Source organism: Ornithorhynchus anatinus, chromosome 9 (assembly GCF_004115215.2).
Source record: "Ornithorhynchus anatinus isolate Pmale09 chromosome 9, mOrnAna1.pri.v4, whole genome shotgun sequence".
NCBI lineage: Eukaryota > Metazoa > Chordata > Mammalia > Monotremata > Ornithorhynchidae > Ornithorhynchus > Ornithorhynchus anatinus.
This window is the reverse complement of record NC_041736.1, coordinates 44,982,738-45,126,916: the sequence shown is the minus strand read 5'-3', so window position 1 is coordinate 45,126,916 and position 144,179 is coordinate 44,982,738. Positions and strand designations below refer to the sequence as shown.

Genomic DNA, 144,179 nt, shown 5'->3' with positions numbered 1-144,179 from the left:
GTGTGCAGACTGTATATATTCAGAGCACTGTAACTACTTAAAAATCTATGCTAATAAAACACAACACAATCCTTGAGCACTGTCCTCGAGAAACAATGCAACTGATCTTTCCTAGGTAGCCCTAGGCACCATATTGCAGAATTTGGAAGGAAGGATTACTGTTTCTTCAGCTGCACTTTAAATGATTTGCACTTGTACTGTTCTCAGTAACCGTGAGCATGAGCTGCTCACCACCCTCAGAGCAGTGACTCTTCAAACCTGTGAAAAATGTTGTTATGCTTCAGCTGCTTCATCTCTAAATCAGTCAATCCCAGTTTCTATCATTTTTTTCCTAAGATTTAATTCATTTTCCAAATGTGTCTGGAGGGGTCTTTTCCTCTGAACCTCTGCTCCGCTGGAGAAGCAGTGTGGCCTCGTGGAAAGATCACAGGATTGGAAGTCAGAGGACCTGGGTTCTAATCCCGCCTTCGCCATAAATCTGCTGTGTGAACTTGGTCATGTCACTTAGCTTCTCTGGATCTCAGTTCCCTCATCTGTAGAATGGGCATTAATAATAATGTTGGTATTTGTTAAGCGCTTACTATGTGCAGAGCACAGTTCTAAGCGCTGGGGTAGATACAGGGTAATCGGGTTGTCCCACGTGAGGCTCACAGATAATCCCCATTTTACAGATGAGGTCACTGAGGCACAGAGAAGTGAAGTGACTTGCCCACAGTCACACAGCTGACAAGTGGCAGAGCCGGGTTTCGAACTCATGACCTCTGACTCCCAAGCCCAGGCTCTTTCCGCTGAGCCACGCTGCTTCTCAAGACTGTGAGTCCCACTTGGTACATGAACTGTGTCCAACCTGATTAGCTTGGGTCTACACCAGTGCTTAGCCCAGTGCCTGGCACGTAGTAAGCACTTAATAAATGACATTTAAAAAACCCCTCTCCATATTGTGTAATTACAAATGGAAAACGTGGACTCGTATTGGTCCATGAAGTTCCTCAGTTCTGAAGATGTAAAATGTTGCAAATCTGCATGACTTTCCATTAATTGTGGTATTTGTTAAATGTTTGCTATGTGTCAAGCATGGCTTGAAGTTCTAGGTTAGATGCAGGTTGGATCAGGTTGGATGCAGTCTCTGTCCCGCAAGAAGTTCTCAATCTAAGGAGGAAGGAGAACTGTATTGAATCTGTATTTTATTAATAATAATAATAATGTTGGTATTTATTAAGCACTTGCTATGTGCAGAGCACTGTTCTAAGTGCTGGGATAAATACAGGGTAATTGTTGTCCCACGTGAGGCTCACAGGTTTAATCCTCATTTTACAGATGAGGAAACTGAGGCACAGAGAAGTTAGGAGACTTGCCTACAGTCACACAGCTGACAAGTGGCAGAGCCGGGATTCGAACCCATGACCTCTCACTCCCAAGCCCGGGCTCTTTCCACTGAGCCACGCTGCTTAGGTAACTGAGGCACAGAGAAGTTAAGTGATTTGCCCAAAGTCACACAGCATAGAAGTGGCAGATTTAAGATCAGAACCCAGGTCCGCTGATTCCCTGGTCCGTGCTCTTTCCGTCAGGTCACACTATTTCTCTTTAGAATTTAGCATTTTAATCTGCATGCTCCAACCGTGCAAATTCACTGCGGTACAACAGATATAATTGGCTCAGCCTACGTGCATCCTTTCAATTACCTCATTAAAGTTGCTTACATTTCATAGAAGGCCTAACAAGTTCATAAGCATTTGCTTTCCATATCTGTGAAAAGACAGATTTCAAAAATGAAATCGAGCACGTTCTTTCAGAATTTTGGTTAACTGCTTTGGGCACTTGATCAAACCAAGGACAGAGTAGCCAGAGAACTGCAGTGGTGGGAAGACTTCTATACATATAGTACATTCAGTCCTATATTACATGCTACACCAAGCTGGTTCTTAATGAGCCATTCAACTCTCTGATATATATCACCTGCCCTGTGAAAAATGAAAGAATGCAAATTCAATCCGTTGACTTAGATGGCACTGTGGGGTTACTTGAGTTTCAAAGGAGTTTATCAGTCTCTCCGGTGCAACTATCTATGAAAAATATTTTTTAAATTAGGGCATTATACGATGGAAACACCACGAAGGTGAGCCACACGTCTGCAATATCGGGGCTGCAAAGTCAGCTTGACTCTCCCTCCTGAAGCCAAGCCTGGTAGAGTCCTGGGAACTGTCCAGGTGTGACCCTGAGAGGGGCTACTTACTCACTGCACCTCAGTCTCATCAATCTCACCTCCATATCCTACCTGTGGCCTGGAACTCCTCCCCTCTTCACATCTGCCAGACCATCACTCTCCTCAGTGGAAAGAGCCCGGGCTTGGGAGTCAGAGATCATGGGTTCAAATCCCAGCTCTGCCACTTGTCAGCTGTGTGACTGTGGGCAAGTCACTTGACTTCTCTGTTCCTCAGTTACCTCATCTGTAAAATGGAGATGAAGACTGTGAGCCCCACGTGGGACAACCTGATCACCCTGTATCTACCCCAGCGCTTAGAACAGTGCTCGGCACATAGTAAGCGCTTAACAAATACCAACATTATTATCATTATTATATTAAAATCATATCTCTGCCTAGAGGCCTTCCCCAACTAAGCCCTCATTTTCCCTGTGCCCGCTCCCTTCTGCACTTGGATTTTTACCTTTTATTCACCCCATTCACAGCTCCACAGCACTTACGTATCCGTAATTTCTTTTCATCTCTGTCTCCCCCTCTAGACTATAAGGTCCTTGTGGGCTGGAAAGATGTCTAACAGATCTGTTATATTGTATTCTCCCAAGGGCTTAATGCAGTGCCCAATAAATGTGAATGATTGCATCCTGATTGTTCCGTAAGTTTGTAAATTGCTCAAGTGCAGTGTTTCTGTGAGGTTAGGATTTGGGGTAACTCCTCAGGGCTTAATGTAGTGGTCTGGTCACAGCAGGTGCTCAGTAACTGGCTTGTTTCCTTTATAAATCAGCCATATTATCTCATCTCACAATCTTTCCTTAGATGAAACTCCCTCTGCCTTGGCCGGTAAGTCCTGAGCAAATAGTTACGGGTCCAGTGGGTTGAGTTCATTTGTTTCCTTTATCTTTTCCTCTTTTGCCTCTCCAAAAAAAGTGAGGTGCTTTAAATCGTAGCAGAGTTGGAATGTAATTGTAGAGGATTAACTTAATTTACCTCTGGAGGGGCTGATTAGTTGAAACCTTTTGTTGGTCTACAAGGGAATGTATTTATGGTTGCTAATTAAAGTTATTGAATAAACTTTTACTTTGGCTTTGTTCTCCAGGTCTTTTTGAACAGGAAGGCAAGGAGAGAGCCGTATTTAAGACTCCTCCTGAAAGCTTTCTAGAGAATTTTGTTTTAGAAAAGGCTAGAAAGACAGAACGGACTAGTTTTACGAACTCCCGCAACTAAAAAAAGTGTTCTAAACAAACCCATCTTTAGCTTCATGTGGAGCTAGCGTCGCAAAAATACTGGGGCTTTCAAATTGTCATTATTATCATCATTATTATTAATATGATTGGGAGAAAAAAAAATCCAAGTCTCCTTACTAGCTGGTCAGCTACCTTGTTAATAGAGAGAAATGCAATACAGCCATCTAATGGATTGTGGAGCAATAGGCCTGATTTCTGCAAGGGTGGGTTTGCCCAAACTAGGTCATAAAACAAAGGCTCTTTGTTATATTTCTTTGGCGGTTTGACTTCTTCTCTATGGACCTAGTGAGTATATGCATGTGGGGAGCCCTGGCTAGCCAGAAACGAATTGGGTCGGGGAGAGGGCAATACTCACACCAGTTGCTCCCTGTTGATCTGTTATCTGGCTATTTGCCACTCAGTGCAGCCAGCAGATAAGAAAATCAGGAGGGGAGAAACAAACTGCAACTGATTTTCACCCACCGGTATATTGCAGAACAGAAACTTTTCCAAATTCATGCCAAGGCACTAAAGAAAGGTAGATTCAAGATGAGACCTTCTATTTTCGCAAGTATTTTTAGGCTCTTTCTTTCCTAGGTCGACACAACCCCTTTCCATGGAGTGATCATTCAAAGTGTCCCTGGGAGTGACATATCAGCTAGCCAGGGTTCTTCTGATTGTCCTCAGCAGGCTAAACTAGACACATTCCCATTCCTTTGGCCTGGATTCGTTCCTGAATCCATATCAGCATCGTCCATCTGCCAATTTTCTCTTTCACAATTTCCACCACTTTCATCTGTCAGCTGGCCTGGACATCAAACCACAGCACAGAGTTAGATTTTCTTGGACTTTGAAGCTATGTGTCTGTGAGAGCTGTAAGGAAAAAAAAATGGAGTTTTATTTTATTTATTTTTTTTAAATTCCCCCTCTCTCCGTCGACTAACAGGGACCTGCTCAAAGGTCTTGATAGAAACAGATCTTTGGACTGCCCCCAAAATGGAAGAGGTGGGGGTGCCAGTGACAGCTCCAACCACACCCAAAAAGCCTGAATCTGGCTGTCAGCCATGTTCTGGAGATCCCTGAGGTGGGAAAGGGCTGAGGCGACCACACACGTACTTCTCCCCATGCTTTCCCAAGACGGGGAAGAAAATATTCTTTTCCTTTTCCCTACGAAAACGCCTTCTCTCTTGGCAGCCCCGCTGGACTAGTCCTGCCAAGACCTCTTTAAATCATTAAAATGGGAGGAAGTGTGGTTTTGTGGTTAGCACGTGGGATTTGAAGTCAGGTCTCCTGGGTGTAAAGCTTGGCTTTGCCCCCTGACTCACTGTGTGGCCTTGGAAAAGAGATGTGAACTTTCCGCGTTTCCATTTTCCTCGTTAGTAAAATGGGTAGGACAAACATGAGTCATTAGTGATGTCCTGAGATCTAATTACATTAGGGAATGTAGAGAGATATAGAGTTGCAATAAAATGCATTAGAAGGATTCCATGGAAAAACAGACACAACTTCAGTGTTCATATCAACCGTAGACAGGCTAGGCAGCAGAACATATTCCCCAGCAACTACTGCATACTGATTGTTGTATTCCAAAACATCCAACTGACCTTTGTTCTTACAAAAAAATTCCAGACAACCGTATTCAAATTCCCATTGGTTCAAATTTATAAAATCCCCCTGTTGCACTATTTCAGTTTTACAGGATAATCCTATGACTTACAGCGAAATGTCCAGAGAATTTCATTGGCGTCCCCAGCCCACTGTGTTATAAGGGATCATGAATTTGAAGGAAAGAAAAAAGGAAAGAAAAATCCAGTAATAATAATAAGTGCGGTATCAGTTAAGTGCTTACTATGTGCCAGCCACTGTATTAATCGCTGGGGTGAATACAAGTAAATGAGTTGGAAACGGTCCCTGACCCACATAGGGCTCACAGTTTTATTCCCCATTTTACAGATAAGGTAACTGAGTCATAGAGAAGTGAAATCACTTGCCCAAGATCATACAGCAGATTTGTGGTGGAGTCAGGATTAGAACCCAGGTCTTCTGACTCTTGAAGCTTGCTCTTTCCACTAGGCCAGGCAGTCTCTCTTAGTCTCAGGCATACCAAATCTTCTAAAAGGGTGAATCACTGACTTTATGCCTGCCTTGAGACAAAAGCCCTTTGCTCTATCACCAATTGATATGCACTGACAGCTAGGGATGAAGGGAAAGAAAACCTCATTGATTAAATAATTGCCCAGCAGCAGGATTTGACAAGTGTATGGATCACTTCAGCCATAAAAGTTATGAAGTGTTGGATGGACTATCATTTGACAAGTCCCAAATTTGTACTTTTAATGCAACCAGTGAAACAAAGTGTCCTCCAAACGATCAAGATGGCTCAGTGTCAAAATCCTGGAGAATAGCCACACCTGCAAGAGGTTCCATGCCAATATGGCAGCAAACCTATTGGAAGAAGTTACCGTAACACTCAAATCTATCTAAAAATCCATGTAGGACCTGTGTTCTAATTCTGGCTCCACTACTTGCCTGCTGTGTGACCTGGGGCAAGTCACTTAATTTCTCTTCGGTAAGAAGGGGATTCAAGGCCTGTTTTCTCTCCTACTTAGCCTGTGAATCCCAGGAGGGACAGAGACTGTGTCCAACCTGATCAATTTATATCTAATTTAAGTCTTAGAACAGTTCTTGACACATAGTAAGTGCTTAACAAATACAATCATAGCAAGAATAATAATAATAATAAATGATAAATCATCTGGATCTGGATGCAGAAATATACAAGCAAGAGGGAGAGGAGGCTAGTGCATATATAGTTGAATGGGCTTTACCTCAACATATGGATTCTGCAAAAATCGGACAGGACTTCAAAAATTATATATATATATAATATATATATACTGAATATATATAGATGTACACTATCTTAAAAAAAGAAAGGCAGAAGAGAGCACAGTGAAGTGACAATCACAGCACCTTCCACAGTTTCCACTATTATGCTATTAGCCACAATCCTCCTAGACAGGCTACTGTTAACACTGTATCTTCTGAAGCTCTTTATGTCTTAAGATGAAAGTGTATAACAGGTATGGTCTTTACAGCATGATAAATAAGGAGAGAATACGAGGAGGAAGATCAGAATATTCACACTATATTTGTAGAATATACCAACCCATTCAACATCATCAATAGATCTGAGTTTGGGCAATTACCAAATTACCATAGGGAGCTATCAAAGTCATAAAGTCAAGAAGCAGTGTGGCCTAGTGGAAAGAGCACGGACCTGGGAGTCAGATGACCTGGGTTCTAATTCCAGCTCTGACACTTTGTCCCCTATGTGATCTAGGCGAAGTCACTTAGTTTATGTCTCAGTTTCCTCATCTGTAAAATGGGGATTAAATCCTACTCCCTTCCTACTTAGACTGTGAGTCCCATTACCTCATGGGAGTGACCTCATTACCTCATTACCTTGTATTTATCCCAGAGTTCAGTACAGTGTTTGGCAGATAGTACGTGCTTAACACATTCTAAAACAATAAAACTAAACAAGGCTACTTCATAAGGTATGGCCAGTCAACTCAAAGTTGTTCAGCACTTACTATGTGCCAAGCACTGTATTAAGCAAAATGGGTTCAACACATTCCCTGTCCCACATGGGGTTCACAGTCTCAAATTCCATTTTACAGATGAAGAAACTGAGGCACAGAGAAGTTAAGTGACTTGTGCAAGATCACAGAGCAGGCAAGCAGCAGAAAGGGGATTAGACCCCAGTCCTCTGACTCTCAACCCCATGCTCTTTCCACTAGGTCATGCTTCTTCCCTATTCATATCCTGATTAGTGGTTATAATTTAGAGGATGAACCTCAGCACATGCATATATATACACATATATGTACATATGTGTATATGTGAGAGAGAGAATGTATATGTACATATATATGCACACATAAAAAACATATATAGTCATATAATAATATAAAACATATAGTCATAAAATAAATTCAAATACAGTACTATATCAAGCAGAATAGTAAACTGTAGTTCAATTTTCAAGAATTCTCTAAATAGATTAGCATTTATCTCTCTGGGTTTTGAAAGTCACATGATTGAATTTCATTTCATTTCTTGTCATCTCGTATTTAAAAGGACCAAATTTACTTAGTACTGTATACTAGGTTCCCTTAGCACCTTATTCTAAATTCACAAAATCCACTAAATTCCTAAAGGTATTTGATAATCTTCTCCTATCCCTCCTAGGTAGAAAAGCGCATTCTTATCACCCCCATTATCCAAATGGAGAAACAGAAGCACTGAAAACAATAGTTAGTTTCTCAGCAAAGATAATCAAGAATTCCAGAACCACGGCTGATCACCTCGTTTGTGCAGAACTCACTAAACTGTACTGTCTTTCAAGTACACTGTGAAAACTTGACTCAGAAAAGAAAAAAAAATCCCCCAATATGTCCAGTTAGATTGTCCTGACATCCTGATGTCATTCATTCAAAATCAAAACAATGAAAGCCAACCAAGCATACATAACTGGCAACTCTGACAGCCCTGCTATTGTATTTAAAGCTTTTTCATAACCAAGTAAAATATCATTTACCCTAGAAAGCCTAATAATTATTACTGGAATTCTTCTTTAAAATATGAAGCCTAAAAGGTTCTAGTTTGAAATTGCTTTTAAGCATCTTGTTTAGTCTCCGGTTTCCAGGAAAACAGATTTCTGGGCAGGTAGAAAGAGGAGAAGAACAGTAAAATAAAAGTCAGAAAGCATATATTAAACAAGTCAAATGACCTGATTAACTCTTTAAAGCTGAAGTGTCCATTACCCTGACTTTGGGGTTTGATGTAGAACAAGAACATCTATATTTCTAATACGATGTATCCTCCTTACAAGAAAACTATAGTGTACATTTCAAGTATCTTAGCTTTTCATCATTTCATCCACATATGTTTTTATGTCTGTTTTTTGCTATCAAAATTTATTTCTCCTTATAAATCACTGTTTGGTCCATGAACTCTAGTCGTGTTTTTTTTGGTTCATTTTCTCTTGGGAAACGTTTCAATCTCTCATCCCCTGTAACAGTGATTAAGAGGGAAATATAAGTGTAAGGGCACAGGTGATGCTCTCTTGGAAGCTCATTAGTAAATAATATCATTGCATCTCCAAATAGCCAAGGTAACTATAGTGGAAGGGCCCAAGATTGGAATAAATAAGAAGTCTGAAAAACAGGGAGTGTTTCCAATGAGGCTCACCCAGGTTTGCATGGGGTATTTCAAACTTTCACCTCCTCCCCAGGCAGTTTGTGTGTACAAGGAAGAGACTACGATAAAATCCTATTGGACTACATGGCAGACAAAAATTTCAAATTCAGTTGGCAGTTTAACTGGGGGGACACTGACTTTGCTGCTGATTCTGAAAAAAGTACTGAAATGTTGGTCCCTCAGAGATATGTGGAAGGAAGTGATAAAAGACAACCATAGCTTCAGCTGATGCTAATATCTCAGATGACCGGGAGGATATTTGCAGCATCTAGCACTGTTTTCAAATCTGTCCCTTGATATCAAAACCTTCAGGAACAATCTCTCTGCCCATGGCTGCATGCTAGGCTAGTATGTTTGATTGTCATGTATCTAATTCACCTGAGACCGAGTCATATTACTTGAAATTTTGGATCCTCTGTTTGCGCTTCCTGTATGCCCTATTTCTGACTTGTCTTAGTTTTCTGGGGTCTGGCCACATATGCCTTTTTCAAAATATTATGAGTAAGTTGAAAACATTTTCATTAGTGTTACAGCAGGCTCTATATCAGATGACTTTTCAGATCAGCCAGGGAGTAGGTTGCAATTTGGTTTTGGTTTTTAATTACAAAATCTCCACTTCACACAGTCACCTGGTAGGATGAGTTGTTATGGGCTGATGATTCATGTCAGTGAAGAATATCAAATATAACTCAGAAGAAGAACAGAAATAGCCATTGTGCAAAGAAGAAAATAATTTTATCCAGTGAGGACATATAGACCCTTCTACTACCAGACTATTACAGTAAGCAAAAATGGCAGTGTTGTTAGGTTGAGGAGCAAAGACTGACTGTATTTCTCTGTTCTGAGTGGGTCCTCAAGTGAGTGCAATTTAGTTCCAGAGGACAGAGATGCAGCATGTTCATGCAGTTAGGATTAATCTCTTTGTAAATTCTGTTGCTGTGCTTCCTTATTTACCTTTGGATGCTGACTATCTATTAAGACAGCACTGTTCAGGAAAACTCTTGCCTATAATCACTAACAAAAAAGTATGGGATGCGGTCCTTGCCAAATGAAGTCTAGGGTAAAATGATGAATTATGAGTGAACGGGACTAGGAGAGGGATTTTAGTACTAGTTCGGTGAAATGGGACCGCTATAAAAGAATCCGTAAATAAAACTGCTTTTTCGCTGCCTATACAGGGAGATTTGGAGTGGGGAGAAATGACAGTGATCCTTGCTCGGAGAAAACAAGATGCTCCCCTTGCCAGATTTTCACGTGTGAGTGAAGCATAGAGCCTTTTTCAGGGGATGGTGAATGGTTCAAAGGGATGCTCCTCCTAGAATTTGCAGAGGATGAGAGGGGAGGGAAGGTGGCGCCTCGAAAAACATCTTCAGCTTTAATCATTTCTTTGTCCTCTGCCATCCTTCAGACATGCAGAACTGAGCTGATTAAAAGTCAAAGCACTTTCCACAGCAGCAGAAATCACAAGAAATACAGGTATTTTTAAGTGTGTTTTCACCTTGGAAACTACACAGGGTGTCATGTGTCGACGCCCTCAGAGCTGACAGAGACCGGTCCCTTATTGGAAACGCCACTCGAAGGTGCAAAATTCACTTTATCTTCTCTGGGTTTGAGACAAAGGTCTAAGAATAATTAAGCTGTGGCATTTAAGACCTGAAAACGGTCTATTAAATCATGCCAGTCCATCTTTCTGCCAAAACAAAGATAGGCTAGAAGGTATGAGTGATTGGCCTCATTTGGAATCTGAACCTTACTATGATTTTGGAAATGATAAGGAAAATCTACTGTTCCCTTACATATACATTTTAGGACACCTTGTTAAACCAAGGATCATTTAAACATCCCTGAGTCTTGTGGAATAATTTAGTACAGGGTTGGGAGAGGACTAATCCTGAATTCTAAAAGGGAGTCCTAGTAACATTTTTGGTTAAGTGCCAGGCATTGTTGTAGCACAGGAATAGCTACAAAATAATCGCGTTGGACAAAGTCCATGTCCCAGATGGAGCTTACAGTCTTAAACTCCATTTTACAGGTGAGGTAACAGGCACAGAGAAGTGAAGTGACTTGCCCAAGCTCACACAGCAGACAAGTGGCCGACCGGTATTAGAACCCAGATCCTTCTGAATCCCAGGCCCGTGCTCTATCCACTAGATCACGCTGCTTCTCTAATACTGAAGCTAATGGCTCTGGCCACGACGTCTGCTGCCTGAATGGAGTTGGGAATCCAGACTAAAGTCGCGAGGGCACCCAAGGGGTTCAGAGTTAGCAATCATGTCAGCCTGGAACTAGAAATTGACACTGAACTAGATATAGTTAGAGGTGCCCAAACTGCAGCCAGAAGCTAGCATAACCACGAAGGGCAACTTGACACGCCTCTTAATGGCCTGGGCATGACAACATCTGACATCTGACAACATCATTAGAGTGATGCCGGACAGTTTCACTGCCCTGTCACACAGGATTAGTGTGAGTGGGTGAGATCAGTGTACCAGGCAAGATTTGGCCGTATAGACAGCGCTAAATAAGAATAATAATAATAATGGTGGGATTTGTTAAGCACTTACTATGTGCCAAGCACTGTTCTAAGTGCTGGGGGAGATGCAGGGTTATCAGGTTGTCCCAGGTGGGGCTCACGGTCTTAATCCCCAATTTACAGATGAGGTCACTGAGGCCCAGAGAAGTTAAGTGATTTGCCCAGTCACCCAGCTGACAAGTGGAGGAATCGGGATTAGAACCTATGGCATCTGACTCGCAAACCCGTGCTCTTTCCAGTAAACCACGCTCCTTCTCCGAAGACGGTGCTGTCTGGAAGATCGTGATTGTGGAAGCTAATGCAACCCCTCCCCTGGGTTCCAACTCCTGGGGTCTCCCTCATCCCTTTTGTCACACCCCCAATGTTTGATGGGACTCTTAGACTGGGCCACTGACTAAACTCCATTTGCTCTACCAATCCTATCACTAGTACGTCCCCACTGTTTTGTATTTAGTATCTATAAAGCCGTCAATTTTGAAAACCCAAAGATAGTAGCTCAGGACTACCTATTAAAGTTTACTGAGAGAAGTAATAACACCTTGGGGTTTTTTTGTATGATGCTTTTATTTTTCCCAAGCACTTTCACATGATCTCAGAATATCCCCGGAAGGTATTATCCCCATTTTACAGATGAGGAAACTGAAGCCCAGAAATATGAAAAGACTTGCTCAAAGTCTCCTAACAGGTCAGGGGAAGAGCTGAGATTATAAATCTTCTGACTCACGATCTCATGTTCTTTGTACTAGACCATGCCTTAAGGGCAAATCCTCTTCTTGGCATTCTTATTCTCCCGGAAATATAGGATTTGGTGTCCTTTTTATCCCATACCCCCTCAGGAACACTGGCTGGACTTCTTCATCCTGCTTTTTCCTGCTTCCCCTACAATAAGCAAAACATGCCTTCTGGAAGAATGTTGAACAGGGGAAACTCTGTTTAGTAGTTTGTCAGTTTGGTTTTGCATCCCAAACTAATCTTGGCACACCGATGCAACTGCTTCAAGCAGAGAGATTCTGACCTTAAGTTCAAATGAAGAAGGATTCCATTTTTATGTTTTTAAATGGATTTCTCTTTGGCTTTCCCTTGAGAAACGCTATTCGAATCTGCTCTCCGTCAGGAGATTAGTGTCTGCTTTTTCATTTAGTGCAGCGAGAAAATCAGATGACTCTCAGGCCATCCGTGATTCATTCTAAGGAATATGCTGCAAAATTCAGTTATCTCTCTGGCTCTTAATGTCCTTTAAAGTCATTTAGTTCCAACATAGATATCTAACTATTATTCGGGTTTATATTCAAATGGAGACACTTTTTTGGAGAGGTGGGTTTTGTTGTTGTGTTAGGGAGAAAACCCAGATAGGACACAATGATTCACTGGAAAGCTCAACTTTCCCTTGAACAAAAATATCCCAAGAGGTCTGATACCTTCTTCCTGTAACCGGGAAGTCCTTATTTGTATACTATCTTTACTTTCCTTGACATCTGATGAATTCGTATTTTAGGTTCTATGTTCTTTTCTACTTTGGCAGCTTCTCTACTGGCTATAAATCGTTTTTCAGATCGAGTCTGGTGCAGACAGATCTAATGTCTCAGGGGCCTCATAAACGTAATTCATCTGTAGCCTGTGATCATCCTCGGCTTTAATAGAGGTGCAGTCTATGACGACTCCATGTCCTCTAATAATATGTAGTTCCGTACTGATCAGAGCAACCATATCGATGTCAGGCAGCTGTCAACACCCAGGCCAACTCACAACTTGTTAGTCAGCCTCTTCAGAATGAGGACTGGGAAGCCAATTTGAAAGACTATTTTTGTATATTTGCTCAAGCACGATTCACCTAAAATTCTGACATTGATAATGGTAACGATAATAATCGTGGTATTTGTTAAGCACTTGCTATGTGTCACACTCTGCCCTAACCACTGGAGCAGATAAGCAAACAGTCCCTCTCCCACACTGAACTCACAGTCTGAGAGAGGGAGAACAGATATTGAATCCTCATTTTCCAGATGAGGAAAATGAGACCAGAGGAGTTAAGTGACTTGCTCAAGGTCACACAACAGGTGAGTGGTTTTAATAAAGGCAGCCAGCTGACACCCAGCACTGCTCTTCCAGGCTTGGCTGATGTGACTGCTGTCACCCTGGTTGCTGTCACCGCTCATGTGGTTGTCCAACCACGGCCGTTCATTCATTCACGAATGGCATTTCTTGAGCGCTTACTATGTGCAGAGCTCTCTACTGAGCGCTTGGGTGAGTACAAGAGAGTTGGCGGACGCATCCACTGTCCGTTGCTCCTTTCTGAGGTGCTGCAGAAGAGCAGCTATGCCAACATGGCAAGAAGCAGCAGCAGGGATCCAGGGAACTGGAAAGGAAGTCAGAAAGACGCAGGGCAGCCTTCCACTCCCTTGTTGCGGCTGCAGCCGACAAGCTCTATGCTAATAATAATAATGATAGTAATTGTGGTATTTGATAAGCATTTATTATGTATCAAGCATGGTACTAGCACTGAGGCGGATAATAGTATATGAAGATAGGGCACAGTCCCCACCTCACATGGGGTGTACAGTCTAAGTAGGAGGAAGAACGGATATTTAATTCCTCTTTTACAGATGAGGATAGTAAGGTGCAGAAAAGTTAAGGGACTTACCCAAGGTCACCTAGCAGTGGCCTAGTGGGGAAAGCATTTAATACAGAGCTCTGCACACAGGAAGTGCTGAATAAATATGATTGAATGGATTAATTTGAACCCAAGACTCCCAGCCTTTTTGCACTAGGCCATGCTGCTCCTGGTACTCCTATTTGCTCTGTTATTTACATGAGGGAAAGGGCGGCAAAAGGGAACACGGAAATGGCAGTAAGAGCGGTTTGTGTGGGATGGGGGTGGGCGGGGGTGGACACACCACCTCAGCACGGTTTTCCTCTAACCAAGTGCCACCCACTGGATTGCTGTTCCTCTCCGGGAGCAGGGCTGCAGCTGCTGCTGCTGCAGTCTTCTCAAAAGTCCCTGCCCAAGTTGTCATCCGTGGGCAAAATTAGGATATAGAGAAGCACCATCCGCTTGTTTTTAGGCATCAGAGTAGTAGGCAAAGTTTTGTGACCCATCCAGTCAGGATTTCTGGTTAATCCAGATTGGCCCTCCCAAGGGTACATGCCCTTCAGATAAAGCATAATCTCTGTCCCACAGTGGGACTCACAGTGAGAAGCGGCGTGGCCTAGTGGTTCGAACGTGGGCCTGGGAGCCAGAAGGATCTGGGTTCTAATCTCAGATCTGCCACTTGTCCGCTGGGCCCTCCCTACTGGAGATTTTACGAGATGTGAAGTACCTTAGCTGAGAAACCTCTGGCTCCTACATGCACACACACAAAATCGATCAGTGGTATTTATCGAGTGCTTTTTGTGTGCTGTACTGAGCACTTGGGAGAGTATGATACAATAGAGTTGATAGACCTGATCCCTGTCCTCAAGGAGCTTACAGTCTAGAGAGAAGTAATGTTTGATATCCCTATGCCAAGCAATTATGACATTCTTTTCTGCACACCAACAGTTGTTTTGTGCTCACAAAGACAGTCACCTTCATTAGGATGGACCTTTCTACTCTCAACTTCCCTCCAAGCAAGGACCACACCTCCTCTACCCCCTCCCCCCCACACACACACCGTCCCCGACCTGATCTTTGTTCTCAGTTCCTTTTCCCACTGCCCAAAACATGCACTGACTTCCTCCCAAGTGGGGAAGAGGATCCGATCCCTTTCGTTTCTCAAGCTAGACCTTAAAATATAGCTGATAATTCCGTGGAAATTAAAGTTCAAAAGGTTCAGTATAGTTAGTGGATAACCATCTTCCTGTGTATTTTACGTGACTCCATTATAGCCAGTGTATTTAAGACTTCCAAGAATACAGTAATGGATGGGTTGCTGGTTCCATATATGTACATGAGATAACAGTAAAAAGGAAAAATTATTTGCGTTCTATCCAATAAATATGTAACGATGCCACACACACACAGTGATGATTAAATGAACTGTACCATTTGCATCTCCCCGCACGGCATAGAGGATTCTACTAATCCTATTGTGAAATGAAATACTGCCAACAGATTTTTTTTGGACAAAGTCAAGCAGCAGAATTAACTAAGAGTTTTTCCTTATGATGTAACCGACATCATATTTATTGGTTTTCTGGACTGGTGGATTTTGTCCCAGTTTCTCTGGCAAAAGTGCATAACGGATGAATAGGCCGGGTGTTCCGGTTGGACTGTGGAATGAGTCGTGTGTGGAATGATGTGGCGCAATGTGAGCGCCGCAACACTAGCGGGCTCCACGCCCAAGTCACCAGCAATGGCTTTGCCAGCTCTTTTGCTCAAAAAGGGGCCCTTCCCTGAGCCTCCTGTTTCAGATTTGGGGTCCCTGGGGGCCACTATGGTGGTTCAGATTATCCCAGGACAATTGGAGAAATCTTCACCAGGACCAAAGGCTCAGTGGAAAGAGCCCGGGCTTGGGAGTCAGAGGTCATGGGTTCGAATCCCGGCTCTGCCACTTGTCAGCTGTGTGACCGTGGGCAGGTCACTTAACTTCTCTGTGCCTCAGTGACCTCATCTGTAAAATGGGGATTAACTGTGAGCCTCACGTGGGACAACCTGATTATCCCGTATCTACCCCAGAGTTTAGAACAGTGCTCTGCACATAGTAAGAGCTTAACAAATACCAACATCAATCAATCAATCAATCAAGGGTGGGATAGTTCTGTGGCCCCTGAATTCAGGGGAAAGTGTCGGGAGTTGAGGGAGGGGTGTCAACTGGAACTTGATAGGAAGCTGCCCAAACTATCAGAGTCCTCCTCAGAGGATCCAGAATGCACTCCTCCCAGGAGTGTGGAGAGCCACGGGGTGGTTAATAGTAATAATAATTGTGGTATTAAGCACATACTGTGTGCCAGGCACTACACTACACGCTGGGGTAGATTGTCCACAGTCAGGTTGGACACAGTCCCTGTTCCACATAGGGCTCACAGTCCTTAATCCCCATTCTACAGATGAGGTACCTGAGGCCCAGAGAAGTGAAGTGACTTGCCCAAGGTAACACAGCAGGCAAGTGGCAGAGCAGCGATTAGAACCCAGATTTTTCTGACTCCCAGGTATGTGTTCTTTCCGCTAGGCCATGCTGCTTCTCCTGGTTGTCACTCCCCAGAATAATAATAATTGTGTTTATTACTGTTCACTAAGCACTGGGGTACATGCCCTTCAGATAAAGCATAATCTCTGTCCCACAGTGGGACTCACAGTGAGAAGCAGTGTGGCTTAGTGGTTCGAACATGGGCCTGGGTGCCAGAAGGATCTGGGTTCTAATCTCAGATCTGCCACTTTTCCTCTGGGTGACTTTGGGCAAATCACTAAACTTCTCTGTGCCTCAGTTACCTCTTTTGTAAAATGGGGATTAAGACTCTGAGTCCCATATGGGACCTGGACTGGGTCCGGTCTGATTAGCTGGCATCTACCCCAGTGCTTAGTACAGTGCTTGGCACATAGTAAGCACTCAAAAACTGCCATTAAAAAAAATGGAGGGAGAACAGGTATCTAATCCCCATTTCTCCGATGCAGAAACTGAGGCACAGAGAAGTTAAATGGTTTACCCAAGGTAGTATTATCAGACAAGTGGCAGAGCCAAGGCTAAAGCCCAGATCTCCTGATTTTCAGCCCAGTGTTCTTTCCATCAGGGGAGAGGCAGTGGAGCTGGTCCAGACCCTAGTAATGCATGGAACAGAATAGTTCCTCCCTTCGGTGGCCCCCACGAGGCAGCCCGGAGACTCTCTGAGATCCTTGCACCCCTGACCCAAACCCGGCAGCAGCCTCCGGTTTCCTACCGTCATGGTTCCGTGGAGGCCCAGGACAGCAAATATCCAGGCCTGACAATCTCAGCACCGTGGTTTTCTAATGTGTTTTTTTCCCCAGAGAATCTGCAGAACTGTGTTTATTGAGACCACAGATTTAACAATTCTGTGAAAATTGCACCTTCCCCTGGGTTTCGTCCCAAGATGCCCCAGTGGAAGCCCCTCCTAATTGCCCTATTGATCAGATAGTCCAGTCCTTCATTTTTCAGGTTTTTGCATTTCACAGTTTTCTTCAGCTTGATTCAGTTTATAGAAAAGGAGCTCGCAAAATCGTTGGTGTTTTATCTTTTGCCTATTCTTTAAGAAATCTTTTCATTAGCCTTAAGCACAGTGGACAGAGCATAGGCCAGGAAGTCAGAGGACTGAGTTCAATACCCAGCTCTGCCAGTTGCATGCTTTATGACCTTGGTAAAGCACTTAACATTTTGCCTCGGTGTCCTCGTTTGTAAAAATGGAGATTCAATACCTGTCTTGTTTTTTTTAACGGTGCATGTTAAGTGCTTACTATGTGTCAAATACTGTTCTAAATGATGGGATAGGTACAAGATAATTAGGTCAGACACAGTCTCTGTCCTACAATCCTACAGTCTAAGTAGGAGGAGGAACAGGTAACCCCATTTTACAGTTGAGGAAGCTAAGGAATAGAAAAGTTAAGTGATTTACCCAAGGTCACACAGCAAGCAATTGGCAAAACTGGGATTAGAATCCAGGTCCTTCTTACTTCCAGACCTGCACTCGCTCCACTCGGCTTTGCTGCTTCTCACATTTTGCCTCCTACTAAGACTATGGGAAGGGGGAAGGGGACTATGTCTGACCTGATTATTTTTTATCTACCCCAGTATTTAGCAGAGGCTTTGACACCTGGTTAGCACTTAACAAATACCAAAGTTATAATTTTCACTATTACATAGCCTGGATATGGAATATAACTTTTAATTTGACAAATAGTTCGGAAAGATATGCCTACTAGGCGGAATTAGAAATGGCCTTGTCAGTGGATGTATTAATAATTAACCATGACTAGATTTTAAAAGAAGAAACTGAATTAACTGTGGACAGGTCATTACATTGAAACAGTTCTACTATTTTAAGCAATTGTCGACTCTGAGTCCAATCCTGGTGCTGACATCCAAGTAGGAGACCTGAATTAAGGAGGTCTGAAAAGCTGTTTTTTTCCTTGGAGGGAAGAAAAAGGGAATTTTGTTGTTGTAAAAATCTTCCTTTCTCTACTCAGCTCTCCCCTCTTGGATGTTTGCTCTCTTGCTGTGACTGCTGAAGTCTTGAGTGTACATTTTCCAGTGTTCCAAAAAGATCAGCAACTTCTTGATGAACTTCCAGCTGTGAGTTACGGGGTGTAACAGTGAATGAGGACTTGTTTCTGTGGGATGTTTCTGGACCTTAGTTTGAACACCACCACTTGCTGTATCATATATTTGAGGCCCCCGGAGCAAGTCGTTTAACCTGTCCCCCTCATAGACCAAATGGTGCTGAATTGGTGATATGAAGCGGTTCAACGCCGAATCAATATGCTGAATCCCCAAAAAGGACTTCTGCTGAGCCAGTTTGCAGAACTGCCTTCACAGCACACACCCCTGATGCCTCCAATTAACTGCCTTGCGCTGAGGTTTTACTTGTTCCAGAGACCATGGAATAACTTCAGTCTGAGGGGAAGGGGAAACTTTGAATAATGCTTTGAATTTCGAGAAAGAGGTCAAATTGTGTTAGTAAATTTAGGCCTGCCAAGAAAATTTCCTCTGTTTTTGGTAATGCTCACTTTTATTATGATCTCTGTATCCTTTGTTTCTCAAGAAACAGTGTGACACCAACACTGTTGAACCAGAGACATTCTGAGTTCACTCTTATTTGCTGCTTGCAACTGCTGTGACCTCAACGTACACCTGAAGGCCACCCATGCCTGCCTGCTGACCACGATCGCTGCTGCCTTCTCTTTATCTCGAGATCGCCCCAGCAATGGCTACGCAACGCGGCAAGGTTAACTCCGGATTGCTCTGACCCAAAATGTTTACAGGTAAAATAAGACGGCATTCTATCGATATGAACTTGTCGTAAGGATGTCCTTATGACATTACGCTAACCTTGGATTCGGAGGCCTATTTTCAGTGTCCTATAAATCCTGCGTCACACAGCCTGTCTTGAGCCCTACTGATCTAGCACTCGATGTCCCTCCTTCCTGACTGGGGCCTTTCTCTGCACTGGACCTTTCGGCTCGTGTGAGCCGTACTTCCTTACATCTAATTCCATGTCAATTTGCCAATTCTTGTTTTATTTCATCTCCTGTTCTGTTTCTCTTTTTCCTCCCTTGAGATGCCTTATTCATGTCCTTTGCGTTTTCATGTTTTCATTCTCTCTCTCTCTCTTTCTTTGTCTCTCTCTCATTTGCTCCTTTCTGGGTCATTTCTTTTTCATCCTTCCACCGAGGCCAGTGAGAGTCTGGGATCCTTTCTGTTCATCATCCAAGGAGAGGGAGGGAGAGTCAGGGTGCTGGGAGTGATACCAGGAAGGGGGAATCAGTGTATCTTAGTGTCTCCCTGTTGCTCTGGGCCAGTTCAAGGTGGGATCCGGTTGGGACCTATCGGGTAAGGTAAGAGACTCTTCATGAGCACCTCCCAAACTCGTCCACCGTGAGACACATCAGAATGGACAGTGAGCAGGTTCTCGACCCAGGGGGAAGGAGGGTAGGCCCAAGATATATGGCAACAGCTCTTTAGTCCTGCTTCTCAAGAAGCTCCTTGCAAACCAGTTCAGAATAACATTATTTTATAAAGCTGCGACTGTGGTAGTCTCGTCTTCTCTGGCTCCCTCACCTCCACAAAAACTGGTTTTGATCATCTGCTCCTAAAAGGTACAGCGATGGCTGTTGCTTTGTAAAATATTCCTGCTGCACACAACCACAAGAGGTCAGCCTAAGCCTGAGTTTTCTGAGTCCTTTTTTTGTTTGTTTTCTAGAATGAACAAATCCTGGACAGCCAGGAACCTTTGGGAATCTTCAAATCCCTCCCCTCCATCCACATCACCGTGGGTGGGGAGGTATCTTGTTTGTGAAATTCTCCAGCTAAATTGATAATCAATTGAACATAGCATTAGTTCGGTGACCCCTGTTTGCTTTTGCAGGTCTTGTGTTTAGACCAACTCCGTAGGGTGTAAAAGGAAACGGTGACCTGAAATAGAACAGATGTATGCTAACCAGAGAAAAAAATTAAAGATTTATATAGGCTATCTGTAATTTCTTTAGGGAGTAACAGTCCATTTCAGCTTATATTTAACTTAATTTTGGATATTTTGGGGTGTAGAAAATTTCATGTAACCCAAAGCCAAATTCCATCAACCCATTTCTTCTGCATTTCCCTCATCTAATGAATCCAACAGCTCTAGGATTAGTGTGAATAAACATGTATTTTAGACTGCTGCCCTGTCTCATTTTATAGGATCAATCAGGTAATGCTATGTATTGAGCATTTACCGTGTGCAGACTACTATCCTAAATGTCTTTGAACAGAGAAGCTCTGGAGGAAACAGAACATGCACAGAGGGAAATGTTGCAATGCTCTCCTTCTGGTGAGGAGGAACAACCAGTCCAACTTGCTAGGAGCTGGGCAGAGTCATGAATACGATGCGTGGGTACCGGCAGTGTGTCATAGCTGGAGCTGTCTGAAAGGAGAGTGAGAGGCTACAGGCAATGATAATTAACTGTGGTATTCGTTAAGTTTTTACTATGTGCCAGGCATTGTAGTAAGGCTGGGGTAGCTACAAGGTAATCAGGGTCCATATGGGGTTCATAGTCTAAGTAGGAGGGAGGAAAGGTAGTGAATCCCCATTTCACAGATGAGGGAACTGAGGCAGAGAGAAGTTAAGTAGATAAGTGGCAGGGCCTGGTAGAAAGAACCCAGGTCTGGGAGTCAAAGGACCTGGGTTCTTTCCACCAGACCTTGCTGCTTCTCTACAGTTGCTGGCAGCAGGGATTTTCATCAAATCCCTGGAGAAAGGAGGCTAGGAGAACAATGCACAAGCAGTGTATCTCAACCCGAGTGACTAGCCATTCATGTTTCCTGCATCCATTCCCCAGGTATGGGTAGTCAAAGGGAAGAGTAACAAATAGATACCTTCAGTGAAATCTGAACTATTTCACCCAGAGAGAAAGGCCATCCAATCAGCTACAGAACGATACTCTTGCTCCCTTAGGAACTTCAAATCAGAGATTATGGGTTCTAATCTGTGGCACTGCGGTGGACCAGAAGAGGGTCCTCTTGAACTCAAGTTGAAGGCAGAAGTATATCTAGACTCGTTCTGCCTCCTTGAATCCTTGTTACTGCTTTGACTCCAAGGCTAAAGGAGAGCCGTGGATTGTCTGGCGCCCCTTTTTTCAACCTTGGTTTGGGTTCTTGGAGGTTTCCCTTGAGTCCATTCCAATTCCAGAATTTTGGCCCACATTGGCAAAATTCCCTGGAGGGGAAGGAAGTTGAATCTGCTGCTAGCAGGAGCAAAGCACTGTACTATTGAGTATGAAAGCTAGATTCAATTTTCACACAAGTAACGTAAGTACACTACATGATTGGATATGTGAGTGGAATCCCAGAGGTCCAGATTAGAACACAAACCAATTAAGTGTTTACTGAGAGCAAGACTCAAAAGCTTCAAGCAAGGATTGTGTGTAAATTTGCCCTTGCTTAAGTGTTTGTGTGGTGGGAGTGGGTGGTGAAGGGGAGAAGATGGGATAAAACCTGCTAGTTTGTCAGGAAGTCTCAGAAGTGTGAATTTTTGGTGAACTCTACGTGCCAATTCTCTTCTTTCCCTTTGTTAGTGTAATATGGGCCCTAGACTTGTTTTCTATTATCCTCATTTGTCTGGGTTTGTAATTGAATTGGGCATGACTGAGGAGGAAGGAAGTCGTCGGTGAACCTGGGGAGATTTTCGCCCCATGGAATTACTCTTCATGTGGGGTCGAACTACAACTTTTGTTAGACACCTGAAGATCAGGTTCATATGAAAAATGTTCCTGTCCCCTCACAGAGACTCCGTGTTCACACAGCATCTTGCGGGTCAGTTATTCAGCTAAACTGTTTAATAAGGCTTTCGATCAGTGGTAATAATTGAACTAAGCGCTTGAGAGAGTGCAATACAACTGAGTCGGTAGACATTTTCACTGCCCACAAGGAGCTTAACGGTCGCAACCTTTGGAGTGAAACAGGTTTTCATACCATAAAGCGAAGTGGAAAATTTGCAGTTATCTAGCATTTTGAGTCATGCGGTTGAACATTGCAGCCGGATTAGACCCAATATTTGCTCTGACCCATTTTATCATAGGTTCAGTAAAGCCAGGGAATTACTGTTAGCTACCAAAGGCAGCTAATGGAGCCTCAACCAATGGCATTCATTGAGCGCTTACGGTGAGCAGAGCACTGTACTAAGTATCTTCTCCCCCCCTTTTTCCCTCTGCTCCTCCTCCTCTCCCGTCCCATCCCCTCAGCACTGTACTCGTCCGCTCAACTGTATATATCTTCATCACCTATTTATTTTGTTAATGAGATGTACATCACCTTGATTCTATTTATTTGCTATTGTTTTAATGAGATGTTCTTCCCCTTGATTCTATTTATTGCCATTGTTCTTGTCCGTCTCCCCCGATTAGACCGTAAGCCCGTCAAAGGGCAGGGACTGTCTCTATCTGTTACCGATTTGTACATTCCAAGCGCTTAGTACAGTGCTCTGCACATAGTAAGTGCTCGATAAATATTATTGAATGAATGAATTTGGGAGAATACAATAGAGTCGGTAGACACGACTGACAGGTCAGTCGTCTCCCGCGCTGAAGCCAACCTGGGACTTGGACAGGCTGAAATAAAGCAGAGGACAACCAGACCCTCTATCCCAGCTGGATCAGGATCAGATGGTCGACAGGTGGTAGACCCTATGAAGCCCATCCCTTGGGAAATTGTTTTCCTGTTTTTTCAGGTGAAATGAGCCCTGTTCTTATAATTTTCCCCCATAAAATAGTATAGGACACTGAACAGAGAGGCAATCAAATGAGCGGTGTGGCCACATTGTAAAGTTGTAAAGGATCCCATCTTGCAGTGGAAGTGCTATGAATCTGGGGGCACTTTGCAGTGAAGAGTAGGTAGACTTGCAAAGAGGATCTGGCCTAGGTTTTTTGCCAACTTCCATTCAAAATGTCCAGTTACCAGGATTAAGCAATGTCTTTAAGGAGTCACCCCAGGCTATGCCCCGGGGTGAGGTGGAGGCTGAGTCAGAGAGAGTGATCGCCCCAAATTCCCCAGAGCACACTCTCTGGCTGCTCCACCTAATAATAATAACTGTGATATTTGTTAAGCGCTTAAAATATGCCAAGCACTGTACTCAGCGCTGAGGTACATACGAAATTATCAGATCCCACATAGGGCTCCGAGTCTAAGAAGGAGGGAGAACCGGTATTGAATCTCCATTTGGCAGATGGGGAAACAGAGACACAGAGAAGTTAAGTGACTTGCCCAAGGTCACACAGCAGGTACAGGGTGGAGCCGGGATTAGAACCAACCCGATTTCTCTGACTCCCAGGCCCATGCGCTCTCCACTAGGCCAGGCTGCTTCTTTGTAAAGTGCTCTCTATTTTTAGTGGGCAAGGAAAGAAATCCTGAAACTACAGGTATACAGCTGCTGGTTTCCTCCCTCCAACAGGGAATAAACATGGGTTAAGAGAAGAGTTGGGGAAGGACAGTGGCTAAAACATGACTCCCTTTTGTATCTGGCAATATGTAATCCCTGGCATGAGAGAAGAACTGGACCTTCTATTTGTCAATCCTCTAAGGTAAGGGTTTTTAGGAAGAAAACAAGTTCATCTTTAAGTGTCATTTACTCCAACTAACTCTCCTTATTGCCCAAGCCTCCCTTCTTCTCAAGACTCCTGGGTGTCACATAATCTTAAATGGCATTTATTCCACTAGGGAGGACAGGTTATGACTGTGCTGGATATGGAATGTGTCACAGAGTTTTGTGATTTCCAACACTGTCTAATTACTGCACAATGAAAGATTAATCAAGATTCCCCCAGATTTAGGAGAGATTAGGAAGATTTCTTGAATACCTTAAAAAAACTTTGCTTACTTTGAGAAAGATAGCTGTCAGATAATAATGTAACAAACTGGAGAGAAGATTGGGTGGGGTACACATCTCATTTCACACACCCAGATAAAGACAAATTTTAAAGGAGTGGCAACTCTCAGACTAAACAGTCCTGTAACGACTTCACCAATAAAATATTTTGATGAGCGATTCCCAACCTAGGACAATGACTACACTGAACTATGTGATTTTCGGACACTACGTGAATTGTTCGGTCACATTCACACTACCCAACTGGACATATTATCTGCCCTTAGATATATCCAGCTGAGGAAGGAGACAGAGCGCACACGTCGATTTTCTTCCAGATGTAAAATAGCCCAGAAGTCTTGGTCCACAGTGTTTTGGGGCAGATCCTTGCACAGAATACTTTTTAATAATAATAATGTTGGTACTTGTTAAGCGCTTACTATGTGCCGAGCACTGTTCTAAGCGCTGGGGTAGACATAGGGGAATCAGGTTGTCCCACGTGGGGCTCACAGTCTTAATCCCCATTTTACAGATGAGGGAACTGAGGCACCGAGAAGTTAAGTGACTTGCCCAAAGTCACACAGCTGGCAAGTGGCAGAGCCAGGGTTCGAACCCATGACCTCTGACTCCAAAGCCCGTGCTCTTTCCAGTGAGCCACGCTGCTTCTTTTTCATAGCCATCAACTTAATGGGTGAATGTTCTTCTAACATCTCAATCCATCAATCAATCAATCACATTTATTGAACGCTTACTATGTGCAGAGCACTGTATTAAGTGCCTGGAAGAGTAATAATAATAATAATGTTGGTATTTGTTAAGTGCTTACTATATGCAGAGCACTGTTCTAAGCACTGGGGTAGATACAGGGTAATCAGGTTGTCCCAAGTGAGGCTCACAGCTAATCCCCATTTTACAGATGAGGTAACTGAGGCACAGAGAACTGAAGTGACTTGCCCACGGTCACACAGCTGACAAGTGGCAGAGCTGGGAGTCGAACCCATGACCTCTGACTCCGAAGCCCAAAATATAACAGAGTTGGAAGATACACTCCCTACCCACAGTGGGGTTACAGTCTAGAGGGGGAGACAGACGTTAATATAAACAATAATAATGATGATGGTGGCACTTGTTAAGCACTTACTATGTGCCAAGCACTGTTCTGAGCACCGGGGGAGATACAAGGTAATGAGGTTGTCCCACATGGGGCTCACAGTCTTCATCCCCATTTTCCAGATGAGGTAAGTGAGGCCCAGAGAAGTTAAGTGACTTGCCCAAAGTGACACAGCAGACAAGTGGCGGAGGTGGGATTAGAACCCACGACCTCTGAATCAAGCCCGGGCTCTTCACCTAAGCCACGCTGCTTCTCTAAAAAGTACGGATAGGTACACAAGTGCCAGAAGGAAGGGTGACTAAAGGGTGCAAAAACCAAGTGAGGCAGAAGGGAGTGGGCAAAGAGGAAATGAGATCTTAGTCAGGGGAGGCCTCTTGGAGGAGATGTGCTTTTAATAAAACTTTGAAGGCGGGAGGAGTGATTGTCAGTGGGATATGTTGACAGAAGGCGTTCCTGGCAAGAGGCAGAACCTGGGTTAGGTGTTGGCCCAGAGAGAAATGAGATTGAGGTGGAGTGGAGTAGGTCGGCATTAGAGTGAAGTGTGCAGACTGAATGGTAGTAGGAAAGCAGCGGAGCTGTGGTAGGAAAGGGCAAGGTGATTGAGTGTTTTTAAGCCTGTTGTGTAAAGACTTTCTGCCTGATCAGAGGTGGGGCTACCTTGTTATTCAAATTAGCAGACCGAAAGGACAAAAATTACCCTAAAAATCAAGAGATTGGGAGGAGGGAGGGCAATAAAAATGATTTTCTCTTTGTGTCACAGAAGGATGATTAAACTGCAAAAGAGATTTCCTGAGTCATTTAAAAGTCAGAGCAAACCTTCAGCAAAGATTTGTTCTAAATGCAATGTCTCTGGGATGGCCGGCTCCTTGTTGCATTCGTCCAGGTTAAAATATTCCACTGTCCAAGTGAGGAGCAACTGCCGGGCAAATCAACTGAAAATGTTATCGCATCAATTAGTAGAACAGACTGAGAAGATTTTTTTGAACACTCTGCCCAGGTGGTGGAGTTAAAATAATTAAAATAATTATGAAACTATAAAATAGTTAAAATAAATAGAAAAATAATTCTATTTTCATTATTATATAGATAGAGCACATAGCAAATTAAGAAAAATGCAGGGATGTATCAGTAACCTGCCTCTGTATACTTTTTAAGGATGAAAATGGAAACTTACTTTATCGATTTTTTTCTATACTAAGTAGATTTTTATTAAATCAAAATTCTAACTCCACTACAAACACACGTAAACACTTTAAGCGATTATATTTATCAAAATAAAGAATTTGAAAGATGACATTCTCCGTGGCCTCTGGAAACACTTTTCTCTCCTCAGACTATTAACTTTATCTAAAGTCCTTCTGTACACTAATGACTGTGTTCTTAAAGCACTCAGAAAGAAGATTTGCCAGTTATTATGACTGGACAAGCCAAATACCTGCATAAATCCAAAGTTAGGTTGCATCTTGCACCTCAGAAATAACTTCATACAATCAAAGCTTTTCATCAGCAATGTGGAGCTTTCTGCTGTTATTGAATTTTGATTCAGAGGCGGTAGGGTACCCAACGAGTCATGTGCAGCTAGTCGGTGAAGTAGAAAATCAAACCAAGAAATAAATTTCTGGCTTTGCAAAGCTGACAGCAGAGGGAGGCATCGATAGGCCTCAAGCATCAAGGCAAACCGGGGTTCCACAGAAAAGCTGATGTGTCCATCAGCTATATCTAATGGTAATAACAATAATAATGATAATATTACTATTATTGATATTTTTAACTATGTGCCAAACATTATACTAAGTGCTGAAGTAGATACAAGAAAATCAGATCAGACACAGCCTCCGTAGACAGACCTGGGTTAGAAAAATTGGTGAGGAAGTGATTGCAGTATGAATGAAGACAAAGATCAATATTTTAATTCCTGTTGGATGAAGGTTGATCTGGGGCCATTAATAACTTTATATACTTTTGATTCATTTAATGAGTGCCTCCTCAATGCAATCAATAAATAATTGAACCCCTACTCCATACAGAACTGATTATATTTGATCTACCTCATTGTTTAGCACAATACTTGGCACCAAGTAAATTCCTAACAAATACTAATATTAATATATGTTAATATTGCACTAAGTGCTGGAGAGAGTACAATAGTTACAAGAAAAAGTGCTCTGCACACAGTAAGCACTCCATAAATATGATTGATTGCTTTCTGTCCTCAAGGAACTTACTCTAGAGGAGGAAACGGGAAAAAGAGAACGGAAAGACGGATATGTGGCCGAGTAAGTGCTTAAGCAGAGTATGTAAGTCAATACGTATCGAAGTGCTACCGGTTGTGAAACGGAAATAAGCGCGGAGGTGGTGCTAAAGTACGGAGGCGGTAGTTGGGAGGTTATGACCCTGGAAGAAGAAAAACGAATCAAGAAAGCTCCCGATGGAGGTGGACTTTCTGAAGGACTTTAACAGTGGGGAGGTCCTTGGATGAGTGGACGTGAAGGAGGAGGAAGGGTGTGCGTAAGGAGACGGAGGAGGGAGAAATCCTGACTGTGAATCAGACGGCAATCACAGTCACGACCCAGTGGTATTGGGTGTTTACTAAGTGCCAAGCACTGTACTAAGCAATGGAGTAGGGTGCAGCCCCTGTCCCACATAGGGTTCACGGTCTCAGGAGGAGGGAGAACAGATATTGAATCCCCCATTTTACAGATGAGGAAACTGAGGCACAGAGAAGTTTAGGTGACTTCCCCAGGGTCCTTTAGCGGGAAGGTTTGAGAACTAGGTTTAGAACCCAGGTCCTCTGTTTCTATCCACTAGGCTATGCTGTTTCTCATAGGACAATACTACAAAAGGAGGGAATCTCACATAAAATTATGTTTAACTAGGATAAACTAGAAAGTCAGTGCACTGAAAACAGTGCTTCAGGTTAGACTCTTCAAGTTGAGACGGCCAGAAATGAATCAGATGTCTTTAGCCCTAGAGCCCAGAACCAGAGTCAGGCCAAGGTTATCAAAACTACCCTACTTGCCATCCTCTGAGAAGGAACATAAAGTGCTGCTCATTGTCAGGGCCAGATCAAGAACAATTCAATGCCCTGAAATTGAAATATCAATGACTACTGAGCTGGATCCGCAGGGTGAGCAGATTAGAGGGGGTCCATGGGAGAGGAAAGGGGACTAAGGGTGGAGAATAGGGTGGGGCTGACGACATGACCTGAATTAATAACGATAACGGTATCTGTTAAGCGCTTACTCTGTGCCAAGCACTGTTCTAAGCGCTGGGGTAGATATAAGCTAAGACACAATCCCTGTTTCATATAGGGTTCACAGTCTTAATCTCCATTTTACAGATGAGGTAACTGAGTCACAGAGAAGGTAAGTGAGTTGCCCAAAGTCACAGAGCTGACAAGTGGCGGAGCCGGGATTAGAACCCACCACCTCTGACTCCCAAGTCCGTGTTCTTTCCGCTAAACCACGCTGCTTCTATTACTGCTGCAGCTTCTTCCGATGCTGATCTGTTGCTGTTCCCAAGATCCTAAGATGTCAACCCAGGGTTAACTTCTTCGGGGAGGCCTTGGAAATGGCCTGAACTTCAGGATTTCAGGGTATGAGGACAATGACAGTTGAGGTTCCAGCATGCGCCACAATGGAATGAACGTTGAATCCTGCCTTGAACTAAACCAGGATAAGCCTGTCTTCTAGGTCGGTACCATAACATTAGGAATCTTAGCAGGCGCATGTGGATAATAATAAGACTTCGGTACTTGGCTACCTTACTCAGAATGTCAGAGAAAAACAGAAGGGTTATTTTTATCCTGACATGTTGATGGGAACCCCCTGGGTCTGCTCTCAGAGTCTTTTAAAGAAGTTTTCCCAAATGCATCAGAACGCCTGGGGTGGTGTCAACAAAAGGCATAGCAGATGGAGAGATTGTATAAACAAAATGTATAAACAAGAGGAGGAAAAGGCACTAGGTGATTCGCGAGAGGTATCATCGGACTAAATTTCATCTAGTGTTTATAGGACTACCTGCCAGGCCTTCTGAGCCAGTTCTGACTCAGAGAGTTAGTTACTGGCATTTTAATTATAAACCTTATCTGGGTTCACAGTAGGTCTGGATGAAGGAGCAGGGGCCTTTTGCAACAAAATCGTACATTATTATTCCTCTATGGAAGGAATGTCAGAGTTCTGAAGTAAACTAGATCAAGAAGTTGGCTTTCACGAAAGATGGAGAAGCTCCAGCGGGGATTCCTCTGAGGTTTACTTCTCTGTGGTTAGGATACCAAAGACCAAGGTGCAAAATGCAGGAAAATAAGCAGAGAGCTTCCCAGGTAAGAACAGGTCCTCCTCAGTCAGCTCATAGACAGAAAGTTGCCTTGGGAATAAGAGGGAAGGACCCTAGGCAAAAATAAGAAGGTGAGAAGCGGACAGGTGGAAAGATAAAACTGCCAACCAGACCATCCCGCAAAGCATTTCATTGGCTTTTGATGGGGCATCCTTCTCTTCCAGGCAGAATACGGAATGCCACTGGCATTAGGATCCTGGCCAACTCTTGGTAATAATAATAATTATGGTATTTGTGAAGTGTTTACTATGCAATGTATGCCCCTGAATCACTTCCTCCCTAAAGTGAACCACAATTTATCAATCAATCATATTTATTGAGCACTTACTGAGTGTGCAGAGCACCATACTAAGTGCTTGAGAGAGTACAATATAACAGAGTTGGTAGACCCATTCCCCACCCAGAAGGAGCTTACCTGATAAAAGTGGCTGCATTTATCCCAGGTTTGTGGGAAATGACCAGCTCGTTTCCACCTTTCTGTCTCCTATTTTCACTGGGGAAAGCACAAGGGTATGAATTTCATTTCTCTTTGCAGTGCTTAGAAAAAGGCTTCAGGGCCCCCTTTTCATAGTAAATCAGTCCATGAATCAGTTCTATTTATCGAGCATTTTTTTCATTCATTCAATAATATTTATTGAGCACTTACTATGTGCAGAGCACTGTACTAAGCGCTTGGAATGTACAATTCGGCAACAGATAGAGACAGTCCCCGCCTGCCCGATGACGGCAGAATGCTTTATTAAGCACTTGGAAGAATAAAATGAAGTTGATTGACTCATCCCCAGGGAGTTTACAATCCAGCAAGGTAAAGAGGGAGGCACTAAAATAAATTGCAGGTAAGGAGACCAACAGTTTAGAGATTTGTACCTAAGTGCTATGGGTAGGGCTGGGAAGAGTATTCAAATACTTGGGGAGTGAGGTCTCAGATGCATTGGTGACTTGGAAATGTAGAGGCAGTGGAGGATATTGGGAGGGAGAGGGGGTGGGGCAACAGGTTTCCCTTAGCCGGGCTCCCTTGTAAATTTAGCAGCCAAAACCCCACAGTTTCCTTAAGAGATATGGAACCTTTAACCCACACCGAAAAGAGAAGGTTAATAACGGGCCAACTACTAAACTGGATTAAGTTTACTCTGCCTCCATTACCTGTGAACCTGACCTTTAGGCTGAAGCCCAGAAAATATCTTCCACCCAAGCTCAAAGCTCACCTTCCCTTTCAGGAAGGTAAGGTTCTCTTATATATGGGAATGGTGAATACTTGCCTCACCAATCCCTTTCTCCTCCATTTAAAAAACAAATCCATTGAGAGGCAAACAAATATTTCCTCTTTTATCTCTATAATAAGCCTAGTTCATTACTCTATACGCAGATGGCACTCAAAATGTTGAGTGCACTCTTTTTCCCAATAGCCTATTAACTTCAAACTCCAAAATGTCATTTTCTTCCTTCATAAGGTAAATTGGGCATCTTCCGAAGGCTTTAAATTTTATAAAATCTAAACACTCTAACCTTGTCTGTAAATGAAATATCTTGACAACTCAAGATATTTACGATTTCTGTAGGTTTTTAAACAAAAATTCCTTGAGAACAGGGATGGTGTCATCTCTATACTCTGACATCAAATGAAGTGAGCTTCTGGGTCGGGGAGGATGTTGATGAGTCAGCATTGATGAGGAAGAAAGGTGGGTTTTTTAGAGAAAACCTTGATTGGTTTGAGACAGGCTTAGAATCAAGGCTTCTTATGGCTAGATTTTCGGGGGGCAGGTGCGGCAGGGGAAGAATCAACCTAGAAGGGACTTTTTTTTTTCCCGTGTATTGAAAGGTTGAAATACTGTATGCATTTCAGCTGGGCAGCTATTTCACTAAATCCCCAGATATCCGTGAAGACTTTTAGTTCCACGTAAAATCGGGCTCAAGTGTTAATGTTTTCCTTCTCCAGCATTTTATTTGCGAAGCCTAAGACAATCAATCGATCAATTAATCAATGGTATTTATTAAGTGTTTACTGTGTACAGAGAACTCTACTAAGTGCTTGGGAGAGCACAGTTCAACAAAGTTGGTAGACAGGTTCCCTGCCCCAAACAACCTACCAAGCAACCGAAACAACAATCCGAAGGGGGAGGCCGAGGTTAATATAAATAAATTATGGAAATATCCACAGAGCCTGGCACATAGTAAGCGCTTAAGAAATACCATAAGATCTATGAGTCAAATATCAAGTGCTTAAAGGGAACAGGTCCAAATGCATAGACGATCCACAAGGAAGAGGGAGTCAGGGAGAAGAGAGCTTAAGAGGGGAAGGCCTTTTGGAGGAGATATGACCTTAATAAGGCTTATTAAGGAGAACGATGGTCTTGTATATATGGATATATATGGATGAGTAGGGAGTTCCAGGCCAGGCACGGTGGTCGGCAAGGAGGCAGATGCAAAACACGATAGGATAAGTTCTTGGATCAGCTTAGCAGCAGTTTAGATGGAGAGGAAAGAGCAGGATTTGATGACAGGTTGAATATGAGGATTGTGTGAGACAGATGAATAGAGGATAGGAAATATGGTTAAGAAACCAAATGAGTACCAATCAATCAATGGTGTTTATTGAATGCTTACTCTGTGCAGAACACTGTACCAAGTGCTTGGGAGAGAACAGTATAACAGAGTTGGTAGACACTTGTGCCTCAGTTACCTCATCTGTAAAATGGGGATTATAACTGTGAGCCCCACATCGGACAATCTGATCACCCTGTATCTACCCCAGCGCTTAGAACAGTGCTCTGCACTGCACTGCAAGTAAGCGCTTGACAAATACCAACATTATTATTCCCTTCCCATAAGTTAACAAGCTTCTCTCTTCATTCCTGCACATATTCGTCTGAGAAAGAGTGAGCAACAAATGATTGGGTTGACAATTTCCTGTTCTCTTCCTCTGGGCAAGAGTTGAGAGGTGAAAGTTGAAAGTTTCATATCTTCAGTGATCTCAGCATAAAGAGAACATCCCTTTGTGCTCGAGGAAACTGTAACTGATGATGAGATTCTTATACGCTAGATGTATAAAACCTATGTATGACTAAAATTACCTTCCATATCATGGACCTAGAAGGGTAGCTCCTTTCTATTATAAGCCTCACGTGGGACAACCTGATGACCCTGTATCTACCCCAGCGCTTAGAACAGTGCTCTGCACATAGTAAGCGCTTAACAAATACCAACATTATTTATTTATTTATTTATTTATTTATTTATTTATTGCTGCATTTCTTACCCACAGTGGCTGAGCGCCGTTGTCATTTTCCCTTCCGATAGCGTGATCTATCTGAAGCATCTGTTCCAACACATTTCTGGCTGTTGCTCACGAGGCTGTTCTGCCTTCTACTGCTGCCTTCCAGATATCTAAGAGCTATGCTATATCATTTGAGGTTTTACTGCACTGCGACTTTAAAGTGTGTCTTCTATCCACTTTTCACCATAAAGTACTAGTAGTAATAGCATGTTTTGAGCACCTCCGTGGTGTGGTATCCTGTAGTGTGGTGTGGTGGGTGGAGCTGGGAAGTTCAGAATCAAGAAGAGAAGTGTCCCCCGGCCACAGGGAGCTCACATTCTGAAGAGAAAGACAAACACAAAAATCATCACAACCCAGATGTCAAAGCAAGTAAATGAGTACTCATCTGAGTATTCATTCAATAGTATTTATTGAGCGCTTACTATGTGCAGAGCACTGTACTAAGCGCTTGGAATGAACAAGTCGGCAACAGAGAGAGACGGTCCCTGCCGTTTGACGGGCTTGTATCCATCTGAGTGCTGAGAGAGGTATAAATACATTTTAAATGTATAAATACATTTTAAAGTCCTGGAGTTGTCTGAAGGGATGATATGACCCAAGGTGCTGGGAAATCAATTGGGCAAAGCCTTTTGGAATTTTAAGATGGATTTGAATGTGGGGAGAGCTGTGGTCTGTCTGATGTGGGAAGGAAGGGAATCCCAAGCCAAGGAAGCAGCATGAATGAGGGGTCGGAGGCAGGACTGTCGAGAGGAGGTACAGCAGTTGTTTGGATATCTGCACTCACAACTATTCTTCTCAAAGTCTCAGACAGAATAGTTGTAATTCAAGGAGCAATGATCTGATGCTGGTAGTCTGTGCTCCAGGATCTCATTGCTTGTGATACTTTATTGCCTACAGATCTCATCGTTCTAGAAGTTTGCAGTTTGAAAGGGGTGTACTACTGATGGTGATTTTATCAGTCAATCTGGGTAAGGCTGATAAAAAACCAATGGGTGAATGCAGTGCTTTCTGCACAGTTTGCTAGGCTGCCTTGTCTTCTATGGCTGCCTCCATCCATGCTCTGCCTTATCTTGAGAAGCAGCGTGGCTTAGTGGAAAGATCCCGGGCTTGGGAGACAGGGGTCATGGGTGTAGCTTCAGTGCTGATATTCTGTCTAATTAATAAAGAGTACAGTTGATTTACGGCTTTATACTTTTTCCCATAAAATTCATTGCCGGTCTTGAGCGATCCGTAAATATTACCGCTCAAGAGAATATGGGGAGCCCAAAGGAGTCATAGCACTCTGAGAAAGTGTATCACGTCGACTTTGTGGGGCAAAAATTTCCCCTAGCATTTTTAAAAGGGTTTGTTGCAAACCTATACCAGGTACCATGTAAGAGCCTGATTAAGCAAATGCTTATGCAAGGCCACTGCATTATTTGCAATAGGAAATCTTTCATGGCTTTATCCTGCTAGGACGAGTTAGTCACCAACATGCCTTGGTTTTAAAGCCTGCAAGAAAAGAGTCTTTGACTTGGTTGGAACCAATTAGAAACTTCAATTGCATTTAAAGAACAACATTACTTCATCGTCACCATCAAACCAATGCTTATTTCAAAAGATGTATTTGTTTTTAGAGATGGTCCAGTCACCTCCCTTTTTCATTTAAACTGCGATTACGTTAGCAAACAGTACCCACTGGGATTTCCCCGCGCAGGTTCGTATCCTGCCGACTATGGATTCCTTTTTGAGTAGCAGCGTGGCTCAGTGGAAAGAGCCCGGGCTGGGGAGTCAGATGTCATGGGTTCAAATCCCAGCTCTGCCACTTGTCAGCTGTGTGACTGTGGGCAAGTCACTTCACTTATCTGGGCCTCAGTTACCTCATCTGGAAAATGGGGATTAAGACCGTGAGCCTCACGTGGGACAACCTGATTATCCTGTAAATTTACCCCAGCACTTAGAACAGTGCTCTGCACATAGTAAGCACTTAACAAATACCAACATTATTATTATTATTATTATATTTGCTATAATCAGTGTTGCCTAAAGGGTAGAACATGACCCCGGGAGTCTTAAACCTACTTAGAACCATCTTTTCCCAGCCCCACATCCTCCTTAAGGGTATTTGTTTCATAAATAAATAAATTGTAGTAGTTGGTTTGACTTTTACCTCTTCCTCCACCAAAATCATCGTTAAAAACTGCTGGGCATACTATGCTGTGTCCAAGATAATAATTACTTGAGAGGAATTCAATGTGGATGGAAAAATTTCCAAGGGTTTGGATCCCACAGGCAAGAGTTCCACCAGTGCTTTATAAATGTCTCCAGCCATGAACTCAATCCTACGAAGTCTCCATGGCCTGGGGATGGTGGGGGGAATTATCTGTTTTAAATGTTTGTAGTAGCTTCTAAAACTTGCCATCAAGACCCACCACTTATTTAGTTCAATTTTGCAAAAAGCCAGCTTGCTGCTGCCTTCCTACCTGCCTACCAGGGAGAGGGGCCCACAGGAAGAAGTCAGAGGGTCAGGAAGGGCTTGCATGATCTTGTCTCTTCCTCTTACAGGTCACAGTGGCAACCCAGGGTTCAGGAGCTGGATGAAGAATGTCTCTTCACTGACTGACTCTATTTACCTGGACAGTGTTACTTTCACAGCTATCATTTATTTTGACCTCTTTCCTTTCAGACTTTCCTTTCCTCCAGTCAGATTTCCCACCTTTTTTCCTCCTTTTCCAGATGATGAATCCAAACTCATTTGGATTTGGATTTCCCAAATCTCCTGGTGCAAACAATTGCAATTGTTTATGGACTAATGAATGCAGATGGCACTGAAATCTGAGTAAATTGAGGGCACAGAGGGCAACATATTTTACAGCTGAAGTAAATATCCTTTTGCCCAGAGTACTCCCATAGAAATGTTCCAATGGGAAAAAAAAAGAAGATTTGTAACCTGGAATCAAATTGAATCATTCCATATCAACCTGCGTGATTTTCTTTGTCTACATCAACTGGTAAAAATAGACGGATGAACATGACTCTTTCCACTGTGAGCACTGCCCAGTAGTTTTAGCTCATGAACCACACTCCAAACTCCTTAACCTTATTCAGTCTCTTGTGATGAGGACAGAGGAAGGAGATTGAGAAAGCTTAGTTAATAATGGTGGTATTTGTTAAGCACTTACTGTGTGCCAAGCACTTGTGAGGGGGATTGAATATAACTTTGGAAAAAGTCTTCCTGGATAGATTTCTACTCCTAGGATTTTCACTCATCGCCGACAAGCGGTGGAGTCGGAATTAGAACCAAGACCTTCTGACTCCCAGGCCTGTACTCTCTCCACTAGGCCACACTGCTTCTCTAGTTATCTCTGTCTTTTCTAGTGTCTCACCTTACCCCCAGTTCAATTTCATGAGAGGCTTGGGTAGTTTATAGAGCCAGCCCCGGCTGTCACCTTTGCTGTGACACTACGGTCTCGATGCCAACCCACTTCATTATTTTATTCTCCCCAAAAGCTCTGCTTTAAGAGATCACTCCATTTACTATGCTGAAAACCAGGTGGGCCTGTTTTTCTGTCGCTGGCACCTCTCAGCCGTCCATACCATCATTTGATTTAACAGCATCTTTCATAAATTTTCTTCTATAAGAAGTTTCTGTTGCTCATTTCAGTTCACCACATCGCAGCAATAAAATAATACCAGTAGAATGGAACCTATAGTATCAGTCTTCTAGATGGTGAGCTTGTTGTGGTCAGGGAATGCGTATCTATTAGTTGTTGTATTGTCCCTAGTACTTAGTACAGTGCTCTGCACACAGGAAGCGCTCAATAAATACGATTGAATGAATAAATGAATGGATAAATATGATTGAATGAGTGAATGAACAATAAGAAATCCAAAATATGCCCAGTTTCTTGACTTGGGAGATAAATGCTAACTGCGGGATGTAGGCCATATTCAAGATCCAAGGGGAAACCAAAGCGTGATCTCATCAAAACATGGGTAAGAGAGTTTTTGCTTAGTAAATGAGTACTAAAATGGATGGAGTGGTAAATAACCTTCTGTCTTGCTAGCAGTTGTTTGGAAAAAAAAATCTTATAGTTGTAACAGTCTCTCCTCTATTGATGATTGCTAAGGGATCACTTGAGAAGCAGCGTGGCTCAGTGGAAAGAGCACGGGCTTTGGAGTCTGAGGTCACGGGTTCAAATCCCAGCTCGGCCACTTGTCAGCTGTGTGACTTTGGGCAAGTCACTTCACTTCTCGGTGCCTCAGTTCCCTCATCTGTAAAATGGGGATTAAGACTGTGAGCCCCACGTGGGACAACCAGATTCCCCTGTGTCTACCCCAGCGCTTAGAACAGTGCTCGGCACATAGTAAGCGCTTAACAAATACCAACATTATTATTATTATTATTATTCCATTTTGAGAATTTCACCAGACCATATTCTTCAAAGAATACTATGTTTTTTTGTTTTTTCACAAATGCTCACTGAGGGCAGGGAACATGTCTACCAACTCTTTAATACTGTACTCTCTCAAGAGTTTAGTACCATGTTTTGCACACAGTAAGTGCTCAGTAGATATGATTGGTTGATTGATTGATTTGGGGGAATATAGGGTCTTCAGGAACTCCTAAAATGTCATATATTTTCCAACTCTTTAACAACAATTGACAGTTTTACTTCAATCTTCCTGGTTATATAAAGTGGTTTTCATTTATTCTGAGGATGATCAAAAAAGCACCATTTTTCATTGGGATTAGTAGGATTTTTCAAAGGTATTTCATTCAACGGTATGGGGATGACAGAGTACTGTACTGAGCACTGTACAGAACAAAAAAAAGCACAGCCTTATGAGGAGTTTACAGTCTACTGGAAGAAATAGTTGAAAACTAAATCAATCACTTTGTGCAGAGCACTGTACTAAGCACTGGGGAGAGTACAACAGAATTAGCAGGCACGGTCCCCGCCCATAATGAATTTATGTTTGCAGCTAAAACTAAGAATGAATAACATATACATAATTTCCAAGTATTAGAGTAGATGGAGTGCTCATAATCAGAACCCTGAAGAGATAAGGGGGTTTGCAGAAGAACAATGTGCCTTTTTGTTGTTGTCCTTTTTACTTTTTTATGTTACTTAAGCACTTACTATATGCCAGACATCATACTAAATCTATGCTGAGAGCACTCTACTGAAAACCCGGGAGAATAAGAGTTAGCAGACATGATGCCTACCTTCTCTTAGCTTGCAGTCTTGCAGTAGAAGTCTGCAGTAGAAGAACAGCAGAATAAAGTCAAGAAGTCCGGCCCAGAGGGCTTTTTTTAATTGTTAATTTAATCTAATGGTTCATTTGTTTCGATTAGGTGCCCAGTTTCAATAACAGATTTCTTTTTTCTTTATAACAAAATATATTGCTTAAAAGATAAATATCAAAACTGGCAGTGTCTTTGAGCAATTACCTCTGGCACATAGACCCAAAATGAATCTAAGGGCATTAGAAGCAGCGTGGCTCAGTGGAAAGAGCCCGGGCTTTGGAGTCAGAGGTCATGGGTTCGAATCCCAGCTCTGCCACTTGTCAGCTGTGTGACCTTGGGCAAGTCACTTACCTTCTCTGTGCCTCAGTTACCTCATCTGTAAAATGGGGATTAAGACTGTGAACCCCACGTGGGACAACCTGATTCCCCTGTGTCTACCCTAGCGCTTAGAACAGCGCTCTGCACATAGTAAGCGCTTAACAAATACCAACATTATCACCAGCATAAGCATAAATATTCCTGATCATATAACAGAATTCCACAATCACGGTATCTCTGAGTAACAAGAGGCCTGACCCATCACTATGGAATTGATGCTTAATGCACATAGAAACATTTTGGGTTCTCCAATGAGTTTGTGTTCTTACAAATTCAGCACTGTGAAAAGTAGAAATTTCAGATGACGATTTTGCTACTTTGAGAGTTGAATTAGCTGTCGGTACACACGTTCTCCTTCCTACTTAGACTGTGAGGCCCAAGTGGGACAGAGACCGTTTCTGACCTGATTAGCATGTATCAAGCTCAGCACTTAGAACAGTGCCTGACACACAGTAAGCGCTTAACAAATACCATAAAAAAGAGTTATCCTTGCAGAATAGGGAAGACGGTTCTTTCTGATGGATAGGAGCTCGCCCCCTCTTTTAAGTCGCCTGAAATCCCACCTCCTCCCGGTTGCATCTCTCAATTAATTTTCTTCTCCTCAAATTGTAACTTCCCACCTACCATCCCAGAACATGTGTGCACTGCAAAGCAGCACAGCTTAGTGGATAGAGCATAGATCTGGGAGTCAGAAGGACCCGGTTTCTAATCTTGCCTCCACTTGTCTGCTGTGTGACCTTAGACAAGTCACTTAGCTTCTCTGGGCCACAGTTGCTTCATCTATAAAATGGGGATTAAGAGGTTGAACCCATTTGGGACAGGAACTGTGTCCAACCTGATTAGCTTGTATCTATCCCAGCGCTTAGAACAGTGCTTGGCACCTAGTAAGTGCTTAATAAATTCCATCATCATCATCATCACTTCACCACCTTCAGCACTTTAGCCCTATAGGTTTACATACGCTACTGTTTAAGTACTACTTATTCTCCTATCTGTTTTTCCATTCTCTTTTTCTCCTAGCCATAAAAAACTTTGTGACTGTCCCGAAGAGCAAATATTGCCCTTTTTTACCTTTATTTTACCTATAATCTTCTAAGCACTTACTACAGTGATCTGTGCACGTTAGGTCCTCAAGAGATGTTACGGATTCATAGGAATTATTTTTGGCATTCTATAGGAGAAACTGAGGTATCAAGAGATCAAGTTAACCCCTCCAAACCACATGGTCAAGAAATCCTGAGACCAAGACCAGGGTTTATAGTCTCTAATCTGGTGAAAACCCATCTTGAATTTAAGGTAGGTATGATTGCCCTGGAGGATTCTCACAGTGTCTTCTTTGTTGGCTTTAATGTTTGAGGATTTCAAACTGTTTTTATTTTTATTTTCCTTCTCTCCTAGGAAAAAAGAAAATGTCATTTGTGTGTCCTGGAGCAAAATCGATGGCTGGAAAGACAATGTAAAACAGTCTTCCTCAATTTAAATAGTTGGTACATTCCATCTCTTTTAATCTGGGAACTCTGGGAATGAACTCATTCCCCAAGAATGTAACGAGAGGAAAAACTGAAATTTTGAACTGCAGATAATTAAGAGGCAGTGTATCTTTAAATGATTCTCCACCTCCCTGCCCGCCTACTTCAGTTCTGCTGCAATCTTGTTGACAGAGCCAGCTTGCTATGTTCCTACAAGTAACCAGCATGGCAAGGATGATTTGTAGTTTTTAAAGCAGGTTAGTTGCTATGGAGCCTGCTTTTTAACTTGTTGAAGGTGTGTAAAGGTAACAGTTTTTTTTGTTTTGTTTTGTTTTAATTTCTAAGATCAAGCTGAAAGATAGCTGGTTGCTTCTCTTCTGGAAAAGCCTGACAAACCAGTAAGTTTCCTTTCAGGGCTCAACCCAAAACTTTTCATCACTTCACCTCACTAACTTTTCAAATACAGAAGAAAATTTAGACAGTCTCATTCATTTTATCAAATGGCGAATCCTGGAGCTGTCTGTAATGGGAGCCTTCAGAATCATCGGAAACAAAGCAACGGGTCCAGAGGTGGACCCTGTAAAAGAAATGGGATTATTAAAGAAGCCAAGGTAAAACTGAAGTTTCTTCTTCCTTTGCATGACTTGATCTTTTCCAGCATTTCTGTGCGGGCATCCTTTTGGTTCTTCCCCGGAACTATGTTGGAGGGTTTGGGGATAAAAAGATAAATGATGTGCTTTTTTGTTGTTGGTTTTAATTTGAGCATCCTGTGGTGAGGAGATGACACTGTGACAGTCCGCATTTTTTCTTTCTCAAGTATGTGGGGCTGGTACAGGACAAAAGAAACTTCCCCAGTAAAGAGTCTTTGTAACTAGCGTGTACAGATGTCTACAGTCTGTAAAATCCCTTCGACCACATGCCTTTATGCCCTGAGAAGTAAAAGTCAGCTGTTTTTTGGAGAGTATGCTGTGTGCATGGCATTTTGCCTGTTTACCTTTGAATCATTTGTGGTGATTAGTCACACAATTGTAGGACTCACAACTTAAGGTTAAGCCCCTGCAAATCTCCCCTCTTCTGTTCCAGAGTTTGAAACGTCAGTCATTCATTTAAATGTGGCTCTCTGATGTGAAGTACCAGGAAGTGTAGATTTCCCCTACTGTTCTGTACTGAGGAGTCAAAGCGGCATGCTTAAAAGCTGGTTTCATTTTTGCAATTGTGAGAAAATCTTTCTATTTATTATTTTTTTTAAAGTAACCCGTTGTGACTTTAGACTGACTGACTTTCAAGAAACAGCGGGGTCTCGGTTTAGGGGGTGATCCTAACAACTGAAGGAATTGAAACCAACAAACGAACAAAAAATGCAGCGAAGGCTTCCTGAAGCATGCAGCTCCCTGAAAGAGGGGTTGCTTATTACTGATTCCAATACCGTTTCTGGTAGAAAAGTTGCTGAGGACATCGGAAGTGTTCTTAGCTAACAAGTCAAGGCCTCAGATTCACTGGAAACTGGTTTGGGAAAACAGGCTCCTTAAACTGGGTGGAAAACCTGCTCTACCTTTGCATCAGGGAATCCCATGCAGTACTGTCATCCTTCAGGAAGTGTAAGGATCCACCCAGGGGAAAGGTCACATTGCTCCAGGGTCTCCAGGACAGGTGACTCCAGTTCTTAGCCCCGCCCCATCGAAACAAATGAGAGAAGGGTGTGGAGAAAGCAGCGAGGGTGGAGCTTTCTGCAGGATATGGGGAAACTGTGAATCACATTAAACTGGTTAACCTATGGTGGGAAAATGAAATTGCATTTTTTTCCTCATCTTATCTCAACAGCCCAGAGGTAAGAAGCATATCCACCAGGGGGCAAGATTTCTGTCAATGGGATTGGCTAAGTGACACGAAATGAAATGCCTTCTAATTAATGCTATTATTATTAGGCACTTGTAAAACAGTAGGCTTAATTGTCGGGGTAATTGCATGAAATCAATTAAAAGACCTGCAAGAGTTTCACAATCTAAGTGGGAGAGAACAATAATCGTTCATCCGGTCATATTTCTTGAGTGCTTACTGGGTGCCGAACACTATACTGAGTGCTTGGGGGAGTACTTTATAACAATAAATGATAGGGATCTAGTCCATCAACATGAAAAATTAAAATTCAGCAACTCGATACCATCCTTGGAAGAGGATCCTTCAAGTCATTCCATCGTATTTATTGAGCACTGACTATAATAATAATAATGTTGGTATTTGTTAAGCGCTTACTATGTGCAGAGCACTGTTCTAAGCGCTGGGGTAGACATGAGAATCAGGTTGTCCCACGTGGGGCTCACAGTCTTAATCCCCATTTTACAGATGAGGTAACTGAGGCACAGAGAAGTTAAGTGACTTGCCCACAGTCACACAGCTGTCAGGTGGCAGAGCTGGGATTCGAACTCATGACCCCTGACTCCAAAGCCCGTGCTCTTTCCACTGAGCCACGCAGAGCAGTATACTAAGAGCTTGGGGGAAGTACAAAATAATAATAAACAGACACATTCCCTGACCACAACGAGTTTAGAGTTCAAGTCCCTCATCACTTCAGGCAAAAGCATCCTAGATGAAAATTTACCACGACCTTCCCAATCCCAACATTCCAACTGTTGGAAAGTTAGGCATGTGAGGCCCTCCACACCAGTAGCGGGGCAGGGATTCACAACTATCATGGAGGGCGGTAGGATGGGTATAACCAAATGCTCCCCAAATATTTAATATTCCTTCAAGGAGAAATAATTTGAAAGCCAGAGATTAGAAGAAGAATTGGTGGTCCCCTTTCCCCTCCATAATCCACTATCTGCGCAATAGAGAGATTTCTCCGAGATTAGGGTGTGATAGTACAGCTCTACACTGTACTATTTTACAATTAATGCTATTCAGCACCTACCTATCATCTATCAGTGTGGCTCTGCTTTGCGACCATAAACTCATTTCCCTGCTTTACGTCACCTACCTTCCTAGAAGAATTCTTTCTCGATGCTGTCGCTAAATTAGATGAAAATCAGGATCAGGCAAAATCCTGATTTTAAGGCCAGACTCACTGACAAAATTCAAAGGAGAAAGAACGTGCTTTGAAAAGCAGGGTTTGAAATCATGTGTTGGAAACAGGAGGTTTTGCGTGAATGCAGGACAAGCTAGCACTGGGAATGAGTTTCGCTTGTACCAAATACAATTTGTCCCTCTTCGTTATCTTTCTTTAATGAGAACACAAAATATTCAATTAGAACACAGTCCCTTGGCATATTGTGCTTTCATTCTAAGAAGGGTAGAACAGGGATCTTAGGTCCATTTTATAAACTGGGAAACTGAGCACCGAGAAGTTAAATGACTCGCCCAAGATCATACGGCAGGCAAGTGGCCGGTTCAGGACTACAACTAAGGTCTCCTCACTCCCAGTTCCAAGCTCTTTCCACTAGATCATAGCTGCCTTCCTTTCATCACCCCCTACTTTCTTTTGAAGCATCTGTCATCCATTTAATTGTGAGGTCCTTGACCAACATCTCCCCTGTCACTCTCATCAAGGACAATATTGAGGGTCTACTGCATACAAAGTAATGTGTCTGGGAATTTTTAGGAGAATTATACAGCCCCACCTCTGCCCTTAATTATCAGTGGCTGACATAACATCAATCAGTCAATAGCATTTACTGAGCCTTTACTAAGTTGAGAGCGTTTCGGAGAGTACAGTATTAACAGAGTTCGTAGACACATTCCCTGCCCCAAAGGAGTTTACAGTCTAGAGGGGGATAAGCAAGAATATAAAAAAAGTATGGATACTTACGTAAATGCTATCGGTCTGAGGGTGGGCTGAATAAAGGATACAATCCAAGTGGAAGGGTGATTCAGAAGGGATAGGGAGTAGAGGAAATGAGGGCTTAGTTGGGGAAAGCCTCTTAGAGGAGATGTAATTTTTGTAAGGCTCTGAAGGTGGGGAGAGTGAATGTCTGTTGGATATGAAGGAAGCAGCGTATCCTAGTGGATAGAGCACGTGCCTGGGAGTCAAAAGGACTGGCTTCTAATCCCGGCTCCGCCACCTGTCTGCTGTGTGGCCTTGGGCAAACCACTTAACTTCTCTGTGCCTCAGTTACCTCATCTGTAAAATGTGGATTAAGTTTGTGAGTCCCATATGGGACAGGGACTGTGTCCAACCTGATTAGTTTATATCTACCCCTGCGCTTAGAACAGTGCTTGCGATATAGTGAGTACTTAACAAATACCACCATCATCATTATTATTGTATGAAGGGGTGAAAGTTCCAGGCCAGAGGCAGGATCATAGGTGAGGGGTCCAGTCCCAATAAACCCTTTATAAATCAATCTGTAGCATTTATTAAGCACTTGCAGTGTGCAGGACACTATACTGAGCGCTTAGTGTGCCTTCAGGACTGCTTTGAAGGTAAGGGAGAGTAAATGTCTGTCGCATATGAAAAGGAAGGGCATTCCAGGCCAGAGGCAGGACGTGGGTGAGAGGTTGGCAGCGAGATAGACGAGATCGAGGTACAGTGAGTAGGTTGGCATTGGAGAAGTGAACTGTGCAGTCTGGGTTGAAGTAGGAGAGTAGCGAGGTGAGCTTGAAGAAGGCAAAATGATTGAGTAGAGCAAATGGTAAGGAGTTTCTGTGGAGGTGGATGGGCAACCACTGGAGGTTCTTGAGGAGTGCGGAAACATGGACTGAACAGTTTTGTAGAAAAGTGATCTGGGCAACAGAGTGAACTAGAATAGGCCTGGAATAGAGAGAGGAAGGAATCAGGGAGGTCAGCAAGGAAGCTGAATACAGTAAACAAGACAAGATAGGATAAGTGCTTGGTTTATGTGGTAGTAATTTGGTTGCAGAGGAAAGGATGGATTTTAATTCATTAATGTTGGTATTGGTCAAGCGTTTACTATGTGCCGAGCACCGTCCTAAGCACTGGGGTAGATACAGGGTAATCAGGTCGTCCCACGTGAGGTTTCCAGTCTTACCTCATCTGTAAAATGGGGATTAACAGCGGCACCGAGAAGTTAAGCGACTTGCCCAAAGTCACACAGCTGACAGGTGGCGGATCCGGGATTAGAACCCATGACCTCTGACTCCCAAGCCTGTGCTTTTTCCACTGAGCCACGCTGCTTCGATTGAGGAGGTTGACCCAAGAGGATTTAGTGATGGAGTGAATATGTGGATTGAATGAAAGTGAAGAGTCAAGGTTAACGCCAAGGTTACAGGCTTGTGAAACAGCAAGGGTGATGGTGCTGCCTGCACTGATGGGAAAGTCAAGGGGAGGACAGGGTTTGGGTGAGAAGATAAGGAGTTCTATTTTAGATATGGTAAGTTTGGGGTGACGGCAGGCCATCTAAGTAGAGATATCTTAAAGGTAGGAGGAAATGCTGCAAAGAGGAGGAGAGATCAGGGCTAAAGGTGTGGATTTGGGAATCATCCACTTAGAGGTGGTAGTCAAAGCCATGGGAGCGAATGAGATCTCCAAGGGACTGGGTGTAGATGAAGACCAGAAGGGACCCAGAACTGAACCTTGAGGGACACTCACAGTTGGTGGGAGACAGAGGAGGAAGCCCATGAAAGAGACTAAGAATGGGTGGCCAGGGAGATAGGAGGAGAACCGGGAGAGGACAGTGTCAGCGAAGCCAAAGTTGAATAATGTTTTCAAGAGAAGGGGGTGGGGGGCAGTGTCGAAGAAAGCTGAGAGGTCGAGGAAGATTAGGCTGGAGTAGAGGCTTTTGGGTTTGGCCAGAAGGCAATGGTAAACCACTTCCATATTTTTACCCAGAAAACTCTATGGATACACTACCAGAACGTTCGCATATGGAGGAGGGGAGTTCTGAGAGAGATGTGTCCATGTGTCCAATCCACGGCTATGGGTTGGAAATAACAGGACAGCAAAAGACAAGAGCACCCTTGCTTTTTAATGCAAAGTAATGCAAGCGTATTGCTCTCCTAGGCTCCGGCTCTGCTGATACCATGATAAAGAGCAGCAACACACTTTGGTTCCCTTCACCGTAACTACGAGAGCAAGGGTGAGGATTGATGAGGGAATGGACTGCAGTTTGTGTCCCCTGAGCACTTTAGGGATGCATAGCCCAAGAAATGATCCGGGAACTGAAAACGGCAGGGACGGAGGACACATTACTTTCTTTCTCGGACTTGGCTTCTGACCTATTCTATTATCAGTTTCTTCCTCCATCCAGCACTTTCCCAAACTGAGTATTCCACAGGCTCACAGCCCAAAAGACCCACAGTCTACAACCTAAAAAATGATAGGCAAACAAAACTCTTTTAATCAATCGATCAATGGGATTCCTTGGGGACTTACTGTATGCAGAGTACTGTACTAATTTCTTTACTGGTTTCTTTCTGAATAATACTCTTTACTTCCAAAAGAAAATGAGAAATGGAAGTTGAATGATGTTGGATTTTCAATTCAATAGTATTTATTGAGCATTTACTACGTGCAGAGCACTGTACTAAGCGTTTGGAATGTACAATTCGGCAACAGATAGAGACAATCCCTGCCCAGTGACGGGCTTGCAGTCTAATCGGCGGATAAGAATCTCCACCACCTTCTTATCTAATCTCTTCTCTGCCACCCTCCACTCACACTCTCAGCTTCTCTAACACTAACCTTCCAACTTTTTTTTTAATGCTATTTGTTAAGCGCTTATTATGTGCCAGGCTGAGGGAGATACAAGCTAATCGGTTTAGACACAGTCCATGTCCCACGTGGGGCCCAGAGTCTTCATCCCTATTTTACAGATGAGGTAACTGAGGCACAGAGAGGTTAAGTGACCGGCCCCAGGTCACACAGCAGGCAAGTGATGGAGCTGGGATTAGAACGTGGGTCCTCTGACGCCCAGGCCTCTGCTCTTTCCACTAGGTCAGGCTGCTTCAACTGTACTTCACTTTCCATTCTACTCTCCCGGACACACTGTTTACGGTTATCCCTCTGAACGGAACTCCCTCGTGCCTCGACTCTCCCCAACCATGTCCCTTCCATCTTCGAAGCCCACCTAAAAAGCTACCGCTTCCAAGGCATTCCCAACTAATCTCCATCTCCCTGGTTATATCATTTCCTCAATCCCCCTTAGCCCTTGTGTGCACTGTATACTAGTTTAATTTAATTGCATACTATTGCTTTTATCATCTGAATATATGCTCTTTTGTTCCATGTTTGCAATTTGTCTCTGTTCCCTCATCACCACCCACCTTAGGTGATTAAACTCCTTGATGGGCAGGACCAATTATTTTACTTTTATTGTAAGTTCCCAAGTACGTAGTATAATGCTCTACACAGCTCAATAAATACTCAAGATATTAATAACGTATGGTTGAGAGATTATTGGTCAGACAGCTAATACTAATAAAAGTATTTACCTCCTTTGGTGGCAGTTTTATTCGAGAAATTAAGAAAAATCAAGGGCTTCTTGGCAGCATGAATTCTTTAAAATTCTACCTGAAGGAAGTCAGAGAAAATCTGCCCATTTACAGTTTTGTCTGAAGATAGGAAAGTGTTTAATTTGTATGCCGGAGCCTATCGAAGATACATTTAGAGACTTATTGGGTGATTGACACGCACGTCTATCCACTCATTTTCACTGATATGGAAAAACTATCACTCTCAGGGGTATTGCCTTCTTCCCCTTGCTTTATGCAATTTGGTGTGTTAAACTTTAGAACAGACACGTCAAATTCATTTCTCCGCATTGTAGGACCACATTCATAGGCTGCACTTTTAAAATACTGGAAATGATCAATTATTTCATTCAATCGTATTTATTGAGCGCTTACCGTACGCCGACCACTGTACTAAGCGCTTGGAAAGTACAATTTAGCAACAAATAGAGTCAATCCCTGCCCAACAACAGGCTCACAGTCTAGAAGGGGGGAGGCAGACATCAAAACGAGTAAACAGGCATCAATAGCGCCAGTATAAATAAATAGGATTATAGATATATGCACATCATTAATAAAATAAATAGAATAATAAATATGTACATGTATACACAAGTGCTGTGAGGTGGGGAGGTGGGGGTAGAGCAGAGGGAGCGAGTCGGAGGGAGGGGGAGGGGAGGAGGAGCAGAAGAAAAGGGGGGGCTCAGTCTGGGAAGGCTTCCTATTTGCAAAAATATGCATTATTATTAGAAGAGGAGGAAATTGGTGACTAGAACTAAATCAACTTTCTGCAGATATAATGCTAGTGAGCAGGAGTAGTAGCCCAAGATTAGAAGGAAGCGAAGGCAGGAAAGAAAAAGCCATGAGAGAGCAAAGGAGGAGAGAGAAATCATACGCAAAATATAGCCAGATGATATTTCCACTGGACAGCAGTGCTGAGAGAGACTCTTTTGATCCTGACCCTCCTCTACCTCTTCAAGTAACCTGACCCCTAGCTCTGGCCTCAGTTAGTCAACAGAATTTACCGAGCACTTACTATGTGCAGAACACCGAACTAAGTGCTCAATAAACAGTATCGATGAGCACTTACTATGTGCAGAACACTAGACCAAGTGCTTGGGAAAGTACAATAGAAATGAAAGGCATAGCTTAAAGATATTATAGCCTAGGTGAGAGAAAGGAAGACACACAAGGCCAAATTAATCATAGGTAATGCCTTCCCAACCCACCGGAACACCTCGGAGTGGCCCTGAGCGGCAACAGCAAAAATATCCCTTCCCAGAGCAAGGAGCCACACTGCCAGGAGAAGAGACCTCAGAACGGACTAAACTGAAAATATCTCTTCAAGCTTCCTCACTCCAGCCAGTGCTTGTTCTCACAAGCCACAGCACTCTCTGGAGTCATGGGAAGCCTGCAGAACCACGAGTTGACATCCCTGCTTTAGAGGAAGCAGGTTTCTTAAGAGCCGAAAATAACTCTTAAAATTTATGGAAAGATCGACAATTTTCAGAATCGATGGACAAGTTCACTGTAGTAGTTCTCTTTTCTTCAAATTGAAATGCCTTCTGTCATGTAAATAATGGATGTGCTTATTTTTCTAAATAGACAAAAATCAGTATGGTCTAGTCAAAAGAGCAAAACCCTGAGAGTCAACAGCCCTGGGTTCTAATTCTAGCTCTGCCAATTGTTTGCTGTGTGATTAGGCAAGTCACTTAACTTTCCTGTTCCTCATTTTCCTCAACTGGAAAATGGAGATTAAATCCTCTCTTCAATTTTAGACTTCGAGCACCATGTGGGACAGAGACCGTGTCTAACCTGATGAACGTATATCTACCCCATTGCTTAGAATAGCACTTAACACACAATAGCCACCAAACCAATGCCTTTTAAAAAATATGATTTTTAAAGGGTCCCATCCCACATTGCCAAAAGATCCAGATCTCCTGATTTGTTTTTGATCAAGCAATTAATTGTACATCCTATAATTTACTAAGTTTTTACCCTTTCTTTGAGAGATCAATCTTGGATCTTTGATGTGACAGAAACTGAGAATCCATTCAAATACCAAGGAGGCAGTTTTGAATAATAAAACTGCTTAAAACAAAATGATAGAGCTTGCAACCTGTCATTAAAAATAAGAACTATTAGAGAATAGACTACTGAATCACAGACTGGGAGAGAGAGAGCCGGGAGGGAGGAGGAGAGGGGCAGTGTCCAGTGCGGGCCTTTTGGTGGTAACTTGCATATTTGTCTTTGGAGTTTTTATTTCAATCCTTCAATCATTAATATTTATTGAGCACTGTACTGTGTATTCTCTGCCCACAAGGAACCTACAGTCTAAAGGGACTGTAAGCTGGGACTGTTTTCCAAATGGTGCGCTGTAACCAAACTTTTTCCTTTGACCTTTCAGGGCAAGTGTGTCAATGTGAACTACCGCTTCTGAGCCTGGAAACACTCTCTGATGGATTTAGGTGTTGTGTTTCCTTAGTTCAGTTAGGCTTCTGAGTTAGGATTGTGGTCTAGTTTAGATTCTTGGTCTCACCTCTTACGCCACAGGTGGTTTTCTGTTTACCACCCAGTGTTCCTCAGTGATTCGTTCTGAAGTAATACTGATGAGCTCAGGATCCAGTCTCTTTTGCAGGTTCCGCCTCTGCCTCCCACCCCCTTAGTGTGCGAGTTCTTCGGAGTTCAGTTCTGGGTCCCCTACACTTCTCTATTTACAACCATTTTCTTGGAGAACTCATTCTTTCCCAAGGCTTCAACAACCATCTCCGTGAGGATGATTCCAAAATCTACATGTTCAGCACTGATCTTTCTCCTCTGCTGTCTTGTAATTCCTCCTGCCTTTAGGACATCTCTACTTGGCTGTCCTACCAACACCTCTAATATAACATGTCCAAAACAGAACTCCTCATATTCCCTTGGAAATCCTGCCCTCCTCCAGTTTTTCCCATCACTGTAGACAACACCACCATCCTCCCTGCCTCACAAGCCCGTACCCTTGGCGTTATCTCTACCTCATCTCTCTCTCATTCAACCCGTATATTCGATGTCACAAAATCCTGTTGGTGCTTTCTTCATAATAGCCCTAGAATCCACCCTTTGCTATAGTAGTAATAGTATTGATTAAGCGCTTACTGCGTGCAGAACACTGTACTAAACACTGGGAGAAGATACCCAGCTGGGAATTAAATACTGTCCCTGTCCACAGGACATCCAAATTGCGATGAAGCTGATCCAGGCACTCATCATATCCCACCTTGACTACTGTGTCATCCTCCATGCTGACCGCCCTGCCTCCAAACTCCTCCCACTCTAGTCCATACTTCACCCCGGTGCTGGGATAATTTACCTAAAAAAAAGTCAGTCCATATCTCTATATGCCTCAAAAAGCTTCAGTGATTGCTCATTCATCTCCAAATCAAACAGAAGTTCCTTTGACTTTAAGACACTCAATAAGTTCTCCCCTTCATAACTAACTTTACAAATCTGTCCCTACTACCTAGTCCGCACACTTCGCTCCTGTAACACCAACCTGCTCACTGTACCTCAGTCTCATCAGAGTTGGTAGACACGTTCCTTGCCCACAAGGAGTTTAGAGTTTAGAGGGAGAGACAGACGTTAATATAAAATAAATAAATAAATAAATAAATAAATAAATAAATAAATAAATAAATAAATAAATAAATAAATAAAAGTTACAGATAAGTACTTGAGTGCTATGGGGATGAGGGTGCAAATTCAAGTGTAAGGGTGACGCAAGAAGGAGTGGGAAAAGTGGAAATGAGGGCTTAGTCCAGGAAAGCTCTTGAAGGAGATGTGATTTTAGTAAAGCTTTGAAGGTGGGGAGAGTGGCTGTCTGTCGGATATGAAGCAAGAGGGATTCCAGGCCAGAAGAGGGATTGAGCAAGGGGACGGCAGCAAAGTAGGCAAGATCAAGAGGTAGAGTGAGTAGTTTGGGCACTAGAGGAGTGAAGTGTGTGGGCTGAATTGTAGTAGGAAATCAGAGAGGTAAGGTAGGAAGGGGCTAGTTACTTGAGAAACGCAGAGTGTTGTTAATTGTTTTTTATTCTATTTACTCTACTAAGCACTTCACCGGGGTGAAGTATGGACTAGAGTGGGAGGAGTTTGGAGGCAGGGCGGTCAGCATGGAGGATGACACAGTAGTCAAGGTGGGATATGATGAGTGCCTGGATCAGCTTCATCGCAATTTGGATGTCCTATGGACAGGGACAGTATTTAATTCCCAGCTGGGTATCTTCTCCCAGTGTTCAGTACAACAAAAGGGCAACAAAAGAAAAAGGCAGATTTCTTGCCACAGTGAGTTCAGATGCTAATGGAGAAATCAGGCATAAGATATTTACAAACAGGGTAATCAGAATAAAAATTAACTGTACACATGGAAAGATATAACAGCATGGCTCAGTGGAAAGACCCCGGGCTTGGGAGTCAGAGGTCATAAGTTCGAATCCCGGCTCTGCCACTTGTCAGCTGTGTGACTGTGGGTAAGTCACTTCAGTTCTCTGTGCCTCAGTTACCTCATCTGTAAAATGGGGATTAACTGTGACCCTCATGTGGGACAACCTGATTACCCTGTATCTACCCCAGCGCTTAGAACAGTGCTCTGCACATAGTAAGCACTTAACAAATACCAACAAATACCAACATTATTATAAATAACTAAGTATATGCTAGAGGTGTCTCTTGGGTTGGTTGAAAGGAGTCAAAGTGTTGGGAGTTGGTTGGGAAGGCACGTTGGAGGAGGTGGGAATTTAGAAGGGCTTTGAACAGAGGGAGAACTTTGGTCTGTCACCTGAAGGTGGGTAGGGTGATCCAGGTTGAAAGAATAGAGTGAGGGAAACGGGGCAGAAATAAATTATTTTTAACATTTATTTATGAGTGGTAGGATTTTTTATTCCTCTTTGATTCCTCTGTAGTTTTACCTTAGTGTGAGAGGGACTTGGCATGAGTAAAGACATCTTTCTCTTAGCGTGAGCTCTCAGTTCAGGTATTCTTATTCTGAATATCAATACTTTTAAAAATGGTATTTGTGAAGTATTGTACTAAGCACTGGGGTAGCTACAAGGTTATCAGGATGGATGCAATCCCTGTCCCAGTTGGAGCTCACAGTCTTAATCCCCATTTTAGAGTTGAGGTAATTAAAGCACAGAGAAGGTAAGTGCCAGGGTCACATAGTAGATGTGGCAGATCCAGGATTAGAACCCAGGTCCTTGTTACTCCTAGGCCTGTGCTCTATCCACTAGAAGCAGCATGGCTCAGTGGAAAGAGCCCAAGCTTGGGAGTCAGAGGTCATGGGTTCGAATCCCCGATCTGCCACTTGTGAGCTGGGTGACCGTGGGCAGGTCACTTCACTTCTCTGTGCCTCAGTTACCTCACCTGTAAAATGAGGATTAAAACTGTGAGCCTCACGTGGGACAACCTGATTACCTTCTATCTACCCCAGCGCTTAGAATGGTGCTGTGCACATAGTAAGCGCTTAACAAATGCGAACATTATTATTATTATTAGTCCACAGTGCTTCTCATTTTGCCTCAGGACGATTACAGGCAAGATACAAGTTGGCTGACAGAATACAGAAGCACTTAAATGCTATCATTTAATGATGCCGCAGGAAATGCACAGCGGCGGGGGCTGCCTTTCAAAATGGATGCCTGCTTTATGGGGGAGTGAAAGAATGAGTCTAGTACACATAATTGCATACAAGGAAAGGAATCACCAACTGGATCCACAAGTTTCCTTGCAGATAGCGAAACAGTTTCTGCTTTGATGGGTTGCTAGATGCTTGTGGAATATTGTGTTTGCAGTAACTGAATTCAGGTTTCTCTGTTTTCAGGAGACATGGTTATGGGAGGGAGGAGCCGGAAGAACTTGTAACAGTTTACAGGAGAAATCATTTAGCACAGTGTCACCCTCATCGTGAGGCCCCCTAGGTCACCAGGCTCTGAACAAAGTGTGATGAGAGGGCTTGATGGCCCTGTGACTCACTGACTGACCTCTCTTGATGATGCAATGCCACGGCACAAAATCTAATGCAATGTGAGAACATACCACAGCTATTAGATGATCACCCTTTGTGTTCCTCAGTTGTTAGGTACAAAATGATTGCTGGGGTCAGAGCAAGGAGGTTCCTGGTGACCCACATTCATTTGCTTAGCTCTCCCTGTACCATCTTGTGCCAACCAACTCCTACCTGGGCTTGAGTGATCAAGGGAAATACCAGCAAATGGGTTGTGTGAGAGGGGTCCGATCCAAAATAAATAATCAATCAATCGGTGGTTTCGATTGAACGCTGCATGCAGAGTGCTGTACTAAGCACTTGGGAAAGCACGGCAGAGTTGGCAGTCGCCTTCTCTGCCCTCTTACAGTCCAAGGGATGAGCTCAATCACTGATTTTAGAAAATAGGGAAAAGGTATGCGTGGATTAGTTATGAATAGCGTTTTATGACTGACACTTCATATCCGACAGTCCACCTTAATACCCAACTGTCTACCACTCTCCCCACCTTCAAAACCTTCCTAAACTCACATCTCCTCCAAGAGGCCTTCCTTGTTTAAGCCTTTATTTCCCCTAGCCATCTTCCCCTCTATGTCGACTATATATATGGCTGTGTACCCCTTAAGCACTTTGATACTTATCTCGTCCTTACGGTACTTATGCAAATATTCGTCGTACACTCTACTATTTTCTTTATCTGTAATTTGTTTTAATGTCTGTCTCTCTCTGCAGACTAAACTCCTTGTAGGCAGGGATTGCATCTACCAACTTTGTGGTATTTTACTTGCTCAAGTACCTCTGTCACTTGTCTGTTGGGTGACCCTGGGCAAGTTACTAAATTCCTCTGTGCCTCAGTTACTTCATATGTAAAATAGGGATTAAGACTGTGAGCCCATGTGGGACAGGGGCTGTGTCCAAACTGATTTGCTTGTATCTAGCCCAGGGCTTAGTTCAGTACCTGGCACATAGTAAGCACTTAACAAATACCATAAAATAAATTTTAAAATGCCACGGATTGATTGATGTAAGAATTAGCGCGTCTTAATTATACAGCCAATTAATCCATGCTGTTTATCTATCTTACTGGTGCAGACTATTGTATCAAATGTTTGGGGTAGTGCAGTAAAGTAGGCACAATCTTCCACAAAGAACAAGAATTGAGGATGTTCCATTTTCCAGGACACAAATCTATTGGCCTTCTAAATTCATTCAGTAGTCCAGAAGGAAAAAAGTCAAATGGCTTCCCAAGACTGTCACTCCTAGTTTAATCACACGGAAATAAGTAGCTCAACCTAGGGGTGCCTGCCTGACTTGAGGCTACTCATTTAACTTTTCAGGATCTCTGTTACTTAATAGATTAAATGAGGATAATGCTAGCCACCTATCTTTCAGGAATGTTGTGAAAATAAATGACATCATGTCTGCAGAAGTCTTTGATCTCTGCAGAGATATGAGGAAATATTAGATATAATAATACTAAGTGTTGTGGTTGTTTTTAAACTACCACAATATGTTAGATCTTTAATTTCCTGAGGAAGCCTAATGGATTTGTATATATATTTTCCAGTACTTTATTTTCCCTTATAATGGGGGTGGGGTGTTCTTGTAGAACCCCGTATTAAGGAAAGTTCACTACAGCATTTCTCTTTATTTCAAACTTCTGTCAGTATTGTGCTCCAGGCAAGGAAGGAGGGTGACAAATTGCAAGCCAGTTGCTTCAGTTGAAGGAGGAAGAAGGAAGAATGAATCCGCTTTCCTTCCTCCATGGGGTGGGATTTAAGATGAATAGCCACTAAATAAAATGAGGAGAGCTATTCAAGAAGGGTGATAGGGAAGTAAGGAAAGTAAACAAAATACTGATCACATTACAGTTCTCCAGGAATGTTCTGGTGAAATGACCAAATAAGTGCCTATTTTAAGAGAAGTTTTAAGGTTTGTTTTTCTGTCTGTTTGCAGTATTTTATTATTTTTGTTGTTGAAAAATTTTGAGGCCTCAGAGTAGTCAAATCCCTGAGTTAGATCAGGTCAGCACAAAACCAAGCCAGCCAGGTTGGGTCAGAACCCGGTTCCTTGTGCACCACTTTTCAGGTGTTCCCAAATGGACAAGGCAGGCAAAACCGGAAGAAGCGTGGAACTCTCTGCTAAGGTCACTGCTGAATGTGTGTCATGACACTACAGGTCCAGCAAGTCCCAGGGGTGAGTTTGGGGACACTTCTGGCCTGAATCGGCTCACTTTTAACTTGGCACTGCTCCTCCATCATGTTGTAGCCATTGTTAAAGTGGGCCAAACCAGAATAATGGGATCGGTTGCCGGGCCAGGCTTGGGCAAGATGTAGGATGGCCCTGAACAGGCCAAGCCTGAGACTTCCTGTCCTTTCCAGCCTCTAACCCGGAGTTAAATACCATTGACTGACTGATTGAGTATGGGGTGGTCATTCCCCCAGTTTTATAATAACAATTAATAATAACTATGGTATTTGTTGAGTGCTTATTATGTGCCAGGCATTGCACTAACCGTTGGGGTTGATACAAGCAAATCGAGTTGGACACAGTCCCTATCCTCTGTGGGGCTCACAATCTCAATCCCCATTTTCCCGATGAGGTAACTGAAGCCCAGGGAAGTGAAGTGACTTGCGCAAGGTCACACGGCAACCACACGGCAGAGCTGGGATTAAAACCCTTGACCAGGCCCGTGCTTTATCCGCTATGCCACGGTGCTGCTAAACCTCAATTTCCTAATAATGTGGTGAGACCCCAAAATAGCAACTGACTTTTTTGCCTAATTCTGGGATGCCTAACAGTCTAGTTTTAGTGCGTCTTAGTTGTAAATCAGGATTGAGAAAAGAAGCAGAAACATTGCAGGATAAATTGGTGTGCCCCTCTGACCACACCCCACATCCCTCTAGACTTTAAGATCATTGTGGGCAGGGAATGTGTCTACCAACTCTCTATTGTATTATCCCAAGCATTCGGTACAGTGCTCTGCACATGGCAAGTATTCAATAAATATCATTGATTGAGTAATTGATTATGCAGAGTTGACAGCCATTCCAGAGAGAGACTGTTCAACCTAATTCCTGGTTCTGCTTTGAACTATTGACCTTGGGCAATACCTCTCAACTAGGAGAAACAGCATAGCGTAGTGGATAGAGCATGGGCCTGGAAGTCAGAAGGTTGTAGGTTCTAATCCCAGCGCCGCCACTTGTCTGCTGTGTGACCTTGAGCACGTCACTTCACTTCTCTGGGCCTCAGTTCCCACATCTGTAAAATGGGGTTTGAGACTGTGAGCTTCATGTGGGCCAGGGACCGTGTCCAAGCCGATTTGCTTGTACCCAACCCAGCGTTTAGTACAGTGCCTGGCACAAGGTAAGCACTTGCCAAATACCATCATTATTATTCAGAACTTGGATCTCTCATTGTGAGCGCAGCAAAATAGATTGTGTGATAGACGTTAGGTAACTGGAAAGCTTAATTGGCACTCCGGAACCAGGTGCCTACGATTAATAACCGAGGAGTAAAGTCTGAAACCAATTTAAAAGTGGGACTGGACACCAACCGGAAATTACATGAAGTGCAATGTAGGGATAGAGTGGTCATTTTCTACCATGGTGACCTCTTAGAGCTTGCCTTCCTGATCTCTGTTCTGCGTACGACCTTTTCCAATAATCCATGCAATTCAAGCAGCTCCTACCATTTGAAAATGCTACATAGAAATCAGGGCCTTCCACCACCAGGAAACCTGATTCAAGTACTATCACTATTTCTGTATCAAAGCAGTCATTTGAATGAATGCCTAGTTGGATTGGGTTAATTCTGAATGATTTTTTCTCTTTTCAGCCAAATGGAAAACCACATTTCTACAAGAAGCCATTTATTGAATCCTTCGAACAGGCACCGATATACGTCCCTGTTCTCACTTACTTGGGTTATGGGATTGGGACACTGTTTGGATACCTCCGAGACTTTCTGAGAGACTGGGGAATAGAAAAATGTCATATAGCAACAGAGCGAGAAGAACAAAAAGTAAGTATGAGAAACTGTAATTTGTATTTGGAGTGGCAAATTAATTGCAGTGCTTTTATCCATCAGGCTCGATCATTTTCACTTCCTTGAAATGTAATAAAAGATGGGCCCTCGAATCAGTGGAGTCAGATTATTTGGCTTCCAACACCCCTTGTGTCTCTCTTCACTTAGTTTTCAGGGTTTTCCACAAAAGTTCACCTGACGCATGTTAATAATGTTTAGAGCTTGGAATGATTTTTGTCATTCCAAGACAAAAAGATTTTTGTCTTTTAATTGGGTCTTTCGCTTCAGAACCCTGGTGCAATTTTGGTGGATTCAATTCCGTTTTTAGGAGAATGTTTTTAACAGTGCTTTAAAAATGTGGTAGATGCTTTGAATAACTCTAAGGAATGAGTGTAAAATGTTCATAAAGTATTTTTATAGGAGCCTGTGCATGTACATACATCTACATGGAGTGCTAAAATCCTTGAATTGTTCCCATCGTTTCTGTTTTCACAGGTGTAATTTAGAAGATTCCTTCAAACATCCAACTCTTTCCTACTTGTGATCCCATAAAAATAGAAAAACCTAAAAGATTTTTCACTGAATCAGACCAGTGTTCTGTCTAGGTCAGCAGTCCGCCTCCAGCAGAGGCAACCAAAGTTGCTTGGACGAACAGTGTCATGTTTTTCCTACTCTCATGGTTAAGGATATGCCACTAACCTGCTTCACTCTATCATACATATATTTATTCAACTCTTCAATCAGAGACAGAATCCTGGAACAGATGGATCGTTAGACAGCTTATATGTCTTTGGGTTCTTGGTTTAACATCCCTAACTTTTCTGTTTAACATTCCTAATGCTCCCTCCAATAATCCATTCCAAAGATTTGTCTTTGAGGTTAATACTAATAGTAATAATGATGATGGTGGTATCTGTTAAGCGCTTACTATGTGCCAAGCACTGTTCTAAGCACTGGCGTAGATAAAAGGTAATTAGCTTGTCCCACGTGGGGCTCACAGTCTTAATCCCCATTTTACAGATGAGGGAACTGAGACGCAGAGAAGTTAAGTGACTTGCCCAAAGTCACCGAGCTGACAAGTGGTGGAGCCGGGATTAGAACCCACGACCTCTGACTCCCAAGTCCCTGCTCTTTCCACTAAGCCACACTGCTTCTCTTGCTGCTTGTTAACCCTTTATGAACCTTCGACCTATTCTGCTTGTAAAACTTCCTGGAGCAATGAATTCCATCTACTTACTCTGAATATAAAGAGAAGCTTTCCCTTTATTTTGTCTTGAACTTACCACCTTTAAACATCAGTGGATGCTTTCCAGCCCTGGTGTTATGGGATTTGGTGAGTGATGATGCTCTGTTAGCTTAGCCCTGGCTTACACTCATCATGATGTTAAAAAGTTTGAACATAACTCCACTTAGCCTTTTTTCTTTCCAGACTGAAGAGTCCTATAACTTTCAGCCTGTCTTCATTCCAAAGCTTCTCCGACCCCTGTCCATTTTGGTTGCTCTTTTCTGTGCCTTCTCCAGCTATATTTTGCTTTCCTAAAACGCGGCAAGCAGAACTAAACACGGTATTCCGTATGAGGTACCGTACGTGGTCTGTCTTGTAGCAAAACTCTCTTTAATGTTTTGTTTCTAAGCCCTTTCTAATTTTGCTCAACATTTTGTTAACCTTTTGGCTACCACTGCATAGTGAATCAATGATTTCAGGAAAACATATTTACCAGATTCACGTCCAATCACCAATAGATATTAACCAAGTGGATACTACATACAAACTTTTGAATGCACAAATTTGAAAGACTAAAAAGTGATGGTCATGACCCACTAGACCGCACAGTCCAGTTCAACACAACTAGAGAAGTAGTGTGGCCTAGTGGAAAGAGACTGGGCCTGGGAGTCAGAGGACTTGGGTTCCAATCCCGGCTCTGCCAATTGTTTTCTATGTGACCTAGGGAAAGTCACTTAACTTCTCTGTGCCTCAGTTTCCTCAACTGTAAAATGGGGATTAAATACCTGTTCTCCTTCCTACTTAGTCTTTGAATCCCAAGTGGAACAGGGACTGTGTCTGGCCTAGTTAACTTACACCTACCCCAGCATTTAGAACAGAGTCTGACACATAGGTGAGCACTTAAAAAAAATATTATAAAGAAAAAACAAACAGAAGAGGCAAACAAAGATAGCCAAAACAAGGTAGAAAACACATTGTATTCATAATCAAAAAGAGGATAAAGCCCTGACAGAAATATGACTGGGGGGAATTTATCACATTTGTGTGCTCATGTACATATCTCTCCCCCTCTTCACCACCTCTCACAAACACACACACACACACACACACACACACACACACACACACACATTTAAATTCATTCTGGGGAAATAATCCCCAACATTAGAAAGTGTCTTTTTCAGAGAATGGAACCACCTAGATCAGAAGACCTGGATTCCAATCCCAACTTTTCCTCTTGCCTGCTCTGTGGCCTGGAACAGTTCATTTCTCTTCTCTGTGCCTCAATTTCCTCATCTATAAAATGGGGAATTCAGTATTAGTTCTCCCTTCCCCCTAGGTTGTGAGCCCCAAGTGGGACTGGGACCATCTGTGATAAGATTATTTTATTTTTTGTTATTATTGCTTATTTATTATTTAGTACAGTGCTTGGCATATAAGTGCTTCACAAATATTATTATTATTATTTCTATTATTAATATCATTACCAGGCCAATTGCTCCATTGTCTTTTGAAGAAAACAAGTCTTTATGTGTGTGCTTCTCCATTTCTGTTTGGGTTTAAGAATGTGGAAGGGTATTTCATAAAACTTCTCTTCGGTTATATTGAAGATATTACTGTCTCATCTCCCCTTTTTGCCCTTTCTTGTGTGTATCTTATGCAGTTGGCTCTATACCCCTTAAGAACTTGATATTCATCCTAACCCTACAGCATTTATGTACATATCCTTATACTCTGCCATTTCTCCCATCAGTAATTTATTTTAGTGTCTGTTTCTCCGACTAGACTGTAAACTCCTTGTGGGCAGGGAATATGTCTACCAACTCTGTGGTACTGTACCCTCCCAAGTGCTTAGTACAGTGCTCTGCACACGATAAGCACTCAATAAATACCATTGATCAATCTCAGGCCTGTGAATTGGCAGTCACTTGCATATTTGGAATGGGTATTTCTGGGCAGCAGAAATCTTTTTCCCTAACCGAAGGCCTTGGACCATCCCTATGAGGAAAGAGTAAATTCATCATGGTGAAGCAATAATGCCTAACCCTGTCATGCACTTGACTTCTCTGGGGAAGAAAGCCAGGAGGGTGAGTCAGAGAGGGGGTGGATAGGAGGGTTTTTGTTTTACTTGAGAGATTTCTTGGATAACCAGGTGGAAGTATCATTCAAGCTGGGCAAAGGACAGTTTGGTTTCTGGTGTAGGCCAATGTGATGTGGAAGGGCTGAGACCTGGCAGACTTTGTAGGGGAGGGAATTTTAGGCTGGGGGCATAATGTGCGTAAGGTATAGGAGGTGGGTGAGGCAGAAAGGGTACGGTTAAAGGATGAAGCACTTATATGCCAAGCACTGGAGAGTAGTGGGTGAAGAGAGCCAAAATGCCTAATGGGGAGTGTTGGTGAAGTTACTCGAAGCCATGTGTAAAGAGTTTTCTGTGGTTTTGTTGATGTGAAAGGAGGTGGACTAATAATAATAATAATAATAATGTCGGTATTTGTTAAGCGCTTACTATGTGCCGAGCACTGTTGTAAGCGCTGGGGTAGACGTAGGGGAATCGGGTTGTCCCACGTGGGGCTCACAGTCTTAATCCCCATTTTACAGATGAGGGAACTGAGGCACAGAGAAGTTAAGTGACTTGCCCACAGTCACACAGCCGACAAGTGGCAGAGCTGGGATTCGAACTCATGAGCCCTGACTCCAAAGCCCGTGCTCTTTCCACTGAGCCACGCTGAGGAATGAACACATCTGCAAAGTGACATTTCAAGAAGGTGATCTGTGTGGGTCAGAGTATGGACTTAAAATTGGGAAAGAGATAGGAAAATTGGGAGTGGGATAGTGATTAGGAGGAAAGATGGAAAGCTGTGTTTCAGACACGTTGAGACTAAAGTGTCAGGCCATCCAAATGGACATGTGTTGGAGTCAAGAGGTGAAATTGAATTGTTCTCTCTACACCCTGCTTACATCCACCTCTTCAAGCTTCCCACCTATCCACACTTTCAACAATCTACATATTGACATATAATAGCACCCAGTTGTTCTCCATCTTTTCTCTCTGGCCCTTGAATAAAATGGTTTGGAAAAGAAATTCCGCAGTCTGCTATTTCCTCTGCTTTCCATTGCATTACCGTTGGGCATGATTACCCGAGCCACACGGAGGCATCTAAAAGACCTAGTTATAGCTCTTGCCCTACAAGTGCTGGCTTCATGTGGAGATTGGAATTCAGGTCTTACAGTTGTTTTTTTCTTGACTGATAAAGGTTGTTCTTTAAATTGAAATTAATGTTGGTATTTGTTAAGCGCTTACTATGTGCCGAGCACTGTTCTAAGTGCTGGGGTAGACACAGGGGAATGAGGTCGTCCCACGTGGGGCTCACAGTCTTAATCCCCATTTTACAGATGAGGTAACTGAGGCACCGAGAAGTTAAGTGACTTGCCCAAAGTCACACAGCTGACAAATGGCCGAGCTGGGATTCAAACCCGTGACCTCTGACTCGAAAGCCCGTGCTCTTTCCACTGAGCCACGCTAAATTCTTAAACGAGAGGAAAATGTACAGCCAAACTTAATCATTTGTCTGTCTCCTTCCAGGATTTCGTGCCCCTCTATCAAGACTTTGAGAATTTTTATAAGCGGAACCTCTACATGCGTGTCCGTGATAACTGGAACCGTCCGATATGCAGTGTCCCAGGGCCTCAGTTCGACCTGATGGAGCGAGTGACGGATGATTACAACTGGACTTTTAGGTCAGTCAAGCTATAGGTGGTGGCAGTGGTAGCTGTTGGGTTGGGAGAAAATCCTTCTTTGAGAAGCATCAGGATGTGGAGCAGTTCTTCAGATGTATAAACCTGACAACTGAGAGCTGGCTGCTCCTGATGAAGGTGTTTTTCTCTTTGTAGTGTAATTCCAGTGAAGCAATTCACAATGATGAAATTTTTCAGCTTGGCTTAATGCCTACTATAATTGAAATAATGTCATTCCGGCTTGCACAAGCTCTGGGAAAAAGATCTTTCCTGGGCACGAGCTCTTTAGCCTGTGACATTTTCCAGTTTCTCAGGAAATGTCTCTCAAACAATCTCTCCTCTCCCCCTTTTCTCCCAGAGAGGCAGAGATTTCTAAAATACCATCTCTCTTCTAGGATGATATTCTTGGGAGCCCTTTTGATAGTCATGAAATGCACCTCTTGAGAGAATTAAGAGCTAGATAATACCTCGTGAGGACAGAAAGTCTTTCATCACGAAGAAATCCAAGCCTTCTACAAGATTTATTTTGTATCACTGCATACCCTCTCTGCCCCAACAAGACATTTATTGAGAAGGAAGGGAAATGAAAAATGGCCACTCCTTTTAAAAATGGGAGATAACTTTATTAGGTGGGCTATAATTTTCCAGTAGGAATCTGGTGGAGGTATTACTTGTGTCTTTTCTTTTTTAAAAAACGTGAACATAAAACAAAATTTATCAGGTAAACCAACTCTCTTCTTCTCTGCAGATTTACTGGAAGAATTATTAAAGATGTCATCAACATGGGGTCATATAACTACCTCGGCTTTGCTGAAGCCAACAGTCAAAGTATGAAGACAGTGAGGGAGGTGTTGGAGAAATATGGGAGCGGGGTGTGCAGCACCAGACAAGAGATGGGTATGTGCGGACATACACCTGCTAAACTTACTCTTCGGCCCTTTTCCTCTATTATTTTCAGTTTACTGAACTATTTAGAGTCTCCGTCTCTTAGTTCACTTCTTTCCGATCTCTGTTCTCAGTGCCTCCAAAGAGTTAAAGTAATTAAAATGGAATTTTAAAATCTATTCTTGGAACTCCCAATCTGAATTCAGTAAACAAAATTTTAGCTCTGTTTGCAACAGTTGAAGTTGAAAAGGGGAAATATAAAAAGGACTAGAGGCAAAAATCAAAACCAAGGTATTTATGAAGGCTTGCAAGTCTGTGCTCATTTTATTGATTTCGATGTTTTCAAAGTTGATGATGTTCTTACGTTTAAAAGTTGCAGGGTTTTGTAGTAAATTCAGTTGACCTGAATGGCGCTTGAGTTGGGAAAGGAAAAAAAAAACCTACCAAGAAATTAGTCTTGGGTTTCCCAAACTTGCAAAGCATGGTGGACAAAAACCCATTTGAGAATGGTTTAGTTCTGAATTCATTCTTTGCCAGATGCTTTCTTTTCTAGTAAACACAGCCCAGTGAATCAAAACTAGCTTCCAAAGTGACTTACTTTCACATACTTTTCGTCACTGGCATGTCCAGACCTAATGAATTCCCTCACCAAACCACTACCACCACTCACTAGACAAGTACCGTTATAAGGAGTAAGAGGATCCTCTTCTACCTCATATCCCCCTTTCCGCATGCATATCATCATCATCCAGCGTTGTTAATTAAGTGTAGATGTGGGTATGACACTGCTAGTTTCTGCAAAAAGGAACATAAGTCCATAGAACAAAGTTAATCTTCCACTATTCTATTGTTCCCTGCAGAACCAGGAAATTTTATGAAATCGCAGTCATTTTACCGAACTTGCTAATGATTTACAGATCTCCTCTTGATAATCCTATAAAAATAAACGAGTCTGCAGTTTCTAAAAACTGAAACAAAAGAATTTAGGGTGGAAAGTAGCATTGATGAGCCTTCAAAAGGAACTTCAAACCCTGTGGGGTGCTTACAATAAGTGATAGGGAAAGTCATTTTGTTCCATAACATATAAATGTCTATTATACATGTGACTGGCTTTAGGATTATATTTATATTTAGATGATTATGAAAGAGATGATGGGAAATAAGGTAAACATTGGACGTTTAGATTAGAGCCCAGGTTCTTCTGAGTCCCAGGTCCATGCTCTATCCACTAAGCCATGCTGCTTCTCTAATCTCAATGCCTTCATTTCTGACAGTGCAATGACAGTACCAGGGATGAGCCTTAGGATCTTCATAAAATTTTAAATCCAACCAAAACTGATTAGTAAACCTGGGTTTCTTGATAGTGTCATCATCATCAGTGGTATTTATTGAGTGGTTGATGTGTGCCGAGCACCGTATTAAGTGCTTGGGAGAATAGCAGCATGGCCTTGTGGACCAAGCATGGGCCTGGGAGTCAGAAGGTCATGGGCTCTAATTCCGGCTCCACCACTTGTCTGCTGTGTGACCTTGGGTGGGTGGCTTAACTTCTCTGTGCCCCAGTTCCCTCATCTGTCAAACGGGGATTAAGACTGTGAGCCTTATGTGGACAGATACTGTGTCCAACCCGATTATCTTGTATCTAACCCAGCACTTGGAACAGTGCATGGCATATAGTAAGCACTTAACAAATACCATGATTACTTATTAATATTACAACACAAGAGAGTTGGTAGACACCTTCCCTGCTCACAGTGAGCTTACAGTTTAGAGGGAGAAAATGCTTCCACAAGATCTACACTGGATTGAAGTCTCTAGGTTTCTTCCTGCACTGTCCTGACACTAATATGCAGAAAAAAATAAATTTCTGGCTGTGCTCCTCTGTAACACAAACCCTCTGGGATATTGGGTGTGCCTGGTTGGCGGTACTCTTTGGTAGTGAGTCGATAAGGGCTCTGACTCGGATCTTGCCAGCGGTGATGACCAGTAAGGCTACACCACATTTATGTAATCAGCTTTCTTGCCACTTTGCTTCAAGATTGGGATAATAGTGGCTTCTGGAAAATCCGGTGGCTTTTCCTCAGGTATGTTGAGGAAGAGTCTTGGCAATTTTCCATCAAGAAATACCCTGCCTGCTCAAAGAGCTCAACAGTTATGCCCCGTGATTGAGAAGCTTTTCCATTCTTAATAGCCCATGCCGCCATGTGATTTCCTTAAAAGAGGGGACCATTTTACTCTTGTTTGAAGGGCTTCGCTTGCAGTGGAAGGGTTCTCAGAGTCAAGAGAGGTCTGGAAGCTGACAATTCCTAGCCTATGAAAGGAGGTCATGAAAATGTTGTTGCCATCGTTTGAGAATTCACTTCCTGCCTGGGGTGAGACAGGGAGCGGTCTACACTCTTGGATGACGCTCTCACAGTGTGTGTGGGTCCTTTATAGATTCTTCAGGGATGCATAACCCTTGGCTTAGTTTCGGTTCCCATAGCCCTGGATGTTGGCAGCTTTGGCATCCCACCACTTGTCATGCTTGTTTCTTGGCTTATTTTGTGTGCCCCAGAGAAGACATCCCTTTTGTTAGGATATGAGGAGCTGCAAGGTATGGACAGGGCATCATTGATTGAAGTAAAACAATTAACTCTTTGATCTCAGAATCATTTTCCTCGGACTAGTCGAGAGTCAACAAACCCTACATTTGTATCGGCTGTTTTGTTGGTGTATCTTGAAGAGTCAACAGTCTCTATGAGCACATCATAAAGACACTGGAATTTCTTCCTTTCTCAAGAGTGCTTTGGGGAAGCTTCTATATGTATTTCATTTTCCATGAATTTAGCTATCTGTAATCCTATATACTATCAAATGATGGCTGATCTTTTGATACTCAACATTGTGGATAGAGGAGCAATTGGAAGATCACTGTCCAAAAGGAATGTTGTAAAAAGGTCTGACACTGTGGACCACCCCGTTTAAGCCAAGATTAAATAATGTGTCTAAGAGAATGGGGTGGTCCATAATCTTGGCTTCACTGACACTCTCCTCTCCAGGTTCTCTTCCTAGCTTTCTATCCACCCCTTCTCAACCTGTTTTGTAGGCTCCTCCCCTATTTCCTCCCGCAAATAACACTGGGGTCCGTCATGGTTCAGGTCAAGGTCCACTCACTCCCCTGGAGAACTCATTTACTCTCAAAGCTTCAACTACCACCTTTATGCAGATGATTCCTAAATCTACCTCTCCATCCTTGACCTCTCTTTCTCTGCAGTCTCGCATTTCCACCTACCTTCACGATACCTCTACTTGGATGTCCTCAATTCTAAAACTTAAGACACCTCAAACTTAAGATTTCCAAAACAGAACTGTCATCTTCCCACCCAAATCCTGTCCTCCCCGGGACTTTCCCATCACTGTAGACTACACTGGCACTTGCCTGCTGTGTGACCTTGAGCAAGGCACTTAACTTCTCTGTGTCTCAGTAATGTCATCTGTAAAATGGGGATTAAGATTGTGAACCTGTTTGCCTTGTTTCTATTCCAGTGCTTAGTGCAGTGCCCGGCACATAGTAAGTGCTTAACAAATACCACAATCATCATCATCATTATTATTATTACCATCTGTGGGGTCAGCGAGCTGCTAGGCCTCCCATAGAGACAAACTGCCACGTTACTTCTGGGAAGTCTGGCCGCAGCCCAGAATATATGAGCCTAGCACCTCCAAAATAAGCATCCTAAGGTCCCTCTTTAGTCTTAATTATCTTAGAAACAATTGATCTTATTTCACAGATCAGGAAACTGAACCAGAATCGATGGTAATACTGAGAGTAGCTTCTGAAACCTCCAGCTCTGGACAATTTATGGTTTATCTTTTCAATCTCATATGAGGAGACTTCCGTTTTCATTTGTGGCAAACGGTGTCACTTTCAATTGGTCTGAAGCCAAAGTTTTCCCGACATCTGTATTTCATTTTACTTTATGGTCAAAGAATATCATTTCAATCACTTAAAGCAAGTTTAAACCTGGTGATTCTAATTTTTTAGTTGTCATATTCCTAATATGTCAATTATCTTGCCCTTCTAAAGCAGTCTGGCATGGTTGGGATGATATAGGGCCTTTCTTTCCTATGACTGTAGGAAACTAAATATCCCTCAATGGCGGTCTGCCTCTCTTAGTGGAGAGTTGAGTGATGCCTAGTAGGAGCTTAGCAAATCTCAACACTTGACAGAAGGAGAGCAAACACCTTGGTCAAGAAAATACCTACTGGCATCTGGGACTTTTATGAAAGGATCTCATAGAGACCTACTACTCGTCTCTCATAATGAAGGGGCCTGAAAGCTGACACTTCTTCACCCTTTTAAAATTATACACTTTTAAAAATAAACTTAAGAATGCTCTTCAGTTTCTGAGGATTGAAAAGGGAAAACTACCAATCTAATTCCAAAGTTGAAAAATAATAGCAATGGTATTTGTTAAGCACTTACTATGTGCCAAGCAGTGTTCTAAGTACTAGGGTAGATACAAGGCAATGAGGTTGTCCCATGTGGGGTTCACAGTCATCATCCCCATTTTCCAGATGAGGGAAGTGAGGCATGAAGAAGTTAAGTAACTTACCCAAAGTCTGGTAAATGGCAGAGCTGGGATTAGAACCCACGACCTCTGACTCCCAAGCCCGGGCTCTTTCCACTAAGCCACTCTACTTCAAACAAAGAGTTTCTCTTCCTCCCTGGAGCTTCTTCAGGGCAAACCCACTTTGCAATCATCATAGCTTAACCTGTTCTTCATTCAACATTGACTGGCAACGATGAGTTGGCCAAGATAGAAATCTGGGCCACCAAAAGTTCATCTCCTCTAGCTCATCACAGCACCATTTGGGGAAATCTGGGACCCCAAAAGTTCATCTCCTCTAGCCCATCAAGCACCATGGGACTGTATGAGCCACTGTGGAAAATCAGTCAATCGATGGTATTTATTGAGTGCTTACTGTTTGTGATCACTGTACTAAATGCTTGGGAGAATGCAACACAGCAGAATTATTTTCGCTGCCCACAATGAGCTTGGTCTAGAAACCTCTCCAGATGCAATATGGCATAGTGGATAGAGCATGGAACCGGGAGTAAGAAAATCATGGGTTCTAATATCGGCTCTGCCACTTAATAATAATAACAATAATGTTGGTATTTGTTAAGCGCTTACTATGTGCAGAGCACTGTTCTAAGCGCTGGGGGAGATACAGGGTAATCAGGTTGCCTGACATGAGGCTCACAGTTAAAGCCCATTTTACAGATGAGGTAAGTGAGGCACAGAGAAGTTAAGTGACTTGTCCTCAGTCACACAGCTGACAAGTGGCAGAGCCAGGATTCTAACCCATGATCTCTGACTCCCAAGCCCGGGCTCTTTCCACTGAGCCATGCTGCTTCACAAGGTCACTTGTCTGCTATGTGGCCTTGGGCAAATCCCTTCACTTCTCTGGGCCTCAGTTACCTCATCTGTAAAATGAAGATTGAGACTGTGAACCCCACATAGGACAGGGATTGTGTCCAACCTGATTTGCTTATATCCACCCCAGTGCTTAGTGCAGTGCTTGGCATATAGTAAGCGCTTAACAAATACCATAGTTATTATCGTGTTGTATTTTTGGTCTCAGCAATTAATTTTATGAATGTATTCGCTTCAGATTCATTAGCTAGCATATAAATCCCTACTCTCACCATATGCCATTTAGGTAGATTTCAAGTGCACTGAAAGATGCAAAATGTTCACTAGCACTATTTAATTAGGGTCATAGTGATGGTGTAAGTGATCGATTACCTAAAAAATTACCCTACTGATAGCAGCAGGAAAATGTTTAATGTGTATGGAAATTTCTTCTATTCTTGACTTCTTTTAGCCAGAGTAATTTCATTTAGCTCCAAGTAAGAAAGGCTGTGGAATCTCTCTTCTGGAGATCTCTGAAACCATGCGTGTCTGGTATATTGTTGTATTGTGCTTTCCCAAACACTTAGTACAGTGCTCTGTACACATTAAGCACTCAATAAATACGATGGACTGACTGAGAAGGGTTAAATGTAGGTCTGCCAAAAAAAGGGAGAGATTGACTATGTCCCTTTCAGTTGGGAATTCCATTATTCTGGGCATCTTCTGTTTCACTGTAAGTCTTGATTTCTGAGTGGCAGTCAAAGTTTAGGAATCACCTTATTCCTGTTCCGTAACTTAGGGTCTCTTCTGGCTTCCTATGGGAGGAGGTATCATTAGCAATGCCAATATCAGTTGAACGTTACGAGATAATGTAAACCAATTTTCTTTTATTTTGGTACAGGCAACTGGTTTGTGCACAATTACAAACTCATAGAGGATAATTTGTCTGTTGTTGCAAGAGAGGACAAGATGGTTTAAATTTAGTGCTGCCAAGGTCAAGTGATAGGTAAGGAATTTGAGCATTTCTCCATTGCTGAGCTTTAGAAGGCTAGTGCAGGATCTGATTTAATTTGACTCTCAACCCAAGAGTCCTATGATCTTGCGTTCTCAATGTTTGGGATTTAGAATGCAATAAGACTAGCACTCGTTTCAAGTGTCCCAGCCATGATCCTAATTCATTTCTGGAAGGCACAAGAGCTATCACTGCATTTTCCAAGGGGAGAAAAGGGAGAGAGACAGGCAGAGAGTGAGAGGCTAAAATGAATGAGAACCAACACAGGAAGGGAAGATCAGGGTAGAGTAAGCACCATCTTTTTTTTTCCTAAGACATCAGCTTTACATTCCTGTTAACATGTGCAGTAGATTCCTGTGTGACTGCTCCTTATTTCTGTTTATTATTTATTGAACAGTCAGTCTGAGTCCTGGAAAATTGAGTTACATAAAACTACTGAGGACAGGCCTCTCCCAGACTATACAGGACTAAGGTTGAGAGGATGTCTCCCATTCCACCTTCCTAGGGGGCACAGATAATGCAGATGTGCAGGGCATAATAGTGTCTTCCTCAAGAAATGCAGTGAGAGTTTCATCACAACCTAAGGTGATATCCACAGGAACCTGCCACAGTCTGAATTTCAGCAGAGAAGGAGGTGGGTGGAGGTTATTTTCTCCACTGAAACTCTAGGAGAAACTTTGTTCTAATCTGTGGGGCTGCAAAAACAGCACTCCACTTATTAAGAATACCTGCCCTCCGGGCAATTACATTCCAAGAAAGCAGGGCACAGCTCTACGGAAAGCATACAGAGCTACACTGATTACTTTTATAGTTAGATTTATTGTGTGTTAGCTTTGATTTTTCAGTACCTCTGTTGTCCATTTTAGCACATTTTAACATATCCAAATTCTGCAGTCCATGCAGAATTCTCTTTTCAGTATCCTGGTGTTACACATCTGAGGTTCAAAGAAATCCACTTCTCTGAAATGTATCAGGAAATTTTATATGGCCATAGTGTAAGGGTGGGTAAATTCAATTCTATGAGATTACACAGGTTGCACAGATTCCACACAGTCACAAGCCATGCTCCATTCTAGATTATGAAATCTTTATCTCAGATAATATGCTGATCCTGAATGTGTCCTTCATGCAGTGGAATAGCTAAGCCTAATGGATATGGTCAGTGAGTTCTTACAGGTTCTCATGTCCCAAGGGGAATTAGGAATACAATGGAGTGATAATATGTGAGAAAAATGTGCAATTTTACAACTTCAGTAACCATAACACAATGAAGGCAGCTGACCCGTGCTCTTCTTCTACCCTCTCTGCCCTTAATTCTACTGTAACTTGGAGCTAAAAATTGGTCTGGCAATTGAGAGAGAAATTTACACTTAGAGGCAGGGATATGTGCGTGCTTTGAAGGGAACACGGGTAAGCCAGACTTAAAGTGAACGTTTCCACTAGGACCTTGATCTGATCCTGAAAAAGCAAAGTAAGGTTTGGGGAAGGATCGCCTGCCCGGGAGTCAGAGAACCTGGGTTCTATCCCTGGCTCTGACACTTGTCTGCTCTGTGACTTCGGGCAAGTTGCTTAACTTCTCTGTGCCACAGTTCCCTCATCTGTAAAATGGGGATTCAATAGCTGTTAGCCCTCCTACTTACATGGTAGGCTCCTTGCATTTTCCAAGTGGAAAAAAGAGATTATCTTCTATCTACTCCAGCGCTTAGTACAGTACTTAGCACATAGTAAGCACTTGACATATACCACAGTTATCAATTATTATAATTTTGAAGGATTAAAATTGTGATTTCAGTAGAAAGTAGAAGTTGGAAAGAGACACAAATGTAAAAGAGTCATGTGAAGGGAACCTAAGCAGATTTTCTCAGCTTGAGTGGAGAGCATGAGCTGTGATACAGCAGGCTTTGGAAGCTATTTAGTGCTCACGTTAGTAGTAGTTCTCATAATAGTATTTACTAAGTGCTGACTCTGTCCAGAAAACTGTAATTAAAATCGGGAACGAGTATATAGGTGGGAATTAGACACAGACCCCGAGAGGCTCACAATCCATGAATTTAGGTTGTATAGGGAAGAAATGTTTGGGGATACAGTGGGAGTAATGAGTTGTCATTTGATTCTTGTGGTGATTGACAGCCTCTGCAGACATCTGGGAAGGCAGCTCACCTCCTCCAAGAGGCCTTCCCAGACTGAGCTCCCCCTTTTCCCTCTGCTCCCTCTGCTGCCTCTCTGCCCCCCCTTCACCTCCCCTCAGCTAAGCCCCCTTTCCCTCTGCTCCTCCCCCTCTCCCTTCCCCTCCCCTCAGCACTGTGCTCGTCCACTCATTTGTATATATTTTTATTACCCTATTTATCTTGTTAATGAGATGTACATCCCCTTGATTCTATTTATTGCTCTTGTTTTTGTCTGTCTGTCTCCCCCAGTTAGACTGTAAGCCCGTCAATGGGCAGGGATTGTTTCTCTCTGTTGCCGAATTGTACATTCCAAGAGCTTAGTATTCATTCATTCATTCATTCAATAGTATTTATTGAGCGCTTACTATGTGCAGAGCACTGTACTAAGCGCTTGGAATGAACAAGTCGGCAACAGATAGTACAGTACAGTGTAGTTAGTACAGTGCTCTGCACATAGTAAGCGCTCAATAAATACTACTGAATGAATGAGGCTTGAGGAATGAGATTCTCACCGGGTGGATAAGATAGATCCAAGGGGAGATGGAAAGATCAGATGTACAGATACCTGCAAGTAATCCAGGAAGAATGACAGTGCAGGGAGTCATATTTTGGTGGAAAGAGCATGGGCCTGGGAGTCAAAGCACCTGGGTTCTACTCCCGGCCCTGCCCTTGCCTGCTGCGTGACCGTGGGCAAGTCACGTAAATTTGTGCCTCTGTTTTCTCATCTGTAAAATGGGGCTTAAATTCTCTTTCCTCTGATTTACACTGTGAGCTCCATGTGGGATAGGTTCTGTGTCCAACCGATCATCTGTCCTAAGCCCCAGCAGAGTGCCCATCACGCAGTTAGCGTTTAGCAAGTACCATAAGAAAAAAAGACCAGATTTCTGACAGGCTGGATACGGGAAATAAATGTGATAAAGATGACTCTCAAGATATGCTTGAGTGTTTGAGTGACAGTGTTACGGGTAATGCAGGGGCTTCATCCAGGAAGCAAAGAAAGAGGTCTGTTCCTGTAACAGCTGAAATGCTAATTTGATCCTTCGTAGAATAACAGCGCTGAAACTCCTGCAAAACTAGAGGATTTCCAGTAGCTCCAATAAACTAGGCTCCGTTAGCGCGTGGTGGGCAAGGAACACGTCTACTGTACTGTATTATACTCTGCCAAATGTTTTGCGCAGTGCTCTGCATACGGTAAACACTCAATAAATACCACTGATGGATTGATCCGTTAGCAGCAGGAAAAATACTTGGGAAAATATCCAATTAACTCTGATGAGGGCTCTTCCCAAACCATTTTTTCTGCACTGCCTTGATGTCAATTCTGATATTCAGAGTTTTACCCACAATCACATAGTTTAGTCTTTTTGGCAAGGATCCGTGCCTCACTTTCCAACTGAAAGGCGTAGTAATAAAAACCCTCGGAAATAGGAATTTGATTGGAACCTTAAGTACGGTGTCAGTGTTTTATCAGAGTTGTGAAAATGAAATGTTCTGGAGGTGAAACGGCTATATATAATTTCTTATTCGTATAACCGGGAATGATATCATGAAATGGGGTAAGTAAAGGTTGGCAGTCGTAGTCATCCCCAATAGGAACAACCCTGGAACTGGAGTAACAGTGTTGATACCCAGAAAAATTCTCATTCCTTTCATACCTCTCTTCCACCCCTCCCATCTCTCTCCCCTTCCCTAAAGTGGCCTTTGACCTTTGTGTGCCTTTCTGGGAAACTCAATATGGTTTTTGTGCATGAGCCCTGAGTGGGACAAAGTCTGTGTTTCAGTAAGTTATATTTACATCTATTCCAGTGTTTAACATCTAATAGGAGCTTAATAAATCCCCAAGCTACGATGACACATCACATCCTGTATTTCCTACTGCAGGTAATATGGATAAACATAAAGAGTTGGAAGACTTGGTGGCTCAGTTCCTGGATGTAGAAGCAGCTATGGTGTTTGGAATGGGATTTGCTACTAATTCCATGAATATTCCAGCCTTAGTTGGGAAGGTGAGACATATTTAAAACAATAAGATTTTTCCTCTTACATAACAATACTTAACATGGGAATGTAGATCGTGCCCTTGGTGGTGATTCAGAAATGGCTGACAAAATAATAGTATTTAGGAGTAAATACTCTTTCCCGTGGTTTGGAAACAGGATTGGAAGTCAGAGAAAGTCTAAGAATCCAAGCTGGTTCACTGCATGACGAATGAATTCACCTAACCTCTCAGGGACTGACTTCCCCTTTATTGTCAGGAGTTGTGAGCAGCATTTACGGGGCAAAGGTCTTGAAAAATGAAGTGATTTAGGATAATTAAATTTGGCTATCCATTCTTCCTTCATCAAGAAAAAAACTCCTTGTCATCATTACTAAATTATTATTGTATTGAAATTCAACACTCCCTGGTTATCCATCCCAATAATTTATGATCACTTTCAATACTTCATTGTGATGTGTCTAAATCTCTTTCGTTGTCACTGAGGCTTTCATATTTACCTGCTTTCATAAATCTGCATAAGGGGAACATTTGAGGATATTTTATTATCTCTACTAATAATAATTGTGATGATATTTGTTAAGTATTTACTATATACTAAACACATTAATCATATTTATTGAGTGCTTACTGTATGCAGAGCACTGTATTAAGTACTTGGGAGAGTACAATATTACAGAGTTGGCACTTTCCCTGCCCACCAGGAGCTTATAGTCCAGAGAATCTAAGGGTAGATAATGTTTTCAGGTCATACACTGACCCGTCCCTCATGGGGCTCAGAGTGTAAAAATAGGAGGGAGAACATATATTTAATCCCCATTTCACAGATGAGGAAGCTGAGGCACAGAGAGGTTAAGTGACTTGCCCAGAGTCACATAGCAAGCTAGTGGCAGAGCAGCGATTAGAACCCAGTCCTCTGTCTCCCAGACCTGTGCTTTTTTCACTAGGCTATGCTGCTTTCTCTGCCTAGCAGTTTACCGACAAGGTTCAGAAAGAATTGCTCTTGGTAATGACTTGTTGGTTCTGTTGCGACTACGACTCCTGCCACTTTCTAACGGACAGTGGACTTACTTTTTTTTCCACAGGGTTGCCTCATTTTAAGCGATGAGCTAAATCACACCTCTCTCGTCCTCGGCGCCAGGCTCTCGGGTGCAACGATAAGGACTTTCAAACACAACAGTGAGTATCTCATGGAAACTATGATCAACAGGCGCTTCAGAGGCAGGGAGGAAGAGGCAGTCAGAAAGAACTGGCTCAGAGTCAGTCTGGGGAGGAAAGAGAGAAGGCCACGGGCAACCCTGACTCAGGAGCGTTTCTGTTAGCTTCTGTCAGCTTGGAACCTGCCCCACCTTATTACCCTTTCCTGATGCTCCCAAATCCGCTCTGTCCTGGTCCTGCTGCCCCTCGGTGTTGATTTGTTAGAAACTCCTGATGCATAGGAAGTCAGCAACACCCATGTTCTTTTAATACATATATTCCTAGCTTTATTACATGATGTCACATTTGATTTTAAAAGGTTCCTTTTAATCACCTTTGGCCTTAAGTACATGTCAGCATTAGCTCCACTGGGTAATTACTGAATTTAACTCCCTGCTGTAGGGTGGTTGTAAAGACTAGCCGCAGAGTGAGGCCAGATCTCAAGAGACAACCTGTCTGTGGACATCGAGACTTTCTGACCCCTGGTTCTCCTAAGGTCATCAACAAGTCATGCCTTAAATCCCTCTACACTCTATACCAATAATTTTTCCAGTACAATTTTAGTAACTGGAGTCTACCACTTAACTTGTACTTTCATTCTCTGAAATCTAGGATGTAGCATCCAACATCCCTAACTCTCCCTTTTAATTACCCATCCAGGAACTTCTCTATTAAACCCTTCTGGAGTTTCCTAATTTTTCTATCTTTTTACCTCTAGCATACCTAACTTTTCTTTTATTTGCCCAGTGTAGAGCTCCCATACACAAAAGTTTTGTGTGGTATTGTTAAATCAGACAGTGGCATTGCGTCCATCTGCACAAGACAAGCATGATTTTCCAAGTGAATGTAAAAATGTGTTTCTTAGGCAAGTCTATATTGGATTAACAGAATGTCAGGCACTAATTTAATTAGAGATTATTCCAGACAAGAAAAATCTATAACTTTGGAACCAAGGTCCATTAATCCCATTCCCAAGCTTGCCCTTGAAATACAGATGTCATCACTTGCACCTGGTTGGGGGCTGCATATCAAGTTTTTCCACTTCTATCCCTGCTTTCCCATTGTGCTGATGTCCTAGGAGATCTCTAGACTGTCACCAGAGATCAAGATGGCCAATTGCACGGAGAGGGAAGGGGTATAGGGTGGAAAGCTCCCTGAGGCAGAAATCGTGTCTGACAGTGCTATTGTATTGTGGTTCTCCCAGTCATTTAGTACAGTGTTCTGCACATGGTAAATTCACAATACATACCATCGATTGAGTCGACAATATTAATAATAATAATTACTGTGGTATTTGTTAAGTGCTTACTATGTTCCAGGCACTGTACTAAACTCTGGGTGGATACAAGATAATGGGGTTGGACAAAGACCATCAGCAGCTTTCAAATTAACACACCTCAGAGCTACCTGGGTGGTTCACGTCTAAGTAATTTTTTTTAAGGTATTTGTTAGATAATTGCTATGCGCCGGGCACTGTATAAAGTGCTGGGTTAGATACAAGTTAAACAGATTGGACACAGCCCAAGTCCCACATGGAGCTTACACTCTTAATCCCCATTTTACAGGTGAGATAACTGAGGCACAGAGAAGTTAAGTGTCTTGCTCAAGGTCACCCAGCAAACAAGTGGCTGAACTGGCTTTAGAACCCAGATCCTTCTGACTTCCAGGCCTATGCTCTATCCACTAAGCCATGCTGCTTTCCCATGCTGTTTTTGCATTCCCATTATGACCCTGTTAAAAATGTACTTTGCAAACCATAGTTTTCTCCCAGCTGTTTTGAGTAACCACTCTTAATATTCTTAATATTTGGTTAGCGCAATGCGCCATTTTGAAAAACTACAATTTTCTCCACACTGCGCATAACATGTCGGCTGCTACCCCCAGCTCGATCCACACTGTGCTTTTAGCCGCGACTTTATCAATAGGTCATTATTAGACTGAACTGGGAACCTAAAGGTGACTGATTAAAGTTCATTTTTCAGTAAATTCACTATTGCAACTTCTTCCCCATGTGATGCTATTGAACTACTTACACAATAACAGCATGAAGCACAGTGAACAGTGTCAGGACCACCTTTAATCTGCAAATATGAAACATTTACTAAAACCTGAATGACTCTATATATAACTGGTTTAGAATGCTTTTTATGTGTGTGGCTGTCTCAAATCTGGAATTTGATATGTGTTGGAAGCCATGGATTCCCTAAACTACTTTCTCCCATAAGGTTTCGGTTTTATCCACCATGGTTTTGTCAACCACAGTGAGAGTCCGCATGACCTAATGGGAAGAGCACAGGACCAGGATAACCTGGTTCTAATCCAGCTCTGCCACTTGCCTGTTTTGTGACCTTGGGCACGGTACTTAAAGTATTTTAGGCCTCCATTTCTTCACTGGCTAAGTAATGTCATTCATTCACTTTAGCTAGTTCACTTTTATTCTGCCCCCCACCCCCATGTTCATATATCAAAAGTATCAAAGAAAATCAGAATTAAAACCTGTGTCCAAAATGCTTTCAATATCCTTGTGAATCCTCCACAGAGTAAGAGGTTTGAAAATTCAGAAAAGAGCAGGCAAGTGGTAGAGCAGGGATTAGGTCCCAACCCCTTCTGACTCCCAGGCCCATGCTCTATCCACTAGGCCATACTGGTTCTTCAAGTATCTGTTCAAGCAAAGCAATTACAGATGAGTCCTTAGGAAATGGGCTAATGTGTTCTTAGCTTTGCTCACATTAACTTACTTTATAAGGCCCCTCTGTAAGTAAGCATGCAATCTAGATAACTTGACCTGCTGGAGTCTCTTAGAACCCAGTGGTAATTGGAGAGGACATGGAAGGGAAAATCCTATTTATTTTGACCAGCAGTCTCCTATCCTCTTGTAGTTTTAGTGAATAGCCAAACACATGCCTTTTCTTCTGGGTACAATTTCTCATCTCTTTTGTGCTCATTCAGCTCCTGCTACGTTGGAGAAAAATAAACAGGGACATATAAACTTGTACATACGCAGCTGTCTCTGAAATCCTGCTTTTTTTTCCTGTAGGCAATACTCTCCATTTGATAGTCTATGTTTTCTCTAATTATAATGATGTTTTGTTTGTATGTCCTACTCATTTTTATCAAGATTTCACCTGAAACTAAATTTCAGTCTAATTCACAGTGCTACAACAACCTTATGATGGAGAAAATCCACAGGGAGGCAGTGTGGCCTACTAGGTGGGAAAAGCATAATTCTGGGCAACAGAAAACCTGGAAAATTGCCTCACGGGGGCAAAGTCAAATTGGTTATTTCCTCTGTAAAAAAAAAAAGCAATGGTCTGGGTGTGATTTCAGGCAAGTCATTTAATCTTTCCGAGCCTCCATTTCCTCATCTGTAAAATGGGGATAGTAACATCAGCCTTCTGTTCCTTTCAGGACTGCTTTGTGGGTAGGGTTATTAACGTGAAGAGGTTTGGAAAAATTAAGTCCAGTATATATTCCAATATTATTATTTCCGTAATAAAAACATTCCCTAGCAATAAAATTTCACCATTTTTACTTGACCTTATCTTAGAACTTGCTCAGCTTAGTTCAGGAGGGCTAACAAAGAAAAACTATTGTTTTATATTACAAAAATTACCCCGTTTTCAAAGTACTCTGTAAGCCTCAGAATGAAACCAAAAATTGGATTTGTCTTCAGTGTCAGTTACTCTTCTTTGGATTTTATACATTGCAGTTTTGATCAGGTATTGCTTTCTCTTTGCCTTTTGAGCTCCTTAGTCCCACTAGTGTCAAAAGGAATTTGAAAACGGATAAAAGCAGTGAACTAAGCCATAGAAGAAGACTGGTATCTAAATAGGTTTGAGGTTCTTAACAAACACTGATAATCTTCAATTTACTTAGTAAATTTACTTAGTAAATTAATGGTCCAGGTGTCTCACTCCCTCGAAGGAATTAGAAATGCTTTGAACCAAGGTGGTTTACACCCTTTGCTACTGAGAGTAGAACCGCATCAGGTTCCAGTGGTTCAAATTACCTCATGCCCACAGAATCTTCTGCAAATCCCAGTTCTTCACAGAAGCAAAAGCTTTAGGGTGGTAACTACAATGCTTGAATGGACTAAGTAAGGAAGCTGTAGGATCTGTCCCTTGACTTTAAAAAGAGATTAGATAACCATCTGTCTTATTTTGTATCTACCCCAGTGCTTAGTTAGTACAGAGCCTGGGCATTAAGCAAAATACCATAAAGTATTATCATTATTATGTAGAACTTTCACTGCCTCTGGCCCAACCACCTCTAGGATTCCCAAAAATATTTACAATAGCATAGACTATCATTGTATAGAAACAACTTTCATTTCTTAGTTTGTGTCACATGATTCTTTCCCCTCATAACTGTCAAGAAACATGAAGTGAATGCTTAAGACCACATGGATTGTTTTACTCATCAAAACAACTAAGATAAGCACTTCTCTGTACTTCTCGAGGTGTTGGGAGGATTAGCGTAATGCTCGAATAAGTGTTTTAATAAGCATTATTATTAAAAATCCCTTGCAGATGTTAACATGTGGCTCATTGAAATTGTAGAATCCCACCAGGCCTTCCGAAAGTACACTGTAATCCTCTAAATTCCTGGGGGTCTGTAACCCAAACACTGTAGCATTGTGCTTCAGGGCCTGCAAACCTAAAATGAAACTGACCAGAAACAGACTTTGGTTCCAATATCTGAGCTGAGAGCAAATCATCATGGATCTTTTCCATCTCTAAACTTCTGTGTTTCTAAGAGGTCAACTAGTTCTTCCCCCTGCCAGGGGAGACTTGATTGATTGATTTTCCTTCTGCTTTAGGATCACAGTGACACAACACAAAGGGTTTTTTGTGAGGTTCAGATGAAAAGCTTCACCCTTGAAACTCCCATTTCGGGTTGGATGCAGTTGTTTCCGCACACTGGGGAGTGTCCAAACTCCCTCATCTACAGTGTACACAGATCCAAAAGCCCAATACATTTGGTTTATTTAAAGCCTTATTGTAGGGCGCTGACATGTAACCAGCAAGCCTGGCAAGGAACTTTTTGGTGATCAAGACTTTCATTCTAAAGATAATTGTCTAAAAAAAAAAAAAAACCCAGAAAACAAAAGAACCCAAAAAACCTGTTATTTATTTTGTTTGACCCAAAGCAACCAACCACCCCAATCGGCAGCAGATCCAACATTGACTTTTTAAGTAATGCAGAATTCAATGCACCGGAGTTTATTTTATAAAAAAAAAACTACTGCACTGGGACTTGCTTCCTTTTGGGGAATCAGGTTTCCATACCTGAATATAATAGCTCTCAGACCCAAGTTGATAAATGGGAGTCCTGATGCTCAAAAGATGCTAATTACTTCAATCCTGTCCGTGCCATTTTCACAATAACGACTTGAAATCGGAGGAAGAAGTTGATAATTTAATGAAATTGCCTTTTTATTTCTTAGATTGCCATCTAGTGGACAATAGTGTCACCTGCGATGAATTTAGTTGACTGAAGAGAATTGTTGGGCCTGATCTGAAAAAAGCATAAAAATATGATCAGAAATACAGGGATATCTAACCCCCAGATAAAGAATTTGGAGATGGAAAAGATTTCACCTGAGCCTCTTAGGTCAGAGTGGTTAATAATGTTGGTATTTGTTAAGCGCTTACTATGTGCAGAGCACTGTTCTAAGCGCTGGGGGAGATACAGGGTGATCGGGTTGTCCCACGTGAGGCTCACCGTCTTCACCCCCATTTTACAGATGAGGGAACTGGGGCCCAGAGAAGTGAAGTGACTTGCCCACAGTCACACAGCTGACAAGTGGCAGATCCGGGATTCGAACCCATGACCTGTGGCTCCCAAGCCCATGCTCTTTCCACTGAGCCACGCTGCTTCTTTAGCACGTCCCAACATACCACATTTGATATTAACACGACCCCACGGTTCTTATGTACATATCTTGAAATTATACCTTACAAAGTACTTATTTATATTAATGTTTGTCTCCCCTTCTAGAGTCTAAACTCGTTATGGGCAGGAAACGTTTCAGATAATTCTGTCACTTTGTACGCTCCCAAGTACTTAGTGCTCTGCACATAGTAAATCGCTCAATAAATAGGATTGATTGACGTGACCTAATGGGAAGAGCCAGAGCCTGGGAGTGAAGTCAGAGGACTTGGTTTTCGTTTGGGTTTTGTTTGCTTTTTTTAATGGTATTTGTTAAGTGCTTAACTACGTGTCAAGCCCTATTCTAAGCACTTGGGTAGATACAAGTTAACTTGTATCCAGCCAGATGCAGTCCCTGTTTCAAATGGGGCTTCCAGTCTAATTAGGAGAGAGAACAGGTATCGAACTCCATTCTGCATTTGAGGAAACCGAGGGAACTAAGGCACAGAGAGGTTAGGGGACTTGTACGTGGTAACACAGCAGGCAAGTGACGGTGCTGGGTTTAGAATCCAGGTCCTCTGACTCCCAGACCCACGTTCTGGTCACTAGGCCATACTGATTCCCATCCTGATTCTAATTCTTACTCCGTCTTTGTCAGCTGTGTGACTTTGGGAAAGTCACTTAACTTCTCTGTGCCTCAGTTTCCTCAATTGTGAAATGGGAATTCATTGCATGTTCTCCCTCCTACTTAGACTGTGATCATCATTTGGAACAGAGAACTGGCTATTTGGTATCTACCCCAGTGCTTAATATAATGCTTGGAACAAAGTAAATGCTTAACAAATACCACCATCATTATTATTATGCATAAAATAATGGGCCCATATTACTAAATTTTTCTGCTTTCTAACAGACTCTTTCCTCCTGTATATTCTGGCGGAGATAAGAACCTGTTCTCTTCTAAGTAAACCAGTAGGAGAAGGATGTGGCATCCATGACCAGTATGAGAAATAACAATAAGTAGAATAATGGAATTTATTAAGTACTGTCTAAAAGATAATGAGAGGACACAACCTTCCATTTCCCTTCTTCCACTGAATTCAACTATAGTCATCTTTAACCCCTAGCTCTTTTTGTGGAATTGGAAAGTTATCCAACCAGGCAACAGTTGATGACTTTAGTGATGACAGTTCCAACACTTCACGGCCCTAGGGATGTCACTTACAGAATTTATTCCGGTGATATTACGGTGTTATGGCCCTGTGGCGAGATTACGTGCCCGTGCTGAGATATACAAAGTGTTGGTCACACAGTGGTTTTATCAGCCATTCTTGCTCACACTAATAAAAAATCTCATCACTAAAGGGAAACTGATATAGGAGCAGGTGGTGGTGGTAAGAGCATGGGCCTGGAAGTCAGATGACCTGAGTTCTAATTCCAGTTCTGTCCTGCTATGTGACCTAGGGCAAGATACTTAACTCTCCAGAACGTTCCTCACCCCGCTGCCCTTAACTTTTTCCTAAATGTTATTCTGTAAACATCTTCCACTCCTCAAAAACCTCCACTGGTTGCCTCTTTTTTTTTTTTTGGTATTTGTTAAGCGCTTACTATGTGCAGAGCACTTTTCTAAGCGCTGGGGTAGATACAGGGTAATCAGCTTGTTCCACGTGAGGCTCACAGTTAACCCCCATTTTACAGATGAGATAACAGAGGCACAGAGAAGTTAAGTGACTTGCCCACAGTCACCCAGCTGACAAGTGGCAGAGCCGGGAGTCGAACTCATGACCTCTGACTCCGAAGCCCAGGCTCTTTCCACTGAGCACGCTGCTTCCCTCCATATCGATCAGAAATTTCTGAGCATCGACTTTAAGGCACTCAGCTCCCTCCCCACTACTTATCCTCTCTTCACCATTCCCTACCTCTTACACCTTGCTCCTCACCAGCAAACCTAGTCATTGTGCTTCATTCTTCTCTCCCCCACTGCCGACCTCTTGGTCGTTTCACCAAACCTCCTACCTGGAACTCGAACCCTCTTAAATTCTAGCTGACCGCTGCTCTTCCCATCTTCAGAGCCACTCTGAAATCACACTTCATTCATTCATACATTCAATAGTATTTATTGCGCACTTAACGATGTACAGAGCACTGTACTAAGCGCTTGGAATGTATAATTGGGCAGTAGATAGAGACAATCTCTGCCCAATGACGGGCTCACAGTCTAAATAGTGGAGACAGACAGCAAAGCAAAACAGAACAAAACAAAAACAAGACAACATCATCAAGATAAATAGAATCAAGGAGATGTACACCTCATTAACAAAATAGGGTAATAAATAATATTTACAAATGAGCACAGTGCTGAGGGGAAGGGGGAAGAGCAGAGGGTGGGAGGGGAGGGAGAGCAGAGGGAAAGGGGGGGCTCAGTCTGGGAAGGCTTTCTGGAGGAAGTGAGCTCTCAGTAGAGCTTGGAAGAGGGGAAGAGAGTTAGTTTGGCAGACGTGAGGAGGGAGGGCATTCCGGGACAGCGGTAGGACGTGGGCCGGGGGTCGACGGCGGGATAGGCGTGAACGGGGGACTGTGAGGAGGTGAGCGGTAGAGGAGCGGAGCGTGCGGGGTGGGCAGTAGAAAGAGAGAAGGGAGGAGAGGTAGGAGGAGGCAAGGTGATGGAGAGCTTTGAAGCCAAGAGGGAGGAGTTTTTGTTTCGTGCGAAGGTTGATAGGCAACCACTGGAACAGGCCTTCCCTAGTGAGTTGCTCATCTCCCCATCATATTTCCCCCTCAACTGCTACTTCACCACCTCGGTGTCAATTAAGGCCTTGGGTATTCCACACCCCCAAAACACCTAGGTATGTAGCTTTATAGTCTCCTGCTTCCTCCAAACCGAAATGTATTTTAGTGTCTGTTTCCCCCACTAGATTATAATCTTCTTGAAGTCAGACTGTGTCAAATTCTGTTGTAATCTCCCAAGCATCTCACACAGTGCTCTACACAGAGGATGCATTCAGCAAGTCAGTCAAGGATATTTACTGAGTGTGTACTGTGTTCAACAGAGTTGGTGGCCACAGTCCCTGCCCTCAGTACCTTATAACCTCAGCTGTAAAATGGGGTTTGAGACCGTGAGCCCCATGTGGGACAGGGATTGTGTTCAACCTGATTGCCTTGTATTCACCCCAGCGCTTAGAACAGTGCTTGGCTTATAGTAAGCGCTTAACAGGTGCCATTATTATTATTATTATTACTGTTGTTTAATGATCTGAAAGAGCAGCTCAGTTACAAGTTCTAAAGAATATAGAATCCTTTGCCCTCTGCTACTTTCAGTTATGATGTGTCCTTTAGGTCTCCTGATAACCATTTCCCAGCTCCTGGCCTTCCTGAGTCCAGTTGAGGTCTCCTCACGGCCAAAGATCTTGTCCTTCGTTTCTGTCAATCTCTATCAGTGTCTTAGTAAAGTGTTCTCTGTACAGTAGAGCTCTATAAGCATTAGTGTGAATTTCCTGACTGAAGAGGCACTTTTGAAGCATCAAATTCATACTAAAGTAAGGACCATTTCACATAAAACTGCCAACATTGGTCCAGGGAACACAGTGGATTCCCTAGATATTGGGTTATTGGGACAAGGGCCAGAAAAATTTGAAGTAACAGAGAGCCACCAGAATAAAATGCTTCCCTTATGCTGGTCACACCCCCCTTTCAATATCTCCCTTTGTTTCATTTTCCACATCCCTATATTGTCCCCATGCCCGAGAGTCACCTTTTCCCTCTTCCCTCCTCGTCGCAACCAAACACCACCCTGTTGCCTTTCAACGCCTCCTCATCCCTGAAAAGATAATACTTATTTCAAGTCTTTTGAAATGAATCCATCAACAAAGGAATTGTGGGGGAGGAGAAGCAAAGGCATCGGAGTTTGTTCAGATTATGTTGCATTGTCTCACAGAGCTCAGACAATCTTTGGAACAGGTGTTATTCCTGAAAATTTTGGCAAAAAAAAGATAATATAAATTATACGACATATTTCAAGACACCTGACGTGGGTTAAAATTTGTAATGAGATGCCAGAATGATTTATAATGTGGGCTTAAATTGTGCTGGACTTCATGGCAGTAAAGACTTGCCAGCTTTTTGAGGGTTGCTGCAGGTAGAATCACCTGAGAAATGTTGTCATATAGGAGTATGAAAATGGGAAGGGGGAAAAGCAGAAGATTTAGTGGTTTTCTTATTCATTTTTTAAAGTCTGAGAAATAAGATAGTTCTATCACATCGCTCGCCTAGAGCAGATTTTTCAGGTTGTCTTGTATTGCTCTTCTGTTCTTCCAAACTACGTAAAGACTTCTTTCTTACACCAATATCTCTCTAAGCTGTAGAGAGTAGCTGTGCCCATTTTGAATGATTGAAGTGGTAAAAAAAACTAGTTGATTATAGGCTCCTTGGGCAGGAAATATATCTATCAACTCTGTTGTATTATGATTTCCCAAGTTCTTAGTACTCTGTGCTGCACACAGTGAGCACACGATAAATACCACTGATTGATTTCAATTTTCCAATTCCCTTGTCACTCTAGGGAGCGAATCCTATGAAATTTTGGTAGGCAGGGAAGGTAGGTTTAATTTCTTGTATAAGAGGTTTAACCAATCAGTAAGGAGTTAATTCCACTGTGAAGCCTCTCCTTATCAAGGCTCATCTTTCAGCACGAGTAGACATTCTTAATTTAATGACATGTGTTGGTTGTTTCTCCAAATTTTTAGGCGCACCCATTTGCAGAAACCTGTATTTCCTGCTGATGATCTTGTCTTGTTCCTTTTGGAAATGATGACATCTGCTTGCAATGTGTTGGCCAATGGGTGCCACTGATGGCAATTTGGTGGTTTAGACCTTTCAAGCTTGCGTATCCCTAGTCACACCAGTTGAATATTTCTTAGACAACCACCCATCACAGTGATGCCCTTTTCATTTTAAGGACAAATCTGTACTTCTCAATTCAACTCAGTCAGTGATTTATTAGGATTAGCCACTGTATTCTATGCCCATTGCTTTCAAAAAGCAATTTTGCTATTGATCTAAATACCTGCTAACCCGAAGAATCTAGCTGTTGCTTCACAGAGAGAAATTTTATAAATTACAGACAACTACTAAGGGAGAGTTGCAAGCTTTTTCTATAGAGCTCATTTCTTAACCTACTTTATAATTTTTTATGGCATTTGTTAAGCAATTTCTATGTGTCAAACACTATAGAGTACAGGCCCAGGAATCAGAAGAAACTGGGTTCTAATCCTGCCTCCGACACTTGCCTGCTGTGCGATCTTGGGCAAGTCACTTAACTTTTCTGTGCCTCAGTTACCTCAGCTGTAAAGTGGGGATTAAGACTGTGAGCCCTATGTAGGAGAGGGACTGCATCCAACCTGATGCTTATAGTATAAACATCCACCATCATATTTCCGCGCAAAATTGTCCAGCAGTAGAGTCATTTGATCTTCACATCTTCACTGACAAGGATGTGTCTTTGTGATCTTAAAAGCTAGTTAAAAAACCAACACAAAACCCAATTTTCAATGCCAAAGGAATCCTCAAGTCCATTTTTCAAATTGAATTTTGACACCATCTGAAAAAGACCTTCCGAAGCCAACCTATGGCGTAAAGCTTAGAGATAACTGATTCACATTTCCGAAGTCTAATGAGAAAATCAGTGGGCCGAACAGGATGCTTATTATACTCAGGGGGGTTTACTTTTTCTTGTGTGAACTTCCTAGTCATCTGTATTCTTCCAGCGTGGCATAGTGAAAGGAGCATGGGCCTGAGTTCTAATCCGGCTCTGTCAGTTGCTTGCTTGTGACCTCGGTAAAATCACTAAACTTCTCTCTGTGTCTCAGTTCGCCTATTCTCCCTCCTTCTTAAACTGTCAACCAGTGCTCAGAACAGTGTTTGACACATAGTAAGCGCTTAACAAATGCCATAAAAAAAAAACTTGACGTATATGACATATGAGTATGTTTTCTTAGCCTGATGAATTAGGAAGTGTGGAAGAAGATAGGGGGGGATCAGAGGATGTTTTGGCTAGGGTAAGCCGTTTGAATCAAGGTAATGCAAATTTTACAGTCTGAGTCCCCTTCTCAGTTGTCCCCAAGTCTCCCCAGTAAAACCGTATTCATGGTATTTGGGAAACACTTGGGGTTTTTTTTCAGAATAGAATGTGAAACGGAAACATCCCAAACTTGTGACTTTCCATTCCCTTTAAGTTTACGATTGGAAACTCTTGGCAGCAATGAAACTCTCCTCAGGATTGTTTAGGCCACATAGGGCATTTGCTTAAATGTTTGTGCAATGCCAGCTGTATGCTAATCCTTCCAACACCCCCATGAGGTCACTTCACTCAGTATCATTACGCCCATGTTGCCGATGAAGAAACTAGTGTGAAGTGGTGAAGTGACTATTAAATAGCTTGTTATTATTAACATATCTTTCATTTCTGATATGTAAAGGCCCAGTTTATTTTTCTTAGTTAAAGAGATAGCACATGCCTTCCCTTGCTTATTCTCTAGCAAATTAGTATTATGATTATCAGTTATTTCTCTTGTTTATTTTCATATTTTACAATCATTCTTTATATTTAGAAGGAAATCATGACATGTTTATTAGGTGCCTGTAGTATGCTAGACATATGAAAGTCACAGTCCCACCCTCGGGGAGAAATGAAATAGTTTGAATAAGGACAGAATTCCCCAATTCAAGGTCGTCATTATTTGTCTTCATTAGGCCACAATATGCGTGAAGGCATGAGTGCAACTGACATGGATTATTCAAACGTAAATATAGAATATAAGGGACACATGCCTTTTCCTTAATGTGGATCCTTGCCCTCAAGACACACCCTCAGTTGCTGAGTTTATCCTGTTATTCCTTCCCTAGGTGTTTGTCCTCTCCAGTCCCACTGAGAGAGTTCCTTTGTCCCAGGGACCGTGTCCGAATCAGTGTTCTTGTACCTCTCCCCCACACTCAATACAGTGCTCGGTATATGAATGTCGTTACTCTTACTATTGTTCCTCAGTGAGATAACCTGTGAAAGAAGGCCCAACCATAGACATCTAATCATGTCTTTGATCACATGTATTCTAAAAGTAATGGCACCCGAATTTCAATTGAGAAGCAGCATGGCCCAGAGGATAGAGCACTTGCCTGGGAGTCACAAGGACCTGGTTTCCAATCCTGGCTCTGCCAACTGTGTACTATGTGGCTTTGGGAGAGACACTTCACTTTTCTGGGCTTCAATTACCTCATCTGTAAAATGGGGGTTAAGACTGTGAGAACCATGTGGAACAGAGTTTGTGTCCAACCCGATTAGCTCGTATCCACCCCGGGGTTTAGTACAATGTCTGGCACATAGGAAGCGCTTAACAAACACCACTATTATTACTATTTTTATTAATAATAATAATAACAATCAAGTATTTCAATTGGATAGAAACTCAATTTTTTACATGCTGAGAAATGTGTAGCAATCTCTTACATTAGTTGCATGCACACCCCACATTAATTCTGCTCTGTACTTAACCTGTCTTGGGTTAGGTGTCAGAATGGTATATCAGCATTCCAGCCCCTCTCCCAGTGATTGAACCATCTCCTCTGGGCCCAGAGAGCTTGAGAGCAGGAGAAAGTGGGTTGGGGAGGTTAAAGAGTGGAAAGTCCATTATGTTCACTCTCTCCCTCCCCCTCCACTTTCCCACAACTTTAGGGAAAAGTTGCTTTGGGACTCGAGCTTTGGGACTCCTGAGCCACAGTGGTTCCAACTTTTTGTGGGTTCGGTCGGTACACGTTTTGGTGCTGCAAAAGTACTGGTGTTCCTGAGACCTAGCTAAACTCATCAAAACAATTTAGAGATGACTCCAACTGCGGAATCAAAGGAATTTACAGTCTCTGGAGCAAAGCCTCTCCTTTGCTACTTAGCCTTTTCCCTCATTGTTATGTGACTAGAAAGCAACACATTCTTTTAATTCCCTTGTTCTGGTTTGTACACACAGACATAGTCTATCATTCTCTGTGTTTCTCCATCTTTCACTTTCTCTCCCATTCTCTCAGGAATCCTGTTACCTGCTATACTTCTATGATTCGAACACCAAGATAATAATTTGCTGAATTCATCAGGCTATTTGTTCCCTATTATATTTGTAACTGTATTTTTCTCCTCCACCCCTTCAAATTGGAAGCCCTTAATGGGTCAGAAACCTTGTTCCATTCAATATTTATCTACAGTGGCTAGTTCTAGAGGTAATAGTAATTGGATTTATTGAGTGCTTATTTAATGTACCGTACTGTATTAAGTGCTTGGCAGTGCATCAGAAGCACAAGAAACATCCTCTGCCCACAAGGACATTACTTCTTAATGGGAAAGATCAACGTGAAAATTTGTTCAAGCAGGGGAATCAGAACATATAGAATTGACTGTTCTCTCTCTCTCTCTCTCTCTCTCTCTTTCTCTCTCTCCCTCATCAACAGGTTTGTTGATGGTGGGCATAAATAAATAAACTCCTAAGTACAAGAGGTAGTTGAAGGGTTGATGAAATTCAGGATACCAAAACTAGCCCAGGAAGTCTTGTTAGAAGTCGGATTTTAAGAGAGCTTTGAAGGTGAGAAGGGTTGAGGTGTGGGCTATTCCTTTTGCTACTGATTCCCTACAACTAGGGAAGTTTAAGAGAACAATATTTGTCTATAAGGAGGAATCAGGGATTGTCCCCTGAAATCAGGGACATATGGTATCTTTAGCTTAACAAGCTACAAATGTCATACTGCCTAAACCAATGTTAAACCAAATAAACATAAACTTCTAAAGGTGTTTGTCAGTGTTGATCATAATGAAAGTTGGCTTCAGTGTTTCTGTTTTATCCTCTGTGGGTGTCTGCTTTTATGCCCATTTTTACCGTGACCTGAGATGCCTGGTGGCAGATTATGACCAGATGCTTCTTTCCTCAAATATTAAATTCATCTTTCATAACTCATAGCCTAAACAATTCCACAAAGACCCATCATCATGATTCTTTTGAAAAGATACAAAGTTCTTGAATCTAAGAACTCCAGTTTCAAAACTTGCAGGAGACGACTATACAGACATAGGTGTTTCTTGATTAATGATGCACTCTCTCCTTTCACCCTTTTTCTCTCTCTAGTCATTCCAGGATTTCAGTAGTTTAAGAGCACTGGAGTGGAGTGAGGAATGAGTGAGTCGTGAGGAATGAGTGAGTCGTCCTTGTTCTGACCAACTCAGCCTCCTTTCCATGATCTCCTCAAGGACAGGAATTAGATCTGATTTCCTAAGTGATCTTGCTTGACAGGCCCTACCATCCTATCATTTGTATTTATTGACTGCTTACTCTGAGCAGAGCAATTCAGTACAATAGGCTTGGTTGTTATGATCCCTACCCACAAGGAGTTTACAATCTATGAGGGGGAGACAGATGTTAAAATTAAATTACAGAAAAAGGAAATAAATGGCCGGGTATAAGGCTATGTGTGTAAGTGCTATCAGGCTAAGGGTGAGGTGAATAGCAAAGGCTTAAAAGGTGGATAGGTGATAGCGATGGTAGAGTAAGCGAGTAGGGGAGATGAGGGTTTAGGGAAGGCCTTTTGGAAAAAATGTGATTTAGTAGGACTTTGAAAGTGGGAAGGTTGGTAGGCTGTGAAATACGAAGCGGGGAGGAGGGAATTCCAGGCCAGAGGGAGGACGAGGGTAAGATTCTCGGTGGTGAGGAAGATTAGAATGAGGTACATTGAGTGAGGTGGTGTTAGAGGAGAAAAGTGCATAGGTTGAGTTGTAATAGGAGATCAGCATGGTAAGGTTGGAGGGAGAGAGCTGATAATAGAGGATTTATTCTCCCCCAATCTAATTTAAGCACTGTACTCAATAGTGGCTCACCAAATTGGGTGAGGGCAGAGTGGTGTCTGCTGCTGTGAGGTTTCAGAGAGATCCTGTTCTCTGACCCCAAGTAGCACCCATTCTCCCTGCCAGCAGTCACCCAGGGCATGCTCTGGGCACAGGGGAGAACAGCCAACAGAGTGTGGATGGTTCAGGGCAAACCATCACCATGACTGCAGACACAACTTAAGTGCTGATGGTAGGATACTCTCACCTCTTAACCACTGATGTCTGAGCAATGCTCACTCTAATGACAAGGGACCGGAAAAACCGCACTCTTCTATCTTCATGGGCACACTCAATGAATAGGCAAGAGATTCTCTGTCTAAAATATTTACACCTACGGTTGGCATCTCACTGGCAGCAGTATCTTTGAACCGAAAGACCGTGTTCAAGACCAACCCTGGGTTGTATTCTGCACACCTCTATCAGCCTCCAAAAGCAAACACACACACACCCCTACCTCTTCCGCTCCTATGTTTTCCAACACTTAATTGGCTTTTATCCTCTAGACTGTAAGGTCACTGTGGTCAGGGAATGTGCTAACTGTCTTGTAGTGTACTCTCCTGAGTGCTTAGTATAGTGCTCTGCACAGAGTAAGTGCTAAGTAAATACCATTGATTCTAGCCGGAAAATCACAAATTTTCGGAAGAATATTCCCTCATTCCTTAACACATAATGAAGACGTGTTGTGGAAGAACTATGTCTACAATGAAATTGTGCTATTGTGTTCCTAAATGACATGTTTTGCCACATATATCTCTGTAAATATGCCAGCAAGTTTCCATGTTATTCTCATATCATGTTTTACCAATCAGATAATCATCCACATTTAGATCACTGATCACTGTTGGTGCAAGGCTTTGTTATTCATCTTATGGTGGCATTTACAAAGAAATAAATAGTTTCTACATAGTGATGGTCCCTAATCAATAGGTCCTTAATCAACCAATCAATGTATTTATTAAGTTCTTACTAGGTCCAGAGCACTGTATTAGGAACTTGGGAGAAAACAACAGAGTTGGCAGACACATTCCTTACCCACAGTGAGATTGCAGTCTAGGGAGGTAGACAGTCAGTAATATAAATCAAAAGATCGTTCTATACATGGGCTTGAAAAAGATCACTCAGCTCCACCTTTAACTTGTTCTATTTTGTTATCTTTTAAAGATATGCAGAGCCTAGAGAAACTGTTAAGAGAAGCTGTAATCTATGGCCAGCCTCGAAGGCGCAGAGCCTGGAAAAAAATCCTCATCCTTGTGGAAGGCATCTACAGGTAAGAACATAATCAGAGATATTTTTATACTCTGGGGCCAGAGTACATCCAAGAACCTACAGAAGATCTTGTGCCTGGAGCCAAATTGAGAATATAGAACTGTCCAGGTGTGGAAGCGTATAGTCAGCCCAGCTTCACCTCTCCAAAATGCTGGAACTCTCTAGGCAATAGGCTAAATCTCATGCAATTGCCTCCAAAATTTCACACCAAATCTTGGCATTTTCAGGGCACTGCAATCCTGCAGGCTGTGAGCAGTAGACTAGACTGTGAGGTTGTTGTGGGCAGGGATCATGTCTACCAACTCTGTTATATTGTACTCTCCCAAGTGCCTGGTACATTGTTCTGCACGTGATAAGCACTCAATAAATACAATTGATTGATAATGGCATAAATTAGCCACTTTTACTAAGCACCTCAGAGTAGGTGGGGAGATTTTCCTTCAGTAGTCAGGATGGCCTCCCGGAAGATTATGAAGATATGGCTACTGTTCACACTCAGCACTTCTAAAACATCCAGTTTGACTTAGAAAGATTTTACATTCTCAACAGCTTCAGATCAACTTAAGTGACATTTTTAATCTATAAGGCTCAACAATTAATAGTTTTTTCGGGGGGGGGTTTTGTTTGTTTTTTTCAGAAAAATCCCAAGGTATAAGGCAGAGAGTTAGAATTTGTCCTCTTGGCATTTTTGAAGGGTTCTACTGAACCCTAATATAAAGAAGCTGCATTTTTTTCCTACCATGAAATTACAGAAAAAGGAGGATAACCAGTTGAATGAAATGAAAAATCCTACAAAATCGATCAGTTGTATTTATGGAGCACTTACTGTGTGCTGAACTAAGTGCTTGGTAAAGTACAGTAGGGAGAAATGTTCCCTGAGTATGAATCAGTTACAAACAAGAAGAAACTGCAGATGGGCCCTATCTTATAACAATATAAATGTGCTTTCTTACCTTTATCATTATACATGTGAATAGTAACTGTTAGAAAGAACATTAACTGTGATTGCATTCCTTTTCCCAGTGTGGATAAGAAATAAGAAATAATTTCCTCGAGTTTGCTTTATAAAATGTAATTACACTGTGCTTGCTGATTTTCTGGGTGTTTTAAATGCATCCAGGAGATCGTAGAGTTGCTTTTGAGAATTGAAAAACCGGACCCTGCCATGATTTATCAATATGTTTTAGGGGGGTAACTTTGAATGCTGGTACTACTATAAAGTCTTTGAGATCCCAATGGAATAATTAAGGATTCAGTGAATCCAAGCTGGCTCCTTTCTTTTTTCCTTTTCTTGTTATTTTTTAAATAATGCTGTGTTGACTCCATGTTGCCACAACTTCAGGGATCATTCTTTCTTCTGCATAATCTGTGCCAGCTGGTGAACACTATGAAACCAGGGAGAGAGAACAAACTGGCTCTTATCTAAACACCTGTCATTCAGGATTGGAACAGCTTAAAAGCCGATCAGCTGATCCAAAACAGGCTGGACATCTCCTTTTAAGCAGAATAAACAGAACCAAACTGCAAATAAACATCCCTTGGCACAACTAAAGGAAAGTTAAGTTTTAAGCGCTTTGATCATGGGTGAAATTAAGTGGACCACCAACGTTGTACTGTCAAATAGTCTTGTCAGTTACGGGGCCTACAGAAACCACTACAACTGCTGTGCTTTGTTTGTGTTTAAACCACCTCGGCATTACTACAGTATCAGCGGCAAAGGCTTATGTCAGAGTGAGGAGTTGACAAAACCTCAACATTAATGCTGCTAGGGGTAACTTGACAGCAAGGCAGTGCTGATCCTTGATGGCCTTAGGTCTCCTTTGGCAAAGAGTTCCCGTTCAGGTTCCTGGAGATTCCACTCGACTGTAAGCTCCTTGAGGGCATGAATCTTATCTCCCAACTCCAATCTACTGTGCTTTCCCAAGAGCTTTGCAGGAGCTCTGTACGCAATGAGTGCTCGGTAAATACCACTGATTGATTGAATGATTGGCTTGAGATCATGGGCCCTTCCAATTCATCGTGAACAGTAAGTGAAATCCAAGGGCCAGTGAAGATTACATGAACCCTACATATCCTTCCATCTTTCCTTCTTTCAGTCTTTAATCTTATAGTAAATACAGGGTGTCACCTGAGTTTAAGAACTAAGTAGGAGAGCAACCACTGCATTGACACTCTTCAAATGAGTGTTATGTAGATAGAATTTGCATGTGCTTACCCAGACTGTGTTGTCTAAGGTCAGAGAAATCAGTCAGTCAATCAGTGATATTTATTGAGTGCTCACTGTGAGCAGAGCACTCTACTAAGTGCATACGATAAAGTAGAAATTTTAAGTTACAATATTAGGGCCACTGCCTTTGAAATCGTTTCCTCTTCTCTTTTCTTTCTCACCTACCACTATTTTAGATCTCTTCTCTAGGGAGACTGAGATATGCATATAAAGTCAGGGGAAGGTGAAGAAGCATACTGAGGACTAGTAGACACCAAAGCTGGAGCCCCAGTGGCATTGATCAGTGGCTTCTTGGCCACGGTTTGGAGGCAACTTTAAAGAGGGACTGGAATTTAAATAAAGGATCCATCTTTAGAGATTGATGATGATCGGGGCTTCCTCAGGTAGCTAAGATGCTGAGCAAGATATGTTCTTCCTGATCCCAGACCTAAAAGTGTGTCTGCATTGGTAGTGACAACATAGGGCTAGAATAACCAGCTCTGAATTTTTACTGGGGAACCAGTGATAAGACTGTGGCCCAACAGATAATAAGAATAGTAATAATTATGGTGTTTATTAAGTGCTTAGTATGTGCCGTACACTGTACTAAGCCCTAGGGTGGATGCAAGGAAATCGGGTTGGACATAATCCCTTTCCCACGTGGGGCTCACTGTCTCAATCCCCATTTTAATAATAATAATAATAATATTGGTATTTGTTAAGCGCTTACTATGTGCCGAGCACTGTTCTAAGCGCTGGGGTAGACATAGGGGAATCAGGTTGTCCCACGTGGGGCTCACAGTCTTAATCCCCATTTTACAGATGAGGGAACTGAGGCACAGAGAAGTTAAGTGACTCGCCCACAGTCACACAGCCGACAAGTGGCAGAGCTGGGATTCGAACTCATGAGCCCTGACTCCAAAGCCCGTGCTCTTTCCACTGAGCCACGCTGCTTCTCCAGCCACGCTGCTTCTCCATTTTAAAATCCTCATTTTACAGATGAGGTAACCGAGGCCCAGAGAAGAGACTCCCGGGCCCGTGCTCTATCCACTATGCCAGGCTGCCAAGTCTACCAACTATTCTACAATTAGGATATCTGGATTTTTCAAGGCTAAACACCATGCTTGCTTGCCCGGAAAAGCCAAAAAGTGCTATATTTTCTAATGGGTTTGAAACAAAGTGGGTAGGGACAGGGGCAAAAAACCCAGATACTTTTATATCAATTTTCAATGAAAAAAATCTCTAGGAATGATTTGGATCTGTAAAGAAAATGACCCTTAAAGAACTTGGTTTTTAGTGTGATGTAGCCCAAGTCTTGGTTTCATGGCAAGGCTTATCATATTGGAGGTAGGTAAAATTTTCTCCAAGCTCGGCCAAAATACCAAGACCTTCCCATCCAGGTAAACATGGAGCCAGAAGGCTGTCACCTGTCCTTGAAATGTCCAACGTTTTTCTCTGTAGCCACAAAATATTGTAGACTATGTCTAACCTAATTATGGTCTTTCAGATTTTTTTTTCCAATTTCAACAAATAAAGCAGAAAAAAAGAATTACAGTAGCCCTTTCATTTTAAATTGGCCTGAAACACTTTTCCCTCTTAACCTTTTTCCTTTGATTATGAGTTTGACCTTACAGGAAGATTTTTTTTCCACCACCTAGGCTGGGTGAATGGGAGTACTTTTCCAATATCTCCAGGTGGCAACTACGTTTGTGGGAGGGTGAAAGGTAGAGAGGGTGAGACTTTCTAAAGTAGTACTTTTACATGTATAGTTCATAAAGAAATTATTCAGTTTGCCAGTTCAAGAATAATTCTTTATGGCTGTAAAATTAGCTCTTAAAATGTACGGCATTTGCGGATATATTTTACCAGTTTGCCTTCCATTCAGGTTTAAAAAAAGCCTTCCATTCATAAAGAAAAATGAAAATGCCACTCTCATTTTTCATTATTATTCCTGACACCGTGAACTTTTTCACCAAAATTTATTGGGGTGACAAAGACACTAATGTCATGAAATAGCTGAACTGGATGTCAAATTGGAAAAAGAGTCAATTGAATTTTTGCTAGAGCCAGAAAAGATAATTTGAGTAAAATAAATGAAATTGTTGGGAAAGTTAGGTACTAACTAGAGCAACCAACTTTAGAATATCCTATATTAATTCCAGAAGAGAGATCAAAAAGCCATTAATCTTTGTAAGAGAATATAAACATATTGGGGGCATAGTCCTGACAGAAATTAGACTTGCCTGGACCAAGGATGACTGTAACAGACCTCTGTAAATTCTTACCAACACCGAACTTGCTTCCTGACCATATGCATTTCCAAATCAATCATTTGCCTTTGTGAAATGTCAGGCTTCTGCTAGTATGTAACATTTTAAAGATGAATGAAATTCTGGAACTGAATTGAAGAAGCATGATGAATGTGTTACTCACGTTGCGTACAATACGATTTTTCTGAAAAACAGCATAATCGAATCTAAGGGCAGGTCTTCTACAAATCCACGATTAATCAGAAAATTTGGATTTCCTAAGGAGCTTTCTAATGCTCTACTGAGAAGGGAGTCCCCATGAGTGTAAGAAAACAATTTGCACTTGCATTTTAGATGAGAAAACTCTTATTCGCTTCTCATGCAAAATAAATCTGGGCCCCAAATGCTGAATTTAGAGCGAAAAAGGCATAAAGAATCAATACAGTGTTTGCATTTAACCCAACTCATCTCAAAAACGTGAGCCCTACTCAGGGGTTAGAAATCTACAGAGGAAGAACTCCGAGAAAGAGCACTACGTGAATAGGACATTGGGTTAATTCATTTTTAATAATAGACTTCTCGGGATGAGGTCATTTAAGATTACTATAATTAGCTCCCTCGTGTTTCTGGGGTTCATGCGGAGGCTTGAGAGCATGGCTTAGAGAATAGGAACATGGGTCTTGGAGTCAGAAGGATGTGGGTTCTAGTCCTGACTCCACCACGTCTGTTGTGTGACCTTGGGCAAGTCACAACTTCTCTGTGCTTCAGTTACCTCTTTTGTAAACTGGGGACCGAGACTGTGAGCCACACATAGGAAAGGGACTTCATCCAACCTGTTGATTTATGTTAATGTTGATCTCCCACCCTCTAGCCTGTAAATTAATTGTGGGCAGGGACTGCATCTGTTTATTGTTGTATTGATCTCTCCCAAGCACTTAGTACAGTGCTCTGCACACAGTAAGCACTCAATAGATTTGATTGAATGAGTGAATCTTTTCCCCACCTGAAATCCATTTCCCAGTTGAGTACCTGGACTTTGTCTTTAATTGAAAAGCAGATGGAAATTCCCTACCATCCTTTGTGTAGTCTGTTTTGTCTATGCATGTCCAAAGGCCAAGAGAAAATATGAATTCTTAGATGGATACATGTTACTAATTAGCGTTTCTTCTTGTGACCTAGCATGGAAGGTTCCATTGTCCGTCTGCCTCAGATCGTTGCCTTAAAGAAGAAATACCATGCTTACCTCTACTTGGATGAGGCCCATAGTATCGGAGCCATTGGGCCGACAGGGAGGGGTGTTGTGGAGTACTTTGGGATGGACCCTCGTGATGTTGACGTGTTGATGGGCACATTCACCAAAAGTTTTGGAGCAGCCGGAGGCTACATAGCTGGGAGCCAGGTAAAAATAGAGCCACATGTAGTAACAACCTTATTTATTTATTTAGAGAGAGAAATGAATGTGTGCCTATACTAAGGTACTGCTTAGAAGTCTGTATACTGTCCATCTCTATAATTACATTTTATCATTATTGTTGGTAGTACTAATAGTGATTATGTAATTATCAAAGTAGCATCCTTTGAAATAACAATTACCTTGGGTGGAATTTCCAAAAAAAAAAATTCTAAAAAAGTTTATACAAAGTTCTTCACCGACTTTATATTTAATTGGCCGGTGACGTTTGGCCTGGTGGAATCTCTCTAGGAGTTGGAAAGAGATCTTTCGGCAGTGCGTGTGTTCTGCTTTCCGGGCTCTCCAGGGAATCAATCCCCTTCTGCAGCCAGAAGGCCTCATTTGATATATTCTCTCCAGAGAGTCTTCTTCCAACAATTATGGTCAGTATCCTCTGGTGCATTCAACCGGTAACCGAGCTGCTTGGGTTCGATGTGACTGAAGGGAGATCTAGTGATTCAGACGATTCCTCAGTCTGCCATTTTGCCCTTGGGCTATCCTTTGCCTGAATGAGCACAGTCATGAGAAAAGGATTCCACGTCGTGGGAGATTCCTATTTCAGATACTGAGGCCAGCAGGGAATTGTCGCTTATGCATTGAAAATGTATGTCTCTTGTCAATCCATTTGAACATTTAAATACACTTTTGACCTTGCCCCGACCCCTGTTGTCTCCTTGAGAATTCTATTTCTTCTCATCAGGAGTCATCTGACTAGAATTGCTCAGTAGTGGTTTCAGTCAGTATTTGTCATGACTGCCCTGAGGGTCAAGTCTAATTTCACTCTATGTCAGATACATTTTCATTCTTATGATGAATACCTATTTTCCTCTGTCATTACCGGCTGGGACATCTAATGCTTTTCCTCTTCTGAGTATTTGTTAATTCCTTCAAATAGCCCAGGGAAGTAAATGCTGCCATATATTTTTTTATCTGATGGATTTTATTATATTTCGGCTGAATTTCTCTCCTTTGGAAGTTCTCTCATCTCAAGCTGCTGTTTCATGTCAGTGGCAGCAACGGTCAGAAATGGTGAAGGATTACATATCTTTAAGTCAGGGAAGTACAGATAGCACTGAAAACCTGTTCCAGGTTCATACGTCTCTGCATTTGAGCATGAAAGTCACAGCCCCAAAGAATTAGACACCCCATAGCAGGCAGATGAAAATGATTCTGGAATCTGAAACATTAGCGCAAAGATTTCATGCTCGTCACTGGCAAGGCTGTGAAGTGGTCGTTCTCTACAGGGAATAATATCTGACGTGATTTCACCCTCAAAAAGCAGCACTAGCTGTAGGCTCCTGCAGTAGACTCTGGCTCCTTGAGGGTAGGTATCATGTCTAATAGTAATAATGGTAGTCTTTATTAACCTCCTACTGGGCGTCAAGCACCGTACTATGTGCCGAGGTAGACACGAAATAATCAGGTCCCAACTGGGGCTCACAGTCCAAGTCAGATGGAGAACAGATATTGAATCCTCATTTCGCAGATGAGGAAGCTGAGGTACAGAGAAGTCAAGTGATTTGCCGAAGGTCACCCAGCAAGTGACAGAGATGGGATTAGTACCGATAGCCTCTGACTCTCAGACCTGTCCTCTCTGCCAACTAATGTATTGTACCTTCCCAAGGGCTTAGTCCAGTATTCTATACACAATGAGCACTCAGTATGTAGCTCTGATTGGTGGATTCAATACTGATTTCCTCTAGCCCTATAGCATTCCTTCTTTCTATAGCATACAAATGCTTTATCAACTTAAACTTGGCTAATTCTCAGACGTGGGCTGTGAAGATTAACGAGGTGTGCTGCGCCGAGGGATTGGAAATTAAATATGTAAACTTTCACAGAACCCCCAGTGCTCCCTTTTTGTGAAATGTTAGAGAAACAGAATCACCCAGTCTCAGATGGTGAGGGTGGAGTGAGCGCAGGGGAGGGGAGGGAACTTTTATTTAGGACACATTTCTTCTAAGACTTGTGGTTTTGTGATTACTTTAGCAGCACAAAGTATTTTGACCAAGAATAACTTTTGTTTCCTGTACCTAATGCACCTGAATAAACTAAAGCAAACAGATCCTTGAAATGTGAAACATTGCCAAACTTAGTAGATGTCACATTTTCCATCCTTGGTTTCCTTCATTTAATGTCCACTTGTAACTGAATCCTGTGAATTTTTGTATTCAGGAAATAGATTCAGCTGACCTTATTTTGCTCTCTCCTCTCTGTGAAGATCAAAAAAAGGTCCAGATAACTGTTTGCTCGAAGTATCTGGTTAAGTAGTAGCATCCTGCATACCTATGCATTCTTCTCCAGCTAATCTTTCACATTAAGATTAAGATCTGCAATGGATCATTTTATAATATACTGACAGCATATTTTCATAATATAGAAAATTTAATGGAATTTTTGTACTGCTAACCCTCACACAGTGTGTTTATGTGTTAATGGGTGTATGTATTAGTGAGAGATATTCGTCAGTGGCAAGTGAAAAATCTACAATAAGAAAACTACGCTCTTTTCCTTCTCTATGTAATTAGCAAAGACCACAGTAGAGGCATAGATTTTTTTAAAAAAAACATGCAGTAACGATAATAGTAATAATAATGATATATGTTAAGCACTCACTATGTGTCAGGTACTGTTCTAAGCGCTTGGATAGACACACATTAATCATTTTGGACACACAGTCCCTGTCCCACATGGGGTTCACAATCTCTGTAGGAAGGGAGATGGGTAGTGAATCCCATTTTACATATGAGGAAACTGAGGCACAGAAAAGCAAAGTGACTCGCCCATGGTCATACAGCAGACGGTTGACAGAGCTGGATTAGAACTCACGTCCTCTGAATCCCAGACCTCTGCTTTTCGAACTAGGAATGCTGCTTTTTCTTTGATCCTATAAGCTCAAAAAGCAGGGATCAGGTCTTGCATTTTTTAAAAAGTGTTTCCCCAGTGTCTAGTACAGTGCTCGGCACAAACAGGGTGGTGGGTGTTTGTGTGCACAGAAAGATAGTTCCTTGTTTTACTGATACCTTGTTGTAGGCGCCTACGTTGCGGGACCACAATATTAGTAATGTTGTCTCACCATTCGATGGTAGGGCATGGTTCACGGGAGGTGCTGGTATAAATTATCAAGAATCCAGATGTGTCTTCTATAGAAGGTCCAGATCTCTCACGTGTAGAAGATTGCACATCAGTACAGCCTTATAAACCTTCAATTTGGCCTGATGTTTGATGTCCTACTGTTGCCAAATTCCGTAAAGTCAATCTCCCAAAGGCTATTATTGTAGGCCCTTATTTTTTTTCATGATTACTTACACATTATTGAAAGTGTACTGGCTAAGGAGCAGGATCAGAGGACAGCATTCAGTTCTACGTCGCCATTGAAAACCTTTGTAGGTAGGATTTCCACGGTATACCTAATATAATTCCTGCCAGGCTTATTATCAGCTGGTAGTGCCATGCAAACTCTGTGAAGTGATTCACAGTCATCTGCACACTGAAGACCTTCCATAAATGTTGTTGATGACATAGATGATAATGATCAAATATCAAGCAAAAAAATGAGGCAAGCAAAAATAGCCAGCCTCACAGAAATCAAAAGAAAAGAAGAGGCATTTTTGTGTGGTCAATTAAGCTATTTCTTGTTGAGATAAAATCCATTCTCTTAGAGAGTTTTTACTCCACATTTTGGAGAAAACACTATTGGAGAATTTGGAGACGTTCTTCTGACCACACAGGTTACTGGTTTTGTACTGCTTACTGCAATGGCCACCACGTAGGTATCAAAATATGAGTTTTCCTTAACCTGTATCATAAGAGAACTGTGTGTTTATTAAAGTCTTAAGCTTTCCTTTTCTCCCAGAATACCAGTTGATGCCAGGTGATGCCAAAAGAATTCTAATTACCAGTGAGCCTCTAAAAGTTGGCTCTGAAAATCTATGGATAAGTTTTAATATTTTTAATTTTACCTAAATATATAAATAGGTATGTATGCACATACATGGATTTAAACCAGACAGAAGCTTTCAGAATCTCAGATCTAGGCCTTCTTTCAGTAGTAGTAATTGTATTTATTAAGCATTTACTGTTTACAGAGCACTGTTTTAAGTGCTGGGCAGTGTACAAGTGGGAATTAGACACAGACTCTGCCCATCAAGGGGCTCACAATCGATGAACAGCTAGGAAAAAAAGAAATGTGCACTTATTTGGAGAGGTGAGATTTGTTTTTAAATGGAAACCCAGGTTTTCCAGTTTATGCATTTATCTTTTGAGGATTCAACAAGTTCCATATGTGCTGCAAAATTTCTCATTCCCTGTGTTTTCTTCTTTTAGATTATTATATTTTACTGCAACATGCCCATAAATTATAAATTCATAGACACCCAATATTCAGTATATTTTTTATCCTGGATATTTCATGGTACTTCATAAGTGATATGAGACAATAATTCATGAGGATACCTAAAAATGAAAGTGGAAGAAAACCAGCAGAGAAAAATGGAAAGCAGTTTTCCACCCAGTCATGACTGAAGTCCAGAGACAAAAAGGATAGAAAGAACTTTCTGATTATGTAAGCATTGGGAGAAGCTGGAATAAATTACAGAGCTTCAAGAAGTTGTAGAATCTCCATCTCTGGAGGTGAACCAGAGACAGTTTAGGTCAGTTTCTGCTTGAGGGCGGGTAATCTTTTGAGAATCCTTTCCAGTCTATTAGTCTGATATTCTGAGGTTGTATACCACTTCTCTAGCCACTAGATCTGTAACTTTTCAAGTGCCCAGTTTAATATATTCAAGCAATTCGGAACATTAAAATCTAATATTTGATGCAAGCAAATGTATTTTTAATCAAAAAGCATTTTGAACCTTTAGGAGCACTTAGAGCTGGAAAGAAGTTGGAGATTTAACTATTTTTGGTCCTATAGGACATTTTTCCCTTTCAGGTTAAGCTTTCTCTAGATGTTTATTTAACGCTTTATTTTCTGTCTAAAAACTACCTGAAATGAGCAACAATAGGAAACTTGTTTTCTCTGCTATTTAAGATTTTCAAAGGAGTATAGTGAAATTTCACCCGTAAAATTTTAAGAAATCTAAAAGCAAAACAAATTAAATTATAAATGTATGTACAAATATATTTATATATATGTATGTGTTAATGGGGAAATAAAAATACATTTGGAGCCCTTGCTAATGAATAGCAACTTAATGAAATCCAAGGCAAATGTTTTTTCAAGGGAAATGACTTGGAATTTGCATTAATAAATCCATAGCTTGAAAGGTTCAAATGCAGTGCTAAATTTAGGATCTGTACCTTTTTCTAGATTTGGCATAAGAGTTCATCCTACTCATTCCTAACTTTTTAACTGATAATATTAATAATAGAACAGAATATTATGTCATTAAAATTGCAGTATGTACATACTCAGTATTTATGCCTCTTAGGAGACTGAAAAACCATTGTTGTGCTACATATTAAAGGGTGCCCTTCCTTCCTCCCTGTTATTTGCTAATATATTATTTCTATATAATAATATATTATTGCAACTCGGTCACCCTAATTTCATATTTGACCATCTGGCTATAAGCAGCTCTATTATGAAATCCTCCAACCTTTCAAGACAGCCATTATGAATGGCTTGTTTAGAGGAAGGACCAGCTGATGAGACTTGTTTGGTTTATCCACTTGTCCAAACGTGTCACAGATTTTGTAAACTCTGTTGACCCCAAATTCTGGAGTCCCGGTTTTCAGGGAGCACTGGAGAGTTTTGTTTAAAATCTTTAAGTGTTTTCAAGTATGCAGCACTATTCGAATTTTCAGAATTTGGTACCCAGAGAAAGATAAACAAACCAAACACAAGTAGCACTCGGGGTCCCAACACCATGAGGCTAGCTCTCAGGAGGAGAGCAGAGAAGAGGAGATCGAGGAATGCTGCAGGAACCCCTGATCAACTCCAAGTCAGAGTCTGCCTGGTGAGGATTTGCACTCATTCCAAAGGGCTTCGTGACTCAGGCCTCCACCAGCTCTGGTTCTTTGATATGGCTATGCTTAACAGCCCTTTGAAGTAAATGGGGGTCATGAAATGGGCACTAAAATGTTTATTCAAACAACCCTCTTGTCTGAATTCCTCAAGCAAGTCCATTTCTGACCTTGAACTCCAGGAGAAAAATAATCAGGATTTTGAACTTTAAAATGCTTGCTGAAACTTCTCGGCAACTAGACCTAAAGGTCTCTCTGTGCAAAGATGCAACACAGGTTTGGGCTGTAAAACCCGTTATCGGCTGCTGGCACCCACCTCAGGGTGTCTGGAAAGGAAAGAGAAAGGGAAATCAGAGACCCTTAGGTGTCCTCCCATGCTTGTTCACTCCGATTTGTTCACTTCTGATCCAGCCCAGCAAATATGTGTGGGTCCTTCAGCCCACGTCTTGAGTACAACTAGGCCAGAACAAAAATAAGTATATCTCCAGGCAACTGATAACCTTTACCCTATTTATTTTGTTAATGAGATGTACATCACCCTGATTCTATTTATTTGCTATTGTTTTAATGAGATGTTCTTCCCCTTGATTCTATTTATTGCCATTGTTCTTGTCTGTCTGTCTCCCCTAATTAGACCGTAAGCCCGTCAAAGGGCAGGAACTGTCTCTATCTATTACCGATTTGTACATTCCAAGCGCTTAGTACAGTGCTCTGCACATAGTAAGCGCTCAATAAATACTATTGAATGAATAACATTTTCCCCCCAAAATTTCAAACCACATGTCCCCTGGTACTGAATTCTTCGAGCTGGGGTTACCTTCTGCCATCAGCTACTCTGGTTGTGTCATGCTTATAAACCTAGGAAAATTTGAAATGGTACCTGCTATATAAGCACCTTGTGAGTAGGGAACATGTCTGTCATCTCTGTTATATTGCTATGTCCCAAGCACTTGCTCCACACACAGTAGTGTACAATAAATGCCACTGATTGATATAACCTTGGGCCAGCCACTTATATCCATAAGTGATTTAATGTCTGTCTTCCCCCGTACAGTCTATGTAAGCTCTCTCCAGAGCAGGGAACATGTCTACCAACTCTGCTTTATTGTACTCTCCCAAGCACTTAGTCCAGTGCTCTACACACAGTAAGCACTCAATAAATATGATTAATTTATCTGTGCCTCCATTTCCTCGTCTGTAAAATGAAAATTCAATATCATTCCTCCCTCCCCTAGATAGTGAATCTCATGTGGGCCAGCGGCTGGACCCTAACCGCTTATTTTGTACCTACCACAGTGCTTAGTACAGTGCTTGGCATATAGTAAGGGCTTAATTAAAACCATAATTATTATTCTATTGCCACCCCACAGCATGTTTTAATTTCTCTTCCTGGCTTCTTGAGCATTTCCTCAGATTAGTTTCATCCAAGCTTTGGGTATAGTGCTCTGCACACAGTAAGTGCTCAATAAATATGACTGAATGAATTTTTGGACACTTGTTTACTGGAAGAATTTTGTTTCATATTAAATTTCTTTCCCTAACCCAATTCTGGTGAGGCACGGGTCCTGGATCTCCTCCACCCTCTTCTGTCCTCCACTTCATCTCAGTAGCAGAAACCTGCTTTCTTACTTCCTGTGGGTTGGTTAATTCTGACCATGTATCAGAAACCTGAACTACAGGGTGTTTTATACTTTCAATAAGCCTTGCTTTGAAGTGATCACAGGGAATTTTTAAGCTCTCTTCTTAATCCAATAAAGTTATCCTAACGGAACATCAACATTGGTAATAAAGGTACTGAATGCTTCTTCCCTACCAGAGAACTCTGCTGAGACCCCCGGGATAGATACAGATCATCAGATTGGATACAGCCTCGCTCCCATATGGGCTCTTAAACTAAGAGGTGGAAAAGCAAGAAAAAAAATAATTGCAGTATTTGTTAAACACTTGCCACGTGCCAAACACTGTACTAAACGCTTGGTTAGGCACAAGATAATCAGGTTGGATACACATGTTTTTCCTAGTCTAACTAGGAGGGAGAATAGGTATTTTCTCCATTTTTACAGATGAGGAGACTGAGGCAGCAAAAACTTAGGTGACTTGTCCAAAGTCACACAGGCAAGACGCAGAGTACAGAGTTGTCATGAGCTTGTTAATCCTGTCCAAGAGGCACCTGCTAGAAACCCAAATCGCTTCAGTTTCCCATCAACACCAACTGTCCAATCCTTACCTCTAAGTCTCTCAGTCTTGATGTCTAAGATGGAGGGTCAATTCCTCCCTGCTGGATAATGAGCTCTGGCCCTGGACAACTCCAGTTGTTTCTCTTCCTTGCCCAACGTCACATAACAGGTGAATGGGAGAGCCGGGATTAGATGAACCCAGGCCCCGTCAAGAGTTTCAAGGCCTGCAACTGGCAAGAAGAGGTTTCTGCCCAATTGCTCCATCAGGCTATAAGGGATCATGTCTTCAATATATCTGCCCCAACTCACTCACATTCTCATGTTCACAGTTGCCAAGTTGACATGTCAGGGAAAGGATGTAGCCTCATTATAAGCAGTGCCATCTTCACAGGGAAAGAGATGATCTCTCAGCAGGCTAGAAAGTGTTTGAACAAAAAGAGAAGCGAGGCAAATGGATGTTCAAGTCCCACTAAAGCTCCCCAACACCGGGTTCAGGCATCTTTTTCTGTCACCTTGGCCTTGGAAGAGAAGATTCCATGTTCTTTTGCAAAAACTGAAGTTGATTTCATTTTTTCCCCTTCTCTAAGGAACTCGTGGATTACTTACGAACTCACTCGCACAGTGCTGTGTATGCCACATCCATGTGCCCACCTATAGCAGAGCAAATCATCAGGGCAATGAAATGTCTCATGGGACTAGACGGAACCACACAAGGTAAGACGCCCCTCTCTGTAAAGACAATTATTGCGGGTCGGAGTATGTCAGTACCTTGTTCAACTTGGTCTCCAAAATACCCCCATAGGCTGGCTAAGTATCTCTCGGGCACTTTATATTTGTAAAGTGCTTCTCCTCCACTGTGGAATAGCGATGTCTTCACTTTAGAGACAGTGAATCTAGTCATCGAGGGAAGAAAATGACTTCCTTAAAGCTGCACTGTGAAACTGTGGCCGAGCCTGGCCTAGAACCCAGGAGTTCATTCATTCATTCATTCAATCGTATTTATTGAGCGCTTACTGTGTGCAGAGCACTGTACTAAGCACTTGGAAAGTACAGATAGGCAACAGATAGAGTCGATCTCTACCCAACAACGGTCTCACTGTCTTTGTTTCATTGCCTTTCCTATACCAAGTCCTTTCCTTTCTAGAACCTTCCTTCTATCCTCCCTGGCCTTGAATAGAATCACAAACTCTTGGTAAGTGGGCTCCATTTGCCAAAAGGGAACATTTGGTTAGACAAAAGAAAGAACTTCTTGACTGATCAGTTGATCCATCAGCATGGCCTAGTGAAAAGAGCATGGGCACGGGAGTCAAAGGGCATGGGTTCTAATCCCAGCTATTCCACTAGTGTGCTGTGTGACCTTGGGTAAGTCACTTCACTTCTCGGTGCTCCAGTTCTCTCACCTGCAAAATGGGGAGTAACACTGTGAGCCCTCTGTGGGCTAGGGATTGCGTCCAACCCAATTATCTTGTGTATACTCTAGTGATTAGAACCATACCTGGCACATATTAAGCATTTAACAAATACCGTCTTAAAAAAAGTACTTCCTGGGCACTTATTATGCAGCTAGTGCTTGGGAAAGTTCCGTACAGTAGGAAGGCATGACTGACTATTCAGCCATTAGATAGATAAGGGTGTTGCTATTTCCTTGAGCCTTCTGCTTCTAACAGTGCATTAAAGGCTGTTTTCCTGTTCCCTCTTCTGTCCGTTGCAAGTTTCACCTCCTTTCTCATTTTGGCTTTCTGTTCCCCTCCCCCACGATACATTGAACAGGAGAGTTGTGCAGTACCAAGAAAGGGCACAGCCAACGTGGGTATCCCTCTGCCTGAGCCTGGAGGGTGAATCAGTCAAGCAAATCAGCCTCTGGCAAGGATTTCTTGAGCCACTGCTAGTCCAGGGACTACAGGGCTTTCTGCAGCTTCCAACATGGCATAGCAACTTCTTCCTTGCTACTGCTTCTGCTCTTCCAAATCCTCTCTCCCCATCTCACCTGAATTCTCTCAGATGGTTGGGGCTCTTCAGGTGGATTCAGAGGGGGATGCCTGGCTCAGGAAGCACTGGTCATAGACCTGGGAGAGCGAGGTGGGCAGAACAGAAACCAGAAGTGATGGAAGAAAGAGGAGCTGCCAAATGGCAGTCAAAGCTGTCCACCTAATAATAATAATAATAATAATAATTGTGGTATTTGTTAAGTTCTTACTATGCACTGTGCTAAGCTCTGGGGTGGATACAAGCAAATTGAGTTGGACATAGTCCCTGTCCCACATGGAGCTCACAGTCTTAATTCCCATTTGATAGATGAGGTAATTAAGGCACAGAGAAGTCAAATGACTTGCCCAGCATCACACAGCAGACAAGTGGCGGAGCTAGGATTGGAACTCAGATCCTTCTGACTCCCAGGCCCGTGCTCTACCACTAGGCCACGCTGCTTCTCTGGAGACTGCCCATGCCCAAACTCTGTTCTCCCTGACAACTCCCCTCTCTGCCTCACGGCAACTTCAAAAGTTGCCAGTCCCTGGTGAGCTGCGTCGCTCCATTAGCTCATCCTGAGTGAGGGAAGGCAGAGGGAAGCCTGCTACCTCGACAGATAGCGAGCAGTGCCTGCCGGCATTAGGGAAACACAGTAAGCTCATTTATTCGGTCCGTTCTGGCTGTCATGACCAGATCTTGGCACTTCTGAGATTTTCTTTTGAAGTCAGTGTTCGTGTAGCCTTAATGTAAAACAATGCCTTCTCAAACAGACAGGAGCACGAACTCCAAAACTGAATCTCAGCTCCTTCCTCTCCTCATCCCGACAGTGGGAACCTTGGCGGGGTAAAGTTACCAAAGCTCAGAAGCTCCCACTGTTGCTGTCTCGGCCTCCTGGGATCCGGGAGGGAGGAGACAGTCCTCGACGGCTTCGTCTTTGGCCGGCCCCATGGCACAGTCGTCACTGAGGTCTGAAAAGCTCAGCTTTGGTCTGGCTCTGGAGAGTGGTTGCCAGATCTGCTTCTTGATGGATGTCTGCACTTTAATCTGCAGCACAAAGTCATTTGCTTCAAAGAAATCAGAGCTACAGGAATAAGATCAATGTTTCTTTGATGCTGGGGTTCAAAGCTGAAACGGCGCTCTCCTGAAATGACAGTATTTAGGCACCGGCAACAGCGCGGAGCTCTGCTGCAAGGCCGTGGTGAAGTTAGTCTTCTCAGGCTGTGATTTATTCAACATGCACGGATGTATAACCTGAAGGAGCATGGTCTAGTGGAAAGACAATTAGTTCTAATCCTGACTCGTCCATTTGCCTATGTGACTTTTTTTGTTTGTTTATATGGCATTTGTTAAGTGCTCACCGTGTGCCAGATACTCTATTAACCTCTGGGGTAGATACAAGCTAATCAAATTGGGCACAGCCCAAGTCTCACCTGGGGCTCACAGTATCAATCCCCATTTTACAGATGAAATAACTGAGGCATAGAGACGTTAAATGACTTGGCCACCGTCACACAACAGACGGCGGCATACCCGGGATTAGAACCCACGTCCTTCCGACTCCCAAGTCCGTGCTCTATCCTCTAGGCCACGCTGTTTCTCTTCGCTTCCTTATACCTCAGTTTCCTCATGTCTAAAATGGGATTCCATACCTATTCTCCCTCCCTTTTAAACTGTGAGCCCGAAGTAGGACAAAGATTCTCTTTGACCTGATTATCTCGCATTTACCCAAGTACTTAGTATGTGCTTGGCACCTAGTAAGTGCATAACAAATGACCCAATTATTATTATTATTTATTATGAGATGCACTATGTTCCTTCTTAAAATGTATAAAACCGTGCCCATTTCACAAGCCTTCAGAGAGAGTTCATTTTCCTTTCCAATGGATATTGGGGGTTGCACAGTTGAGCAACATGAAGTTTATCCCCCTTCATATCTCATAATCCAGCGCTGAGAACAGTGCTTGGCACATAGCACTTCACAAATGCCATCATCATCATAAACCACATATTTATGACTGAACGAGATTAGAAATAAAAGTGAGCTTAGTACACCAAACTTAAAGTGAATCAGTATGGCCTAGAGGAAAGAGCGCAGGCCTGGAAGTCAGAGGACCAGGGTTCTAGTCCTGGCCCCGTTGTCTCCCGTGTGACTTTGGGCAAGTCACTTAACTTCTCTGTGCTTCCGTTACCTCAACTGTAAAATGGGGTTTAAAACTGTGACCTATGTGGGACAGGGACTGTGTCCAAACTGATTTTCTTGTATGTTCCCCAGCGCCGTGCCTGTCACATAGTAATTGCTTTACTAACAACATATAAAAACAAGTATCATCATCCAAGGCTTCTTTGACATAGTAATCGCTTAACAAATACCATCATTATTATCATTATTATTTTAGTGACCCATAAGTTCATACAAAATCAAAGATCATCTTTTGAAAGAACTCAATAAGAACAGGTGTGAAAAATGTGGGAAATTTCCTGGCCTTCCATCTTAACTTTTTTGTTTGGTAAAATAGTGAATTCTGGGTCATCTTTCTTTTCTTAAAACCCAGGAAAATCTCCGCATTCTTAAGAATTTTCAACAAGAAATCTGTGAGTTCTTAAAAGGTGAGTATAAACTCCTTATGGATAGGGATCGTGCCTAGAAACTTCATTATACCTTCCCAAGCACTTAGTACAGTGTTCTGTGCACAGTAAGTGCTCTACAAATATCACTGATTCATCAGCATTTCTTTAAAATTGTCCTCTCTCACCAGCATTCACCCCTCCCACTACAGTAGCTACAGAGGCATCAGTGTTTTTAAATGTGTACTCTTGCTTCAGCCAATATTTGATAATAATGTTTTTAGATTATTTTATTAAGCCTCTGTACATCTGCCTAATTTACCAAAAAGTATCAGCTTGATGTCACAGTGATCCTGAGTTCTGTTCCAAATTTAAAGCATTATTAGTATCTGTAATATAGGAAACAAGCTTCCTTTCTACCCATAAAAGATGCAACTCTGTCCACAAATTCTGAGCATTAACTAATTATCTTTAGCAACAAACATTTTCTTTATCATTACCAAAATCTTACAAACTGATCAATAGTTCATGATGGAAAGTGTTCCTTAATCATAACAATGATTATGTGGTCCATTTAAAGGATTGGTTTTATCACAAATATGAGGTATGAGATTTTGCCAAACAGAGCTCACATCTTCTAATCTCCATTGTATTCCCTCAGAATGTGAAGGGTAATTAGCATTAATAATAATTTTTAGCATTTACTATGTACCGTGCACTATATTAAGTTCTGGGGTGTATATACACATAATCAGTTCCTATACCACTCCTTCCCCACATGGGGATCACAGGGTGGACAGGAGAATCTCCAATTTACAGATGAGGAAACTGAGTCCCGGAAAAGTTAAGTGACTTACCCAAAGTCACACAGTAGGCAAATGGCAGAGTCTGGATTAGAACTTGGGTACTTTGAATTCCAGGCCCATGTTCTTTCCACTAGTCCACATTGCTTCACAAGGAATATTTTTACAGATAACCCTATTTCATTTTCTTTTTACACCTAGGGAACAAATTTTTGTATAACTGATTGAAATATAATTATGCCAATTATGCCAATTTATTATGGACGTTTTCATGAAATAACTAAGCTTTATTGATTAAAAATGGGACACACTTAGAGTGCTTTATGTACTTCAAGTATAAAGCTTGATACCAATGTATTTATTGAGCATTTACTGTGCAGAACACTGTACTAATCACTTGGGAGGGTATAATCTGACTGAATTGGTAGACGTGGTACAATTCTTCTTTTCCCTAATTCTATCGACAACGTCATATGGAGAGGAACAATTAAGTCAATTTTTCTAGTTCTTGTTTCTAATGACAGTACATTCCACTTTCATTGTACTGAGGGCATCAGTCGGCATAGCAACTAGTGAATTGACAAGTGATGGTTCCAAAGATATAAGGCCCACGTGGAAAATTAATGGATAGACTAAAGCCTCGGGTATTCATAAATAGAAAAAAGTGTTGAGTCTCTGATTATATATATGCACCACATATACTTCGATTATAGAGAAGCATCATGGTGTAGAGGAAAGAGCATCATGGTGAGAGAAAATGTATAGGTGTATCTAAAGCATGCTTGTCAACTGGGAAAATTTGAAATCAAATTGAGTGTAAAGGACGAATGAACCACCATTATATTTGAGTATAGTTCATGCATTTCACTAGAAAGCAGAAAAAGAAAATGGAAGCTTAGATTGAAACTGTCATGAACTCCTTAGTTCATTTATACTTATTCTTTTTTTCCCACTCCCTGATACATTGAAATTACGCTGACCTACATTCTGTTCCTCAAGTGCTTAATAAAACAATTCACCAACAGAGGGCCTCCTCGGCCTGGTCCTTTTCTAGTTTTTTTTTTAAAAAAAAAAACTTAATGACTTAAGAAATATGCAAAATGTTATATTTGCAGTGGGCTTTTAAAACTCTACCTTATAACACAGCTTCCAGCACACATATTGCCAAATTGGCTTTTAGACTGGTAGAAAGAGCTCTGTTGACAGAGTAGCTTATTAGGAGCCTGGGTTTGAGAGCTCGCATTGAAATCTAGGTTAGAGCTATATTCCCCCCAAAGAAGGGTAGTTCTTTTTGGCAACAGCTTACCTTAACATAAAATCATTTTTATTTCATTTAGAATTGATTGTATTACCCACATCCATTTATTTATGGTGTTTATGGAACAGACGTTTTTAGCTAACACTGTTCCATGCCATCTCCCACAGCAGACCACCTCTTTTCATTCACTCAGAATGTTCTTTCTGGCTTAACTTTCCATATTTGAGTTCTCCTCAAAGGTGGACTCATTTTGAATGGGCTGAATAAATTCTACCAGCCATTTCTGAGTGAGGTGTCGATGGAAAAAGGAGATACTTTCCGTTTAAAGTAGTGAAGATCACTTGCAAACTCACAGATAACTCAAAGATGATTAGATCCCTCCCTACCTTCCTCCTCACCGCCCCCAGGGCTGCAGTTTTCCAAATACTTAACATGTACACAGTAAGAATTGCTAAACTAATTCAAGGAAAACAATATCAAAACAATGAAATCATAATCAAATTTGGATCAAGAAATGTGTTGGAGTGCACAGTGCTAGGTATGATTAACTTTAGAATTACCTCATTGTTTCTTTTGCTGTTGAGTAATATCACAAATCTATTCACCACCGATGCAAGACCAAGTCTTTTTCCCTGGTGTCTATGATTTTTTTTTCTGCTGTTTTGGGTATGTACTCTTTCACTTGATGTTTCTCTAATCAACCCATAAATAGTATTTACTGTGTGCTTACTGTGTGCAGAGTACTGTACTAAGAACTTGGATCAATCCATTCAAATCAGACATTTATTAAGCACTTACTGGGTGCAGAGCGCTGTACTAAGCACTTGGGAGAGTGTAATATAACAGAGTTGATAGATGCATTCCCTACCCACAGCAAGCTCACACTCTAGATGAGATTACAGACATTAATATCATTAAGTAAAATTATGGATTAATCATACTTAATGAGTGCTTATTGTGTGCAGAGCACTGAACTAAGTGCTTGGGAGAGTACAATATAACAGAGTTGGTAGACAAGTTCCCTGCCCACAACAAGCTTCAGGCTAGAGGGGATCACTCTGAAAGGAGATGCATTTTGGCCCAAAGTCAGGAAGCCACATTTTCCTGCACATTTCCAACTATTTTCTGTGGATAAGTAGACCGGTTATCCTAAAGCAGAATTTTTAAAAAAGGCAACACTGAGGGAAGACGAAGTTATTGGAGGTCAGAATCCAACCACAGCTGAGAAATTGGGCTACTGCATGGTCATAAATCCTACCATTCCTGCTACGTACAATAAACCAGGGTCATGGTCTTTACTCCTGAACTCATGCTGTACTTTAGATCAGTCAGCAAATATTTGCCATTGACATCGAGATGAAAACTAAAGCAAAGTTCACATTTCAAGTTCATAATTCATTTGGGTCTCACAGAAATACATAGAAGTAGCTTCTCCTAAAGGATAAAGCATTGATGAAGTCCTAGTTTAAATTCCAAACTCTACCAGTAGTAACACCACTTATTGATCGCTCGCTGTATGCAGAGCATTTTAGTAAGCTCTAGTAAAAAAATACCCAGATGAGAATTAGACCAGAGCCCTGGTTCCCAAGAGATTTAAAGTCTAAAAAATATTAGGAGGATGGGTTTGGCGACAGGCAAATAGGAAAAGATGGAAACAAACAAAAAAACAAAAACAAAACTGAAGACACGGCACAGGGGATCAACAGTAAAGGAAAGTGGTAGGACCCTCACTGGGTTCTACCCAGATCATCTATAGCCCAGTTTCCTACATCTGATGGTTGTGGAGGCTTCATGCTGCTGTTGCTTGTGTACCTTGTGGCCCCACTGGCCCAGGACTTGCAGGAAAAGGAGCAAGTGACTATACTTTTAAAAAGAAGTGGGAGGTAATCGAGATAACTGGGAAATGCATCAGAGGGGGGAGTGGAAAAGATCCAGGAATAGAGGGGATAAATGGGAAGACTGTAGCAGAGGGGGATTTATATTATTTTATTTATTTCCCAGGTTGATCTGGTTTATACACAGTATAGTAATGTGGGCATTAGTCATGAACATTATAATACTATATTGGTTAAAATAAAATAACTCCTGGCATTATAAAACAAGTGTTCACTGGACCAACCTCTGAAATGAAGCCAGGGTCTAAGGGATTCCTAGTTACTATGAGCTGTTAAATTGTTTTAAGACTGATTCATCTCATTTAAGATGATATTAGTTTAAAGGTCATTATCACTTAAGCAATTAATCACATTGTGGATTATCAATATAGCTCCTAGATGTCCTCTGAACTGCCCATCTGATTCCAGAGCCATCTACTCTCCTCCTGACACTACTGCCCTACCCACAACCCTCCAAAACCCACCTGATTGGGGAAAAAGCCTAAGATAACCAAATGCGGTAAATCTGATTTCAAAATCTAGTCAGAAACCCATCTCATCTCGCTCCATGTCTCCCACCCGTCTCCATCTGTGAAAGAGGAAACCAATGATTCTCCTGTGAACTGACTACTTTGAATCCCTCACGCTCCTGTGTGGTAGAACGCTATAACTCTTGTAGGCAAAATGTTTAGCACATTGAACTTTGAAGCTTTAAAGCTTTTTTCCAGTTGCCTCTTCTCCAAGGGGGTAGGTACACTGGCAATAAAGTAAATGAAATCACCATTCCCTAACCATTAAAAATTAGGGACTTAGTTTAGATATTATTAGGTTGCCCCTTGCCTACTATTTAAAATATATTTCCATTACTTAAACTTCAACTAAGGGTTTGTTTCATCATTAGAGTCTGCCTTAACCCACCTCAGAAATCAGCTGTGCCCTTAGAATTGAGGCCCAGGCTTTATAGACCACCTGAATGCCTGATTTACAACAGCCAAGATATGGTGTCACCTTATGGAGAGCAGTCCTACAGAAAATCCGTTTCTATATCCCTGATTCTTACACCAGAGATATTTATTTTAATATCAAATTCAATTCATAAATACCAAGGGGAATTTGCATGTGAGTGGTTTAGAAAAAAAGAAAATCAAAAGAAAACATAAAAAAGCAAAGAATTGTGGTATTGTGGCTATGCATATTGTGTATTTCTGCTGCAAAGCAAGAGAAGTTGTGGGTGAAATGTGAACTAACCAGTAAATGTGTGGTGTTTGAACTGTTTGTGTGTTTTCCAGGAATTGTTTTTGCTTTATAGTACTTGGCATACAGCAGCTCTTAGCAAATAAGGGGTGCTGCACTGTGTTTTCTTGCAAAAAAAAACTCTTATGGAGGCAGAGCTAAGAATATGAGGGGAAGAGGAATAGGAATAATGAATCTTCTCTAAGGAGGCCACATTTCCCAGAAGGAAAAGATCACTTCTTGGACCAAAACTGGAATTGGAAATAACTAGACATCCCTCAGAGTTAGCAGTTCCCAGCAGGCAAAGAGAATTTCCTGCTCCTAAACTGGAACTGGAAATAATTAAACATCCTTCAGAGACTACACTTCCCAGAAGTCACTTCCTTGGATTACCTGCCTAGGCAGGTAGCCTCTGGGGTAAGAATTTCTATAGTTATGCTGGGAGGGACACTTGCTCTCATTTCCATCTTCATTTGATGCCTAGCGTCTGTCCGACGTAAGCCATACTGCCTTTGTTTCCTGGGAAATGTCTCCATATGACTGAGCAGTCCCTTTTATCGCTTTATCCGATTTACAATTTTTGTGAGTAATTTGGAGGCAGCATTTAGTTTCCCCTTTTTCTGTTAATTTTCCATTTTTTATCTGAACTAAATAGCCATGTGTGGGTGAGGGACTATTGACCGCATCTCAATTTGTATTTGACAACGCAACACTTCCAAGAACCATTTTCATTACCTATCAAACAACTTCTAATGCTTCAATATATCAGACTCTGCCTCAGAGGAGTAGAACTTTTATTCTCATTTGAGATTTATAAGCATATCACCAACAAAGGAACAACAGGGGGTTGGTAAAGAGGGTTAGAGTATACCCACTTAGTTTCCTCTGGCACTGGAGTTTTCAAATGCCGTAGTCTTAATACTGAGCTCTCTTAAGAGTCTCTTGCCATAAGAAAGGGACCTCAGGGAGAAAGAAAAAAGAGCTGATGTCAGAGGCCCACATTCCCTGGGCACACTCTCAGGATCAGTGCCCACTTATCATCCAGAGAGTTAAGCACAGATATTGCCCTTCTCTGGTGTAGACCGATGTTCCCCGTGTTCCCGTGCCTGAGCCCCATAACTCTAAAGTGCATTGCTAAAGTTCAGCACTTAACTGGAAGACTTCATTCTGAACCAACTCACCAACTGAGATCCCAGAGTGGTCAAGTGAAAGTCAGAGGATCTATACATAAAAAATACATTCTATTTAATATCTTCAATGCCTGATCTGGTGTTTTTTTCATTCACCAAGTTTTTTGCTTCCTTAAGATCCTATGACAAAGTTTACCCAGTTATTAAACTACTCACCCCCTTTGAGGGGAAGGTGGTGTACTTCCTCAGGAATTTAATGTATATATTTTTCCCTTTAACAATGTTTCGTTGTTCCTTTGTTTTGGGAATGAGTTTGGAATATCTACATGGCCTTTCACCAAGCCATTCATTACCCTGAGTCCTTCTGTCACGTCTCCTTTCAGTGTTCTCTGGTAAGGGCATTTAAAGGAGAAACAAGAAAAAGAAAAGACAATATTCAGTATTGGCTATAGAAACTTGATCACCGGGCCCAGTTTTCATTCATCTGTATAAATGATTTGTATCATGATCACATTTATCACTTGTCAAATCTTATCAGGAAGTTGGCAGGTGAGTGCTTAAGAATATTTTCTCTCTGAAGTTCTTGCTATATTTGCTGGCATGCGAAATATTGACAGCGCTTCTAAACTGAGATTGGTTTGGAGAAAGTGGTGCTAGCTCCTTCCAGCTGTGACCTTGAACCCTTTTTCTGCTGTTTAGAATAGAGAAGGCATATTTTTACACTTACATTTGATAGGTTTAAAAATTAAAGCCACTAAGTGGGGAGATTTAAGACCGAGCAACAAACAATTAGCTCTCAAGATAGGAATTCTCTCACTCTCCTATATTTTCTATTTGACAAGTTAATAAATTTCTCAGTGAATTGCTTTTTCTTTACATGTGGTTGTTTTGCACTGAAACTACTTTTTTCAATTTTATTAAGGACTGAGCTCTCAGGTTTTTTCTCAATCTGTTAATCTTGTCTCACTGTCATTTATTTGGGGTGGTAGCTTTGAAGAAAATTTAGTTTCTGCCAAGTGTCTTCCCTTTTCCTTGGCCATGGTTGGTGAAAGCAAAGAGAATTATGACCTGTGACAATTATCAAGCAATGTAACTGGGTGTTAAATTTGCAATAAATGTCTTCCTGTGTTCTCAATCATCTACCTTAGGAAAGGTATGGACATTTAGGAATATCTATGCATCTATCATGTCCTGAGAGTGTTTTGGCCTAGGGAGAGTGAAAAGGGCATGAAGGTGCCCAAAAACAAATATGAAATGAGCTTTACCCATTTTGTTCTCATACATTCCTTTTTCTAAAAACAACCTGTGGTTCTACTTCTCTGAAACACCTTAGTAAATGGTACAGTAGCCTGTAGAAAGTATTATCATCCCACTTACCCGGATATCTCAGCTTCTAAATCCCCCTTGCAAGAACCTGGCTCCTGCTTTATAAATCCTGTTGGCAGTCTGTTATCAGCTTCAGACTGAAAAGAAATAAAGAAAGAAAAAAAGTGGGAGAGAGGAGGGAGAAAAGAGAGAGAGCCTGCCTTCCCTAAGTGGTTTCAGATCATTGGTATTTCAGCAATACCTAATACACAACAGATGGAGTGTGATAGGGACTGGCTGGCTTTCAGCTGAGGGACTGACAAGACGTGTGATTAATCACCTGTGTTGGGTAGTAAATATGTGCAGCCAGCCTTGCTGCTCCATCCTGATTTCCAGGCAGGACGGCTTCAGTTTATTTGAGGTACATAAAGTAAGATAATGAGCTGAAATGCAGTCACGGGGGCACTTCTAGCAGGCCTCACCTGAGTAACTCATAAAGTGTCAGCAGCCTGTTCCATCATGTCTCCTGCTCTCTTTATTTGAAATCCTTTTTTAAGTCAGCACAGAAAAGAACATAATAGTGTTTCAGCAGAATTACACTTGCTTGAGCTCTGAAGAACTGGAAGGGTGGGAGGAAAAATAAAGTTCACTCACTTTATAGATTGGGTTATAGTGTGGAAAAATGGTCTCTGCTTCCTTTGCTTCTCCTTGTTCCCCCATTACTTCCCTCCTGCACTCCCTCCCTCCTTCTCCCCGCAAGCATTCTGTAGAACTTTTATCTTGAACTTATTTCCTCTAGGCACACAGGCAGTGGAGAGGGATATATGTGATATAATATACATGGAATTGTATGTTGGTTATTTCCAGAGTGGAACCGGAGAAGGAAATAAAATGATTCCATCTGTAATGTCTTAGTGGGTGAAGGGGGACTATTGTTTCACCATCTTCTTTGTAGATGATTAAAACATTTCCCCCTCACTATCTAGTTTTCACCAAGGCAGCAAAGGGCAAAAGCCTACTTGTGGTCCCTATCCCAGTCAAAAGAGATGACGGTGTTGGTTTGGAGAATCCAGATTGGGTAGTGAGCTACCCAATCATGGGCCCAGTGAAGCAGCAGCTGGATAAAATTAAGGCAGGTGGACTTGTGCCTTGAAAGCTTGCTGTGAGACATGAGTTCAGGAGAGCAAGCTCTGTTCCCAGTGAAAGTGTGTAATGACAAGGACATGGATGGTGGTGGGCTATTGGCTTTTGGTTTCTGCTTTTTCTTTTTAGGAGGAAAAATGAAATTAGAGAGTTATTGAGACTGTCAGTAGCCTCAGAATTAGAAACCATCTTCTGAAGCTCAAAATCATCTGGAAAGTAAAAGAGTTTGTTAGTGAGAGGCTTGGCTTTGTTGTAGGGAACCCTGAGAATTTCTTTCTGGCATTTAAGGTGAACGGACAGATCAGTGTAACCAACCGGTCTCTTGATTCTTCCTAGGCCTGCAATTACAATTTGGTCTGGAGGAGAAATGGTGGGATAAAAGGAAATAATAAGATGAAAAATAAGGGAAAAGAGGCTCTAGATCCAGGGAGAAATGACATTTAAATGAGACCCACATCCTCACAGTTACCTAGCCTTTGAAGGTGGACCAAATATGGCCTAGAGAAAGTTACTTTCCTCATCTTCTGTAGCTACTGTCAAGTGAGATCCATAATGATAATATCACTTGTTTTTCTCATTTGGGTGGGGAGGAACAGGGTTGTGTTAGTAGACTTTACCTTAACTATCAAGACCCCTTGAGGTGATGATATCAAGGATTGACTTAACTTGGTTAGTACCATACTCCACACAAAGTAGATGCTCTATAGACCAATTGCTATTTAAACACACCACTTTGTAAGTACCCTCCTCAACCCTCTGAGGGATGTCTCCTCTCAGATGGGCTCATTTTGTCCTCAGGGTGTTGTCTAATAAGTTGTCTTGTTTGGCACTTAAAATAACAATTTACTGCCATCTCAACTCCATGTCTAAACCTCCCACCACCGACCCCTTAGGGTGACATAATGATGTCAGGAGGCTTGTGTGTCCCTGCTGAGGAATTTCCATAACTAAATTGAAGGGGAGCAGGAAAGAGCATACTTAATAAGAGTCTGGCATTTTTACCATCTGGTAGTCTCTACCAAAGTAATTTTTTTTAATGGTGAGAAATTTGTGGCCACATACTTCCTGTTTGTCACTTCTAAGAAATGACTGTGTTCTGAGCAGTGCTGTAGCGGCCTTGTTTAGATGGCTAAATTTATTTCCAGTGCCACAATTAATAACAGCCTCAAAACGGGCAGCTTGCATTAGTGTATTTTAAAAGAATAAAAGTCGTGCAGTGGTATCCTCTAGTAGCTTTTATAAAAGCTGTCAAAAACTAAGAAAGACACTATTATTGGCCTCAGTGGATCTCAGAATCAAATCATCTTCCATTTTGAAAGTCTTTTGAAAAATGGTCAATGTTTTATGAATTGCCTGTTGGCTATCTGTAGGAAAGGCAGCTTTCATTATTTGGTAACTGACAGATCATTCTGAGAATCCTGTCCTCATATTTCTCCCTGTGCCTTCTGAGATGGAGTGAACCAAAAATATTTTTTGGAAATACCAGGCACCATTGTTTTTATTAGTGACTGAGAAGCTTTGTAGTAGGATGCTTTGTGTTTTATTTGTTTTCCTTCTTCTGGCCCAGCTGTTTTTGTTTTAACAGCATTGGAGAGACCGTTAAAGCATTTGTGGCCTTTACAAACCCAGAAGATTTCTTAAGCAGGAAAATTCTGAAATCTGAACTGGTGAAGTTGTAATATGTGACTTGGCTGTTGAGGTAGTTGAGGACCGGGTGCTCTACCTACCTTTAATAAGAGTGGAACTTACTTTAAATACCTGATCGCTATGGGGCAGATCACTGCTGGGGACTGAGTTCATTCATTCTCACTCTATATGTGCTTCAAAAGATCCCAAATGCTTGCTCACACTCCGGGGCAGCTGGGCCATACAGACAACTAAGGCAGTAGCCTCAGGCTGGAGACAACTCCTTTCTCTTTCCAACTTTGGCATCTTGCTGTGAAGTTCACCTGCCTTCTGTGTTGCCCCGTTTTGACTAAAGGACAAGATGTCTTAAGCCTGCCCTACTTCTCTCTGCTTCTGCCTGTGTATCCTTACTTGTGTGCCTTCTTCACTGTGTATTACCTAGCTAGAGAGGTATACGGAAATTCCATAACTGAGAAAGGGAGATCGTGCATTCCGTATAATGTCTGACAAAAATAGTTTCCTGCTTTCCCCTTCAGTGGTATTTTGAGCTACCTAGGTCAGAAGACAAGCACTCTGCTACTACAGATCATAAACTCCTTCCACATTGTGAGTGAGAGTGTGTTTAAAGTGATCCGATGGTCTGTTCTTAATAAGACAGTCCAACATTCAGGTGTGATGCCCACCACCTCCTTGAATGTTTGAGGCGACAGGTGTATTTTTAGCTCCTGCCTCCGAGTTCATAGGTCAGAGGCCCAGTAATTCCTGTGCAGAGAAGCAGAACCAGGGTAGGGTGTGGTTCATCTGGTGGGTGAACAGAGTCAGGGCGAGGGAGATGGAGCCTGGTTGTAGAGAACCAAGCCCTGTGGTCTTGTGCAGCATCTGGAGGGTGGCAAGGGAGCCAGGGGAAGCTGCATTGAATTGTTCCAAGACTACAACTGCTTCCTGTCCCTTCCAGCCTTGGGACTCACCCCCTTCCTGGCCCCCATCAGAAGACAGTTTGACTGTGACCTCTGGGAACTGTCAGAAAAGTGGGGGGGGGGGTGTCATGGCCGTGCCTTGGCTGTTAGCGGGGGGGGGGTGTCATGGCCGTGCCTTGGCTGTTAGCCCAGATGCTAGAGATGGTTGACTACCCAGAGGTAGAGCTGTTCGATGCAGCTTCGGGGCCAGGGCTAGAAAGGTATCTGGACACGAGGGCCAAAGAAGTAGGAGATGAGGGAGGGGCTTGATCTGAAGAGGTTGGAATCTGAGGCTACAGAACAAGATGGAGGAGACATGGCAGTGTTCTGGGAAGAGAGAGTGAATAGATCAGTGTGAGACAACTATATTAGAGGGGGAGGAAGTGAAGAAAAAAAGAGGGGCACATCTGGGGAGGAAGAAGGAAATCACATCTGGTAAGGAGACAGGGAAGAGATTGCACATCTGGAGGGTGGGAGCTTGCAGATGTCTCTCTGTAGCTCCTGTACGGTGGCGTTCCTTTGTTCATCTCCCTGTCTTTCTATATTGTTATATCGTACTCTCCCAAGGACTTAGTACAGTGTTCTGCACACTGTAAGCACTCAATAGATGCAATTGATTGATTGATTTTTGCTTTTCCCTTTCTCTCTTCTGCCTTTCCCTCCCCACTTCTGCATGGACCATAGATGACCACTCTGGAACCCACTCCCTAGGCTGGGGAACTTGAGAAAATCTGGTCACTTTGCATCTGTAGCAAATTCTAACTCCCAAATCTTAAAATATCCTATAGTTAATATCATCCCCAAATGATCTAAATGAGTAGAACTCCCATTTCTTCCATTAGCCACCTAAACCTGTTGCATTTTAGGAGTGAGCCAAGCAGTGTGTGAAAGCAGCTGCATTTGGCTAAATTCTCAACAGTCTTCTGGAAAGCATATTTTAATGGTATTTGTTAAGAGCTTACTATGTGTTAAGCACAGTTTCAAGCACTGGGGTAGATAGATGGGGCTCACAGTCCAAGTAGGAAGGAGAACAGATATTGAAACTCCATTTTCTAGTTGAGGAAACTAAGGCACAGCCAAGCTGGGTGACTTTCACAAGGTCATAGAGCAAGCAAGTGACAGAGCTAAGATTAAAACCAAGTCCTTTGGCTTCCATGCTTATGCTGTTTCCACTAAGCCACACTGCTTCTGCTTCTCCTAAGTGGAATCTAGCTGGGAGAAACATGCTAACCAGAGGGCATGGCCTATTCTGCCTGTCATGCTTGGATGATGGATTCAAAGATGGGACTTGAAGGGCAGGAATAAACCTCCACTTCCTACTAGAACAGAAAGTCTGGTATTATGATCTATTTAATGAACTGTCGGGAGGAAGTGAAGTGATGAAATTAGCTTATGATAGTTATTTAATCATGAACAAAGGGAACAGAAGAACACAATTAGATGGCTAGGCAACACAATGGCAGATGAATCATTATAGGCAAGTGCAAAATTAATGCCACTGGGAATAGTTATTAAAGTCATTCAGGCTCTTCTGGCTCCGAAATCATTGAAGTCCTTCAGGGAGAACATCTAAGAATCATCAGGAATGGCTTGATGAAGTCATCTGCTCATTGTGTAGCAGGCAATCAACAAAGAAAATAAGGGGACCAACCATATGGAAAACATTTTGATGGCACTGCAGTGCATACGTGCCTCCGTTGTGATCACCTTATTTGAAACAAATCTCCTTTTACCTCCCATCTAGTCAGTGCCACACACATACACACAAAATGTTACAAGATAATTAAAAATATTTTTTAGAAGTAAAAAGAAACCAGTATTTTATGTATTGTGAAATTTTAAAATACAGACATAATTTTACTCTACTCTTATTTCTCTGTCCAAATCATTTCATCATACAGTCTATTATCAAAGGACAAGTTAATGAATTACAAAGTAGTTTCTTAAAAGACAAAATGGGCCCCCCATATATATATATAATTGAATATTTTTTCATTGGATTTGAGAACTGGAAAATAATACCTATCTTTCAAATAAATTTAATCCAATTCTACCTCGTCACTAAAGGAAAAAGTGCTTCCTGGAGGCAAATCCACTTTCAAAAGCAAATTTGTTTCTTTAAAGGATTGGATTTTTTTGAGATCTGAGTACAAATCTATCTGAAAAAGAAAATGCAGCTGAAATGGAGATATCCCACAAAATGGAGATATCCCACAATATGGCTTTAGATCCAGATACTTTTGCCCTACGTGCCAGGATAGTTGCAGCTCAAACTGTGCTTGTTTGAAAGAGCATGCATCATGACCATTAATTGGTATAAAGGAAAAAAAAACATGATGAGGGATCTCATGCATCAGGAGTTTAGCCATTTCTAAATGAAAGTACAGTTTCCCTATTCCCCTAGCTAATAGAGAATCCCATTTTGATTCATGGTAAAGTCATGTTTCACCTTCACATAGTAAATCAAATTATTGTAGTCTGTTTCAATTCATTGGCCCATTTGTGCAAATAATATTGCCTCACCACAGCAGGGTAATTCTGTTTTTAATGCATTCTTTCTGTTTTTAATATGTCATAAAATGGCATTAAGTATTTATAACTTCTTGAAAAAACAAGATGTAATAATTCTCCATATGCTCATCTTTCAGTGAGTAGTTCTCACTTTGGGGAAAGAGACATTCAAAAAGGAAAACAATAATAATTGTAGCATTTGTTAAGCACTTACTACGCGCCAAGCACTGTACTAAGCTCTGGGGTAGATACAAGGTAATAAGGTCAGACATAGTGCCTGTCCCACATGGGGCTCACTGTCTAAGTAGGAGGGGAAGCAAGCAGTGAGGCACAGATAAATTAAGTGACTTGCCCAAGGTCTCACAACAGGTAAATAGCAGAGTCTGGATTGGAATGCTTGTCCTCTGACTCCCAGGCCCGTGCTCCTTCCACTAGGCCACGCTTTGGCTAACTATTCAAGATAGTGCTGGTCCACGGATAGCACCTCTGAGGTCACCAAACAGTTCTTCAACAATACTTTCCTGTCCACATGACACCTGGGGATAATAGAACCAAAAGCTATAGCTCTCTGTACTATCTCCAGCACGCTACCATGACTGAGTGTTTTTTCAATTTCTATTTCGATAAATACCATATATTATTGGATGATCGAAATGATTCCCAGTGATTTGGAGTTCATGTAAGGCCAGGAACTAGAATCATAATTGTTGCTGTAAATGTATTGGGTTGCCTCTAGATTGCTAAACCTCTGAACATTTTTAAAATATTTAAATTAGAGACGGATTCAAAAATCTTCCACTTGTATGGAAAGAAGCCAGTGATCAGATTGTCAGCCAGAGTTCAATGGAATTGCCACGTGAGGTTTTGCGCTACCTCAGTGACCAAATAAACACGCAAAACTACAAGCGGAAGAAACGTCTGGGGCCTTAGATCAGTTCTTCAATCAATCGATTGTACTTATTGAGTTCTTACTGTGTGCTGAGCACTGTACTAAGCACTTGGGAGAGTACAGTATCACAGAGTTGGCCCACAACAAACTTTCAGTCTAGCATTCATTCTCACTATGGTCTCACGGAAGGAGAAGGTGTGTGACTTCCCTAAGCCTTCAGCAACCTGGCAGGGTCTGGAGGAAGAGCAGGTATTGGGCTAGTGATGGTTTTTGTCCAACTTATTCCCGCTGGCAATAATCTACTATGTTCTCATTTCCATTAACTACTGCTAGTAGTAGGGTCTTTAAACATGAAGGATGTATGAAATTGACCTAAGATTCGCTTCCGTTCTCTGGCAAGAGTTACTTTGGGGTAACTAAATTGCTTGCTTTCCTGTTTCCTTTCAGGGTTACAGAGAGTGCGCCAACTAGCACAGAACACAAGATACTTCAGAAAAAGACTGCACGAAATGGGTTTCATTATTTATGGTAATGAAGAGTCACCGGTCGTCCCCTTGCTCCTTTACATGCCTGGCAAAGTAGGGTGAGTACTGCCGTCTCTTTTAAAGGCACACACATAAGCCGGTGAGCTCGGCCAAACAGTATCTTCATCTCCCTCCAGCTCTCTGGGGGATGATTACAATATATATAACTTAGGCAATTTTATAAATTCAGCATTGCCCATACAAAACTATGGGCTTCTAACCTACCTGTGGTAGGGTCAGTGCCCAATGAGGATTAACAGGACCCATACACCAAAGTTGCCGGGTCATTGGAAGTATCAGCTTTCCTTTTAGGAAGGGGTTCCAGTCCCCAGAGCTTTGGGCCTGCTGTTGGCCGAGTGGAAAGTGCATTGTGATGGCAATCAGGAGACCTGGCTTTTAGTCCCTGTTCTGCCTGCATCTGGAAAGCGTGGGCAAAGACCACACATGCACTTCATATCGCGCTGGCATCCCTGCCCTCCTACTTGCTCGTTGCACTTCAGGACGCAGCAAGAACGTTACGGACGGGAGAGGGAAAAGGCGAGTGGTGCTGCGCAGGTTGTCAGGCGCAAGTCTCGGAATGGAGTGTCCCATCATCCCCAGAACCCCTATCGTCTTCAGGTTCCAGCCCCCGGAAGTGCTACCAATGAATCGCTTTTATTCTCCATTTGACTAAAGCTCTTAGGAATCCCAGCTCCTTCTCTTCTTTGCTTCTGCTTCATTACCCCCTGTTAGAAATCACATCGAGTAGTTACCAACTGAAAATAACTGCAAAGTAGTCTCTCAGTCATATTTTTGAGGACCCCTGATGCATAGCACCACACTATTCCATCATGAAGGTCAGTTCTGTTAATGTGATTGTTATTTTCCAACGAATTACACTTACCTAGTAATGGTACGCTGGCCCCAGCTGCAAACTGGAGCCACTGAATAATGTATTGGAAGGAGAACAGGAAAAGATATAGCTCTTTAATGAATAAGGCATCGATAGCTTTTTTCATTCAATCGTATTTATTGAGCGCTTACTGTGTGCAGAGCACCGTACTAAGCACTTGGAAAGTACGATTCGACAACAAATAGAGACAATCCCTACCCAACAACAGGCTCACAGTCTAGTCTTTATGCGTGAGACTAGTTTATAGTGCTTAGATATCAAGGAGGGCAATCTTCCAGACTTTCCTCTAATACCGTTTCTGAGGCAGAAGTCTAGTCTGACACAATATGGCACTTCTTATGCACTTATGTGATGCCCCTTCCCCAGTGATTATTCATCTTGAAATATTATTTAAAGGGTCCACTCTAAGTTTTTATTAGTGAAAATTTACGTTTGCCTAAACCAACAAGAGTTGTGTAAAACCCTCACCAACTCTAGCTTTAAATATCCCAATTCTTATTCACAGTAATTCTACAGGCCATTTTCAATATAGTGTTCTGTTGGTCTGAATTTATCGAACTAGTATTAATTGTAGGAAGGACCTACAATTTCTGCCCCAGTGGAATGTAGACTCTAGAGGCAGTAGGAAAGACCTCAGAGATTTTTCTGCAATATTTGCTCAAACACAGTTAAGTACTTGCTAGAAAATCTTGGAATAGTCCTATTCTCCATGGGCATAAATGCCTATTAGACCATCTGAGGAAACTGACCCAAACCCCACTATTCTGCCTAGGGTTAACTGCATTTTTCATCATAGCTGTTCATAGATTTGTGGTGACATAGCTTTCAGTGCTCAAATGTATGTGGGTGTTTGACCTATAGATTTTTTTTTTGGAATCTTCAGTCTTTTGTCAGGCACTAAAAATTTCACTAGCCTTTTCTCTTGAAGAAACAGTGTGGCCTAATGGAAAAAACATAGGCTTGAGAGTCAGAGGACTGGGTTTTAATCCCAACTTCACCAGTTATCTGCTGTGTTATCTTGGGCAAGTTACATAACTTCTCTGTGCCTCAGTTCCCTCAACTGCAAAATTGAGAGTCAATATCTGTTCTCCCTCCCACTCAGACTGTGAACCCCATATGGGATCTTATGATCTTGTATTTACCCCAGTGCTTAATACAGTCCTTGACATATAATAAGTCCTTAACAAAAACCACAATTAATATTTAGTTGTCATTATTATTATTTCACTTACCGTGATATAGCAGTAAATAACGGATCCAGTGTCAGTAAGCATTCACTACCTCGAAGAGTCCAGTACCAACATAGAAAAATCCACATTTAGATTTTACTATTTAATATTTAATTATTTAATCTAACAACCTGATCTAGAAAAAAGAGTTCTTGATTGGAAGTCAAAGAATCGCTGCTATGGATGAACTGTGTGACCTTGGGCAAGTCACTCAAACTTTCTTACCTCAGTGTTTCCCCTGGAAAAGTAACTATCATATGGGATGACAAAATGACACAGTAGAAAATAGACAATAGAAAGAGTGGCATAGTGAAAAGCACACAAGCCTGGTAATCAGGAGAACTGAGTTCTAATCCCAGCTCTTCCATGTGCCTGCCGTGTAATCTTCGGCAAGTCACTCAACTTCTCTGTGCCTCAATTTCCTCACCTGGAAAATGGGCAGTCATTATTTGTTCTCCCTCCTAATTAGACTGTGATCCCTATGGGGGCAGGGGACTGTATCTGACCTGATTGTCTTGTATCTATCTCAGAGCTGAGTACAGTCTTGGCATATAATAAGTGCTTAATACCATAATTATTTTTATTATAGATGTGAAAGGTATTTTAGAGTTCTTAGGAAAAGTATTTTGTAAACTAATGACTATACTTTTGGATCTTTTTTATTTTTTGTAGTCATTTTAATTTTTACCTTTCAAATTAATGTGGCCTTCACAAACTCTGAATTATAAAAAAAAAGAAATGTTTTAAGATTCTATTCATTTATATTGGACACACTAGATTCAGGAGCTGAATCAAACACTGAACTATATAATCATCTCTTCTGGACATTCCAAATTAGAATTATATGTGATTGTCAAAGTTTCCCCACCCAATGTCACAAGATACAACTCTGTGCTTTACATTCTGGTAGATGAAATAAAGACCATGCCATTAGGACTTCAGGATTATAGGCAATTGGCTCCAGATAAACTGGTCAAGCAGTTTGGACTATAGTTGGGTACACACTTACTACCTGGTGGTAACTATGAATGCTCAACATGTGAAATTTCACAACTAACCTAAACAGCTACTATATTAAGATGGTTGTGAAGGAAGAAAATATCACATGTCTTTTTTTTTTAATGATATTTGTTAAACATTTGCTTTGTGCAAGGCACGGTACTAAGCCTGTATTAGCCCTGACTGTTGCAATTGTCAGGGATACAACACTGAGGCTTGGTGGGAAGTTGGACTGACCCAGTAGTAATAGTTCTAATCCTTAGAAAAAAATAGCCATCGCTTTTTACAACTAACTAAATAATAATAATTTGGGTATTTAAGTGCTTACTATGTGCCAGGTACTGTTCTAAACACTAGGGTATATACAAGATAATCGGGTTGGAGACAGTCCCCATCCCACATAGGGCTCACATTCTTAATTCCCATTTTACAGATGAGGGAACTGAGGCACAGAGAAATTAAGTAACTTGCCCAAAGTCACATAGCAGACAAGTAGTGAATTAAGGATTAGAACCCAGGTCCTTCAAAATCCCAGACCTTTGCTCTATCGACTAGACCATGCTGCTTCTCAATTAGAATACATCATCTCATCATTTCTTTTACATGGAGAACAAAAAATAGGGCTTTAAGCATTTACCTGACCAAAGCCAAAAAAGCCCAGTGCATTTGCCCTGGAATTGCTTCAGTGCTGGTGGGCAGAGAAAGAGTCTACCAACTCTGTATTGTACTTTCCCAAGGCCTTATTACAGTTCTTTGCACACAGTAAGTGGTCAATAAACTCCTTTGATTGATTGTTCACTAGTCTCCACAGGTGAGGGCTTTCATGCCTTAGGAGGTAATGAGGTAGTTCCTCAGCTGAGGTAGCTCAGAAACTAAGGTAATGTGGCCCCAGGGTTCCTACAAGCTTCTGGAGTCCCAACTGAACCCTAGTCCAGAGAAAGATGGAAATATATTTATAATTGCTCCCGACATGAAGGGACTCTACAATGTCCAGAGACCCTCCGATTTGGGGCTGGAGCAGGTTGTGGGGAACTTGGGTATTTCCCAATGCACGTGCCCTGTGCCCTGAATTATGTGTTGAAGGAGTATTTAGGACTTCAAGTAAGGTTCCTGTTTTAGCATTCATAATGTCAAAATGTCAAAATGTGTGTCATGAGGGGCTCTGAGGTCAAATCCTGCCCAAGTGTCCACAGATGGATTTTCTGCCACTCCAACTCTCGCCTTAATAAATTTATATTCTATATTTTGAAGGGTGAAAAGTTTGGCCACTAAAAGGAGTCGGGATGGCCATTTGGTGAAAGTGGGAAGGATGAATGAATAGCTCGATTCTCAAGACTGGTTCATTCTCTTTGAGTTATAAACTGAAATTTTATGTAAAAGCTGACAGATTCGGGGGGGGGGGGGGGAGAGACGGGTGAGTGAGCAAGAGAGAGAGAGAAAGAAAAAGAAAGAAAGAAAGAAAAAAGAAAGAAGGAAGGAAAGTGCAACTTTTAGTATATCTTACAACTGGAAGGATTCATTCAGATGTTGATATCTTCCAAGAGGAACTTGCACTGCTTGATTACATTGCCTCATTTTTCAGGTTTATGGCTTGTAATTTACTGTCTGTTTCACTTGGATACTCTAAACTTTTACAAAGTCATGGGCCTTTTCATTTCAGAAACATAGATCTTAGCTAGGAAAGCAAGTACCTGGTCACCTGAAACTAGTTAAACGTGTCCAAAATACTAGGCATAAATGCCTTTGTCTCTCATGTAAAGCTTTGATAGATTGGTGACTTGGTTTTGTATAGCCTGTGTTTGCTTTATAAATGCATGCCTCTTTTTGCACATTGATCGATATGTTGAAATATAACCATTGCAAGCCAGAAACATTTCCATATCTTCTTTTCTTTCCCATTTAGAGCTTTTGCGAGGCATCTATTAGAAAGGAAGATCGGGGTGGTGGTTGTTGGGTTTCCAGCTACCCCATTGGCAGAAGCTCGGGCTCGGTTTTGTGTATCAGCTGCTCATACCCGGGAGATGTTAGACACGGTAAGCGCGTAACAGTGTTCCTACCACAGGTCTATTGGGGAACTTCAGTATTATTGCTTGGGCCTAGAGCTTTGGGCCTATTTGGGGTCCTGCTGCTTTGTTACTTTGCATTTTGTGACTTTTTGTTGTTGTTAAGTGCTTACTATGTGCCAGGCTTTGTTCTAAGTTCAAACTAATCACGTTGGACACAATCCATGTCCCACATGGGTCTCCTTCTTAATTCCCATTTTACAGATGAGGTAACTGAGGCACAGGGAAGTTAAGTGAATTGCCCAAGGTCACCCAACAGAAAAGCATCAGAGCCGGAATTAGAACCCAGGTCCTTCTGACTCCCAGGTCCATGTTCTATCCATTAGACTACATTGCTTCTGCACCTCACTTGTTTTGCAGTTGGTTTTTCTGGCCCTTTCTTTGAAAACTGTTTTTAAAAAGGCAAATGAAAACTACTCCGTAAGTGCTATCCTATATTGGACTTCCCAACCTTTATTTTGACATTTCAAATTTCAACTCAATCCATAATAACAGTTAATGCTCGGTAGAAGCAGGACTGAAATGTGAAAATAGCATATGGGAGCAGAAGACTAAGCAATGAGGAAATAATTAGAAATGAGACTGTTTTGACATTATCCAAAGAAAAAGGAATGATAGCAGAAAGGTGTGCTGGCTTGGATGAGTTTTGAGGGATTTAGTTTCTACTTTGTACAGAAGAGGACATGCATGCATTTCAACGTGTGTATGTGAGCATTTATACAAAAGATATATATATATATATATATATATATATTCAGATACCTTTACACACAAGAATAGTTATAAGATGCTACGTATCAGGGACATCATTAGTTTTGTTTGAGTGGAGTTAGTACCGAAATCATTCATGGTATAGACCTGGAATATTTTGGAAAGGAAGCCATTCTAAATAAGTACTCCTATTAGATACAGTGCCTAAAAAATGTAGTTGAAATACATACTTTTTCACAGAAAATCACTTTCTAGCAAATGAAGTAAAGGACAGTTTGTATACGATTTGGGGGTGAAACAGAACCCATATACCTTGAGGATACTTTTGAAAGAAAGCCTTGTCTATATGTTTTTGATATTTGAGCATTTGGGTCCCACTTTTCCTCGAGATTAATGATGCCCTATTGCTAAGCGTAGGCCTCCAGCCTTAGATGAGAGATAAAAGCGAAAGACTCGACAAAAATGGCCAGCCCCGAGATGTGACGTTTTCCTTTGATCCAGGCCCTTTTTTTATTTGCCAGAAAGCGCTAATATTTCAGCAAATTAGAGCGCTGAAAGGGAGCCAGTAGATGTCCAATAAACAGTAAGGAACCAGAGAGGAAATACTTAAGCTTAGAAAAGAGAAGAGGATCCCTGTTCCTGGCCTCACAAAGCAACAGTGAAGAAATAGGCGAAGAAAAGAGAAGAGGGTCACTGTTCCTGGCCCCACAAAGCAATAGTTGAAGGCCTCTCAGCAGGACTTTAGTTGACTCTTAGCTGCTCAACCCCGGCTTCACAGGCAAGCTTAGACCAGAAATCAACAGTCCTAGTACAATTCTTTGTTCAAAAAGAAAGAAAAGTTGGTTTTGAGGCCTACTCTGTACTGAGTGCTTTGGAGAGTACAATTGTTGTAATAGACATAATAATAATAATAATGTTGGTATTTGTTAAGCGCTTACTATGTGCCGAGCACTGTTCTAAGCTCTGGGGTAGACATAGGGGAATCAGGTTGTCCCACGTGGGGCTCACAGTCTTCATCCCCATTTTACAGATGAGGGAACTGAGGCACAGAGAAGTTAAGTGACTTGCCCACAGTCACACAGCCGACAAGTGGCAGAGCTGGGATTCGAACTCATGAGCCCTGACTCCAAAGCCCATGCTCTTTCCACTGAGCCACGCTGCTTCAATGATCCCCACACAAAGAATTTATAGTCTAGCCAGAGAGATGCTGAAATAATTCACTGCTCAGGGGAAGAAGAAGGGATAAGAAGGATATGTAAGTAAACATGTACAGAAAATTGACAAGTGGTTGTGAATACACCAGGGGAAAATTGGTGCAGAAGTTGTGAAGTGGTGAAATGATGGGGAAAATATAACCTGGAGGAAGAAAAATTCATCAAGAAAGGCTTCCTGAGGGAGATATGATTTCAAAAGGATTTTGAAGATGGGGAGAGTTGTGGTCTGGTGGCTGGGGAAAGGACATGAGAGATATGAGGACAAGATACAGTGAGTACACTAGCTTGAGACCTATGAAGAGAATGAGTTGGGGTGTAGTGGGAGAAAAGATTGGGTAAAAAGGAGAGTTGATTGAGTGCTCTAAAGCCATGGCAAGGAGTTTCTGCTTGATGCAGAGAGGAGTAACCCTTAAAGATTTTTGAGGCAGAGGGAGACGTGTGCAGAACCACATTTTAGAAAAAATAATCTGGGCAGCAGAGTGAACTCTGGACTGGAGAAGGGAGACACTGGAGGTAGGAAGTTCAGTGAGGAGGCTGATGGAATAGTCAAGCCGGAAAATGACAACTTAATGGACCAGTGTAGTGGTCATTTTGATAGAGAGGAAGGGGCAGAGAGCCTGGTTTTCTTCCTTTCCTATTCTGGCATTTATGAAACAACATGTGGCCTAGGGAGCAGAATTCAGAATTCAAATCTACACGCCTCTCTAATGTCATGCAAACATTAAGCATGTCAAAACAAGGAACAACCTTTTTGTGTGCACAGTTTATCTGAAGCTGTGGGTCCAGCATTTGCCTTTTCAGCCACACATGAACTCATATGTGATCTTCACCAGGAGTGGGGACTGTTGAGAAAAAGCTTCCAGGATTTTTTGATGGACTTAATATGGGGATTAAAATAGAGGTAGAAGTTAAGGCTAATGTCAAGGCTACGAGCTTGGGAGGTGGGGCGGGTGGTGGTATTATCAGTTGTATTAGAAGGTTAGGTAGAGGAGAAGATTTGGAAAGGAAGGTGAGGAGTTCAAATTTAGACATTTTGAGCTTGAGACCCCAGCAGGTTACCCATGTGGACATGAAGGCAGTGAACAGGTTCTTCCCTCACACGTTCATGCTCATTTTACATTTTGCATACTGTTTCTGAAAATAGTTCAGAATCATCTGTATGTCTTCTTGAGTATGTGCTTCCAGAGTCCAGTCATTAGTATTGTGGAGCATCTGTAAAATTGATTCAAGTACTTTCAGTGATGCTCTAAACGCCTATGGGTTTGGAAGCCCTTCCAGGGAGGCCTGAATCACACTGTAATACCAACTTTCATCAGATTCCTGACTGCACTGCACTAAACTGGACACCGCATATCTACATAGACTTGCAGAGTGTTCTGACGCTTGTTGCCACTGATGCTAAACAGTGTTTTTGTCTCACAGAGGACTGGATAGAGCTTTTTGATTCGGTTTTCTTCCTTTCCTATTCTGACATTTATGGGGCGACCTGTGGCCTAGGGAGCGGAATTCGGAATTCAAATCCATGTGGCAGATAGGGATCTTGAGGAGTTGTAGAGCTTGCTCATGTGCAGGTTGGTACAAAATCTAAGTCTTTTTTAGGCTTTCTCTCTTTCCCTCTGTACACATATACATTTTACATGCCTCTCTACATGCCTCTCTAATGTAGGAACACAAAAAGGAACAGGCTTTTTATGTGCACAGTTTATCTGAAGCCGTGGGTCCAGCATTTGCCTTTTCAGCCACGCATGAACTCGTATGTCAACTTCACCAGCAGTGGTGACTTCTTTGAATATGGACAACTATATTCATATATAATGATGGTATTTGTTAAGTGCTTGCAATGTGCCAAGCACTGTTCTAAGTGCTGGGATAGACATAAGGTAATCAGGTTGGACACAGTCCCTGTCCCATCTGGGGCTCACAGTCTTAATCCCCATTTTACAGATGAGATAACTGATGCACAGAGAACTGAAGCGACTCGCCCGAGGTCACACAGCAGACAGGTGGTGGAAATTTGAACTCATGACCTTCTGACTCCGGGTCTGTGCTCTATTCACTAGGCCACCCTGCTTCTCAGGACATGACATGTAGAGAGGGGTGTGTAGAGAGGTGTGTAGAATGTATATGTGTAGAGAGGAAAAGGGAGAGAGCCTGAAAAAGACTTAGATTTTGTACCAACCTGCATGTGAGCAAGCTCTACAGTCTACTCAAGATCCCTATCTGCCACATGGATTTGAATTCTGAATTCTGCTCCCTAGGCCACATATTGTCTCATAAATGCCAAAATAGGAAAGGAAGAAAACTGAATCAAGAAGCTCTAACCAGTCCTCTGTGAGACAAAAACACTGTTTAACATTCATGGCAACAAGCTTCAGAGCAATCTACAAGCCTGTATAAATACGCGGTGTCCAGCCTTCTTTACCATAAACCACAATTTTTTTATGGTATTTGTTAAGCGCTTACTATGTGCCGAGCACTGTTCTAAACGCTGGGGTAGATACAGGGTAATCAGGTTGTCCCACGTGTGGCTCACAGCCTTCATCCCCATTTTACAGATGAGGGAACTGAGGCACCGAGAAGTGAAGTGACTTGCCCACAGTCACACAGCTGACACGCGGAGGGGTGGGAATTAGAACCCATGACCTCTGACTCCCAAGCCCGTGATCTTTCCACTGAGCCACGCTGCTTCTCTAGAAGGCGGCAGAATAAGCGAGCAGTCCATCCTGCTCTGCAGCAATTAGAAACGGGGCGCATTCTTTTTAGGCCAGAGGCTTCGATCAGACCCCGAGTCCAGGAGGAGTAATTAAAACAGCCCAGCTCTTGAAGGTATCCACTGGGACAGTACAACGAGGGGACTGTCTTTGCAAACCCGCTATGTTGAAAGGATCATTAATCCCACATCAGTTTTATCAGTCATATCTGTTCATCTAATATCTGCCCCATGCTTAGTACAGTGCATGGCTCAAAGTAAGCATTTAACAAATACCAAAATTATTATTAGTAATAGTATCAGTCTCCCTTCTTTATCTACTGTCATCTACCAGGCTGAAAGACTATTGTATAATTGTGCGTATAAATGTCATTTAATTTTCACAAACCCACGGAGTTCTTTTTAGGATATCACTCTTCCAGGTAGATTTCAAAATATCTATCGACCCACATACTTGTTCTCTAGCCTCCGCACATGTATGATAGCCGTCCCACTGACTTCTTCTCCATTCCCTCCTGTTTCACTCTGTACCTAATTTGAAGGAACAAAAGCACCCGATCCATCCTGTTATAGGTAAATCTAGACTCAAATCTAACCAGAGGGGAATAGGAAAAAAAAAAGTTGTGGAAAAATGAGACAAAGGATCGAAAAAAACATGGTTCACGGGAACATTCTTTAATGCATGAGAAGACAGAAAAAGGAGAACATAAAAGGGGAAAGTGATGGAAGGTAATGAGACAGAATTTGACGAAATTCTTCCTGCCCACCACCTGATTTTTCATGATATCAAGAGATGCGGGTCCCTGCTAATCTGTGTGATTAAGATAGCGTTTACATATTTGTTCCCCAACTATTTCAGTTTAGGGTAGGCCTGCTCGTTGGCATCTCTGATTCAGGAAAAGATTGAAAAATAAATTAAGTTCATTGGGTCGAATACTTCCTGTTGCAATCAGTTTAAGCACGCAATGCTCTCCTACTCTGGTGAGGGTTTTTATAATGGCATGTTTTATTTGCTTTGTGGTTTGATTGGAAGGGAAGCATGAATTTTGTTTCTTTCGGCCCTACAATGAGTTCTTTGAATCCTTCGGCTTTTTCACCCATACTGTGCTCTCGCCTTTCAAGAGCGCGCAGCTGTTTCTGATGGTTGGCTATCCATGAGGTATGAAGAAGCAGTCACAGACATCCCTGGTGCAAAAAGTGGAGGCAAAGAGCCAGCCACCAGGGTGGTGCCATGGACAGTGGAAAGGACGGCAGATTTTATTGATTTCATTAATCGCCTCAGCCACAGAAAAAAAATTGGACTAGTGTACACTGTAAAGTGAGCTGCAAGGCTGATTTACAGTACTGCGCTCTTGGATTTATATGCAGTATTCATGCATTGTGTCACCTAGGGTATCTTAGCTTAAACCTCCTTAATTCGTTTTAAATTTACAACCTCACAGGGTTGGACTCAATTGGTTTTAAAGGAAAGCTTGTAGCGAGAGCATGGGTCATTTTTTTTTCTTTTTCATCCAAATTTTGAAAAAAAAATCTTCAAAATAAACATTCCCTATGTGATGTTTGGCCGTTTGAGACAAAAAAATAAAATAAACAAATTAGCAGCTAACATGGCTCTTGGGCTTAAAACCCACATTCTAATGATATGATTTTGCTCCCTTTTCTTCACTGTTAAAGTAACAAGAAAAACAAGGCTGTATGTTTGTTATGGCACTTGCCATTCAGATGGGAACCAGAAGGGTGAATGATTTCAGCCAATGCTAAGATAACTGATACAGTGCAATACCCTTGCAGGTTTTGAAAGCCCTGGACGAAATGGGTGATCTCCTACAACTGAAATATTCCCGGCACAAGAAGTCAGTTTGCCCTGAACTCTACGATGAGACAAGCTTTGAACTTGAAGATTAAATTTCCAAGCCCTGAATGGAACGTTAGGACTTTGCCAGAAAGAACTACTCCTCCACCCCTCCCCAACGCCCCCAAAAAGGAATATAAATGTATTTCTTCCCCTTCTTTGGACGGTTTTTGTTTCTCTAAGTAATTAACAGAACTGAGGGAGAAAATGTCGCATTCTATCTCCAATTTGTGCCTAAAGAGGCTGCAATATTGCTTGGGATTTTGAACCTGTCCTCCCCAGACCCTTCTCCCTGGTAAAAATCTATTTCTGAAGATATTTTTGAAGGTAGAGTCCAGGTCCCAGATGTTGTGATCCAGCTTCTATGGTGCTGTCCTTATTGAGGGCCAAAAAAAACACAAGGCTTTTGATGGGTCCCCCATTATTTTTATTTAATTCAACAGATTGGTTGTGTGTTATCTGAAGCACATTTAATCTGCAGATTTGGGGCTTTTCATTCTATTTTGTCATTGTTTTTAATCTACAAAGGCTGTTGACCCTATAGATCATTTTGGACCAATTCCAGGAGCAATAGCTGGATAGAAGTGTTTTGCAACCACTTGACAGACTTTGAGCTCTCAAAGGACAGGTGTCAAGAGAAAGCTAATGTTCAGAGGAAGAGAGGGAGAGTAATTGATCTCCAACTCTTAGGAAGCCTTTGAAGAAAACTCTTCTTTTCCTCCCTCTCCAGTCCCCTGTGGTTTACTCCATGCGTGGTTTTTGAGGTCTGAAAAACTCAGGAGTTTTGTTTCACTGGGAAGGAAAAAACAGAACAAGAGCCAAATTTAGGGCTCAACTAAGAGGGTGGCTCAAGATGGAGAAGTTTTTCCTCCTAAAATGTTTGACTTTGGAATTGCACTGCAGTCAGGGCATTCCAAGGACCATGGGGTGTTCTATTTATGATGTGCAAAACAACAATCCTTTCTAAGCTTCATGGATGAGCAGCAATCTTAATACCGATTTAACTTGCGAGTGATGAGAAGGTTCTTGTTTCCTTGCAGTCAACTTTCACAATGCTGTTCTTCAGGAAAGCAAAGTAAAAGAAAGCCATTTGGAAGCAAATTATGTTGCACTTTCAGTTCATGACATACAGACCAGTGACCTGCTTGAAATACTGCTCAGACTGAAGACGCCCCTCCAAGAAAGCTGACGCTGTGACTCCCTGCGCTATCATCTTTTTTTTTTTTATGTCAACTTGACTTAACCTGAGTTTAATGTAATTTTTATTTTCTTCACACATCATTTTAGCGTTTGAATGTATGACCCAGTGGCTGAGGGGAGAGGGAATGGTTAAAATCCCCTTTGGTTCTAATGAATGTGCAGGGTGCCTAAGGAAAACATTACCTTTAACAGAGGTGGCACCTAAATGTAGGTGGAGAAACCAAACACATCCAAGGTGTTGGCAGGTCATAGGTTTGGATATATTTTAGAAAGGACTCCGTAGCTGTAACAGTGAGCTATGACACATTCCACAATATCAAATGTCATTGTAAACAAAGTCGATGAAGAGATGTTTAGCTTTCTGTTATCCAGATGTACCACACTTTAATGTTCTTGTCAATTGTGGATTTAATGAGAATAGGAACACTGAGCTTGCTGCACAGTAATTACAGTATACGCTGCGTCTTGCTGGTTAAAGGATAAAATTGATTCTGCTAGGGTCCATTTTTAATCGGCAAGCTAATAAAATCCAGTAAGTTATGTAGCTTTGAAAGTGGACTACAAAATATTACATCACAGATGTTTAGAAATTATATTTGTGGGGGTGGGGGGGATTCAAAAGCACTGAAGCATTGATTACTCTCTTGAAGACTGAATAGAGATAAAAGCAAATGGATTGAAGGTGCCGTACTGTTCATCACAGTAAAAATGTATACTTTCTTCATTGAAAATGAAATCCTTTAAACTGAGTTTCGTACCTAAGAATTCAAAACAAACGTCCCTACCTGTGGAGGAGCTGGGTTGGATGCAAGGGACGGAGAAATCTTTGCAGCCCGAAGATGTTGGTCACAAGGTACAGTGGTGAACTGCGAACTTGCTAGACTTTAACCTTTAATTCTGTAAGCGAGCCTGGACGCAAGCCCTCCCCGCTGCCTATGTCTAACTGACATGTGCTGGGAAACAGCGCTATGCATGTCAGCAGCTGACACTTTCTCATTTTGAGGGCCCAGGTCGGGATTCAGCATTGGAAAATGATTATTTTTCCCCCCATGGGGGAGAGTTTCCCTTCGTTCTCAGGGCTTAAGGGGATGGGGGCAGCTTATGACATTAGATCATGAGACAAAGATGCCTCTCGCTCCCTCCCCAGAACTCTATTCTCTTTGAATCTGTAATCAGAAAAGGTGTAGGCTAGCTGGATTGCCCTTGGAGCCCTAAAAAAGGGCTACCACTCTACATTTTGATGGTGATATAGATGAAGAAAGAATTGAATATATGTTTACTTAAAATGTCAGGATTTAGCCCATCAGCTTTTTCATTCATTAACTAACTTTCAGACACACAGGAAAGATTATTCAGTTGCCGGTGCTCATCACATGTCCAGATGAAATGGTGTGTCATGGGAAATAATAATAATGCCAAAGACGTCTGCCATAAATTTCTTAGGGCTACAGCAGGTGCACTGCAGGGCACTTTGAAAACACTGAGTAGAATCAGAACATTCAACCTGCTGCCCTTAATGGCTTAATGACTAGGATTTTGCCTTCACTGTCAATCTAATGAAATGGGGATTAGCAATTTGTATTTATAATCAGGATTCAGCACAATGCACCTCGGGTATGTTGGGCTGGGTTAGACTTTGGAGAGTTGGCACTAGGCTGGGGTCTTGTTCCTTGGGGTGTGGATGTGTCTTCTGACTGACTCAGAACTATGCACAATTGCCAACTAATATCCACGGGACCTGAAGTCCCCAATTTTACCTCCCTCCTCTGTGGACTCTAGGTCCTGCTAGGAGGTCACTTGGACAAACTGTAGGGTCGGAGGACAATGATCAAAATATGGAAAAACCTAAAACTGATATAATAATAACAATAATAGTATTTATTAAGCACTTACTATGTGCTAGGCACTGTTCTAAGCACTGGGTGAGATACAAGGTATTCAGGTTGTCCCCCATGGGGCTCAGAGTCTTAGTCCCCATTTTACAGATGAGGTAACTGAGACACAGATAAATAACTTGCCCAAAGTCACACAGCTGACACAGTGGCGGAGCCAGGATTAGAACCCACGACTTCTGACTCCCAAGCCCATGCTCTTTCCACTGAGCCACGCTGCTTCTCCGATAGGTCTGATAGGTCAGCATGCTGAAATCAGGATTTCTGGGCTAGAGTCGAAGATGGATATAGGCAGAATCTGTTACACCTTTGTACTCAAAAACCTGGGCACACTACATGGGTGCTGGTTCAAGTTTATCCAGTATTAGTTCTTGGTTATAATGGACTTTTCTGCCAAATCAACATCAGGAAAAATGCAGCTGCCTGTAAACCCAACCCCTGCCTGCTTAGATAGGATTAGGTACCAGTCATAATTCATCGGTTGCACATCTAAAACTATCATAAGCAGGGAAAGCAAAGCAAAGAGTTGAACAATTATTCTCTACATTTGATCACTCTACAGCTGATATGGATCACTCGTTTGTTCCTTCAGTGGTATTTATTGAGTGCTTACTGTGTGCAAAGCACTGTACTAAGAGCTTGGGAGAGTACAATATAGCAACATACAGACTCATCCCTGCCCACAACGAGCTCACAGTCATTCAAATTGAAAGACCCTTTCAGAATCAGGATTTTTTGACTTGAGTTATCTAAATATTTGCCTCAGCTCTCCAAGCTCATTTTCCCTGAGTAGATGTGGATGCAGTATTGAGACGAAACTAGAGAGATCATTCACTGACTCCTTTCTGTTAAATGCTCCCTTTCTGTTTTTTGATCTTGCTCAGAGAGATACGTATTCTCTGTCTCTTGTTCTAGCCCCAGAAATGTCTTTAATCTTAATTATCTTTGTCAACGGTAGTCTTTGGATGGTGTGAAATTCTTAGCAATTGTTCAGATGTCTTCTAAGTGAAGCGTCCTTATCTGCTGAATGTTCCTCTAGATATTTATAAATATCAGACATCACCTAAGATTGAGGTTTAAAAGCAAAAGTTCAAAGGATAAAAGCATAACTGGATTGAATTTATGGTTTGATTTATGGTAAGAATAATAATGATTGTGCTTTGAACCTGCATAGTGATTTATAGCCAAGGACTTTGTGGAGTTATTCTGTGATGTCAAAACAACAGAAGCCAAGTCTTTTGGGTCCTATCTTCCAGAGAGCCTTGCTCAGCTATGTAATGTTTGTAGGGTTATAAAGCTTTCAAATGAACCAAGTTTCCAGCCAATTATTGTGGAAAAACTGTTGTGTGTTTTTTCACTGAAGCAGCTAAGGTCACTTTATTCCAACTTAAAAATGTGAACCAACCCGACGAATAAAAAATCAGAAGTATTGTTTATTGTTTTAATCGCTTTGCATTTTTTTCAGCTTGTTTGAATCCTAAAAGGACAAAAATGAAGTTTTCCTATTCCTTCTCTCTGATGTTGGCCAGTGTTGGTTTGCCACTCAGTCTGTGGGGAGGATTCTTCAGGTGTTTCAAAGCTGACGGATATTAGGGTGTCAGTTTTGAGAAATAATATTTAATACTTGTAGTTTGTCTTTTCACCTGTTTTAACCCAGATCTGCACAAAGTCTGTTTACTGTTGAAAGGAGTATCCGTGTTCAGGATAAGTGTTTTCAGTTCAGATCCCAAGTTCACTGTTATCTTTATAGAAGATGTTCCCCTGATTACAAAATAGTAACAAGGCTGGTTTGGGGGTTAGAACTATTTAGAGGCACCTGCAGTCTCCTGTCAAGAATGACAGATGAGCCTCAGTTCTGAGACTTCAAGACCGAGAATGTGTACGTAGAATTGATTATAACAAGCTCTCAGTTCCGACCTGCCAGTTGTATTCTCTCCGGGGCATAGAGGACAATAAGCAAGAGTCTTCTCTGATGAAACATAATGCCCAAGACTTAAAAAGATGAGTAGCTCCAGTTATTTTGAAAATTGCAATATTGTTATCCAATTGGCCTGAATAATCAACCAGTGGTGTTTATTGAGCACTTACTCTATTCAGACCACTATAACTTAATGCTTGGGAAAGCACAGGAGCTTACAGTCTACAGGATAATAATTACTTTGATATTCTAAACTCATCCATCTCAAATTCTCCATGTAGTTGAGAAAGCTTTAAATGAGGAGTTTACTAGGGCTTCTTTATTGCACAGAAATGCGGATAAAGTTGTTCAGATACATCTGGTGACGACATTTTGGGAGCAAAGAGGTGAAGATTTTGAGAAGCAGAATGGCCTAGTGAATGGGTCTGGGAGTCAGAAAGACCAGGGTTCTAATCCTGGTTCTGCCATTTTCCTGCTGGGTGAACTTGGACAAGTCACTTAACTTCTTTGTGCCTCATTTACCTCATCTATAAAATGGAGATTAAGATTGTGAGCCCCGTGTGGGACATTGTGTCTAGCCTAATTAGCTTGTGTCTACCCCAGTGCTTAGTACAGTGTCTGGCACTAGTGGTTAAAAATCAATCAGTCGAATTTTATTGAGGGCTTACTGTGTGCTGAGTACTGTATTAAGCATTTGGTAAAGTAAAATAGAACAGAGTTGGTAGACCATACAAATTTTTTAAAAAAAGTTTAAATCAGCTAGAAATATTGTCAGAGGCTTTTTATCAACACACCCATAAACCTTGGCTGTAACCTATTTAGAAAAGTGCAATTATTCCATGACAGCAATTATTCTGCTAATTTGATCCCTATACAGTACAGCAAGTAAGATTCAGGTTAAGAAACACTCCATAAATATTGCAAAAATATTTGTATGCTCAGGAAATTAGCAGGAAGATACATTTAAAAAGACATAGTGTTGGAGAAGCCCGCAATATGGACACTTTCCAGAAAGACAATACAAAGGATATTGTAGAGAAAAGTTCCCAAAAAGCCCTAAATGTACTTCAAGTGTTTTGTTTTGGTTTTTTCCTCTCCAGAAAGTGTCTTTTACTTCCTATCAGACTAAATCTCAGCAGGGCCTTTTTCCTAATCCACTTAGATTAACAGTTTTCTTCCCTCATATAACCAGAAGCAAATGGAAAATTCAAACCAAAAAAAAGGTATTTTCCTTTATTTCTGGTAGCTTTGCTGCCCTACCAAGTTAGGGTATTTTGAGGGTTTTTTTTTTTTTCTTTTTGGCAAACTGGGGCATCGCTGGTCTCAGTGGAAGGCTTCATTCTGAAACCCGCATGTCAGTTTCTCAGTGAAACTGCCCTTGAGGAGCTCAGGTATGAACAATAAAACGTCCAGTGACCGCAAATCAAATCGACTGGGAATGAGGATTTTCATTGTCCTGCAGTGGGAAACAGTACTCCCTTTTATTCGGCCCAGGTGCTAATTTTTGTTTCAAAAATATTGATTAAAAACCCAAGTGATTGTTGGCTCACCACCATGTT

General features: G+C 42.0%; 1 protein-coding gene across 2 annotated transcripts; it reads left to right on the top strand.

Moving 5' to 3' along the window:
• Positions 1-39,744: 39,744 nt before the first annotated feature.
• On the top strand, positions 39,745-137,768 carry SPTLC3 (serine palmitoyltransferase long chain base subunit 3). 2 transcript variants are annotated; one of them, XM_039913180.1, is made up of 13 exons: positions 39,745-39,829; positions 39,932-40,613; positions 57,260-57,445; positions 62,257-62,411; positions 63,157-63,305; positions 73,751-73,875; positions 74,951-75,044; positions 92,002-92,107; positions 97,741-97,960; positions 106,743-106,869; positions 125,864-125,999; positions 130,964-131,093; positions 137,550-137,768. In XM_039913180.1, exons 2-13 carry the CDS (start codon positions 40,503-40,505, stop codon positions 137,661-137,663), a joined length of 1,653 nt encoding a protein of 550 aa, XP_039769114.1. In that variant the 5' UTR covers positions 39,745-39,829; positions 39,932-40,502; the 3' UTR covers positions 137,664-137,768. The 2 variants fall into 2 exon arrangements, with proteins under 2 accessions (XP_039769114.1, XP_028927464.1); XM_029071631.2 differs by lacking the exons at positions 39,745-39,829; positions 39,932-40,613 and adding an exon at positions 56,927-57,170.
• The last annotated feature ends 6,411 nt before the right edge of the window (positions 137,769-144,179 follow it).

What these genes read in the sequence shown, in the direction of transcription:
- SPTLC3 (XM_039913180.1), top strand. Translation starts at nt 40,503, where the DNA reads ATGGCGAATCCTGGAGCTGTCTGTAATGGGAGCCTTCAGAATCATCGG. An exon ending in GATTACAACTGGACTTTTAG is followed by an intron (nt 62,412 to 63,156) that starts GTCAGTCAAGCT and finishes TCTTCTCTGCAG; the next exon opens with ATTTACTGGAAGAATTATTA. An exon ending in TTCCAGCCTTAGTTGGGAAG is followed by an intron (nt 73,876 to 74,950) that starts GTGAGACATATT and finishes TTTTTTCCACAG; the next exon opens with GGTTGCCTCATTTTAAGCGA.